This window comes from Lepidochelys kempii, chromosome 1, assembly GCF_965140265.1.
Source record: "Lepidochelys kempii isolate rLepKem1 chromosome 1, rLepKem1.hap2, whole genome shotgun sequence".
Lineage (NCBI taxonomy): Eukaryota > Metazoa > Chordata > Testudines > Cheloniidae > Lepidochelys > Lepidochelys kempii.
In genome coordinates this window covers 227813917-227958095 of record NC_133256.1, presented here as the reverse complement: position 1 = coordinate 227958095, position 144179 = coordinate 227813917, and the positions used below count along the sequence as shown (strand labels likewise).

Sequence of the window (144179 nt, the reverse complement as noted above, 5' to 3'; positions counted from 1 at the left end):
GCCACAGAGTTCCTAGAGGAGGGAATTACAGGTAAGTCTCAAATCACAATCCCATTGGGCAAGAGAGGGAAGGGAAGAAGAGGGTGCAAGGAGGGTTCCCTCTGCTGTGTGTATCCCACCATCCAGTATTAACTCATAAGGTAGCAGCAGCAAAGAGAGGAAGAAAGAAAGGAACAAACAGGTAGTGATTGTGTCTGCCTTAGGATGGGCTACAAGCTAATATATTTATTCACGGCTTTACAGCAGAACCTCTATTTGACAAACTAATGGGAGATTGAGGAGTTCGTAAAATTGAAAAGTTCATAAAATGGAACAAGTCAAAATTACAGTAGACCCAGTGAATACTTTGCAGTCTGGTGCACTGCATCACTTTCTTCTTGTCCTTTAAACTACTGAAAAGCTAGTTCCAGTGCACTGAAGCCATCGGAATGGGAAGGGATGTCAGCTTGTTCTGCATCAACTTTTTTCCTGCTGGAAAACTGGGTTATATAACTCATAAGATTAGTGTTCTTAACATTGAGGTTCTGCTGTATGATTTTTCTAGTCTATCACTGTAGTGAGGCTGAGTGGCCTCCCACAGACCGAGAGGGGGAGGAACCCCTCACTGAGCCCTGGTGGGCGGAGCCAGGCCATGTTCACCCCTCCCACCAGAAGTCAGTAGGCAGGACAGGAAGTATAAAGGCAGGGCTGGAAGGTCAGTTGGGCTGGGGCTGTCAGAGGAACCAGACATCTCCTGCTTGCTCCCGAGTTGGGAGATTGCTGCCAGTCCCTCACGGCTGTCCTTAGGCATACACAGCATACACGGCTGCATAGGGCACTGGCAAATTTGGGGCACACCTGGGTCTTAGTGTCCACCATCTTCCTATTCCTGTTCTGACCCTTCCTGCAGGCTCCCACAGCTAGCTGCTGCAGCCTAGTGACTCCTACTCCAGAGGGGATCTATTAACTTAAAAGTGAAAAAGCCTGCCAGACCTATTAGCACAACATTGAAACTGTTAAAGAGCCATTCAAGTGGTAATGAAGCCATTTAACAGGCATTTGCCAACCCTCAGGTATATACTGTCAGTTTCTGAATTTACTGACAAAAACAGTTGTGCATTACTGTAATATTTACTCAGAACATGTTTCAGAGTAACAGCCGTGTTAGTCTGTATTCGCAAAAAGAAAAGGAGGACTTGTGGCACCTTAGAGACTAACCAATTTATTTGAGCATGAGCTTTCGTGAGCTACAGCTCACTTCATCGGATGCATACCGTGGAAACTGCAGCAGACTTTATATATACACAGAGAATATGAAACAATACCTCCTCCCACCCCACTGTCCTGCTGGTAATAGCTTATCTAAAGTGATAAAGAGTTGTCACTTTGGATGGGCTATCACCAGCAGGAGAGTGAATTTGTGTGGGGGGGTGGAGGGTGAGAAAACCTGGATTTGTGCTGGAAATGGCCCACCTGATGATCACTTTAGATAAGCTGTTACCAGCAGGACAGTGGGGTGGGAGGAGGTATTGTTTCATATTCTCTGTGTATATATAAAGTCTGCGGTATGCATCCGATGAAGTGAGCTGTAGCTCACGAAAGCTCATGCTCAAATAAATTGGTTAGTCTCTAAGGTGCCACAAGTACTCCTTTTCTTTTTTCAGAACATGTTAAGTCTACAGGACCTTAGTTTAAAATTTGCTTTAAAGTTATTTCCTTAGTGTGTTGCTGAAGATGATAAAATCACATCTCTAAAAAATCCTTGCATAGACTTTTAGATGCACAATCACCTTTAACCCTAAATGCTTGGATCTTCAGACATATCATATTTTTTAAATAAATTGATCAAAGGACCAGCCTTATCTAAAATACACATTTTAATTTTAATTACTATAGTACAAAAAACTTGCTTCCAAAGTCTTCCTATCTTTTCTGTCCATCCCTTTCTTCCTTCACCCCCGTGTTGAAGACAGTCCTTAAAGGGACAACACCCCTTTCCTGCCATATAGCTGGACAAACGAGTTTCCCTTTCTTTACTTCTGACTATTTGATGAACTAGTTTTAAGAGAACCCTCTAGCAAAATCAGTACCTTAGTAAGATATAAAATCCTTTGTTATGCCTAAAATCTTTGGAAACATATATTTTAAAGTTGGTCAAATTTCATAAACATGTCTATTGTTATGGAGATCACACAAAGTAAATTAGTGTTCCCTTTTTCTAAAAGCAATGAACATTGTTATGAACACACTAAACCTCTGTAACTGATTAATTTAAAATAATGTCTCTGTTTCAGTAACTTAAATACTCTCATAAAAAACAATCTTCCACACAAACTTCCTCGTGGCTGAACTTTACTAAAACTAGACAAGCCATTTACAACACACGCTTTGCTTCTCTACAAAAGGAAAAGGACACTAAACTTTCTAAACTACTACATGCCACAAGGGGCCACAGCAATGGTTCCCTTAACCCACCCTGCAATATTGTTAATCTATCCAACTATACTCTTAGCCCAGTAGAAGCAGCTGTCCTATCTCGGGGCCTCTCCTTCTGCCTCTCCACCCCCACGAACATGATACAGTTCTGTGGTGACCTAGAATCCTATTTTCGACGTCTCCGACTCAAGGAATATTTCCAACACATCTCTGAATAACATACTAATCCACAGAGACCTCCCTATCAACACTACAAAAAGAAGGATTCTAGGTGGACTCCTCCTGAAGGTCGAGACAGCAGAGTGGACTTCTACATAGAGTGCTTCCGCCAACGTGCATGGGCTGAAATTGTGGAAAAGCAGCATCACTTGCCCCACAACCTCAGCCATGCAGAACACAATGCCATCCACAGCCTCAGAAACAACTCTGACATCATAATCAAAAAGGCTGACAAAGGAGGTGCTGTTGTCATCATGAATAGGTCGGAATATGAACAAGAGGCTGCTCGGCAGCCCTCCAACACCACTTTCTACAAGCCATTACCCTCTGATCCCACTGAGAGTTACCAAAAGAAACTACAGCATTTTCTCAAGAAACTCCCTGAAAAAGCACAAGATCAAATCCGCACAGACACACCCCTGGAACCCCGACTTGGGATATTCTATCTACTACCCAAGATCCATAAACCTGGAAATCCTGGACGCCCCATCATCTCAGGCATTGGCACCCTGACAGCAGGATTGTCTGGCTATGTAGACTTCCTCCTCAGGCCCTACGCTACCAGCACTCCCAGCTACTTTCGAGACACCACTGACTTTCTGAGGAAACTACAATCCATCGGTGATCTTCCTGACAACATCATCTTGGCCACTATGGAACCCCTCTACACCAACATTCCTCACAAAGATGGACTACAAGCCATCAAGAACACTATCCCCGATAATATCACGGCTGACCTGCTGGCTGAACTTTGTGGCTTTGTCCTTACCCATAACTGTTTTACATTTGGGGACAATGTATACCTTCAAATCAGCAGCACTGCTATGGGTACCCGCATGGCCCCACAGTATGCCAACATTTTTAGGGCTGACTTAGAACAACGCTTCCTTGGCTCTCGTCCCCTAATGCCCCTACTCTACTTGCGCTATATTGATGACACCTTCATCATCTGGACCTATGGAAAAGAAGCTCTTGAGGAATTCCACCATGATTTCAACAATTTCCATCCCACCATCAACCTCAGCCTGGTCCAGTCCACACAAGAGATCCACTTCCTGGACACTGCAGTGCTAATAAATGATGGTCACATAAACACCACCCTATACCGGAAACCTACTGACCGCTATTCCTACCTACATGCCTCCAGCTTTCACCCTGACCACACCACACGATCCATTGTCTACAGCCAAGCTCTGCGATACAACCGCATTTGCTCCAACCCCTCAGACAGAAACAAACACCTACAAGATCTCTATCAAGCATTCTTACAACTACAATACCCACCTGCGGAAGTGAAGAAACAGATTGATAGAGCCAGAAGAGTTCCCAGAAGTCACCTACTACAGGACAGGCCTAACAAAATAAATAACAGAACAACACTAGCCATCACCTTCAGCCCCCAACTAAAACCCCTCCAACGCATTATCAAGGATTTACAACGTATCCTGAAGGATGACCCAACGCTCTCACAAATCTTGGGAGACAGGCCAGTCCTTGCCTACAGACAGCCCCCCAACCTGAAGCAAATACTCACCAGCAACCACATACCACACAACACAACCACTAACCCAGGAACCTATCCTTGCAACAAAGCCTGTTGCCAACTGTGTCCACATATCTATTCAAGGGACACCTTATAGGGCCTAATCACATCAGCCACACTATCAGAGGCTCGTTCACCTGCACATCCACCAATGTGATATATGCCATCATGTGCCAGCAATGCCCCTCTGCCATGTACGTTGGTCAAACTGGACAGTCTCTACGTAAAAGAATAAATGGACACAAATCAGATGTCAAGAATTATAACATTCATAAACCAGTTGGAGAACACTTCAATCTTTCTGGTCACGCGATTACAGACATGAAAGTTGTGATATTACAACAAAAAAACTTCAAAAACAGACTCCAGGGAGAGATTGTTAATTGGAATTCATTTGCAAATTGGATACAATTAACTTAGGCTTGAATAGAGACTGGGAGTGTCTAAGTCATTATGCAAGGTAACCTATTTCCCCTTGTTTTTTCCTACCCCCCCCCCCCACGTTCTTGTTAAACCCTGGATTTGTGCTGGAAATGGCCCACTTTGATTATCATACACATTGTAAGGAGAGTGATCACTTTAGATAAGCTATTACCAGCAGAAGAGTGGGTCTGTGTGGGGGGCAGGGGGGAAGAAAACCTGGATTTGTGCTGGAAATGGCCCAACTTGATTATCATACACATTGTAAGGAGAGTGATCACTTTAGATAAGCTAAAAGAAAAGGAGTACTTGTGGCACCTTAGAGACTAACTAATTTATTTGAGCATAAGCTTTCGTGAGCTACAGCTCACTTCAAGTGAGCTGTAGCTCACGAAAGCTTATGCTCAAATAAATTGGTTAGTCTCTAAGGTGCCACAAGTACTCCTTTTCTTTTTGCGAATACAGACTAACACGGCTGTTACTCCGAAACCTGTCTTTAGATAAGCTATTACCAGCAGGAGAGTGGGGTGGGGGGAGAGAAAACCTTTTGTAGTGATAAACACCCATTTTTTCATGATTTGTGTGTATAAAAACAAACATCTGTATTTTTCACAGTATGCATCCGATGAAGTGAGCTGGAGCTCACGAAAGCTTATGCTCAAATAAATTGGTTAGTCTCTAAGGTGCCACAAGTACTCCTTTTCTTGTTTCTTAAATATGTAGTAATCTGGAATGATTACTTTATGAAGTCTTAAGAGTACATTTAAAATATAAAAACAGCTAAGAAATACTGATTAAGAAAATGTAAAACAGAGAAGAGCTGCATCATGTATTCCATAATATTTAATGTTGTATTCAGCAGGACAGCTGACTTGTCCTTACTACAAAGTTTTTGCAAATAAATCTCTGACAAACTTCCGGGGATATCAAAAAGCCCATGACTGACATTTTTTATTGCCAAATTCAGTGCTTTTAATTTAGTGCTTACTAAGGTACTGATTCCCAAGTTTAGTGCTTTTAATTAGGTACCTTCTGCATGTTCAGTCTTCACCTTCTGGCATGCAGTAGAAAACATGTTCCATTTTCTTTAGAAAGAAATTGCAGAAGAGTGGTTTTTTCAAATGTCATTTGCTTCATTTGAGTTCAGGGATTTAGCTGGAAGGGGGTGATCAGGGAGGGGGAGGGAAGAGAGGAGGGAGACAGTGGGGAGAGGACGGGGCCAGGGCAGAGTGGGGGCGGGGTCTGGGGCAGAGCTCGGGTGGAGTATGGGCGGGACCACAGGTAGGCTGAAGTGCTAGGCACTTCACCCACTGCCCATGAGAGCAGGTAAGAGCAGGTCGGCTCCCGCACACCCAGTGTGCACTGCAGTCTCCTTAGGCTGGGGCCGTATTCGCGCATTCTCCATGAGAGAGAGGGTACTGGGGTCTCTGTAGGGAACTGTGACTCTGCCGCCGTGAGGCGAGCCAGGTGTCTCGGTATCCTTTGCTGCCTTGTCCCTCCCCCCTGGGCTGCGAGCCCGGGCTGCCGTCCGGCAGAGGGGCACCAGTTTAGTAATACTGCGTAGGGCCCCATAAATCCTAAGGACAGCCCTGCGGTCCCTGGGGAGTTGGGGACTGGCCAGAGCCGCCCACTGAGCCAACCGTGGAGGAGCTGCCAGCATTACCACAGGCCTTTTACCTGGACAATCTGGACAACCCTCTACAGGACCAGGTACAACCTTAGGTGGAGTTAGGAAGTGGCCCAGGGGCAGCTGACCTTAGTCTGGTTGCAGTACTGCTTAGGGTTAGGGTTAGGATCATGTTGCGGTCAGGATCCCCGCTGACCCAGTGGCAAATCTCGCTGCCACTGTTAGGGCCCTGGGCTGGGGTGCAGTGGAAGTGGGAGGGTCTGCGCCTCCCCTGCCTCCACAAGCCAGTCTCCCCCTGTCATAAATATAAAGGGAAGGGTAACCACCTTTCTGTATACAGAACTATAAAATCCCTCCTGACCAGAGGCAAAACCCTTTCATCTGTTAAGGGTTAAGATACTAAGATAACCTCGCTGGCACCTGACCAAAATGACTAATGAGGAGACAAGATACTTTCAAAGCTGGAGGGGAGGGGAAACAAAGGGTCTGTCTGTCTGTGTGATGCTTTTGCCGGGAACAGATCAGGAATGCTCTACATAACTCCTTAAGTTAGTAAGTAATCTAGCTAGAAATGCGTTAGATTTCCTTTTGTTTAATGGCTGATAAAATAAGCTGTGCTAAATGGAATGTATATCCCGGTTTTTGTGTCTTTTTGTAACTTAAGGTTTTGCCTAGAGGGATTCTCTATGTTTTGAATCTGATTACCCTGTAAGGTATTTACCATTCTGATTTTTACAGAGGTGATTCTTTTACTTTTTCTTTAATTAAAAGTCTTCTTTTAAGAACCTGATTGCTTTTTCATTGTTCTTAAGATCCAATGGTTTGGATCTGTGTTCACCTATACAAATTGGTGAGGATTTTTATCAAGCCTTCCCCAGGAAAGGGGGTGTAGAGCTTGGGCAGATATTTTGGAGGGAAGACATCTCCAAGTGGGCTCTTTCCCTGTTCTTTGTTTAACATGCTTGGTGGTGGCAGCATAGGGTTCAAGGACAAGGCAAAGTTTGTGCCTTGAGGAAGTTTTAACCTAAGCTGGTAAGAATAAGCTTAGGGGGTCTTTCATGCAGGTCCCCACATCTGTACCCTAGAGTTCAGAGTGGGAAAGGAACCTTGACACCCCCTCTCTAGGCCAAGGAGCCAGTGTTTGTCAGCCATCTGCCAGAGGTAGGATGCCCAAACCCTTTGCTGCTCAGCCCTGACCACAGGCCCGAGCCCTCGACTCCTATTGCACCGCCCTGACTGAGGGCCGGTGCTCCTTAACTGGGTTTGCTGCTCAGCCCTGACAACAGGCCTGAGCTATAGACTCACTGTCCTGCCCTGCCTGAGGGCCTGGGCCATCTAACCGTGTTTGCTGCTCAGCCCTGAAGCAGGCCCAAGCTATAGACTGATTACCCTGCCCTGCCTGATTGCTTGGGCTCTCTGACTACGTTTGTTGCTTGGCCCTGACCCCAGGCCTGTGATATAGACTCATTGCCCTGCCCTGATTGAGGGCCTGGGCTACCTGACTGCTTAATTGTGTTTGTTGCTTGGCCCCTGCCCACAGGCCTGAGCTACTGACTCTTGTCGCACTGCTATTTCCCCACGACAGGCGATGCCCAGAGACGTAGTGAGGCAGACTGGCCTCCCACAGACCTGGAGGGGAAGGAACCGGTCGCTGAACCACTACAATCACACAAAGGGCTTCATGCTGCCAACTTAATCGGGCCAAACTACCCATTGACATTAATGGGGGCTTGGGCTGCATGAAGACCACAGGATCAGGCCCTCATTCTAGTTACAACAATGACACAACTCAACAGTTACTAAAAGATTAACAGGAGTCATAACCAGTTGATAAATAAGGTATGCCATCATCAAAACACATATTGAGAAATTACCCTGTTTTTCCAGCCCCGGTGTCTTTCAAAGCTTCAGAGTGTAGTAATATACTCTACCCGGCCTGCAATGTCCTTAAGCCATCTATGGGCTGTGAGTCATGTTTCTTTTAGAAGACATAGCACTTGGTGGTTATCAGTTTTATCAAAGCTAAGAGAAATCATACTTCAGGAGCAGGGTCGTCCCTAGCCATTTTGGTGCCCTATGCAGCCCCCCCCCATGGGGGGGGGACCGTGTGGGGCCCCAGGCCTCTGGGGAGGGTGGGGGGCTGGCCCCAGGACTCCACAGGACGGGGGCTGGGCAGCAGAGGGGAAACCGGCCCCAGCCCGCTCCACTCCTCTGGCTTCTAGCCTTGGGGGGCAGGGGAGAACTGTCCCCCAGCACTCACTGGCAGTGCGGTTGGGAGCCAGGGGAGCAGAGCAGGCTGGGGCCGGGTTGCTCCACTTACCATGTGGTGAGTGCAGGCCCAACCCCTGCAGTAGTCCTCATGGGAGTAGGGGCAGGGCTGGGGTGGAGCAGGGGCGGGAAGAGGTGGGGCTGGGTCGGGGGCCATGGGGAAGAGGCAGAGCAGGGGCTGGAGCAGCATGCAACTGCGCAGGGCACCAGGAAATGTGATGCCCCAAATTTCGTGGTGCCCTACGCAGCTGCGTACTTTGCATATGGGTAGGGACGGGCCTGTTCAGGAGTTACTAGAACAGTAAATTATTCTATTAAAAAAAGTAAATCCCTAAAAAAACCTGTATGAAAATTGGATGGTAAATATTGTTAGTCTTTTGCACAGATAGATGAGTAATATAATCTATTAGATACTTTGCAATCATTAGACACTGGAGTGGATTGCATTAATTCAACAGCATTAACATGATCCTCCTACTGTATTTTCCAGTGCATGCATCCGATGAAGTGAGCTGTAGCTCAGGAAAGCTTATGCTCAAATAAATTGGTTAGTCGCTAAAGTGCCACAAGTCCTCCTTTTCTTTTTGCGGATACAGACTAACACGGCTGTTACTCTGTAACCTTATATTGTTTTATAATTATAATTCTGTACTTAGGAACTTGTACAGCTCCTCTGATTGTAGGGTTTAAGCATCTCACAATCTGTAATGTATTTATTATTGCAACACCCTTGTGAGGGCAGCACTATTATCCCCATTTTATAGATGGGAAAATGAGGCACAGAGAGATTAGGGGTGGGATCGATGAAAGGAGTTGTGTTGCAATGCTGAGCATCATAAAGTGCCTGACTTTTAGGCACCTAAGAAACCACACAAACAACACTAGTATCCACAAAGCTGAGTTAGATGCCTAGACTCTCTATACAGTGAATGGGGAAAGGTGGGCACCTTAGAATGTGATCTACAAAGCCCAGCATGTTAGGCAGGGAGCTGCCTAAAATAGCCAATGGGAGATGCTGACTAGAGGGGTGTGTGGTAAGCCTCACCCATTTCTCAGAGATAGATGCCTGTGATGGGATATATAAATCCCAGATTGGAACTGAAGGGGTTAAGGAACAGTTCTGGGCCCAGCTGACTCTGCCCGCCCCCCCCCCCACACACACACACACCTGCAGAGCCTGCTCCAGTGGGAGGGAATCTTAAAAGGGAGCCAGACAGGTCAAAAGGAGGATTAGCTCTGTCCTGAGAGTGCCAGGACAAGGGCCTACAGAAGTCTTTGCTGCCAGGAAGGGGCTGAGCCCTGCTGGTCTGAAAGTTTAGTTATTCTCTTTTTGCTATCTTATTTAGGACTTTGACAGGGAGGTAAATGATAGCAAATGGCCAGGGAGGCAGCCTTGAGGCACTCCAGGGTGCTTGACACTGTTGCCTCTCACAGGGTTCTGGGTTGGAGCCTGGTTGGGTAGGACGGCCCAGGCTCCCCTACCAACCATGTGATTGCCAATTGTCTCTGAGTGCATCTGGATGGAGATATTGGCTTTGCCTTTGTCTGAAAAAAAAGTGTTTACCCACTCCCAAGACTTGTCAGGTTCAAATACATTTTAATACCACCCTACAGAAGGAATCCATAACTTCACATATAATGTTAACTCATGGATTTTACAATGATCAATAACCAGTGTGGTGGTGGTTTTCAGATGATACCTCACAAGGCATATTTTGTACATATGATTGCAGTAGGATGTGACTACAGGGGTGCCTAAGATCACAGAGGCCCATTGACCTAATCACTAGGTGATGCCACTAGTAAACTCAGTGCCTAAGTCCAGACTTCAGATAAGTGCCTACCTCTGGTAGAGATCCACGAATGTGAACCAGCTGCCTAAGCTGCTTGCCGGAATGAGTTAGGTGCTGGCCTCACTCCATACAAAATGGCCAGAGGAGGCCACCTTATAATTTTGAGTCCAATGCTAGAGCATGGATCCCAGGTTGAATTCCCCTTCTCTTCCAGAGGGGGAGAAAGGATTTGAACAGGGATGTCTCACTTGTCAGCAGCGTACTCTGACCACTGAGCTAGGCGATATTCCGTGGGACTCCCTCCATATCTCCTGCTAAAGCTGCTGCACTGTGGATAAATAACAAGCTACAATTCCAAATTTCACCTTGAGTGATACCTGTGCTACAACTCTGAAGTTAAGTAGCTATGCCAGAGTGGCCTCGTTGATGATAATGGTATTGCCCAGTTGTAAATAAGAGCATACGCAGACAATGGGATTGCACAGATGAATTTGTTCTGCAATAGCAGCTAATGGCACAAGTCAAGGGTCCCCTTGTGCCACTCATTATACTGACCGACAGTAAAAAGAAAGTCACTGCCTCAAAGAATTTACAATCTAGATTATGGCAGATGCAACAATTTGACTGGACAAACAAAGGGGTGTGCAGGAGAGGGGAAAGATGAAGTCACGGAAAAGAAAGCAAATTATACTATAGGAAGAGGTATATCTGTGTCTATCTAAGGGTTTTTTTATAGCACTTATTACCACAGTAGCTAAACCTCACTTCTTAAGCAAATTAGATTGTCATAGCAAGGGTTTAGAGGATTTCATGGATTTTCTGCTCTTCTCCCATCCCAGACTCTGTGGTGGGGGAGAGATATTTAAAAAATCTTTCTGATTATGGTGGGAAAGCTTTATCAAAGAGGAAGACCTTGCATTGTGTCCTAAAGGTGCTTAGATTAATTCAGAATGTAATCTCCTCTAGAAGTTCATTCATTCCACAGCTGAATTCCTTTGACTGAAAGTGCTTGATCTCCAGGTCTCATGCTTTCTCCTGTACTTCATAAACTGTATTGTCCCAGAACAATGCAGCTTTCTTGGCAGGTCGTGACTTGAGAGAAATCACTGATGTAGCTAAAACCTGCTCTATGAATGACTTTGTTGATCAAGACTAAGGCCACATGCTGGTAATGGAAGCAGGCATGAAGACAATCAAAGATAATTGCTATGTGTAACAGTAAGCTCTTTAGATCAGGGACTGTGCTTTTGTATGGGCCCAATTCTGCCACCCTTACCCAAGATGAGTAATCCCTGGCTCTGTAAATTCCATTGAAACTAATGTGTGTGAAATCTGAATTAGACCCCATAAATAATAAACTGCACAGGTTTATGAAGCACAGATCATTCCAGACTATCTCGACTGGCTGTTCTGCTGGAAAAAATGTTTCTGGTTCTCTTAAAAATTAGATGGGAAGCTGAGAGGGAAGGCTATAATCAGGAGCCTTCTGGAATGAGAATGTTCTTGGTACAATGAGAGTTAGGGGAAATCAGACTGCTGGTGCTGAGATGAAGTGAAGAGTAGTTAGGGGAGAAAAGATGGAGGCAGACAGTAGATAATAGAGAGAGAAGGTCTGATTACAACAAGAGAAGAGGTAAAAATAGAGGCATAGATCTTTCATGAAGAATTACTTCAGTTTGGAATAGACATAAGAGATGGTTGAGTTGTTAAGAACAGCACCAGACTCTAGTCTCATTTGTTATGCCAGTGTAAATCCACTGATTTGAGTTACTCCAGATTTACATTAGTAAAATCTCATGTCAGACTCTGGTCCTGAGTTTATGGAAAGAATGAAGAGCCAGGGAACAGTTAGGGCAGTTAAAATGGAGAAACACTAAAATATTGCTGTAAATACGTCTGTTATAACATTCAGCTACTATGTTGCTGGGGGAGATGCCTGGTTGCATCTTCAAAAAGCCAACATCCAACCCCAAAGAAACTAGGAGCAAAGCAGAAAAGAGCCAGGAGTAAGTTCTGTTGTTTCTTCCTTTTCTGCTGGCCACTTAGACAGATGATTAGTCTGGAGGACAGTGTAAATCTAGTACTGACTTGTTAGCGACCAGCACTAGAAGAGGGAAGTAGGGTATTACATTCCACACAAGGGCTTGTGGTAGGACTCTGCGACTTGGTAACTAATGCCTTCTGCCTCCAAAATACCAGCAATCAACTCAGGTAGTGAGAGCTGAGTCAAACAGAAATATGATCTAAACATTAACTGCAAAATTCGAACTTGGGTCTTAAGATCCAGGCACTTAAGCATGGGCTTAACCTCACTCATGTGAGTAGTCCCATTGAAGTGAATGGGGCTAGTCACATGCTTAAAGTTAAAAACATGCCTAAATACCATACTGGGTTGATGCCTAATTATTTAAGTCCTTTAAAAAATTACAAACTTGTGTGGGAGGTGACAGCAACAGTGCAGGGAATTCTCAAGATATGTATCACATTCTGACACACTTATCCTGTCATCTAGGACTTCAACGCCTGTCCATACTGTGTAAACATCACAGCCATGAATAAGTCATTCTATATTATGCGCCTGCCTCTATGAATCACCCTGATATTGCATCACTTTATATTTTGCCTGCAAGCATTCGTGCTCATTTTAATATTAACCCATCCTAAATTTCACTTTTAGAGATGTTTCCCTCCTAGAGTTCAACCGTGTGAGATGGTTTGTCAGTATCTCAAAACCAGGAAATACGATGAGCAAATCTTTATCTCGGGTAGTTATATATGGTCCCCATTACCATAGTATCTGATTGCCTCACAATCTTTAGTGCATTTATCCTCCGATAAATCCTGTGAAGTAGGGAAGTGCTATTATCCCCATTTTTGCAGATGGGGATCTGAGGCTCCGATCCGCAAAGGGACTCGGGCATTGTGACGCTCATCTTTTAGCTACCTAGAAAATCACTGGAACAACAGTGGGCTCCACAAAGCCTGAGTTAAGCATCTAGGCACAGATCCACAAAGGTATTTAGATTAATCCTTTCCTCTGAAAGCAATGGAACATAGGAGCCTAAATACTTTTGTGGATCTAGATCTGCATCTGGCCCCCCAGATGTTTTAATCTGGCCCCCAAGCTTCCGCCGATGAGTGGGGTCTGGGGCTTGCCCTGCTCCAGTCAGGAAGCGGGGTCTGGGCCTTGCCTCACTCTGTGTGGCTCCCGGAAGCAGCGGCATGTCCCCGCTCCAGCTCCTATGCGTAGGGGCAGCGAGGGGGATCTGCATGCTGCCCCCTCCCCAAGCGCTACCCCTGCAGCTCCCATTGGCCGTGCAGACAGTGCTCAGAGCTGCCTGGCTGCACCTCCATGTCGGAGCCGGAAGTGAGACATGCCTTTGCTTCTGGGAGCTGCGCAGAACCTGCATCCCTGACCCCGTCCCATGCCCCAACCTCCTGCCCGGCCCTGATCCCGCTCCCACCCTCCAAACCACTTGGTCCCAGCCTGGAGCACCCTCCTGAACCCCCAACCCCTCATCCCCAGCCCCACCTTAGCCTAACCTCACCCCCCCTTAGCCTAACCCCTAATTTTATGAGCATTCATGGCCCACCATACAATTTCCGTACCCAGATGTGGCCCTCAGGCCAAAAAGTTTGCCCACCCCGATCTAGGTCTTAGGTGCCTAAGAATGGCATCAACAGACACTAGCCCTCTGGGGGAGCAGATGCCTAAGCTAGGCAATGAGAGATGCTGACAAAAGGGGTGTGTGCTAAGCCCTGCCCCTCTCACAGACTTAGGTTCCTAGGTCTGGGCTGCAGAGAGGCACCTGTCTCTGCTAGCGATCCACAGCAGGGAGCCTCTCACCTAAAGTGAAGCAGCTTAGGTGCTAAGCTGTTTCTTGTGAGAACATTTTAGGCATTTGCCTAACTCCACACAAAATGGCTGAGGGAAAAGGTGTCCTCTGGAATGATGTTTAGCCAAGTGGTTAGAGCACTCGCCTGGGATGTGAGAGACCCAACTTAAATTGCTTCATTTGCCTCTTGAGAAGGGACTTGCCTCAGGGTTTCCTGCCTGTCAGGTGAGTGGCCTTGGAACTGGATTGGAGAGTGACCCAATTAACATTTAAAGTGGAACAGCTTCAAGGGGATAGACTGAGGGAGCCCTACATCAGAATATCCCATAGCTCAGTGGTTAGGGCACTTTCCTGAGAGGTAGGAACTGGTTTAAATCCCTTCTCCTGCTCAGGGGAATTGAACCTGGGTCTCCCATGTCCTGGGTGATTATGGGTTATAGATTATAAGGAAGGGCTCAAGCCCCATTTTGTGTGGAGTTAGCTGTCTGGGCACTGCAGGCAAGTAGCCAAGTTTCCAGGGATTAAAAATTAATCTTTAATTAATGATTATGTCATGTGATAACTCCAGGAATACATCCAAGCGAAACTGGCAACCCTTGAGGCAGGACATACAGAGCAGTGGCTATTTTCACGTGGTTTGTGCATCCTGCTGGGACTTGGGCATGTCTGGACACCTACAGTGAGGCAGCAGTGTGTATGCCTGGAGGCAGGAACTTACACCTCTATGGGACTTTTATAGCAAAAATTAACTTGCAAAGTAAGTGTATGAGTTTACAGAGTTAGGCAGCAGCTCAGTGGGGGTTATCTGAATTGTAGTGGTGCCTAAAACTGGAACTTAGGCACCTAAATCACTTTAATGATCTGGACCTCAGAGAGGTCACAGGAGTATCCTGTGGTAGAGCATGAAACTGAACCCAGGTCTCCCAAGTCCTAGGTGAGTGCCCTAACCATTCAACCAGTCTTCAACAGCCCTCATGTAGATGGGACCTGATACATGTGACCATGTGTCATCAGCTGTGGTTTCATTACCATCTGATACTATCTGTCAACCCATCTTGTGAACATCAGTGAGACAATATGATCTTCTGTTCTGTTTAGCTTGTTATTAAATGCCCTCAAAAAATTCAGAACAGTCATGTGTCACACTCTTGGTGAGATCATACGAATGAGCAGCTTTTGGTAACTGTTTTCAGAAGTATTTGCAGTTTGAAAACCACTGTGGTCCCGTACAGCATTTCTCAAACTGGGGGTCCGCTGACCCCTGGGGATCTGTGAGGGTACTTCAGGGAGTCCGCCGGCCCTGCTGATCAATTCCTCTCCCTCCCAGCACCTCTTGCACGCCACTGTTCCCAGCATGCAGGAGACACTGAGAAGGAGGAGGAGGAGCAGGGATGGGGTGCGCTCAGGGAAGGGGGCGGATTCATGTCTGGGGCCATTAGCCCCACTGGTCAACTCCTCCCCACATAGGAGCCAATTTTTCCTGGCACCGGTGGGTGCCTGCCCCCGCCCCTGGCCCTGCTCCAACTGCACCCTGCCTCGTCCCCATTCCAACCTCTTCCCCAAAGTCCCTGTCCCAATTCCGCCCCCTCTCTGCCCCTATTGTACTCCTTCCCCAAATCCCTGCCCCGGCCCCGTCTCTTCCCGGAGTGTGCCGTGTTCCCACTCATCCCGCTCCCTCCCAGCGCTTGCCACTGCGAATCAGCTGTTTCGTAGCGGGAAGTGCTGGGAGCTAGGGGGAGAAGTGGGGATGCGGTGTGCTCAGCAGGGGAGGCGGAGCGGAGGTGAGCTGGGGTGGGGGGATGGGGCGGGGAGCTGCCGGTGGGTGCAGAGCACCCACCAATTTTTCCCCGTGGATGCTCTGGGTCTGGAGCACCCACAGCACCCACAGCACCCACGGAGTCAGCATTAAGGCCTCCCCCTCCCTCCCAGTGCCTCCTGCATGCTGGGGAACAGGAGGGAGCGGGGATGGGGGACGCTTAGGGGAGGGGGTGGAGAGGCAGGGAAGAGGTGGGGCAGGAGTGGGGTCTTGGGGGAAGGATTGGAGTGGGGGGAGGGCCTGGGGCTGAGTGGGGGAGCTGGGGGTCCGCAAAAAATTTAAAACCAAATGGGGGTCCTAGGGTTGCTAAAGTTTGAGAACCGTTGGTCTAGTAGAATTAAGGCAGGGTTAAGAACAAGGTATTCACAAGTTCTAAGTCGGGCTCTGGTACAGTTCTGGTACTACTGTGCCATGAGCACATCACTGCATGTCTTTGCCTTGATTTGTCCGTCTCTAATATGGGGATACTATGTACCTCACAGAGGCAGAGTGAAAATGAATGAACTGATGTAAACTAGATTTTATAACCTCTTCAGAGAGACCAGGGATCAACATCCTCTACAGCAAACAGAGAAAGATTAAGAATGAGCTCTCAAAACTGGATATTCTCATAAAAAATCAACCTTCCACACAAACTTCCTCATGGATGGACTTTACAAAAACTAGACAAGCCATTTACAACACACACTTTGCTTCTCTACAAAAGAAAAAGGACACTAAACTATCTAAACTACTACATGCCACCAGGGGCCACAACAGTGGTTCCCTTAACCCACCCAGCAATATTGTTAATCTATCCAACTATACTCTTAGCTCAGCAGAAGAATCTGTCCTATCTCGGGGCCTCTCCTTCTGCCCCTCCACCCCCACGAACATGATACAGTTCTGTGGTGACCTAGAATCCTATTTTCGATGTCTCCGACTCAAGGAATATTTCCAACACACCTCTGAACAACATACTAACCCACAGAGACCTTCCTACCAAGACTACAAAAAGAAGGATTCTGGGTGGACTCCTCCTGAAGGTCAAAACAACAGACTGGACTTCTACATAGAGTGCTTCTGCCAGTGTTCACGGGCTGAAATTGTGGAAAAGCAGCATCACTTGCCCCATAACCTCAGCCGTGCAGAACACAATGCCATCCACAGCCTCAGAAACAACTCTGACATCATAATCAAAAAGGCTGACAAAGAAGGTGCTGTCATCATCATGAATAGGCTGGAATATGAACAAGAGGCTGCTCGACAGCTCTCCAACACCACTTTCTACAAGCCATTACCCTCTGATCCCACTGAGGGTTACCAAAAGAAACTACAGCATTTGCTCAAGAAACTCCCTGAAAAAGCACAAGAACAAATCCACACAGACACACCCCTAGAACCCCGAGCCGGGGTATTCTATCTGCTACCCAAGATCCATAAACCTGGAAATCCTGGAAGCCCCAGCATCTCAGGCATTGGCACTCTGACAGCAGGATTGTCTGGCTATGCAGATTTCCTCCTCAGGCCCTACGCTACCAGCACTCCCAGCTATCTTCGAGACACCACTGACTTCCTGAGGAAACTACAATCCACCGGTGATCTTCCTGAAAACACCATCCTGGCCACTATGGATGTAGAAGCCCTCTACACCAACATTCCACACAAAGATGGACTACAAGCCGTCAGGAACACTATCCCCGATAATGTCATGGCAAACCTGTGGCTGAACTTTGTGACTTTGTCCTCACCCATAACTATTTCACATTTGGGGACAATGTATACCTTCAAATCAGTGGCACTGCTATGGATACCCACATGGCCCCACAGTATGCCAACATTTTTATGGCTGACTTAGAACAACGCTTCCTCAGCTCTCGTCCCCTAACGCCCCTACTCTACTTGCGCTACATTCATAGAATCATAGAATATCAAGGTTGGAAGGGACCTCAGGAGGTCATCTAGTCCAACCCCCTGCTCAAAGCAGGACCAATCCCCAAATAAATCATCCCAGCCAGGGCTTTGTCAAGCCTGACCTTAAAAACTTCTAAGGAAGGAGATTCTACCCCCTCCCTAGGTAACGCATTCCAGTGTTTCACCACCCTCCTAGTGAAAAAGTTTTTCCTAATATCCAACCTAAACCTCCCCCACTGCAACTTGAGACCATTACTCCCTGTCCTGTCCTTTTCCACCACTGAGAATAGTCTAGAACCATCCTCTCTGGAACCACCTCTCAGGTAGTTGAAAGCAGCTATCAAATCCCCCCTCATTCTTCTCTTCTGCAGACTAAACAATCCCAGTTCCCTCAGCCTCTCCTCATAAGTCATGTGTTCCAGACCCCTAATCATTTTTGTTGCCCTTCGCTGGACTCTCTCCAATTTATCCACATCCTTCTTGTAGTGTGGGGCCCAAAACTGGACACAGTACTCCAGATGAGGCCTCACCAATGTCGAATAGAGGGGGACGATCACGTCCCTCAATCTGCTCGCTATGCCCCTACTTATACATACCAAAATGCCATTGGCCTTCTTGGCAACAAGGGCACACTGCTGACTCATATCCAGCTTCTCGTCCACTGTCACCCCTAGGTCCTTTTCCGCAGAACTGCTGCCTAGCCATTCGGTCCCTAGTCTGTAGCTGTGCATTGGGTTCTTCTGTCCTAAGTGCAGCACCCTGCACTTACCCTTATTGAACTTCATCAGATTTTTTTTGGCCCAATCCTCCAATTTGTCTAGGTCCCTCTGTATCCTATCATTGATGCCATCTGGACCCATGGAAAAGAAGCCCTTGAGGAATTCCACCCTGATTTCAACAATTTCCATCTCACCATCCACCTCAGCCTGGACCAGTCCACACAAGAGATCCACTTCCTGGACACTACAGTGCTAATAAGCGATGGTCACATAAACGCCACCCTATACCAGAAACCTACTGACCGCTACGCCTACCTACATGCCTCCAGCTTTCATCCAGACCACACCACACGATCCATTGTCTACAGTCAAGCTATACGATACAACCGCATTTGCTCCAACCCCTCAGACAGAGACAAACACCTACAAGATCTCTATCAAGTGTTCTTACAACTACAATACCCACCTGCTGAAATGAAGAAACAGATTGACAGAGCCAGAAGAGTACCCAGAAGTCACCTACTACAGGACAGGCCCAACAAAAAAAATTACAGAATGCCACTAGCCATCCCCTTCAGCCCCCAACTAAAACCTCTCCAACGCATCATCAAGGATCTACAACCTATCCTGAAGGGCGACCCATCACTCTCACAGATCTTGGGAGACAGGCCAGTCCTTACTTACAGACAGCCCCCCAACCTGAAGCAAATTCTCACCAGCAACCACACACCACACAACAGAACCAGTAACCCAGGAACCTATCCTTGCAACAAAGCCTGTTGCCAACTGTGTCCACATATCTATTCAAGGGACACCATTATAGGGCCTAATCACATCAGCCACACTCTCAGAGGCTCGTTCACCTGCACATCTACCAATGTGATATATGCCATTGTGTGCCAGCAATGCCCCTCTGCCATGTACATTGGCCAAACTGGACAGTCTCTTCGTAAAAGAATAAATGGACACAAATCAGAAGTCAAGAATTATAACATTCAAAAACCAGTCGGAGAACACTTCAATCTCTTTGGTCACTCGATTACAGACCTAAAAGTGGCAATTCTTCAACAAAAAAACTTCAAAAACAGACTCCAACGAGAGACTGCTGAATTGGAATTAATTTGCAAACTGGATACAATTAACTTAGGCTTGAATAAAGACTGGGAGTGGATGGGTCATTACACAAAGTAAAACTATTTCCCCATTTTTATTCCCCACCTCCCACCCCCGTTCCTCACACGTTCTTGTCAACTGCTGGAAATGGCCCACCTTGATTATCACTACAAAAGGTTTTTTCCCCCTGCTCACCTGCTAGTAATAGCTCACCTTACCTGATCACTCTTGTTATGGTGTGTATGGTAACACCCATTTTTTCATGTTCTCTGTGTATGTAAATCTCCCCACTGTATTTTCCACTGCATGCATCTGATGAAGTGAGCTGTAGCTCACGAAAGCTTATGCTCAAATAAATTGGTTAGTCTCTAAGGTGCCACAAGTCCTCCTTTTCTTTCTGTGGATACAGACTAACACGGCTGCTACTCTGAAACCAGGGACCATGACTTTGTATGTGTGCATACAGTGCCCAGTAAGAGGAAGTTACTCACCGTGTGCAGTAACAATGGTTCTTTGAGATGTCTGTCCTTATGGGTGCTCCATTGTAAGCATGTCTGCACCTCTGATCAGAGATTTTAGGTAGCAGTGTCCATTTGGCTTGCACATGCACCCTCCATCCCTCATGGTTTGCCTGAGACTATGTAGCACCGTATGGGCGAACCACCCTCAGTTCCTTCTCTATCACAGAGCCCCCTGTCGAGAACTCTGAACAGAGGGGAGAAGGCATTAAGATGTAACTCACACCTGATTTCCCTGTGTCTTCTAGTACCGTGCTTTGGTGCTGTCTGTGCCGCCGGTGCTGAAGTGATCGATCGCATCAAAGATCTCCTCTGGCTGATCAGGAGCTTGGTTTGAGGGCTCACCACCCTCTTTTTGGAGGCTTTGTGCAGGGAGTCAAAACATTTTCTCCTCAGCTCCCCCTCCTGAGAAGTTAAAGGGTCTGGGGACGATCTGTGCTGTGGAAGGGATTTGGGATCAGCTGCTAGTTTAAGAACATCCTCTATGAGCAGGAGTTTCAGCTTTAACTTGCAGTTCTTTCTGGATCTAGCCTTGAGTTGTTGGCAGAAGGTACACTTCTGTGGGACATAAGCTTCTCCAGGCACTGGATACAGCAAAAGTGTCTGTCTGTAATCGGTATTGCCTCCTTACATGAGAGACACCGTTTAAACCTGGGGAAGCGGGGCCTGTCCCTGCAGGTAGCAATCACCAAAAAGGGGGAAAAGAGGATAGGGAGAAAGAAAAAACCACATATAGTTTTTTCTATTTTAACAACGGAAGCTCTACAAATGCTATAAAACAAACTCTATGAGAGAAACTATCAAATAAACACTATCAACTATAATAAAGGGTAAGTAAACTGGACTGCTGCTTGCTCTGTCTTAGGCCAAGGGTGGTTGAGAAGGAACTGAGGGGGGTTCCCCCGCACAGTACCAGATAGTCTCAAGGCAGACCGGGAGAGAGGGTGCATGTGTGGGCTGAACAGATACTGCTGCCTAAAAACTCCCATCAGGCACAGGGGCACAGACACACCTACGTGGAGCACCTGTAGGGACACTGCTCGAAGAAGAAAAACTGGTTCCTGATCTTGACGGGGGCCTCTGGGAACTACTTTTTTTCCACGGTATGCATCCGATGAAGTGACCTGTAGCTCACGAAAGCTCATGGTCAAATAAATTGGTTAGTCTCTAAGGTGCCACAAGTCCTCCTTTTCTTTATGCGAATACAGACTAACACGGCTGCTACTCTGAAACCTTTAAATATTAATGTTACAGATGATTGTACAGCACTTTGATCATGAGGCGTACTATAACATGGCTAATTATCCATTACCCAATCTGGGTGCTATTGTTCCACCCTCAACAGATCCTTTGTTTCTTTATATTGTCTGGATTTACGTCTCCTAGCTTGTGGTATTGTGGTATCTAGCATTGTGCTAAGTGGTAGAATGCATTGCACTAGAACAAAAGATGTCACTAGTGATTACCTTGAGTTTTGGTGCAGTAGCAGAGGCTCATTGCTAAAAGAGGGAAGTGTGATCGTGTTTGCAATTTGGAAAATAGTGCCTTTTCCTTACTCCATGATGTAAATGGTGCCCAGACTATAGTTGTGGGCACCTTCGAAAGTGGGGCTAGATCAGTCAACTCCCACTTCCAAATGGGCCAGAATGCGAGCCTCCATTACCCTCCTGTCAAATTTTCAGACACCTTTGTACTTTATCCACTGCTGCCCCTCATATTTGGGAGACACTCCCTGTAATCCTCTTCAAAACTAACTTATTCTCCTCCTTAAATCCCTCCTCAAAACTTCCCTTTGTCCTGCCTACAAAAATATCTTCACAGTGGTTAGGCTCTTGGTATGACAAGACCTAGCACAACGAACACTGTCTCATAGTTTCCTCGTGCTCTCTGTAATTGCCAGGATCGTCTCTGGAGCCTTTTTTGAAAAATTGGTATCCCATTAGGTATTCTCTGTTTATCTGATACAGAAGATGATTTAAGTGATAGGTTACATACAACAGTTAGTAATTCTGCAATTTCATATTTGAGTTCCTTCAGGACTCTTGGTGAATGCTCATGCTAGTTCTCCTCAAGCTAGCATGAGTATAGATAGCACTGTAGCCACGGTAGCAACAACAGAGGCCTGGTTTAGCTCTGCCAAGTTTATACCCACAGGGTTTAGGCACGTCTGTACTCGGGACAGCTAAGCCATGCCTCTGCTGCTGCTACTGTGGCTACACTCCTATTTATACTTATGGTAGCTTGAGTATGTGTACATGGGTAGGGGAATCACACCTCTAGTTCTTACTGCAGACTTAGCCTATGAAAGAGGATTCATTTTTGTTTAAGTGATGAACCTTTCTAGAGGCTTAAGGTTGTGTGTGTGGTGGGGGTGGGGTGGGGTGGAGTGGGGTGAAAACCTGAGTTGGGGCCTGGGCCTTAACTTGTGTTAAGAATTTTTTTAAAAAACTGTTTTCCCCTCACACTTCTCTCAATTGTGAAATTGACTGGAAGGCTTCTGGTTACATCTAGTAAATTGAAGGTCAAATATGACCTGGGGAGAAGCTACTCACAGGTGTATTACAGGGACTGAGGGAATAAGCAGTGGTGGGGTGACAGAAATACTGTTTGATAGTAAAGGGCAGTGCAGGGGAACAGTGCCCCAGATTTATGTTTTTGAAGGGGGGAGAGGAAAGTATGTGCTCCTTTCTCTTCTCTGCCAATTTCCTTTACCCCCCACTGAAATGTACCCCTGAGATGCCCCACTTTGAAAACATGCTCAGCTTGCAGTGAGGGGAGGAGGGACACACTGGTGCCTGCAGCAGCAACTGCTTCTCTGTCAGAACTCCTAGTGAAGCTCAGCCATTTCCACGGCATTTTTTTTCCAAATGATTTGCTCAGGAAGACAGTCTTTTGCTGGAGTTCCTGCATTTCAGATGGCCCAGGAGAGGCAGAGGAGGGTGAGTCGGCACTATCTGCAAAAGCCAGAGAACAAGACCAGCAGTATATGGAATTCATGCCACCACAAGGCTCATGTCTTGGAGTAACCAGCAACTGGTGCTTCAAGAAGCTTACCCTGGGAAGTGCTACTTCTGTACCTCGGTGGGAGCTGGCTTCAAAACTGCAGAGGCAAGTTACCAGGGTGGGAGGAAGGATGATCCAGTGATTAAGGCTTTAGCCTGGGAGGAAGGTACATACAGGCTTAGTTCCCTGCTGTGCCACAGACTTCCTGTGTGACCTTGGACAAGTCACTTAGTCTCTCTGAGATTCAATTCCTCGTCTGTCAAATGGGGATATTAGCACTTCCCTACCGCACTGGAGTATTGTGAGGATCAGTACAAAAATATTGTGAGGTACTCAGATACTATGAGGATGGAGGTAACAGAAGTACCAGAGATCACCTTGGGGGGAGGGGGGGAAAATTGTCCTGTGGAAACTGGGTAGCGGCCACTCAGTTGGGGAGTCAACAGTGGGTGGTGTCCAGGTGGATGCTTGTGGGGAAATGCAGTGTTTTGATGGACTGTATGATCAAGATGTCAAATCACTGAGAATCAGGATTCCCAAATCACTAGAGGTGTGTGTATATAGGACCATCTGCCCATTCTGTGCCAAACACCCACCCTACCAAGTCTTGGAGCACATTAACAGAAAAGGCTATCATTCCAACCTTTAACCAGTGGATTATCATGGCTGGTTCCAAAATGCTTACATAAGAGGACCAAGCAATGCTTTTCAAAACAAACAAACAAAACCCTACCACAACTTCAGATTTTCCAGAGCAGATGGAGAAGCACATTCTCCCCACCCCATAATATTGATGTTAATGGTGTTTACATCCCCACAGTGATTCTTGGTAATGCAGCATACCTTGGGTTCAAAGATCCATACCCTATTAACAGTCATATGGCAATTCAGATACATTGCAGATTCAAGATAGAGCTTCTTCAGGACCCTTAAAACAAGATGGGCATGACTGACATGATAACCTCTTAGGGCAATCAACAATGTCCAGATCTGCCTGTTGTACTCTGGATAACATCTGTGGGAGCAGGGATGAGGTGTTTGATACACTAAGGGAGGAGGTCACAGGACTTGAAGCAAAACATGTAGAGCTGGAAAATCAAGTTGACACCTGAAGCTGTAACTTATGTCAACACAACATGCTGTTGACGTGCACACCAAATCCAATATGTTCTATGCACAGGTTTTGCAAGTGTAGGGTGCAGATGGAGAACACAAGTGCCTGATATAGACTAAAGCAAATGTCAGCAGTTGTTGGAATTAACTGGGATTGTTTCCTGTCGTGGGTTTACTCTTATAATACAAGTAGGGTTCTCTTCAGTGACTGTTATGGAATGTATTGTCAAATCTTTCAAAAGTGACTAATGACTTTTGGGTACCCAATGTGAGACCTTTTTAAAGGGGCTTGATTTTTTTTTCCAGGAGGTGGATGCTCACTCAGCACTCTAAGCTCCAACTGGAGTAAACATAATCACTAGTCACTCTGGAAAGCTTTGTCATACACTTGACGCAGAAAATGTCAAAATCAACTCATACACTTGCAGGCCAGCTGCAATAAGTAACTGCTGTACTGAGAGGTGATGGTGGGAAAGAACTTGGGGTAAATGTTTCCACACTGTCCACAGGGACTTGAAATGCATGCCTTGGGGGTCCTGGTTTTCTTTAGCCTGATCTTGGGCAGGGATACCAGGGCCATGCACAGGAAGGACCAAATGAACATGGTGCATGTCACTGTCCTGGGCAGATTGGGATTTGGCATGTCCATCTGTATCTTGTATTGCACTGAGGGATGAGCCCTGTGAGTCCAGTCCAATAAGAGCTCAAACTCAACTAGATAGGGCACCTAATCAGGTGGGATGGTAATGGCAAGACTTTTAACTGTTGGGGTTGGGAACAGGGCTGCTTGTTGCCTACACTGGCATATGAAGATGGTCATGGTGGAGGACAACATGCTGATTAGTCATGCTTAAAGCAAATCTACTCCAAATGCTGTTTGAACACCTGTGTACTGTTGTGAGCAACTTGTGTGCAGGTGCATGGTGTGTTACAGGCATGTCATGGGATCCAAAAAGCGGTTATTTCATCAGATTTCTCCAGTACAGACAATGCTCTGATACAAAGCTGATTGGGGGATGATTTAACATTGTTTTCTCTGCATACAGTCCATAAAGAGAGACAAGAGACAAGAGAGGGTGAAGTATTATCTTTTATTAGACCAACTCCTCTTGGTGAGAGAGAAACACACTTTTGAGCCACACAGAACTCTTCTTCCGGTCTCTTGGACTTATATGTACTGGTCAGAGGGTTATAGCTGGTGAGACCTCTGGGGATGATGATGTATCTTGCATTTGTTCATGAAGTACAGTAGCTGTCATGTTTTTTGCTTCTTTTTTTTTACATATTCTTAGCTGTCTGAAATGGAAACTAATGGTTCCATAAAGGTAGTTGAGTCCAGTCGAGAAACCACTAAGTGGCAGCACAGTCAGGAGGCACTGTTTGCACAAGATTTATGGTACTGTATTGTCCCTATGTTTTATACTGATTAGGAGTGAAACTTTCATCACCCTTGCTCCTATGATTCAGTGAGAACAGAGTTGTTACAGAGCTACTATCACAGTCAAGGTTCTCGGTCTCAAATGATCTTTGCGGATCAGACTAGGATGACCAGAGAGCAAATGTAAAAAATCGGGACGGGGTGGGGAGTAATAGGTGCCTACATAAGGAAAAGCCCCCAAAATCAGGACTGTCCCTATAAAATCAAGACATCTGGTCACCCTGATCAGACTCAAGCCAGGTCTACACTAGAAAATATTTGCCTTCAATTTTTAACATTGCATGTGTGAAACATTTACTTGGTTAGTAGCCTATGAGGAGCAGCTACAGGTGTTACCCAAGGTTTTCAGAACCCAAATCAGGGTGACTTTACTGTGTCTTTCCAGACGGTGTCAGAAATAAATCAGTGGGGGCATGCTCGTCCATCTGATAAATGACGGGCACAAGCAAGAGTGCTTTTACCTAAAACTACTTTTTTATTAGGTCTCAAGCTCTCTCTCTCACACACACACACACATGCTGTAGCAGTAGGTTCAGAGTATTCCAAACATTTATTGCTACCCAAAAAGTCTGAAATAGTTTCAAAGAATCAGCAGCCAGGCCTCTGGTGGGGGGGACCACCTTCCATCTAGCTGCTGGGAATTTACGGGTCAAATCCTTGCCCAGAGGAAAGCTTCCTTGGACTTCTCCAAAGCACACTTTCTATCTAAAATGTTTATAAATTTTCTCTGAATAAAGCACAAGTCCATAATAACCTCTAATAGGCTAACAATTTCTCTAGCAACAGCCAATAACAATTCATTATTCTCATCAGCAAAACATTTCTAGTCATAATAACAATAAAACTTACATATCAGAAGCACCTAAAACCAAGGTTGTTGTCCAAACCTTCCTTCTATTTTCACAATACATTCACTTCTTATCCATCCTCCCGTTCTAATAGCAAAACTGCAAACATGCCTTGTCTCAGGGCCTAAGATTATCCTAGCTATGTGATGTTTGGGTTTCAGCTGGCAGTGGCTGATCACACAAAAAGGCTGACTGCAGTACTGTCGAATTCTGGGGTTACACGGGCACCTGGATGTGTTCTCTGCTTATACTAGACTTGCAAAACAATAAGAGGTACCTATATCACACTTGAGACTTACTTTTCTGCTCTGGCCCCAAATATCTTGTGTGACCTCAGGCACATTACTTTGATTTAAACAAAAATTACAGATTGAATAGTTATGATTGCACTTGCAAATGCCAGTTCAGTGTGTATGATAACACCCACTGTTTCATGTTCTCTGTGTATATAAATCTCCCCACTGTATTACTGCATGCATCGGATGAAGTGAGCTGTAGCTCACGAAAGCTTATGCTCAAATACATTTGTTAGTCTCTAAGGTGCCACAAGTCCTCCTTTTCTTTTTGCGGACACATACTAACACGGCTGCTACTCTGAAACATGTCTGATACTGCAATCAATCATTTCACACACAAATTGGTATGCAATTATGCCTGCCTAACTTTGGGCAAGCTACTTTGGGCCAGATTTTCAATGTCACACAAGGACCCAAATTTATATCTAGTGTAACTCCACTAGGCCTGGTTCTTCCTTCACTTAGGCTAGGTCTACACTAAAAAGTTAAGCTGACCCAGCTACGTTGCCCAGGGGTGTGAAAAATCCATACCTCTGAGTGACCTAGTTAGGCCAACCTGATCTCCAGTATAGACAGCGCTAGGACGACAGAAGAATTCTTCCATCAGCCTGGCCACTGTCTCTCAGAGAGGTGGATTCACTATGTCAACAGGAGAACCCCTCCCATCACTGTAGTCTCTACACACAAAACCCTACAGCTGCAGCACACCAGCAGTACTGCTGTAGGTATTTTAAGTGTAGACCAACCCTTACACTGGTATAAATCAATAGTGAATCCATCTAAATCCATGAAAGAAGAGAATTGGGCCCTTTGACTTTAGTGGAGTTACAGCAGGGAAGAATTTGCCCCAATAAGTCTGCATTTGAGTTGAGAACACAGGCCTACCAACTTCTGTGTTTTTTGTCTTAACCACACCACTAGTCCTTACTGTTAGGGTATAGATATTCAGGCCTGTCTGTAAAGGCCTATACTCTAAAGAATTTAGGTGTATTCTTATCACTTAGCTAGTTCTAGAGGTATAAAAGAGAGAATCGAATCACTGTCTGCCAGTGTAAGGGCCTTCTCTCACTGTGACAGTCTGGGGCCCTGTTCTTAGGCTAAGGCCTTTGGCTAAGCAGCAGAGGCAGCCATAAGCTGGGAAGCAAACGGTCACATCTTTACATTCCAAACGAGTCTCATTGAAATAAGGTGCTATTGGGCTGTTAGGCATTATCAGGACAGGATTGTATTCCTATCACCTCCAGAGAAAGGAAAGTGCCTAGAAAATGAAAAAGGAAACTTAGTTTGATAGCATCCTGTCTGGCAAGAACTCACTTATCAATAGCTGGGATGTGAAATCCTCATTTCTGTGTTGTTCTATCACTGTAGTCCCCATTTCCCTATTGTTTGTCTGTATAATCTCTGTCTGGTTAATTAATTTTGCTGGGTGTAAACTAATTAAGGTGGTGGGATACAATTGGTTAAATAATCATGTTACAATATGTTAGGATTGGTTAGTTAAATTTCAAGAAAATGATTGGTTAAGGTACAGCTAAGCAGAACTCAAGTTTTACTATATAGTCTGCAGTCAATCAGGAAGTAAGAGGGGGAATGGGAACAGGGAATGGGGGTGGGGAAATTGGAATCATGTTTTGCTAAGGGGGAGAATCGGAACAGGGACACAGGTAAGGCTCTGTGGTGTCAGAGCTGAGAAGGGGGACACTAAGGAAGGAAACTGGAATCATGCTTGCTGGAGTTCACGCCAATCAACATCGAATTGTTTGCACCTTTGGACTTTGGGTATTGTTGCTCTCTGTTCATGCGAGAAGGACCAGGGAAGTAAGTGGGTGAAGGAATAAGCCTCTAACACTTACTACTGAGAGTATCAGCACAGCTCTAGGAAGAGGATTACGTTAATCTGTGCTGCACCTGCTTTCTAGATTACTGCCTTTGCAACTACAAAGGAAAATATTAGTCATTCCTAAGCAATAGCTATTGGCCAGATCATCAACTGGGGTGAATGCGTAACTCCATTAATTTCATTGGAACTATGTCATTTGACACCAGTTGAGAATTTGGCCCATTGTTTTCTTTCTTCTCCAGTGTCAGTGATGGATTTAGATAGAGATTTTTATTTTATTTTTTTTACTCCAGATAGCATTCTCTGTCAAAATATATCAAATTTATGTTAAATTTAAAGCCTAAACTAATGGAGAGCTGTCTCTCTAAATATTCACTACCTATTACCTGGAAACAGTGATCGAGCAGGGGCAGATCTCAAACCTGACTGAAAATGAAATGGTTAGAATGGGGTATATGGGAAGGTGGGGTTTTTTATGTGGACTTTGACTTATCCTCTGACTACACATTAATACAGCCGTAACTCTGTGTAGCTGTCTGTCTCTATCTGCCTTTACAATAATCAGAAATCAAATGTTTAAAGAAAAAAGTGAATTGGAACCTTGAATTTCCTTTAAGATAATTGAAATAAAGCAAATTTTCTTGTAAAGAAAACTAAGTGAAAGTAAAATAAAACAACTCTGTGACTGTATCTTATGAGTTGTAGCAAGGAAATATCTTCAGCCTTTTTTATTTTTAAATGTTTCATACAGAAATGCTGCAAGACTGAGCCTTTTCTGCATTTACTTTCAGGGCATTATTTTGCAGGTTGTACCTGTAAAGACATTTATTTATCAAGCAGTTTATGGCAATAGCATATACTGCAATGGCATGTACTGGCCCAGTTCCTCACCTTTGAGCTGTTCTTTTTGTAATTCTTCTAAGAGTTGTCAGCATTTAAGGGCTTCTTTAAACCTCCCTGGACACTCTTTCCTAATTATTGAATAAACCTTTGACAGCCCTGGCTATCTTGGTAAGATATGTAATTACATGCAGAGGATGGTGAATCCTTGGTTTAAGTCTCCCATAAACGATAATCCTCTCCCAATTTCTGGGAACACAAAAATGAACCATGTTTATTTGGCAGAAGGACTCTTGTGTAGACACAAATAAAATCTAATCATGGAAGACTGAAGCTGAGATAAAATTCTTTCTACGTAGATCATTCATTATAAAAGAAATTTTGTATATAACAGGTCCTGATTTGAAGCACTAACCAGCCAGGGCCGTTACATAGTCCCATTGATTTAACTTTACACACTACAAGTAGTAATTAAGCAAACAAAATGAAACAGGAAAATCTGGAGATAAAGTAAAATTCTTTAAAACAGGGACTTGCCACTTGATTTTATTTTTTTTTAAATCAATCATCTTATTTTCATTTTGAAAAGGAAGAGAAGGGCACTTGCTGCTGCCTTTATATATTAATATATTTATATATTATATATTAATGCCTACCTACATGCCTCCAGCTTTCATCCAGACCACACCACACGATCCATTGTCTACAGCCAAGCTCAACGATACAACCGCATTTGCTCCAACCCCTCAGGCAGAGACAAACACCTACAAGGTCTCTATCAAGCGTTCTTACAACTACAATACCCACCTGCTGAAGTGAAGAAACAGATTGACAGAGCCAGAAGAGTACCCAGAAGTCACCTACTACAGGACAGGCCCAACAAAGAAAATAACAGAACACCACTAGCCATCACCTTCAGCCCCCAACTAAAACCTCTCCAACGCATCATCAAGGATCTAAAACCTATCCTGAAGGACGACCCATCACTCTCACAGATCTTGGGAGACAGGCCAGTCCTTGCTCACAGACAGCCCCCCAACCTGAAGCAAATTCTCACCAGCAACCACACACCACACAACAGAACCACTAACCCAGGAACCTATCCTTGCAACAAAGCCCGTTGCCAACTGTGTCCACATATCTATTCAGGGGACACCATCACAGGGCCTAATCACATCAGCCACACTCTCAGAGGCTCGTTCACCTGCACATCTATCAATGTGATATATGCCATCATGTACCAGCAATGCCCCTCTGCCATGTACATTGGTCAAACTGGGCAGTCTCTACGTAAAAGAATAAATGGACACTAATCAGACGTCAAGAATTATAACGTTCAAAAACCAGTTGGAGAACACTTCAGTCTTTTTCAATGGAAGTCCTCATTTTCTTTTATATTAATCTGAGTTTTCATTGGGATGGAAATGAAAGGCAGGGGCTCTGCCAGTAAGTGATTAAAATGAAATGCTTTTCACTCTAGTAATTCAGGCTTCCTCATGGTACAACCTCAGTGGACCAAGTACAAAGAAAGGGAGAAAGAAGAGGGAGTGGTTCTCCTAAAAAGGTTTAATTTGGGGTTCAAAACAAACATATATAAAGCATGAACATTAGTGCTATGTTGAGTATCTTCTGTTGGCACTTTAAGGCGCTAGTAGTCCAGCTAACTCTGTGCAAAGGAGAGAGAGCTGTAGGATCAGGGGAATTTTTTCTTTTCAGATTCAGCCTTCAAAGAAGTTTTCAAAGGGAAAGGAAGACTAAAGAAGACTTTATTCTGATTCTGGGATTGATTGATCTGGGATGGAGGAAAGTGTAGGCAGAAGAGAGGAAGGGTGGCCTTGAGTGACTTGGTTCAACTACCTACTCTACGTGGCCATAGGCAAGTCACTTAGGAAACTGAAGCACAGAGACAGTATCTGTAAAATGAGGATCATAATATTTCGTTTGTCTGTTTAGATTATAAATTCTTTGAGTCAGGGAATGCCTCTCATTTGTGTTTACATGGGGCCTAGTACAATGGGGTCTTGATCTCAGTTGCAGCCTCTCAGTGCTGTTGTAATAAGCATACATCTACCTGGATAACCATCAATGGGTGAAATGCACCCTGTGGCTGTCTGCAGGGCTTTGAAGAAGAAAACAGCTTACTTTCCCCCTACCCACAAGAAGGAGGCTGTAGGCTGCAATACAGTCCCCCTGTGCACTTGTCCATGTAACAGTTTTTCATATTCAGATACAAATATGAAAAATCCATTAGCTGCCCATGTTTGTGAAGATCAGTGCAAATCATATTTGGCATCACATCAGTAATCATGACTGGTCACAGCAAGGTGTAACACCTGTAGTTTCCCCAGTTCTTCAAGTGCACCAAGCTCCATTCCAGCACAACTGGAGGTATGGTCCTAGATTTGCACACTTGGAAAATTAGGAATATTACTATTTGCAAAACTAAAGTATTGTTTGAAGTTAGAAAAAAGCCCAAGAAAATTAAATGGACACCAAGGTCAAACAAACAAACAAAAATATTTGTAATGTTGGTAATAAGCCAAATCATGGAAGTCTCTGGGAGTTTTGGGGTGTTCAGGGAAAACAGGATCTGGCTCAATAAACTTTAAATGATTATTAAAATGTATGGGTAAAAAATACAAATCTAAATGGCCTTTCACCATTTATGCCATGTGCTCGCTTTCTGCATTTCTCTCAGCTTGGACAATGGAAATACACTAGCCTGTACTCAACAGGAGTCTTGTCAGCATAAAGATTGTATTGAAAAGACAGATTATCCTGACTATTGATTGAAAACTCTTGCACATAGTGTGTGAAGATTAGCAATCTGAATTTTGAAACCAGACCAGAAAATCAACGGAGCTATTAGAGTAGTTCTGTTTTCACAAACTGAATATAGAGTGAAGCTTAAAGATTTTTTTTTAAATAAACAGAACTTCTGTGTGTTGACATTGGCAACAAATAAGGTTAGAAGAGGCCATGCAAAGAGAGAATAGGGTTTTTTAACCTTTAGGAGCTAATCTTCATTCCTATTAGTCAGTGGATAGAAACAAAAGCAGTATTATTCCTTTGTGCCAGAGCTAGTTTACCCTTTGCACAACACCTAAAAATGGTGGAGTAAATGGTATTCAGTGCTATACTGCTTTTAGTAAAAACATTGAAAGACCCTTATTCCTACAGGAAAAATACAAGGCCCTGAATGCAGAAGAATCTGTGTGTGCATGTGGGCAGGGTGTGGGCAGAATATGTGAGCCAGCATTTGGGGTGGGAGGGGAGGGTGTGTATCTGCCTACATGACACGCAGCTTTATGTAAGCAGGGGAATAGTCCCGCTATTGTGGGGAACTTTCCTGGCTTCTGCACTACCCCGGTGAAGTGGGCTAGCAAGAGGATCTGAGTCCTTGCTCCCACTTCCTTTACCCAGAGGCCTCCCTGCCCTTGAGGACTCCCCTTCCACTCTCCTGTCTGGCAGAGTCCTCGTAACCCCTACAAGGCTGGGCCCAGGATTCCTGGGGGGCTCAACCCCCAACCCTGGTGTGGTCACCTAGAACAGGGACTCGGGTGTCCCCATTCCAGGGTACTCTCTCTGCACTGGGCACTTCTCTGACCCATTGACCATTACATACAATTTAAAGCAAATGCAAGTTATTTAATCAACAATTAATTTTAAAAAGAAGAAGGAAAAATGAGAAAGGTTAAAGGAAACACATCACCCCGCTCTGTGGCAGGGAACGTCACACACAGGGTCTCTGGAATGTCAGGGCAGTTCACAGGCTGTCCCTTGTATGTCCCAGGCCTCCTTCTCAGGCCCTGGCTGTGCTGCAGGGATGCTGTGGGTCGGACACTTGCTCTGGTGGTGGACACACGCTCTCAGGCTCTAAGTGGTAGGACCCTTCTTCCCAGTGCCGCCCCCGCCCTGTCGGGGTTACGATCCAAGCCTGGCCTGCAGAGCCTCTTGGCTGAGGTGTCTCCCTGTGCTGGGCCCCCAGGATCCCCCTCGCTCTCCCCAGCTGCTCACCGCACCCAGCTCCGGACTGCTCCAACCCCAGCTCCACCACTCTGTCTCTGCATTGTTGCTGCCGCTCTGCCTCCAGCTCCCTGGGCCGCTTCCTTGGCCCCTCTGGCTCTGGTTGCTGCAGCTTTGCTCCGACAAGTCTGCTCTCTCTGGGCTGTGCCTCTGGCTTTGGGCTGCAGCTCTGCTCCCAGGACAGAGTCTGCTCTCTCTGGATCCGGCACAGCTCTGCTCCCTAGTTTAGCTTGGGCCCCTGCTTTCTCCTTAGCTCAGCCCCACTCTGTCTGATCCAGGCAATTCCAGCTCAGATGGAGGACTGGACCTCCCTGGCCTCCTGACTCCCTAATTAGCCTGCCCGCCCTGTCATTCAGGCTGACCTGGAGCATTGGCCTCTCCCCATTGTTCCTGGGGGCTGTCAGTCTCAGGGTCCTGATTTCCCATAGACCCTTCCCCTTTTAGTGTTGGGAGCTAGCCAACCAAAACACCCCCACCGAAAGTTAGTAAGGGGGCAGCAGTCCCCTTACATTTAATCTTTCAAAGCTTCCTGTGCCCTAGGATGCAGGGGAGTTCTGAAAGTGGTAGTAAACAACTGTTCTTATCTACTGCAAATGGGGTGTAAAGCCCCCTTCTGGAGGCTGTAAGGAAAGAGATTAATCTCCCTCTGGTTAGGGGGACTGATAGCTACCTACCCTGAGTGCAACGATTTACGGGTTGGCACGATTGAGCCAAATGTGGAGAAATTAATTTCCCCCCAGCCATAGGTGCTGGAACTAGGGGTGCTGGGATTGCTGCAGCACCCCCTGGCTTGAATGGTTTCCATTATATACAGGGTTTAAAGTTTGGTTCAATGGCTTTTAGCACCCCCACTATACAAATTGTTCCAGCACCCCTGCCCCCAGCATGCTGTAAGAAAGATTTGCTGTGAAAGTCAAGGTTTCCAGAAACAGGGCTGGAGTGAGACGAAAATAGGACGGGTTTCTTCTTCAGAACGTGACTGCAGTGAGCTAAACTTTAGACCTTGTGTTTGAACTTGGCTGAAGTCAGGCACTTCTGTTGACAGAGAACAAATTAATAATAGCATATGGTAGGTGTAGTGACACCTACCGGCCATCTCTTTCCTGTTACTTCTCTCAATGTGTCTTGCCCCTCCCACCCATTCTTAGAATCATAGAATCATAGAATATCAGGGTTGGAAGGGACCTCAGGAGGTCATCTAATCCAACCCCCTGCTCAAAGCAGGACCAATCCCCAATTAAATCATCCCAGCCAGGGCTTTGTCAAGCCTGACCTTAAAAACTTCTAAGGAAGGAGATTCCACCACCTCCCTAGGTAACGCATTCCAGTGTTTCACCACCCTCCTAGTAAAAAAGTTTTTCCTGATATCCAACCTAAATCTCCCCCACTGCAACTTGAGACCATTACTCCTTGTCCTGTCATCTGCTACCACCGAGAATAGTCTAGATCCATCCTCTTTGGAACCACCTTTCAGGTAGTTGAAAGCAGCTATCAAATCCCCCCTCATTCTTCTCTTCTGTAGACTAAACAATCCCAGTTCCCTCAGCCTCTCCTCATAATTCATGTGTTCCAGTCTCCTAATCATTTTTGTTGCCCTCCGCTGGACTCTCTCCAATTTTTCCACATCCTTCTTGCAGTGTGGGGCCCAAAACTGGACACAGTACTCCAGATGAGGCCTCACCTATGTCAAATAGAGGGGAACGATCACATCCCTTGATCTGCTGGAAATGCCCCTACCTATACATCCCAAAATGCCATTGGCCTTCTTGGCAACAAGGGCACACTGTTGACTCATATCTAGCTTCTCGTCTACTGTAACCCCTAGGTCCTTTTCTGCAGAACAGCTGCCTAGCCATTCGGTCCCTAGTCTGTAGCGGTGCATTGGATTCTTCTATCCTAAGTGCAGGACTCTGCACTTGTCCTTGTTGAACCTCATCAGATTTCTTTTGGCCCAATCCTCCAATTTGTATAGGTCCCTCTGTATCCTATCCCTACCCTCCAGCGTATCTACCACTCCTCCCAGTTTAGTGTCGTCTGCAAACTTGCTGAGGGTGCAATCCACACAATCCTCCAGATCATTTATGAAGATATTGAACAAAACCGGCCCCAGGACCGACCCTTGGGACACTCCACTTGATACTGGCTGCCAACTAGACATGGAGCCATTGATCACTACCCGTTGAGCCCGACAATCTAGCCAACTTTCTACCCACCTTATAGTGCATTCATCCAGCCCATACTTCAACTTGCTGGCAAGAATACTGTGGGAGACAGTGTCAAAAGCTTTGCTAAAGTCAAGGAACAACACATCCACTGCTTTCCCTTCATCCACAGAACCAGTTATCTCATCATAGAAGGCAATTAGATTAGTCAGGCATGACTTGCCCTTAGTGAATCCATGCTGACTGTTCCTGATCACTTTCCTCTCATCTAAGTGCTTCAGAATTGATTCCTTGAGGACCTGCTCCATGATTTTTCCGGGGACTGAGGTGAGGCTGACTGGCCTATAGTTCCCAGGATCGTCCTTCTTCCCTTTTTTAAAGATGGGCACTACATTAGCCTTTTTCTAGTCGTCCAGGACTTCCCTGGATTGCCATGAGTTTTCAAAGATAATGGACAATGGCTCCGCAATCACATCCACCAACTCCTTTAGCACTCTCGGATGCAACGCATCCGGCCCCATGGATTTGTGCACGTCCAGCTTTTCTAAATAGTCCCGAACCACTTCTTTCTCCACAGAGGGCTGGTCACCTCCTCCCCATGCTGTGCTGCCCAGTGCAGTAGTCTGGGAGCTGACCTTGTTCGTGAAGACAGAGGCAAAAAAAAGCATTGAGTACATTAGCTTTTTCCACATCCTCTGTCACTAGGTTGCCTCCCTCATTCATTAAGGGGCCCACACTTTCCTTGGCTTTCTTCTTGTTGCCAACATACCTGAAGAAACCCTCCTTGTTACTCTTAACATCTCTTGCTAGCTGCAACTCCAGATGTGATTTGGCCTTCCTGATTTCACTCCTGCATGCCCAAGCAATATTTTTATACTGCTCCCTGGTCATCTGTCCAATCTTCCACTTCTTGTAAGCTTCTTTTTTGTGTTTAAGATCAGCAAGGATTTCACTGTTAAGCCAAGCTGGTCGCCTGCCATATTTACTATTCTTTCTGCACATCGGGATGGTTTGTCCCTGTAACCTCAATAAGGATTCTTAAAAATAAAGCCAGCTCTCCTGGACTCCTTTCCCCCTCATGTTATTCTCCCAGGGGATCTTGCCCATCAGTTCCCTGAGGAGTCAAAGTCTGCTTTTCTGAAGTCCAGGGTCCGTATTCTGCTGTTTTCCTTTCCTCCTTGTGTCAGGATCCTGAACTACCATCTCATGGTCACTGCCTCCCAGGTTCCTATCCACTTTTGCTTCCCCTACTAATTCTTCCCGGTTTGTGAGCAGCAGGTCAAGAAGAGCTCTGCCCCTAGTTGGTTCCTCCAGCACTTGCACCAGGAAATTGTCCCCTACATTTTCCAAAAACTTCCTGGATTGTCTGTGCACCACTGTATTGCTCTCCCAGCAGATATCAGGGTGATTGAAGTCTCCCATGAGAACCAGGGCGTGCGATCTAGTAGCTTCTGTGAGTTGCCGGAAGAAAGCCTCGTCCACCTCATCCCCCTGGTCTGGTAGTCTATAGCAGACTCCCACCATGACATCACCCTTCGTGCTCACACTTCTAAACTTAATCCAGAGACTCTCAGTTTTTTCTGCAGTTTCATACTTGAGCTCTGAGCAGTCATACTGCTCTCTTACATACAGTGCAACTCCCCCAACTTTTCTGCCCTGCCTGTCCTTCCTGAACAGCTTATATCCGTCCATGATAGTACTCCAGTCATGTGAGTTATCCCACCAAGTCTCTGTTATTCCAATCACATCGTAATTCCTTGACTTTACCAGGACTTCCAGTTCTCCCTGTTTGTTTCCCAGGCTTTGTGCATTTGTGTATAGGCACTTGAGATAACCTGCTGATCGCCCCTCTTTCTCAGTATGAGGCAGGAGCCCTCCCCTCTCACACGCTCCTGCTCGTGCTTCCTGCCGGTATCCCACTTTCCTACTTACCTCAGGGCTTTGGTCTCCTTCCCCTGGTGAACCTAGTTTAAAGCCCTCCTCACTAGGTTAGCCAGCCTGCTCGCGAAGATGCTCTTCCCTCTCTTCGTTAGGTGGAGCCCGTCTCTGCCTAGCACTCTTCCATCTTGGAACACCATCCCATGGTCAAAGAATCCAAAGCCTTCTCTCCGACACCACCTGTGTAGCCATTCGTTGACTTCCACGATTCGACGGTCTCTACCCGGGCCTTTTCCTTCCACGGGGAGAATGGACAAGAACACCACTTGTGCCTCAAACTCCTTTATCCTTCTTCCCAGAGCCACGTAGTCTGCAGTGATCCGCTCAAGGTCATTCTTGGCAGTGTCGTTGGTGCCCACATGGAGAACAGGAAGGGGCAGCAATCCGAGGGCTTGATGAGTCTCAGCAGTCTCTCCATCACATCTTCCCTCGTCTCCTCTTTTTCCAAGGTTAAGTCTCCCTCCAGCAACCCAAAACAGGCCACTTCTTGTCTGTTTTTCAGATAGACAGCCAGATTCTGTCACCCTCACTCTTGTTGAATAGTAGTTGAATAGTTGAATCTTACTTAGTCTCATTGAAGTCAGTGGGACTACTCAAGGGGTAAGGTACTATTCAGCATGAGCAAGGGTGGCAGAATATGGCCTACCATTTGCAAAATTCAAAGTAAGGACCAGATCATCAGATGGTTTAAACTGGTGTAACTCTACTGAATTCAGTAGAGCTATGCCAGCTTATACCAGGTGAAGATCTGGTTCTAAATGTTTTTTGTTTTTTTTCAAATTGTAATAATAATAGATAATGTTTTATTATGGCAATCCTTAGGAAACCTCAAGTCATGTTCACGGTGAATGAGAATGAATTAAAAAAACTAAAACATCAGGTGTCTCATTCATTACTATACACTCCATTTGTTTTGTAAGTACAAACAACTAGATTTAAGCTTTTGCTAGGATAGGTGGAAGGTAACTGAGAAGGTGGTGGTTCTTCAACTCCAAGAGCACCTGGAATCAAATGGTATTCTGGGCAGGTTCCAGTCTAGGTTTTGACCATTCTTTGGAGTCAAGACCATGCTTGTGAGGGTTATGAATGATTTCCTGCTGATATTAAATCAAGGCCAGCAAACTATTTTAGTTATGCTGGACATTTTGGTGGCTGTTGATACGGTTGATCATAGGCTGTTGCTTCAGTGACTGGAGGATGTTGCTGGTGTTCTGAAACTGCACTTTGGTTCTGGTCTTACCTGGAAGAATAGGGAAAATTGGTGTGACTGGTGATTTCTCCTCATCACCAATGGACCTGAAATCTGTTATCCCCAGGGGTCAATCTGTTACCCTGTTGTTTAATATGTATATGCAGCCATTCAGGGAGATCATTGCAAAGCATGGGGTAGAGTACCTTCAGTATGCTGATGACTTCTTGCCCTGTGGAATCTGAGAGTTTGCCTTCTTGCCCTGTGGAACCTGAGAGTTTGTTCTTTGTTCTGGAGGAATGCTTGAATGATATTGCTAGATGAATGCATCAAAGTTAGCTTGTTCTCAGTGCTGGGAAGACAAGTGGAGAGAGAATATTTTTACAAGATGACTTGCTCCTCTTTCATTCCTCCTCTGAGGGGACACATACAGAGGCTGACTCAGGTTACAAATTTGGCATCACTTTGTACTGCTCCCTATTCATGGAAAGCCGTGTGTTGGACACGGCTTAGAAATATGGTTTTCAGCTACACAATTTGCATAGATGGTACTCTTATTTATCTTGTGACAACCTGGCAACAGAAATATGACTCAAAGGCTTGATTACTGTAATACTCTCTTCGCTGGATTATCAGTGAGGCTGATCCACCAACTGCAGCTTTTTCAGAATGCAGCAGCATGATTGTTCATGGGTTTGAGGTATCAAGATCCTATTCAGTCTGCTTTACACTCTTGACACTGGCTGCCTAGTATGTGGCAGTATGATGGGTTGGCTGCCCCTCACTGGCAGAAAAGGGGTTAATAGAGCTTTAGGGAGGCTGTGCAGAAGGCAGTCAATCAGAGAAGGGCTGAAGGGAGCAGCCAATCAGGGCCAAGCAGGTCCATATAAAAAGGGAGCTGCAAGGAAGAAAAGGGTAGTTCTCTGCTGGGAGCCCAGGGAGGAAGGATGGTGTTGCTGAAGGGCTGAGAGAACTGCCAGCACCCTGGACAGAGCAGTGCTACTAGCAGGGACTGGGGGAGTGAGAGACAGCTCCTGGCTGGCTGCTGGGGTTTTCAGGCTGAGATCCTGAAGCAAGGGCAAAGAGGATGCTGGGGCCACAAGGAAATGGCCAGACAATTTGCAGCAGCAGCCACTAAGGGAAGTGGCTGAACAGCAGACTGCAGGTCCCCTGGAAGGGAGGACCACAGTGTGTGGCATGGCTGGAGGGCTGTGTTGCTGAAGAGGTCACTGCAGTCTTTGGAGAGATGTGGATCCTAGAGCAGGAGTGATGGTGGTGAGACACTACCTGAAGAGGGTGCAGAGCTAATTCCCAGGACAGCCAGAAGGAGGTGCCAGAGTGGTGAGTGAACCCTATTACAGGAAGATTGATCTTAAATTAGCTTTGCTGGATTATAAAGCTCTGAATGGGACTGGCCCTAATTAAACTGAAGACCTACTTCCTGAGTTTCCACCTGATAGGTCTTTTCATTTTGCACTTGCACACTGCCAGTGCTAAGTAGTTCTATAATTGCAATTAAAATCATAGGCGATTGAGCTTTCACTGCAGCAGTCCCACTGGTGTGGAACTCTCTCCTTTCTGGAATGTCTCACTTAATTTCTCCCTCTCTCTTTAAAAAACATCTAAACTTTTTTCCAGAAGTGTTTTTAAATTACCACCATTGTTGCTGCTGTTTTATTTTGTTTAGTCATCTTGTCTGTGATTTTGCTGAGGTTGGGGTGTTCTTTTTATTAGCTGAGCATTCCAGGTACTCTTGTGGATGGGTGTTTTATTATTTAATGGTCATAATACAGACATGACCAGTTCCATTATAAACACTTTGAGAGCCCTGGGGGAAGGGTGCCAAATTATTTTTATTCTTTCAGGAAGGGAGAAACCTAATCAATTCTGAAAGAATTAAAGCTTTCTAAATTAACTGATCTGGGCTGACACAGTATTTGTGGAGTTTTGCTTTCCGTTATCCTCATCCAACCTGGAGTTTGGTTTAGTAACACTTATGGTTCAGCTGTTTAGCACCATGTCTACCAGTTTACATGGGGGGAAAACAACGTATAAAATCTCAAGTCATTGATTTTTTTTTAAGGCAAATCTATAGGTCATAGCAAAGATGCATCTTAATGTACAGAGCATATGTCTATATGTCATATCCTCATTTGCACTCAGCTCACTTTTTCTCCCCAAGACTTAATCTAACATTCCAAACCTCTGAGCAGATTCAAAAAACTTTTTTTTTTTTTTAGAAAACAGCCTGCTTGATTCTAAATGTGAAGACATTTCTCTTTTTCCCCACAAATTACACCAGCTCAGGCCCAGAAGGAAACAGTCCTGGAGAAGTGGCAAGTTTTAATTTGGGATGGAAATGAGCATTTTATACCACATTTGGAAGCTGGGAATCTACCTTAAGCACTGGTATAAAATATTTGTTGTTTGGCCTGGTTGATTCCAAGATATTAAACCTTAAAGGCAGACATTTGTCACTGAAATTATTTAATATTTTAATTTTCAAAATGTATGGTTATAAGTGGTTTAGATAGCTATTAGTTTAGGATAGGAAACAGAGAAATTGCTACAGCCAATTGGAATTGCAGGAGGGAGAGTGTGGGTTTTCATGTAAAATGATAATTTGAAAAATCTAAGTCTGTGACAACCTACATTTCCTCCTGCAGTTTCAAGTAGCTATAACTATTTCTCTCCATTGCCTGTCCTAAACTATTACCTGTCAAGTTAACTGTTAAACATCTGCATTCCACCCCAGTGGTGAGTGTTGTGTGTCTATCATTTGTAGAGTATGTAAAGTCCTTTGGGATCCTAAAGGATCAATGAAGCAATGTAAATGTCAGGAGATGACTGAAATTAAAATTTTACTCTTATCCAGCTATATTTATGTAGTCATTAGTGCTGTTTTATCCAGGGCTGTGAAAATGCAAAGCAGTAGGAATATGGTCAACATCAAGTGTCATGGACATTGTTTTATACTCTAAATCAGCAGTTCTCAGCCTTTTTCTTTCTGAGGCCCCCCAACATGCTATAAAAACTCTGGTTTCAGAGTAACAGCCGTGTTAGTCTGTATTCACAAAAAGAAAAGGAGTACTTGTGGCACCTTAGAGACTAACCAATTTATTTGAGCATGAGCTTTCGTGAGCTACAGCTCACTTCATCGGATGCATCACGAAAGCTTATGCTCAAATAAATTGGTTAGTCTCTAAGGTGCCACAAGTACTCCTTTTTTTTTTTTTATAAAAACTCTATGGTCCATCTGTGCCACAACTGTGTTTCCGCATATAAAAGCCAGGGCTGGCGGTAGGGGGTAGCAAGCTGGGCATTTGCCTGGGGCCCCTGCAAAGCTACATTGCTCAGGGCCCTGGACTTCAGCCCCGGGCAGGGGGTTTTGGCTTTCTGCCCTGGGCCCCAACAAGTCTAATGCTGGCCTTGCTTGGCAGACCCCCTGAAACCTGCTCTTGGCCCTTTGGGCCCTGGACTCCTGGTTGAAAACCATTGCTCTAAATAACCTTTATTTTACCATGTTCATGTAAATAACTGCTTGTTCTGTGATATGATTTTAATGTAGTAGTTGTATCAGAGCTGACTTTTGTACACCTATTGTAACTTTCCACTCCTTTTTTTTTTTTTTTTTGAAAAGGAAGAGTGATCACCCTTGGGGAAAAATTAAAGATTTGAAAGTTCAGTGTTCTGGTTCTTTTTGTCCCCACACTGTGTGCTGAGAGGTTGCTTTGTTCACTTTCTGTGTAGCCTGAGGTTTTAGCAGCACTCAATTCTCAGTTAAATTGGTTGCCAAATAAATTGACTGACATCATATCCACGCATCATCCACATGAGAAAAAAAATCTAAAATGTCAAAAGTCAAAGCTTTATTTTTAGGAATAAACATAATCCATGACAAAAATGCAGTCAGACGGTATATTTTTATTGGCATGAGGTGGCGGATTGTGGTTTTTGACTAGATGCTGATTAATTGCTGCATTGAAATAGTTACAATTTTTAGAATAGCATTCACATGTAGGTTTATCTTCTCTCTGTATATATAACTTCAAACTCAGCAATTGTCATGCCTCAATTTACATAATAGTGGCCAGATTTTTCCAGAGACCTCAGTTCCTATTCAGGCTCCAAAATGAAGGGCCCAGATTTTCCAGCACTTTCAACACAAACATTGGGATTGTCACACTTTCTGGAGTAGCTCATGACTGAGTGCTAACCTTAGGGCAGACTTTCAAGAAGCAGGGCAGAGACCCCAAACTGGTTGTATGATCTATAATTAGATTTCACCCACCCAGTAACAAGTGTTAACTCCTAAAGCACTGTAACAGTCTCACCATGGGATCACAGACAGTCCCCATGGGCATTCCAATCTATTTTGCTACCCAGGCAAGCTTGACTTAGTGATAGATGGTTGCTATACACCAAAAATCACAAAATATTCTGAGTACTCCCAGTCACAAAGGACTAGTCATTTGTACCTTAAATTTCATATCCAAGACCATGCCTATAGCTAATCCTACAGCAAACTATCTAAGGATTTATTAACTAAAAAACTAAAAGCTTTTACAGGGTTAAAGCAGGCAAGCATATATAAACTAATGAGTTCTAGTCCATGGTTCCAAAAAGATGAGAGTTGTAGTAATCTGCCAGCTCTGACTGTCTTTTAGGGCTAAGCCAGGTTGATCGTGGCCATCTCTGCATCTGTTTTGTAGCTCCAGCCTTGTCAGAATTCAAACAGGAAAGGAGATTAAAAATGTTCTTGTCTGCATTTTTATTGCCCTTTTCCAGAATTCAAGATGATCAGATGAGCCCCTTCATGGTTGTAAAGGGGCAATTCACAATGTCTTTGTATTGTGCTTTCCCACAATGGCCCTCTTAGTTTTGATTGGCCTTCTTTATGGTCAATTGATTTCTCCTGAGTTTAGTTTCAGACCAAACATTTTTTTTAGAGTTACAAAGCAAAAATTTAAATATTACCTTATAGCATGTGATAAGAATTGTAAAATGATGCATGCATTAATCTCACTTAAGCATTTCACAAAGTCTAAACACTAAAGACCTTGTTATAAGTTCTGTGACACTGCTTTGCATATTTTCAGACTAATATTATGATATGATTGTGTCATAATCATTGCAATGTATGTTATGCAAGATGGGTCTTGTGAAATATCACTGGAAAGGTTATGATTTACTGAATGATTATCCTATTTATATGCATGTATCATTTTTGTATCTAAAGTCAGGAATATTGACTATACATCCGTACTACACAAGTGTTTGCACCTGGGGAACACCTACCAGACAGAATGCAATCAGTCTGGCTGGCTAGCTGGGAACAAGTCAATGGACCATTAGGGAGAACAGTAGGTCTTCGATGCTAATCTCCCACCTTTGTGAGAGCTTTCCTGGGATGCTACAAACCATCTCTGACTCATGGCTGCTTTGACACTGCAGGGTCATTTGATCAAGTCATCTGGTACTAGACTCCATGATAGAATACAAGTATTTTTCCACTGAGAGGGGGGAATCACACTGGGAAACAAAGGATTCCTGCCATATATAAAACCTATTTAGGGCAGCAAAGTGACATAATTGTGGTCATTCCTCACTGAATCCCCACCCAAGATGACTGCTGTGAAAATGTAAGAAACAAAGACAAGGCTGGGGGTGGGGGCGAGAGAAGAGCTGAGCCCAGGCTGGAAAGGTGTCTGGCCTGTGAAAGAAATCCTGGAGTGTTAAGCTTCAAGCAAGAGCAGCTTGCCTTCAAGAACCACTGCAATTTGCCTAAAACAACATTTAGGGTGAAAAATTACTATTTGTAACCGGTTTCAGCGTAACAGCCCTGTTAGTCTGTATTCGCAAAAAGAAAAGGAGGACTTGTGGCACCTTAGAGACTAACCAATTTATTTGAGCATAAGCTTTCGTGAGCTGCAGCTCACTTCTACTGTATTTTCCACAGTATGCATCAGATGATGTTTTTATACACACAGACCATGAAAAAATGGGTGTTTATCACTACAAAAGGTTTTCTCTCCCCCACCCCACTCTCCTGCTGGTAATAGCTTGTCTAAAGTGATCACTCTCCTTATAATGTGTATGATAATCAAGATGGACCATTTCCAGCACAAATCCAGGTCTTATCCCCCCCCCCAAAACACCAGTCAGAGAACACTTCAATCTCTCTGGTCACTTGATTTCTGATCTCAAAGTGACTACCCTTCAACAAAAAAACTTCGAAAACAGACTCCGAGAGGCTGCTGAATTGGAATTAATTTGCAAATTGGATACAATTAACTTAGGCTTGAATAGAGACTGGGAATGGTTGATTCATTATAAAAAGTAACCTATTTCTCCTTGTTTATTCCTTTCCCCCCCCCCCCACTGTTCCTCAGACGTTCTTGTTAAACCCTGGATTTGTGCTGGAAATGGCCCATCTCGATTATCATACACATTGTAAGGAGAGTGATCACTTTAGATAAGCTATTACCAACAGGAGAGTTGGGCGGGGGGGAGAAAACCTTTTGTAGTGATAAACACCCATTTTTTCATGGTCTGTGTGTATAAAAACATCTTCTGTATTTTCCACAGTATGCATCCGATGAAGTGAGCTGTAGCTCACGAAAGCTTATGCTCAAATAAATTGGTTAGTCTCTAAGGTGCCACAAGTACTCCTTTTCTTTTATTTGTAACCAGTTTCTTTAGTATCTTTAAACTTAGTGTATTTTGTTTGATAGGTAATCTGCTTTGATCTGTCTGCTAACCCTTATCACTTAAAATCTATCTTTTGTAGTTAATAATCTTTTCTGTTTTCTCTAAAACTAGTTTGTGAAATTCATAACGGGGGTGGAGGGGAGAAAAAGCTGTGCATATCTTCCTCCACATTGAGGGAGGGAGCGAATTTGATGAGCTTACATTGTACAGATCTCTGTGCAGCACAAGATGATACAATTTTGGGCTTATACTCCAGAGGGGATGTGCACTTGAGTACTGGGCTATTCCATAGCTGAAGCCTTCCCATGCAGTGCTGATTTCAGTGTCTATCTTTCTGGGTGTGTCCCTACCTGTGTGTTGGAGGAGGCTCAGCAGGACAATGTAAAGAAGCCCAGACTGGTGGAACAGGTGGGCTCAGTTGTACCCCAGTACATCACATGGCCCCTGTGGGGCAGGTAAACCCACCACAAGTTCAATACCCATCTTAACCATACTAACACACAGGTGAAACATACTGGTTTCCAGAAATGAATTTGTCAGTGCTCTGCTGAGGCCTAAAGCCTTGGAAAGAGGTGGCACCTGGTCTGCCAGTGTTTCAGGGATTTTCAAATCTGGCCCTAAAGTCCCAATTTGCTATCCTATCATAGGCACATGAAAGCGCACCGGGATCCAGCTGTGAGCTCTAAAGGCTACTGTGACAATTTGGGGAGTCTATGTACATTTTATGAATTTGATATTGGGGACTCTCCCTGTATCTAGGTCAGAATGCAAATTCCATTTTTCTTGTCTTTGTTCCTGCTCCCCTCCATATTGAGCTAAAACCCACAAGAAGCAATAGAATAAATTCATGTATGGGGCTAATAATAAAGAATTGTTAAACTTTGATCATTCATTTAAACTGAGCACCTTTGGACCAAGAAATGGCAGCTGCCCAAGCCAAATCAGTTTTTCAAGGCTAAACTCTAGGGTGGTAGTAACTTATTAAGCAATGAATCACCTGGCAAGGGATTTTCCCCACCTGATGAGGCTGATAATGGAGTCACCTGACAACAGGTGTTGAAGGTTAAAGAAAGGGGTTCAAGCGGCTTCTCTCTCCCTCTCCAGCTCCCCCACTCGGGTGTGAGATTTGATGTGATCTTTTGGATGAGAAGCCATGTGCAGGAAGAAAGGAGAGGAAGGATACCATCCTCTATAGAAGATTCTGCCTATGCCTGAAGAATGCTCCAGAACTGTGAGGAAATTGAGGCAAGGAAATACACACACCCATTTGCTTTGTATTGAACTGTGTGTATCTTTCATGGTATCTAAGTAAAGAGTAACTGTATTTAGAATCCTGTGCAAAGTCTGTCTGTTGACTTTACTATCCTGTGTCGACTGAATAGGGGAACTGTGAACTCAGGGATTGGAGCTCCAGGAAAAGCTGTGCTTAAGCTACTAGGGAGTTTGAGGAGGGGTCAGCATTGGTCCTGGGGGCCAAGGGCAGCTGGGTTGTATGGTGCCTTTATAACAAAGGGGTAACAGAGAGAGCGTCTGGACCTAGGAAATATGCTGGACAGAAACTGTGTTAGAACCTACTTAAGCCAAGGGAAATTTAAAGCACATTAGTCCAGTTTACTGGGTGGGGAGTGTCCAGCAGAGGGAGCTGTATGTGTGGTTGTAAGGTGCAGGTTGGGGATATGAGAGAGACTGACAGACATCACAACAAGAAGAGCTTGAAATGTCTTTTGGTTTTTTAATGAGATTCCCTACCCTCTCACCCCTTTAAGAATGGACTATGGCAAAAGTCTACTGAAAACTCCCAAACTTCTTAAATGTGGATACTGTTGCTCTGAAAAACTTAAGTGGCTCATTTCATTTGTACAGACATGGACCTATTTTTCCCCACAAACACAAAGGGCTACTATACCCTGAATGATTTCTCATATATTACTGGACTGAGCTGTCAAGCTTACACTGTACTCCTCCAGCATCCACTTGAGTAGCTTCCTACAAAGTGGCAGCCTTTAAAAGCCATTATCTGAGACTACTTTTGTTTTTGTTTTTTTCCACTTGGATCAGTAATGTCTACCTTTGCACCTTCAGTCATCCGATGACCAGTCCTTTGCTATGTGGATCTGTATTTCATTTTATTTAACTTAAGTGTGCACTCATCTAAAGTCCAAAGGGTATATACCAAAACAAAATGCCCAACAAATTAAGATAAATGTGCAAAGAAGGAAATAATCTATCCACCTGGATTATATTACTCCCCACCAACGCAAAGCACTCCCCCCAACAAAAATGTGTTGACCGTAGCCCACCTTTAAGCCCAAGGGAAACAATGAAGAACTGAAAATGCCCTGCCTCCAGCCCCTTGCCAATTAAAACAGAGGGCTGTAAGTTTAAGCAGTGAGCACCACAAGCCTAACGAACAAAGCACTAAGTAGCTTAAAAGCAACACTTTAAATTGCACCTCAGTACAAATTGGGAGCCAGAGCAGATCATGGAGCACAGGTTGAAAATGTGCTATCTGTGAGACATTCCTCTGTACAAGCAAGCAGATACATTCTGCATTAGTTGTATTTTCTGGGTGTGGATCTATAGAGAGTGTATTGCAGTATTTCAACCTGTAGGCTCCAAAGGTATTGCATTACTATGTCAAGGTCTGCGTCCAGGAGAAATCTTTACTTAGTGAGGTTGTGAAGTTGAGTTAAAACACTCCTAGCTATTGCTGCTCTGTGAGCTCCAGAAGCAGCTGACCTTCTAGATTAGTATGCTCACCTTGTATTACTCAGGTGAACGGAAGGAGCCAAGATCATTTCTGCTAGTTAATTGTGGTATATGGAAAATGGTCTTAAACTTAAAGTGATGAGATCATTTTAAGGGGCTTCCGGTCACGCTTGTAGACTAGTGGGCTCTGTAAGGAAATATGCCATCTGGGTCTTCAGCAGACAGTCTGTAAAAGTATGCAGTGTTGTTGTAGTGTTGGTCCCAGGATACTAGAGAGACAAGGTGGGTGAGGTAATATATTTTATTGTATCAACTTCTGTTGGTGAGAGAGACAAGCTTTTGAGCTTACAATGAGTTAGAGCTCTTCTTCAGGTCTGGGAAACTAAGTGTCACTGCTAAATACAAGATTTGAACAGATTGTTTAGCATAAAGTAGTTGATCTCTTGAAATGTGTTCAAGATGAGGTGGCTCATTAACACCCCTCCAGTCATAAGCCATAAATCCAATGTCTGTATTCAGTTCATGACTTTTAATGTTTAGTAAAGTTATGAATTTAAGCTCCTAGTTCTTCTTTTGAAAGTGTTGTGCAGGTTTGGTTTGAGGATGGGGACTGAGCGGTCAGATATAGAGTGACTGCTTTGTGAAAAGTGTTCACCCACAGGTAATTTATTTTATTATTTTCTTGTGTGAGCTCATTTGAGACTGTTGTGACTGTCTGGATTCACCCAACTAGTTGTTGGGGTATATAGTGCACTGGATGAGATGCATCACGTGTGATAGGCAGGTGTGGGATCCATTGATCTTGAAAGGTGTGTTGTGAGGGGGAGGTGTCGATCATTGTAGCAGTGGAAATGTATCTGCAGGTTTTGCATCTGTTCTGTCAAGGTCTGGTTTAGACTTAACTAGCTTGAGGAATTTTGTTTATCTGCAAACATCACTGTTTACACTTCCTTTCTCAGATCATTCATGAATATATTGAACAGCATAGGTCCCGGTAGAGATTCTTGTGGAGGGGGGTAGCCCTGCTATTTACCTCTCTCTAGTCTGAAAACTGACATTTATTCCTACTTTGTTTCTTATGTATGAGAGGATTTTTCTTATCTCATAACTGCTTTCTTTGCTTAGGACCCTTTGGTGAGGGACCCTAGTAAGTCTTTCTGAAAGTCCAAGTACACTATATCCACTGGATAACCCTTGTCCATGTGTTTGTTGACCCCCTCAGAGAATTCTAATAGATTGGTGAGGCATGCCTCTCCACTTACAAAAGCTGTGTTGACTCTTCCCCAACATTGTGTTCATCTATGTGTCCGGGAATTCTGTTCTTTACTATAGTTACAACCAATTTGCCTGGTACTGAAGCTAGGCTTATAGGACTGTAATTGGATCACCTCTTGAGCCTTTTAACTAACTAACAAACCCAGCACTACATTATCTGTCATCCATTCATCTGGCATACAAGTTAATTTAAGCAATTACATATCACAGTTGGTAGTTCTGCAATTTCCTATTTGAGTTCCTTCAGAACTGCTGGGTGAATACCATCTGGTCCTGATGACTTCTTATTGTTTAATTTATCAGTTTGTTCCAAAACCTATTGACACATCTGAGCAACTGTCCCTGATTGAGATGACATCTAAAAAGAATGACTCGGGTGTGGGATTTTCCCTTACATCCTCTGCAGTGGAGACCAATGCAAAGAATTCATTTAGCTTCTCTGCAATGGTCTTATTTTCCCTGAGTGCTCCTTTAGCATCTCTCATCCATGGCCGCACTGACTGTTTGGTAGGCTTCTGAAGCACTTACATTCGTTTTGCTGTTTAGTTTGTTTTTTGCTAGTTGGTCTTCAAATTATTTTTGGCCTGCATGCAAACTGAATGGAAACTACATAAAAACACCATAATAGAGCTCAAACTAAATGTATGCCCCCAAATAAAATGCCTTCATGGCTAAACAATAAGGGATGGCTTACAATAAGGGATGTAAAAGGGATGGCTAGAGGCAAAAAGGCCTTTCCAGCTCTGCCACTAGCCTGTGGGGTGACCTTTGGTAAGTTACTTAACCTCTTTGTGCCTGTTTCCCTAACTGTAAAACGATCCTTAACTCCTTTGTCAAGTGCTTTATGCAAGACTCCATATAAGAGCTATGGGTTATCGTTATTCTCTGAAAAATCAAAGGTCTTACAGACCAGGTCCTGATTTTCACAATGTTTCCACACAGGGACTATCACTACTTTGAGAGGATGGTATCCTTCCCTCTCAACATGAGGTAGATGAGCAGGATCCTGGCCAAGCTCTCACCGCAACTTTTTTGCCTTTTGCCTGCCATCCATAGCTACCTGTCCCTCCATCTTTGAGTGCAAAGGAGAACAGTCATATAATTCACTATACCAATCCATTCCTTCCCATTTAAAACACTATCTTTACCCTCATAGCTCTTATATTGCACTTTCCTTTAGAGGATCTCAAAGCACTTCACAAATCATGCACTGTAAGTTTTCCAATTATTACTATATAGCACACTATATAAGAATGTGAAAACCCCATACCCCTGACTGATGTAGCTACATCGACAAATCCCCTATGCTGATGGAAGAGAGCTTCTGTTGACATGGCTAACTTTGTTTGGGGAGGTTGTCCAACAGAGTAAAAACCCTTCCTGTCAGTGTAGGTTGCTATAGGGTTATGCCAGTATAGTCTCTCTAGTACAGACATACCGCGTGTCCTAGTTTTAGGCTCCACTGCAATTCACAAACTCTCAGCTGCTGTGTAACCCTGTAGGTTCTTAAACTCACTTGGCATTTAAATTTTAGAACCTAAGTTTTTGCCTCTCTGGGTATATGTTGTGCTGCCTCACTATAAGCATCTGAATGCCTATCTCCTTCCTAAGCCCCAGTAAAATCCATGTACTGAGAGAAAGTAGGTGGAGAAGCAGCTATCATCCCTGTGGTGCCTGATCCAGTAGGCTTACTGGATCAAATCCCATTATAATCTGGCTGCTGAAGGAGATGGCGGTACCACCCGCCTTCTAACTTTTAGCCCAGTGATTAGACCACTCACCTCAGACCTGAGACCCAGGTTCAATTCCCCACACTGCTTAATGGGGAGACATGAGAGACTGCTGTTAAGCTCCTTTCTAAGGAGAGTGCCCTAACCACTGAGCTATGGGATATTCTGATGTGGGGCTCCCTCAGTCTCTCCTCTTAAATCTGTTCCACTGTGGGTAAATAACGAAAGAATGATTGACTGGAGCAGGAGAACTAGACTCTGGGTATCCCATCTCCCCACTGAGTGCCCATGTAACCTTAGTTGCATGTTGCAACCCCTATGTCCTTTCATGGATCCAGGCTGAAATCATAGGCACTGACTCTGTGGGTGCTCCAGGGGGAAAAAGAATAGTGGGTGTTGAGCACCCACCGGCAGCCAGCTCCCCCTTCTGCCCACTGGTAGTCCCACCAATTGGCACCTCCCCACTCCCTCCCAGGGCCTCCCGCTCGCCACAGATCAGCTGTTCTGCAGTGTGCAGAAAGCACTGGGGGAGAGGAGGAGGAACAATGGGGGGGATACCCTCAGGGGAGGAGGCGGAATGTGGCAGGAAGAGGTGGGGCAGGAAGCAGCAGAGTGGGAAGAGGCAGGGCAGGGACTTGGGGGAAAAGGTGGGCTAGGGGCAGGAAGAGGCAGAGCTGGGGGGTCGAGTACCCTCCGGCACATTATAAAGTCGGTGCCCCTGGCCAAAATAATGGACAAATGGTATGACTTGCTGACTTATGTGGCTGGACTAGTATTGTGTCAATGTTCATCTGCAAAAGTTTATAGGGATGCACTAAGGTTGGCTAGCATACCAGTGTTTAGGGGTTAGAGCAAGAGACTAGAAGTCAGGATTCTTGGGTCACTGAGTTTTTATTAAATCACTTTGGGCCAGGTTTTCAAAGGTATTTATGTGCTTAAAGATGCAGATATGAATCTAGTGGTGAAAATCTGGCCTTTACTCTTTCTAAGCTTGTTATTTCTCCATCTGTCAAATGTGGATAATACATGCCTAAGTGGAAACTGTAAAGATTGTTTAAGATCCTTGGAAGAAAAACACTATGGCAGTGCGAAGTATTATGAGTTTCTTACTGTAACTTAAGTTCTTCTAATGTTCTGTTCAATGCCTGTACTTAAAGCAATTCATGCAATACAAATGACTATATAAAGAACCACAACGTGTTCCTTTTGAGTATCTGATAACCAGGATAATTGAAAAAATCTGCACTTTCCTGTTTTCCCAGGATGTATTCGTTGGGCTCTGCTGTAATATGGCAAGGTTTGTCTTTCATATCCACCTTTCCCTAACAATCTTTAAAAATACCTAAACATTTGCCTCTTTCTTTTGGCTTAACATTAACAGTGTATAAAATTATCCTACTATCCTATGTTGCCCAAATGTTGGACCATATCAAATTCTTATTAGATTTACACTTCCCTCCTTATTACTAATCTATAACAAATTCCCATTTATTGTTTATATTATCTGTATGACTGTAGTGCTTAGGAGATCTAGTCACATGCCAGGACCTGACTGCCATTCTAAATTTTTATCTTATGTGGACTGTGGCTACATGACCTTGGGTTATGATCTCCTGAGATATTATAAACAAAATAGATTCAGAACAAGTCAGTAACACCCCAAATGCTGCAGGAAGCTGTGATGAGGGGACAGGCAAAAGCTGCAGGAAGCTGTGATGAAGGGACAGGAAAAACTTCCCCTCAATCAATAGTGGCACTATTCCTACATGTTGCTGGAAGCCCTTGATGAAATGTAGAACTGTGGTCTCCAAGCCCTGACCTCTCTTTGGGTCACTAAAACCCATATGACGCTTTCTGTAAAAATGACTTAGTTTTGGTTTCCTGGATAAAATCCAGTTTGAGTAATTACATTCTGTTCTGTCTGCTTGGCAAGATACTCTCTGACCACTAAAATACTGCAAAAAAAAAAAAGACTGGAATATTAAGATGACAGACTAAAGCTGGGATTTTATTCAGCCCTTATGCAGGCAAACTCCCATTGAATTTCATGAGTACAATATAGGTAAGAGTCTCTGGTTTTGACTCAATATAAATAGTACATACTTATTAAGCTGAGACTGTGTATTGATTAGTATCTTGAAGTAATTGGATCACAGCTTCATCAGGCTTAAAAGTTTCCAGCTCCTCACAGATAATGAAGATTAGTGATTACTTTAGTCAAAAGGAGTAAGCCTGGATTCAGTCAGGTTCTACCAGAGTCTTAAAACTGTTCATTTTAAGTCCTCTTTGTTACAGAAAGGACCTGATTCAGTAATGTTAAAAAATAATCTTTAAAATATTTTAATCTGGACCCAAACAACAGCTTGGCATATGAAACAATGACTCCCATTGAACTTTCTCTACTCTGAATGAAAAACATGTTCAGGCTGGCTGTTGCTGCAGTTTTGTTTCCAGGATGAAGACTGCAGTGTCCTGTGTCCTCATTTGACATATGAGCCCAATTTTGCAAAGATGCTCACTTTCATACCCTCAGAACATGTATTTGGGGAAAGTATGAGATCCCCTGGGATTAATAAGGTTTGGGGAAATATTTTCTGGGATAACTTTTGTATTCTGCCTTTGCCTCTATGTTGGAATAAGTATGAAATTATACAGCAATGTAAGTGTGCAAGAGCAAGTATACAGCTCTTGCCTCAATATACAGTCTAAGGCCCTGTTCCTACAATCCATACTCATGCGATCAATCCCATTGATTCCCCCTGTAAATGGATTGCAGGCCTGGTCCCTAAACGTACACATGAATGCTGACAACAAAGGAAGGGCATGTGCTTGTGAGACTAGAAGACCAGGTTGTATAGTGGTTGTTCAGGTTAGCTATGCATCTCTCACGGGTTCATGTCTAAAATATGTATTTTGTGAGTTTATATACTAAAGACTTCATTCACTTACACCCTACCAAATTTACGGTCCATTTTGGTCAATTTCATGATCATAAAAAGAACAGGAAGACTTGTGGCACCTTAGACTAACCAATTTATTTGAGCATAAGCTTTCGTGAGCTACAGCTCACTGAATGCATCCGATGAAGTGAGCCGTAGCTCACGAAAGCTTATGCTCAAATAAATTGGTTAGTCTCTAAGGTGCCACAAGTACTCCTTTTTCTTTTTGCGAATACAGATTAACATGGCTGCTACTCTGAAACCTGTCTTCATGATCACAGGATTTTTAAAATAGTAAATTTCATGATTTCAGCCATTTAAATCTGAAATTTCATGGTGTGCTAATTTTAAGGGTCCTGATTCCCAAAAAGGATTGTGGGAGGGTCACAAGGTTATTGTAGGGGGGTGTTGCAGTACAGTTACCTTTACTTCTGCGCTGCTGCTGGTGGCAGCCCTGCCTTCGGAACTGGGCAGTTGGAGAGCAGCGGCTGCTGGCCAGGAGCCCAGCTCTGAAGGCAGAGCTGCCAGCAGCAGCAAGGATGGCATGGTATGGTATTGCCACCCTCTTGTGTCCTGCTACTGGTGGGGCACTGCCTTCAGAGCTAGGTGTCCGGCTAACAGCCACTACTCTCCAGATGCCCAGATCGGAAGGCAGCCCAGAGGTAACGGTGGCAACACTGTGATCCTCAACCCTCTTTTGGGTCAGGATCCCCAATTTGAGAAACACTGGTCTCCCCCATGAAATCTGTATAGTATAGGATAAAAGCACAGGGGAGACCAGATTTAAGACCATGACTCATTTTTCATGGCCGTGAATTTGATAGGGCCATACTCATGGTTATAGGAACTGTGTTTGGTAGTAACTACCACTCACCTGAAGATCATTCTGGGTTGCGGTGGCACTGTACTCAGGACTATCCTTAAAGGCACAATCTAGCCTTAACCTCTGAGGTAAATGAGCAGGCACATGGGAAAACCAAAATGATTCACATCTACAGAGTTTGAGCCAAGACCTGTCTATTCACTTTCTTTCCCTGAAATAACAAAGAAGACCCCAAGTATTAAAAAGCCTTCTCTAATATAAATACCATTGATAAACTCTCCATGCATACAAATATTACCTTTTCTCCCTGCCTGTCTGAATTAATTTGTGGTGGAAGTCTGTCATTCTTCACTAATATTTGTAAAATATTTTTGTTTTAATCTCAAATTCACATTCAAGTAATTAAGAACATCATAACTCTGTTTAGTGATGATATAAAAAGGAATTAATGTACCCACTACAAAGCCATGTACTGAATCACTGGAGAGAGACTACACAAAATACTATTCACATAAAATTGCTAGAGAACAGATCTTTTAAAAAACTACCCATTTAAACACTTAAAATGGTTGAGCACTAATCTGCACTGTACAAAGGTAGGAACAGGGAGGGCTTAGGCGTCTGGCCAGGAGGAAGGCAGGGAGTTTTCACAGCAGGAGGGCGGCTTCAGAAGGAAGAGGGAGATAAGGAGTGAGCAGCTGGGTGTGGAGGGGGGAAAGCAGGAATGAGGAGATGCGGGCTCTGCAGGGGGGAATAAGCGTGGGGATGGGTCAGGGTGAGCGGGGGCCACGGCGTGAGGGGATGGGGGGTTGGAAGCAGGGATGGGAACAGGTGCAGGGGGTGGATGGCCTCTTGCGGTGTGTGTGTGTGGGGGGGTGTTCACGGGCTGGCGGCCGCGGCGAGGGCGGGAGGAGGGGGGGGCGCAGGGTGGAACGAGGGACCGGGGGGCAGAAGGCTGCGGGGTGAAAGGGAAGGCCAGGCCCCCGCACGAGGCGGACAGCTGACGGGCCGCGGGGGAGCCGGCGGGCCGCGCACAGGGTCACGGCGCCGCCGTCCCCTCGCCCCGCCCCGCCCCAGAGCCCAGCGTGGGCAGCGCAGGACAGCGGGCGCCCGTGCTCAGGCCCTTGCTGTGACGGCCGAAGGATTGGGGAGGGGTTCGGCTATTTGCATATCCCCGCTGATTGGCTGGGGCTCCTGGTGCCATCCCGGCCGCTCCCGGCGTCTGTCGCCAGGGCCCTTTAAGTAACCGGCCGGCGAGCGCGGCCGGCTCCAGCGCTTCTGTCGCGTCATCCGCCGCGTTGCGGCCACGGAAGCGACCCCTCATTGTGACCCGGGAGGCTGGGTCGCCCCCTCCCCCCCCCTCTCTCTTTCCCTCCCCCCCCCCCCCTTTCCTCGCGCGCCGGGATGTTTGACCGCGAGCGCGGCTGGAGCGTCTCCTTCGCCGGCTGCGGCTTCCTGGGCGTCTACCACATCGGGGCGGCCACCTGCCTGCAGGAGCGCGCCCCGCACCTCGTCCGCGACGCCCGCAAGATCTTCGGCGCCTCTGCCGGGGCCCTCGCCGGCGCCGTACTGGTCGGAGGCGGCTCTCTGGGTGCGTCCCCGCGCCCCTCGCTCTCCCCGGGACGGCGGCCCCGGGGTGGGGGGGGGGATGGAGGGAGCGCGGGGGCGGCGGGCGCGGGGTCTGAGGGCGGAGGCGGTGCTCTACATCCGGGACTCGGCGGGGGGCGGGGGGGGGGGGCCGTGAGGGGAGCGGGGTCCGTGTGTGGAGGAACCGGGGTGCATGGGGGGGGGTCTGTATCCGCGCGGGGGGGGGGGGTCCCAGGTGTTTCGGGGCAGGCGGGAAGGTCTGAGCTGAGTCTGGTTGTGTCCCTGACAGAACCACCACATCGGGTCCAAAGGCGAGGGGGGGACGGGACGGTGGAAACTCTGGTGCCAAGTTCTGCTGGTCAGCAAATTGTTTCAGCAGAAGTGGCCCATCTGGAGTAGATGATGTACGTGGGTAAGGCCCTGTCGGCGCAGGGACAACTCCCCGGCATCCTGCTCTGTGGCTCCAGCCTCCAGCGGCCGCAGGAGGGTTGCTCTGAAGTTGGGCTGTCGCATCAGTCGGAAGGGATGGAAAGAGCGACCCGCGCTGCCGCTGCTCTTGTTCTGAACGTCGCCTGGTTCAGCCATCGCTGGGGGTCCACGGTCTGGGGTCCACGGTCAGAAAGTCCTCCGCCCTTCTGTGTTCGCGAATGACACCCCGGCAGCTTCAGCAAAGCTTATATCTGTGTTACGCTGGGAGTCCTAGACCAGTCGGCCAATCACCACCTTTACTCCGCAGCACTTGCATCCAAAATTTTCACTGGTTGTAGGAGGGAGACTGCACAGATGATGATTACTGGATCCGACTGCCACCGGTACAAATAAACACACATCTCCCAGCAGAATGCTCCAGACACAAGTCAAAGCACAGCCACCCACGGGATACAAGACACAATAACCACAAACACCTACACACCCTCACTGCAACACACATCCCTATTCAGTTTTCACAGATCTGCACAGATCTCCCAGTTTAATGCAGCCCATGCACAATAACCCCAAATATCACTCTGAAGCTGATATGTGTGTAGAGTCAGTATGAAGCGATGGAAACCGCTACAAGCATGGTTGAGAGTTTTTGTTTAGAATATCACCATGTTTAATCATTACTGGGGTTTGTGGTCTGTTACCATTCACTTTTTAAGTTTTCAGCCATTTGTCCCTTTTTAATTTTTTTTTAACTTATGACCTTATAAATTACACCCTTATGGGACAGTACTTTTTCTGGAGTAAGAGTGGCATTTCTACAGTTTGTCACTTTGGAAGCAGTGTAAGATACTCTTATTCCAGAATAAAAGCATCTATATGTTGAGTCATACTAGTATAACTAGATGTGTGTATATATATATCAGTGTAATTATGCTAGTAAATTTTCCTGTGTAGTTATCTAAGTGTGTGTGTGTGTGTGTATGTATATAATACACATGTATATCTCCAGTGGGAGAAACTTCTAAAAACGTGCTTTAAAATTAATCCTAAAGGAGAGGACTCTCCTTCTTGAACGAATGAGACCTGCAATGATTTTAAAGTCTTCTAATCCTTTTTTCTTCTTCTCTTTAGGGGTTAGAGGAATTTAAAAGGTTTGAGTCCATGTGCAGAGAGGAAAAAGTCAGGGGCGGCGAGTTGTATGGCCCCGCGGTGCCTGTGCTCCAGGAATATTCAGAGCATGGGGGGCCAGGCTCCACAAATGTTCGGGGCCAGGTCTCTCTCCCTGGCCCTGCCTGCTGCCCCCGCGCGCCTCCCCTGGAGCGTCTCCCAGCTCCGCCTGTCGCCCCTGGGCGATTTAAAAGGGCCCAGGGGCCCCCGCCTCCATTACCTGCAGGGCTAAAGCAGCTTCTCTCCCGCCCTAGTTCCACGCGGCATGCCGCTTTTGGAATCGGCCGGCGTGTCCCTGCGGCCACTGGGGGGTGTCTCTCCATGCGCTGCCCCTAACCTGAGCACCGACTCTGCTATTGGAACTGCGGCCAATGGGAGCTGCGGGGGCAGTGCCTACGGGCAGCAGCGCACTGAGACCCTGTCCCCCCCGTCTAGGAGCCGCCGCAAGAGGGGTGTGCAGGTCGCTTTTGGGAGATGCCTGACATAAGCACCTCACCCCCTCCCGCAAACCTGCCCCAGCCCAGATCCTGCTCCCAAACTCCCTCCCAGAGCCTGACCCCTCTCCCCTCCAGCACCCAAACTCCCTCCCAAAGCCTTAAGCAGGTGTGGGGGGTGGGCGGGACTTAGACCCATTCTGGGCACCATCAAAAATTATACAAACCTGCCATTCCTCGCTGAAATAAGATACTTGTCAGAACCTCAAAGCCTCAGGGAATGTGCTCATCAGCTACTCTATATACACCATTCTGCAGTTGGGTATTTTCAATTGCTAAATATATTGTGACACAATGAGATGTGCTGTGAGTAGCAGCTAAATACTGCAGTGGCAGGTACCAAAAAAAGAGAGGTTTTTTTGTGTGTATATGACTTTCATGCATGTCTCCTAAGAGTTACACCAGTGGTTCTCAAACTTTTGTACTGGTGACCCCTTCCACATAACAAGCTTCTGAGTGCGACCCCCCCGCCCCCAATATAAATTAAAAACATATTTTTATATATTTAACACCATTATAAATGCTGGAGGAAAAGCTGGGTTTGGGGTGGAGGCTGACAGCTCACGACCCCCCATGTAGTAACCTTGTGATCCCCTCAGGGGTCCTGACCCCCAGTTTGAGAACCCCTGAGTGACACGTTTGTTCCTTCTTGTGGATTAATCCTATAGTTGTCATTGGCTTCAATGACAAGATAATCCTACTGACTTCAGGGAGAACAGTATCTAGGCCAAAGGGTCTTATTCCTTAACCCCAAAATAATAATAAAAACATAGAAAAACTGAATACTGTAGGAAGAGAAGGAGGTAGCTGAAACTCTAGTTCTGTTCATTCCATCTTTCTCCCACCCACCCACCTGTCTGTCAAACAAAGTAGAAATATTGAGAGTTTGAATAAATTCTCATCTGCTCCTTTTGTCTTAGGTAGAGGTGATTCTCTCTCTTCTCCCTTTAATTCTCTTTGACTGACTCTATGTAAAGGTTTCAGTTAGCTATAACGTGCTTTCTCTAAAGCTTCTCCGTTCTTGGGGTAGGGTTTAGAGAGTTAAGATCAGAGCTTAGGCTAGTTTTAACATGATTTTCTGCCTTAGTCAACTCACAATGCTCAAATAGCATTAGGAGCACGTGATTAGAAATGTTTGGTTTTGTTTTTTGTTTTTTTAGTTTTTAGTTGAACATACACTTAAAACCAGGGTGGATAACAATCAATAATTTTCTGGGGGGGGGGGAGGAGAATAAATGGATTTTTAAAAAAATTAAATACAGATTTGTTTTTAAGAACACACCTATTTAAAGTTAAATTTGAAATTACAGCCTATGTTAAGGCCTTAATAGAATCTATTAAATCATTTACTTTAAATAAAAAATATTAAACAATACATGTTTGCTGAAATTTTTAAGCAAGTCAGGGCACTGAACTGATGATGGAAGTCACAGTCTAAGTTCATGGAACCAGAGCTTGTTGAAGTACTATATCAGTTTTTGGAGATCAGTAGCCTGTTCTGCAGGTGCAGAGAGATTAGTTTCTTCATTTCAGTTTATTTAATGACTTCAGTTCAACGATTAGCTCATTCAAAGTTGAGAAACCAAATGGGAATTGAAAAGCAGGAAAGCTTGTTTTCCTCTATGAATAAAATAAAAGCTAGGTCTGAATAAAAGCTAGGTCTGAGATGATGAGATTTGTTACTCCTAAAAATCTTGAAGGGAACTAGAAACAATCAATCCAATTAATAAGTGAATTAGTTTTATATTCAAAACATGCTTTGATAAGCTTTTTATACTGTTTATGGGTCCAGCGCATTTAAGATAGTTTTAACTAATTAAAAAAAAGGTAAATGCTGGTTTTGTTTATTTTTAATGGACTTCAAATTTCCATCCAAATATAGCTTCACACAAACCACAAGTTTAAAAAACAAATCTAGTGAATACGAAAGGCATCAGTTGCCATTTTCCAACATAATAAAATATGTAAAAATTAAGAATTGAATAAAGGTAAGCTAAGATATATAATTGTTTAAATAAATAATATATATTCTCTTCGATAGCAAAAAGAAGCACTAAATTTAGTGTAAAGGCTATATTTAGTTGCAAAGCAGCATTTTAATGGTTAGCAACCAATGAGAATCATCCTGTCTTTAGAACAATAACTAAAAGTACAAATGCAAAACAAGATTAAAATTGACTTGAATAATCAAGGTTTCCTGCTTGGTGATTTAAATTGTTTGATTTAAATCAATCCATCCTGCTTAAAGCAGTCTCGGAGAATGGACTGACTTTAGAAAAGGCTGTTGGAGTAGTTTATATACAAATGAAACTTGTGCATTTTTTTTAACCCCCGGTCAAATTTCCAGCTTATCCTGTGAAATAGAGTGCCAGTTTCAGAATCCATTAGCTTTAACATGGTATATGCTATGATCATTTACTAAAATATTAGTTCTTGTATACAAATGTTTTTGATTATTCTGTTTGAAAAGTATGTTCTACATTTGACTAGAAATGTTAGTCATCATGAGTAGGTGACAGGTTTTTAGTCTCTTGTAGAACAATTAATAATGATTAGTCATTAAGTTGAGGAGACACTTCTCTTATAAGCCCATATATTCAGGTGTCTATTACTTTTTTGAAGCAGGAGGAAAATTATATTTCTCTGTGATTCTGCTTATTTTATTTTGCATTGTCTGTCCTTGTTCTTGTAAGAGAAATGGTGTAATAATGGGATATCATCAGAGATGATAATAGTCTTTAAAAATTGTACACTTAATGGGCAATACTTGATTTTACACATTTAGTACAGTGACGTGCTCCAGATAAGTCTTTCACAATTGTATATCAGTAGTACCACATAGATGCATTTCACTAAGTGGGGATTTACCTCAGTAGTCCTTTTTATGCCCACCATTTCGGAACCTTCCTATCTAGTTTCTCCCTGAATGGCAAATGGCAAAATATTTATTTATAGATTTCCCAATGTTTACTACTTAATTATGTTTAAGTATTGTGTACTTCTCATATATGAGTTGAGTAAACTTTTATTGGTTTAAATTTCTAGGTTAAATTGCATTCTGTTGGATAGTTTAACTTCCTTTATGGAAGTTAAGCCAGGGAGAAGGGAAAATGTCAATCTGATATTGATGAATAGCAGCCCTAGTAAACTGTTGGTTTTCAGCCCTGTGATTGGACAAGAAGGGTGAGTTGAGCCTCAGGTGACTTGTGGTATGACTGATTACTTGACACTAGAGACAAGGTTACTGCAGATCATTGACCTGCTCAAATTTCTGCTCTACAGGGGCAAGGTGAGAGAGGAAACCCAGACCAAAGATGTTAGCAAATAATTTCAGAAGTGTGAGGATTTAAACAAAAAATTGAATGATGGTTTGAATTTAGAATACTCCAGTAAGAGCAGAAATCCAAGTTTATATGTCTGTTTAGAAACTTTCAGTTTGCAAAGAAGTATTTGATTTTCAGACATTGTTTCTCTCACTGAAAGTGGAACCTTTTTTGACAGCTATTTGTTTTTTTGTGTTGTGGGTTGTTTGTTTTTTGTACAACAGCATACAATGTTTAGTTAATACTAAGAATAATATTACTGTCAAACTGGTAATTAATTTGAGTCTCTCTACACTTAGGACAATATTTCCAAAAGTGAGTAATGATTTTGGATCCCAGATTGATATCTTAAATGGGCCAGATTTTCAAAGAGGGCAAAAGACTCAACCTCAGTAAATCGGACTTCAGGAAAACTAAGATATCTAATATTGAGTACACACGAATTGAGTTGCTTAAAATCACTAATTGCTTCTGATCATCGTGGCCATAGTGTGAATCTTATAGCTTGTCACTTTAAACAATTATGTTAAGTACCACTTTACTTAATACTCAACATAAGTGTTTGTGTGGGGTAATGTACATCTGCCCTTGAGTACAAGGCTGAAAAGTCTGGAGATTTGAGTTCCCTGCCATTTCTGTTGTGGGCTAGGTCACTTAGGACCTCATTTTCAGTGGTACTGGACACCACAAACTTCACAATGAAGGTTTGAATGCTCAAGACCTCTAAAAAAATCAGACCTCAACCTTATTCTGTCAGCTGCCACACTTGCAAAACCTCTGATGAAGTGAGCTGTAGCTCACGAAAGCTTATGCTCAAGTAAATTGGTTAGTCTCTAAGGTGCCAAAAGTATTCCTTTTCTTTTTGCAAAATAGTGTTTGCTTAGGTTGGATCCCTGTGCACATAGGAAGCCCTGTTAACTGTAGCACTTCCGAACACATGCAATAAGATATGTGCCCACCTATTCAAGATGAGTAGCATGCCATTAATGTGCTTTAAATTGACTGTGGTTTTGCTGTCTTTGTGATATGAAACTTCAGTCAAATATTTCATTACATTATAGTGTGAAATCCTGATGTCTTTAATGGATGAAACTGAGAATTATTTTATTTGCCGGGTTGTGAAATTTGTTCAATACATTAGAAAATTTCTTGGCTGCTTATTTGTTTAGAAGCCTGGAGTCTACAATTCTGAAGTAGCACACCATTTGACACATAATATACTTTCCACACTGGATAGAATAATTGTTTGGGCACACTTGTATGCATACAATATTTGAAAACTAAGCCACTGAGCTATGTAGATGCAACAAAAAGTAGCATATCCTTCCTTAAAGCATGAAAAAGCATTTGATTTTTCCTCTTCCTTAGACAACTTCATAATTTTTACCTTTTTAAGAATAAATACATAAAGATGGAAGCTCTAACTTCTGAAAAAGTGTTTTAAAATGAGTGTCTCTGAACCATAGACTGCTACTGTAGTGTAGCTGACATGCTGTAGTGATCAAAATTGAATAATCTCTATTTTAGAATTTCTTTGTTAGTTTGTACCTGAGAGAGTATTTACCTCTCTAAGCAGTTCCTGGAAACAAATATAGAAGCAAGTGCAGTTGTGCTAAAAATCTTGAGTTTAAAAGACCACTGATCCGTGTAGTTCTAAGCATATCCAAGATTTATGTCTAGAGAGAAGAATAAAACAGGCTTAACTCATGAGTAGAAATTGGATTAATCAAGAACACTTAATCTGTAGGAGTGAGTGTTTCCAAAACAACTTGTTAGTATCAGGGTTGGCTTCATTGAGCCAGGAGTAAGTAAATTTCAAACTGCTGCACATTAGGTCCAAGAAGTGTAGCAAAAAGTGGCTACTTTCATAAATCAGCTGAGTCATCTAGGTAGAAGAAAAGGAGTACTTGTGGCACCTTAGAGACTAACCAATTTATTTGAGCATAAGCTTTCGCTGTAGCTCACGAAAGCTTATGCTCAAATAAATTGGTTAGTCTCTAAGGTGCCACATGGACTCCTTTTCTTTTTGCGAATACAGACTAACACCGCTGTTACTCTGAAACCTAGGTAGAAGAGTAAATCTTGTTGGGAATTGAGGGTGATCTGCACACACTTATTTCAGCAGGTCAATCCTTATATACTTTTGTTCCATAACTCACTTCTAAATAGATAAGTTCTGAAAAACATTTTCAGATAACCTTGCAGCATGTCAGTTTAGGGATAATAACTTGTTATTTGTGAACTTGTCATTCTTTTTTTTTTTGTTTTTTTTGTTAAGACAAGCAAATCTGCCTGTTAAGCACTGGGAAGCTCCTTAAACCAATTGTAAAGTACAGACAGAAGACTCAGTATAAGAATTTAAATAAATATTTACCAAAATAAGAGAAGAGTGTATCTGAATGGGCTGCTATCCTGAGTAACTTCTGACGAGTTTTGAAACTGTTGGGATGGTTTAAGTGTTTGTGAATATAGTCTTCCCTGCCATGGTTTTATCTTCGTGGTGCAGCTAAATGTATTCCTATTTAGCTGTGGTATAAATGATTGGGTGCGCTGGCTGAAACTTCTGTGGAGGTGAAATTTATCAGTTGGGGAGATAAACAAAAGCAAAAATTCAGGGAGTGGAAGTAACTGAATCTTTCTGTAAAACATTTGTCAAGCAGATCTACATTGGCATGAAGATTCTAGAGAGAGGTAGTTCCCAAACTGGTCTGTGTACTGGCTTTTCTCTTATATAGATGCTGAACAAAACTGGTGGGAATTTCCCCTAAAATTCCCTAAATATAGACAAGTCTTAATTTATGCATCTCTGAATGGTTCTAAGATGGTGTAAGAAAAAGTTCAGGTACCAATCTCTTGGATATGTCATAAGATGAGTACTACTGCTTTGTGCCCTGATTGTGTATGGAAACAACACCATTGTCAGCAGGTTGTCTTTTGCTGGAGATGGGTTAAAACTAAGTCTCCGACTTAATCGTGGATATTTTTAGTAAAAGTCATGGACAGGTCACAAGCAAAAAATAAAAAATCACGGCCCGTGACCTGTCCATGACTTATACCATAAATACCCTTGATTGACTCTTGTACTGTGGGAGTACTATAAGGGGGGGGGGCGTTGTGGGGGGGGAGCCCCACGGTCCCGCTGCCACTCCAGGTGCGGCTGGGGAGGGCAGGGGAAGCCCTGGGTGGCCAGCGGTAGCTCTGGCCGCTGCCGGCAGGAGCACGAGGGGGCCAGCCACTGCTCTGGCCACCCTAGGATCGCTGCCAGGAGCCTTTGAGCTGTGGCTGCTCCCGCTGCCCCTGGGACTGCTGCTCAGGCAGTCCCCATGGTCAGCCCCATCTGCTGCTGCCCCGTGGCCGCCAGAGCAGCCGCTGGTGCAGCTGGCTACAGGGTCATCCAAGCAGCTGGCTGCAGAGCTGCTCCATCAGCAGCCTGTGTGGCTGTCCCCAAGGCCGCCCAAGCAGCTGTCCCCAGCAGGGCCAGCTGCTTGGGCGGCCCTGAGGTCAGCCGTACCAGCTGCTGCAGAAGTCACTGAGGTTGCAGGAAGTCACTGTATCCGTGACTTTCATGCGACTTCTTTGACAAACACAGAGCCTTGGTTATAAGTAAGGCTACGATTATGTCCCGGAAGTCACAGATTCCGTAACCTCCATGACATTTTCTGCCCCGGGGCTGGAGGTCCCAGGCGTCCATTCCCCCCTGCCCCCCGCCGCTACCCAGCCATGGCAGGGGTTGGGGGGGACCCCTGCAGGTGCCCAGGTGGGGTAGGGGGAGACTCGCCTCCCCATTTTCTCAGGGATATTTTTAGTGAAAGTCAGAGACAGGTCATGGGCTTCGTGAATTTTTGTTTATTGCTCGTGACCTGTCCATGACTTTTACTAAAAAAAGCCATGACAAAATCTTAGCCTTAGTTGTAAGCAATAAAAACGTAAGATTGTAGAGCAGACAATTTCAAATTACATTCAGAAGTTCATAGTATGATATGCAATATCAATGTCCAAGTTCTTCTACAAGATGACCTGTTTGTGGTTTTTGAAGTGTAATTTCTGCATAAATCTAAGGAGGTTATCTTGAATCACAGATGTTAACATAGCCCTCTACTCACTAAATGTGATATTCCAGAACTGGTGTGTGATGCAGCTTTGTGGTGGTAATTGCAGGGAGCATGTTGCACTTGTGTTTTGACTTAGTTAATTGTTTCTGGGTATTGTTCAAGATACTGACTCACTTATAAAACCATATGTGATTTAGGGCTTTGCAAGTTGCTACAAAAGGACCTCCCATCCCATGTGCTCTAGTTACAGTTGGGATCTTGGGAGCCTGAGCTAATAAACTTCTGGTGGCAGGAATTTCGTCAGTGGTGGAGTCCAGACTCTGGAATTACCTTCCATCACTGAGAATATGTTGAATAAAATAAATGTCTGCTAACACCCTAAAACCATAGTGTTAGACAAGGCAAGATGTATTTCAACAAGTATAGCTGGTTGAGGTGATCCCTAGGTTTTCTGGTATCTTAATGTATGTTGTTGAATAATCACTGTAAAATGTGTGTGCCATGTACATTATAAGCTTTCATTGTCTTTTCCATAGTAGTATACTTTAGGAAAACAATAATAGAGTTTTCCATGTTGCTACGTAAAAGGGCAGGCTTCTGGAGCCTAAACTCTACAATAGACTTCATAATGAAGCATGTATGCTCTTGATATAAATCACATTTTAAAAAGAATTTTCATCTTGTATTACAATAAACCACATACTTAAGTAATCTAGTGGCAGTGTTCAAAATTACAAGTTTAGCAACTTGAACTTGAAAGTTTAGACTTAAACTAGATGAGTCATAAATAGTAATATCACTGTACCTTATACAGAGTTTTTGTTTTAGTGATCTGAACAAGCATGAGAAAATCTAGAAGCTTGAGACCATGTCACTGTGGAAATAATCATAATACTTTTATCCACTGTAGAAATTGCCTCCAGTCTCAAAGGAAACGTATTCTGTTTTTCAGCTGAAGCTTGTGCAGATGTTCTGGGGTTAGCCAAAGAAGCCAGAAAGCGAAGTCTTGGTCCACTTCATCCTTCTTTTAATGTGATTAAGATAATAAGAGATGGACTGTTCAAAAACCTTCCAGAAAATACTCACCAGTTGTCAGCAGGCAAGCTGTGTATTTCACTGACCAGAGTGTCAGATGGCAAAAATGTGTTGGTATCCAATTTTAACTCTAAAGAAGAAATTGTTCAGGTATGTGTTCCTGATCACCATTATGACAACTTTAAAAGTTACCACAATTTAGCTTTCTAAGTTTTAAGTCCAAGTGTAGATTGATCCTTGGAATTTCTTTTTGCTTAATCCTTGAAATATCATGGCATAACCCCCTCAATGATGGTATGGTCATCTCAGATTTGTCATGATGTGTGTTCTTGAGGCTATGTTTATTGGGAAAACTAAACGTCAAAAATGATGCCATATATGTTGTATTATGAAAGATTAATATTGTAGAATGAACATTTGCTTGACAATTGCATATCCAATTAAGGTGCAAACTGTTTTATTTATAAAAGCTGAAAGGCAATTATGTCATGATCAAAAATGACTGAGAACTAACTAAGAATACTGCTGCTGGCTATTTTGAGCTCTTTATCTCATCCATAATGAAAGAGCAAGTATGCAATGGTTGTATCTAATACTATTCCTATTATACTCAGAGTATCTCTGTGGAGATGGAGTGGTTAATTTTTTTGGCTTCTGGTTTGTAAAGACACCTTTTAATAAATACTGGGGTACAAGGGTTTTATCTAGACCTATTTAGAGGGACACTTTAAAAAAAACAAAACACTTCTGTCTGGAAATATTTCACCTCCTACTGTTAAAATAATACTTTTCTCCCTCTAATTTCAGTTGTTGTTTTTTTTTAGTTTACTTTATGCATTTGACAGCACTTCCTCTGTGTAATCAGTCATTTCCTCTGGTGTTGTGGAATTTTCACAGAACAATAGGAGAGAAACCTTTTTTTAAAAAAAAGGAAAGTGATTGCAAAACTACAAATTGGCGTAGGTACTCTGGAGAGTGGGAAGGGGCAGCTGTATATATTTAAACTAATTCAAAAAGTGAGTTTGTCAACTTTATTTATTTCAAATAGATTTCGATGTCCCTTTAATATTATCATAAACTTTAACATTAAACCGAGACACATGTGTATTGTCATTATACAATAGTTTTCAATACTAGAGAAATTGCTGTTTAATTTACCTATATAATCTCATTTCTCCATAGGCTTTAATTTGTAGCTCGTTTGTTCCTATTTATTGTGGCCTAATTCCACCATCATTCAGAGGTGTGGTAAGTCTGCATTGTTTCCTCCTAAGTGCTAAATTTAGTTTGATAACCATCTAGGAAATTTTGAAAGATAATATATGAATATATTTTTGGTTACTTTACTAAAAATGAGTACTTTACTCAGGTTCATGGTACTGAAGCTATATCTGGCTTTAACTTTTGCATATAGTAAAGTAACATTACATATGTAAGAAAATGCGAAAGGGAAGATAATGGCCTAGTTTACAGCAGTTTTTTCCCCTTAAATTTTCATCTAAGCAGAGTTAGGTGACACACTTACTAAAAGGCTGGTTTATTTAAATGAGCACTTAGCAATTGTAGGAAAGCTTAAGAAAAATGTTTAGTGTAGACACAGACAGTGAGACCATCCATGTGAGTAAAGGTGCAGGGCTGGTCTCTTAAACACTTGTCAGGAAATAAGTATCCTAGTAACAGACCATATAGCACTTCTGTATGTTTCACAACAGAGCCACTTAATACACAGTAACATGAATGCAAATAAGCTATTTAATGCACATTTAAAGTTGCATTTTTAAACAGGATATAACTTAAATTGAAAACTCAAACTAACTCAAGTATGGGGAGATTGTTTTAAAGGTGAAGTGTTAATTGTTCTCTTCTTTCAGCACATCCCAAGGAGTAATGGTTAAAAGGCCTCTTTCTTAAAGCAACATATTTCAAAGCCATCCTTAGAATTTTGAAATCTCCCATTAATGACTGTCTACATCAGGGGTCAGCAACCTATGGCATGCGTGCCAAAGGCAGCACGTAAGGTGATTTTGAGTGGCCCTCACACTGCCCGGGTCCCAGCCACCGGTCCTGGCAGCTCTGCTGCCAGCCTTGGGTCCTACCGCCGGCCCCCTGCCACCCGGGGTCCCGTCCGCTGGCCCCGCCCAGCCCGCTGCCAGCCCTGGGTCCCAGCCACCGGTCCCGGGCACTCTGCTGCCATACTGGGGTCCCAGCCACCAGCCCGGGGTTCTGAAGCTGCCCTCAGCTGTGGCCCATTGGCCCCAGCCTGAGGCAGTGAGGGGTGCAGACAAGGGCAAAAGAGGGTGCAGCTCAGCACCCCCACCTTAAAAATTGTTCCAGCGCCACTGTACTGGAATATTTTTAAGTCTTGATTTGCTGCTTACATCACTATCATGTTACGTAGAACAGCACATTGCGTTTGACGTTGTGTGTGCCATCTGTCACGATTTTTCCCCCCCCTGTAAGTTGAAGGATACATTTGACAAATGTCAGCTCCTAAGAAAGCGAAGTTAGATGTCCGTTCATTTCACTTCACAGCAACATTTGGTGGCTAAGTTGTGGCAAGGTTTTGGTGCGCTTCGTAAACTCTTTTGATGCAATCAAGGCCTTTTTGTCAGAAAATGGACAAAACTACCCCAAACTGGACGATGACAAATAGCTGTGTAAGCTCATGTTTCTAACTGACATCACTGCTCACGTAAATGAACTCAACCTCCGTCTCCAGGGTGCAGGGCAAATGGTTCTGGATCTTTATGAAACCTGGAAGTCATTTGTTGTAAAACTAGCTGTTTTTTCTCGGGATATTTGAACTTCGGCTTTCTGCTACTTCCAACACATAAAAGAGCCATCGACACATTGCACTGTCAGTGTTGATGAGATTGGAATGTACGTGCAAGAACTGGAATCAGAATTTTCTGACAGATTTCAAGATTTCCAGCGATTTGGCCCAATGCTTTCTTTTCTAATTCAACTTGAAAAGTTCAACAAAAGAGACTTGGATTTGTCCGTATTTCAGTGGATGTGTGTTGAAGATTTCGAAATGCAGCTCATTCAGTTAAAAAGCTTAGAATTGTGGGCATCAAAGTTTGGAGATCCGTAGAGTGCACTTAAAGCTACCGAGAGAGATCATGGGGCCTCTATTCTGACCTGCTGGATGTCCCTGCCAGTGAAATTTAACTGTTTGAAGAAAATTGCGTTTGCAATGCTTTCAGCATTTGGATTCACATACCTGTGTGAGCAGGTATTTTCACATATGAAATCTGTCCTTCTTAGGGCCAGTTAACAATTGATCACTCAGAAGCCTCTGTGCAGCTTAAACTATCCAAATATGTGCCAGACATTGGAAAACTTAGCAAGGAAAAGCAAGGGCAAGGATCACACTAAACTGATAAGATCTGCATTTTAATTTAATTTTAAATGAAGCTTCTTAAACACTTAAAAAACCTTATTTACTTTACATACAACAATAGTTTAGTTATATATTATAGAGAGACCTTCTAAAAACGTTAAAATGTATTACTGGCACCGAAACCTTAAATTAGAGTGAATAAATGAAGACTTGGCACACCATTTCTGAAAGGTTGCCAACCCCTGGTCTACATCAAATCATTGCAAGGAGCCATTGCTTGGAATGGCTCAGGTTTTCTTGCAACACACATGCCACACTTATTCTCTGCTGCCCCTCCATTCCCCTCTTTTTTAGTAAAAGAGAGGGAAGTTTAAAGCCAAACAAGTTATTGCAACATTATAATTTAACACAAACAAGTCAAACATGCATGTGCATTGTGGGGAAAAAGTTAATCTTACTATCTTAATCTTTTTTGTGGTAAACCATAATGTTGCATCAGCTTAGTTGTTTTGCTTTCATCAGCCTATTTTTTTTTTAGTAAAAATGGGGAAGAAGGAAGAGGGTAAAGTGTTTGAAGGAAAACTGAAGGCATTTCAAATAATGGTTCATTGCAGCATTTTGTTCTGATAGCCTTTATTGGGATATCTCTCACTTTTAAGAATGGCCTTGAAATATGTTGCCTTACAAACATTGTTCCTTGGGACTTGCTGAAAGATAACAACCATTAAAACATAGTCTCTCCTTCGTATTTAAGTAACATCAAAGAGCAGCAGTGTTCAAGTTGACTCAAAAGCTGCCTTATGCATGTTTCTAAAGCTTTTCTATATCCTTACCTCTTTAAGCTGGAGCAGAGTGTTATGAAATAGGACGTTGGACTGGATCCAAGGTTTAGGTGGATCCAGGCTAATCTGGCTGTTCAGTTCTCGTTGGTTGGACAATAATGTTATCTAAAAGGGCTTAGCTCAAACTACAAAAACATACAAGTGTTGATTCTCTGAATATCCTCCCTGTATAAGAAGGTGACTGCCTCCTTTTGACCTATTCTGCCCAATAAAGATTCTATAACAGGCTCTTGCATTCTTGTTTGCAGGGAGATGGAAGTGAAAAATTGAATGTGTCTGTGTCAAGGTGGAAACTTTCTTGAGGACTCCAAATGTTTTGCTTGAGCAGTTGCGCTCTCAGAGCTTGGGGCGGCAAAAATCCTAGAGCCAGCCCTGGTCAGGAAGAGGAGATTTAGCTTGCTAATTTGTGGAGTCAGAGATTTTATAATTAAGGCCCCAATTCTGCAAACATGTATGCACATCCCCAAGTGTTTCCCAGTGAGGGGCTTGAGGCTGAAAGACTGTTGCTATTATAAGCCTCATTTAACACACAACCACCATACTGACAGGTTTCAGAGTAACAGCCGTGTTAGTCTGTATTCGCAAAAAGAAAAGGAGGACTTGTGGCACCTTAGAGACTAACCAATTTATTAGAGCATAAGCTTTCGTGAGCTACAGCTCACTTCCTCAGATGCATATCGTGGAAACTGCAGCAGGCTTTATATATACACAGAGAATATGAAACAATAGCCCCGCAACCTGAAGCACTCACCAACAACCACATACCACACAACAGAACCACTAACCCAGGAACTTATCCTTGCAACAAAGCCCGTTGCCAATTGTGCCCACATATCTATTCAGGGGACACCATCACAGGGCCTAATAACATCAGCCACACTATCAGAGGCTCGTTCACCTGCACATCCACCAATGTGATATATGCCATCATGTGCCAGCAATGCCCCTCTGCCATATACATTGGTCAAACTGGACAGTCTCTACGTAAAAGAATAAATGGACACAAATCAGATGTCAAGAATTATAACATTCATAAACCAGTCGGAGAACACTTCAATCTCTCTGGTCACGCAATCACAGACATGAAGGTCACTATCTTAAAACAAAAAAACTTCAAATCCAGACTCCAGCGAGAAACTGCTGAATTGGAATTCATTTGCAAATTGGATACTATTAATTTAGGCTTAAATAGAGACTGGGAGTGGCTAAGTCATTATGCAAGGTAGCCTGTTTCCTCTTGTTTTTTCCTACCCGCCCCCAGATGTTCTGGTTTAACTTGGATTTAAACTTGAAGAATGGTCAGTTTGGATGAGCTATTACCAGCAGGAGAGTGAGTTTGTGTGTGTATGGGGGTGGGGGGGATGTGAGAAAACCTGGATTTGTGCAGGAAATAGCCCAACTTGATTGTCATGCACATTGTGTAAAGAGTTGTCACTTTGGATGGGCTATCACCAGCAGGAGAGTGAATTTGTGTGGGGGGGTGGAGGGTGAGAAAACCTGGATTTGTGCTGGAAATGGCCCACCTGATGATCACTTTAGATAAGCTATTACCAGCAGGACAGTGGGGTGGGAGGAGGTATTGTTTCATATTCTCTGTGTATATATAAAGCCTGCTGCAATTTCCACGATATGCATCTGAGGAAGTGAGCTGTAGCTCACGAAAGCTTATGCTCTAATAAATTGGTTAGTCTCTAAGGTGCCACAAGTACTCCTTTTCTTTTAACCACCATACTGAAATTCCTCTCTGCTTGAAACTTTATGAATGTGCTCTCTTGTGGGACAGTGATTGGTAATCAAGCAAGACCTCTTTCGGATATGAGAATTCTGGATAGAAGTGTAGAGACTTTTCACATCTTGAAAAGCTGGATTTTTCTGGTAACATCTTATCAAATATGGGATATTGTAGAAATTCCAAAACGATTTATTTTAAGAGTTCGTGCATAGGAGTCTTTTGAGAAGGCTTGTTGGTGAAATTTGTAGCCATTTGCCTTGAATAGTTTAACCTTGGAGCTGGGTGGTCTTTGTAATCTGGCTCAGAAGAATTTAGCAGCATCACGTACACCTGACATTCCAAACCAATAAACAGTATCTCGTAAACAAAAATTCTGAGAACATTTTTTAATATTGCAGAACTATTCTACAACATTAGTTATGTTTTCTAAAATTGTACCTGAAGAAATATGAAGTTTAAGGTTTTTACAGCAATGTTAGCTTGACTGTGTTTCATCCTTTTGTCAGTAATATTAAGCTCTAAGATTAGAAAACATTACATATGTGGAACATGTCTAAGTTAGAGGTGCAAGACAAAATACCAAAATATTTGTCAAAATACCAAAATTGGCAGTTGGACTTGGTGGGATCAGGTGTAGAACCTGAAACCACTTCTTAAACTCACATTTTTAAAATGGCTAGCTCTTAAGATAGTATAATTTTTTAAAGGTTTCTAGAGTGTTAAGGTTTACTTGCAATTTTTTCCTTTCTAGTTGTTTGTGGAGCTTTTTTATAATAGCCTGAAATAGTTTTTTCCAAAAGTCTAACATCTTTTATAGTTAGGAAAGCGGTTACTTTATTGCCAAGGAACTCAACTTTAGCTTCCAGTACTTAGAATTTTGTTTAAAGAGTTGATTTCATCTTGTGTTTTTCTTTTGTGGGAGAGCACTGTGGGTGATTCTGGGATTGTGTCCTGTTCTGGTGAAGCGGAGGAAGCTCCAACCTTGCCTGCTCTGTGCAGAGCAGAATTATGACACAAAGCATGAAGCAATTTCTTCTCTATTACTATACTTCAAGCATATTTATTAACAGTATTCTAGTTTGTCAGAGAATTAGGAAGTATGTTGGCTTTAAAACTGCAATAAGGAAGCATATTTTTATACAAAATCAAAAAAATTAGCCTCTGTGCATATGCAGAGACAAACTACTGATTTTAAGTTCTATTTTAAAATCTTAGATGCTATTTAACTAATACAGGGAGTTTGGTTGTGTAGAAATAGTTTGTCTGGCATTAAAAGCTCCCTTTTTTTATTATTCTTTTCAGCGTTATGTTGATGGTGGAATCAGTGACAACTTACCTCAGTATGAATCTAAGAATACCATCACGATTTCTCCTTTCTCTGGGGAGTGCGATATCTGCCCAAAGGGGAACTCTGCAAACTTCCATGAAATGAATGTTACTAATACCAGCATTCAGTTCAGCTTAGGGAACCTTTACCGTCTAACACAAGCACTCTTTCCACCAGAACCCAAGGTAATACATATCCTCTTACATGGTTCATAATTGAATGTTTTGCAACAAAAGGCCAAAATTGTTGCGGAAGCAGTTAGTGATAAGGATCTTAGTTTAACATCTAGCCAAATAAGCTTTTCTGATGGCTTCTGGTGTTGCTTCTTTTCTTTCATCACTTCCGTGAATACTTAATTTTTTTATGTTAGTTTTGCTTTTCAAGATGAAAATAAAATATTTTGCTCTTGGGTTCCTGTGTTTACATTTCTAACACTGCAAGTTACTCTGTATAAGCATTAGTGTACAAATCTAAAGTAGAGTGTGCAAGGTTATAACCTGTTCATACCCAGCCACCAACCAGCACAGGCTTTGAAACTGGTACTATTAAAGCTAAAGGTCTTCAAAAATCTGTTGATGCATGCATGATGCAGCCAGAACAGCTCAAAAGTGGTTATTGACCACCACAGAACTTGTCCTCTTTCTGAATGGGGACTGCTGAAGGTGTCTGGGGATGGGAGGTACTAGACAAAAAAGATGGTGTTTTAATAATCAAATACCTGATAACTTTGTATGCTTTAAAATCAATTTTTTTCTTGCTAGTTGCGAACAAACACTCTTGTAGGTGATCAGTTTATCTATATTCTGTTCTTAAACTTTTCTGCTTACATAGGCTTTAAACATTCTGTTTCTTTTTTTGTTTGTTTGTCTAGGACTTCGAAAATGTGCAATACTAGGTGGCCTGGTGGTTCAGCTGGTAACACCGGTTATCTGGGAGACCCAAGTTTGGGATTAATCATGAAATTCAGCCTCCCTGGGAGAATTGCAGAGTTGGCTCTCTTTAGTTTTCAGAAGTGGCAAGGGGAGGGAGTTGAGAGGGGTGATCTGTGTGTCTGATCAAAAAAGCTACTTAGGGAGACAGTAAGGAAAGAAGTTTTTTACAAGCTTAATATGTTTGTTTGATGCTCTGGTACAACTGGAAAAGCACTGTTATAAGTTTAGCAATATCTTGATCAATGGCATATGTTTGCAAGTTGAAAGATGTCTTCATCTAGGTATCGTCACAGCACATGTGAATTCATCGCTTCAAAACTTTTATTATAGTTTGACAATCTTAAAGTCATGGGAATTGTCTTCCTTATATGACTAGTTTTAAGTGAATACAGCAGCCATTCGCTCTGTAAACTGGTGGTTTTCACTTTGAATCTTTCTTCTGATGGCTGACTGACTTGCTGTACCCTGTGTTTGCAGGTACTAGGAGAAATCTGTGAACAAGGATATTCAGATGCACTTAGATTTTTGAAAGAAAATGGTATGTTAAATTTGTTTGTCATTATCAATACTTAATGTGACTCTCTACTTATTATTATTTTTTTTTGGCAGGTTAAAACAAAGCTCCTTTGAGACAAAGTGAAGGTCATCATGAAAAGTTAACAAGAAGTTTAGTTCAGCCATTCAGTAGGCAATAATCTTTTAATAGTAATTTACTTGAGCAATTTTATTAAGTTAGTGAAATTGCTGTCCTCATGCTGTTGTGTGAGGTCCTACCTTAAGTCTGATTTCCTACAGTCTGATTCTCTACTGTCTTTCATACCTGTGCAAAGGAGAGGGGGGTGTAAAATGACACCAGTTAAGAGTGATAGACTGTTATACCCACTTTGCACAGATTTAAATGACTATTCAAAGACACAAATATTGTAGAAGTGGAGTAAAGGAATGGGTGTACTTTTGAGGAATATGAGAACGTGAAATTGGGAGGCTTTCATAATCAAGAGCCTGATTGTCTTGTAACTTCCCACTGAACTTCAGATCTGTCTGCAAAGTCAGAGAAATAGAGCCTATAGTCCTGTTCATGGATAAAAAAGCTTATTGACTGTAGCATTCTTAAATCTATTTGTTGGGACTTAAATATTTGTCTCTCTCTTAGAAATGTAACCTGGAAAAGTTTTTTGGGTGCTAGATAAAATACTGGGGGTTATGGTTGAAGAGAAATAAGATACTTGAAAATGAGATTAGAAAATTTAAGATTTTCAGTGGCACTGGTATCCTAACATAGTCAAGAAGCCTCTGAAGTTGTATAATTAATGTATTTCTAAATGTAGAGGTTAAATGTTAACATATGTTGATACAAGCAACATGTTCAAAATATGACATTTTGTGTTCATAAAAAAGATGGAAAATCTAGATTCTGGTAGGAGAGTTCCAAGATAAGTGGTGAATGAATTGCTTCTGGTCTGTGATGCGTTTTGACAACATCATTTCTGTACTATGTCTGATATTTTAAATTGACATTGTTGCTCTTATAACTGTCATCTGTAGTGGCAAGTGATTGTCCCCTTCCTTATGTGAGGCCTTCTCTGCACTAGAAAAACAGATGTGCCAACCACTGTTTGGACACCGTTGCTTCCCTGTAACATACCGTGCATCCACAAACACAATAGGTCCCAACAGTGCATAGTCAGTCATGCTACCACTTGGCTTACACTTGCTCTGAGCAGTTGCAAATCACCACCACATCGTCTACCGGCATGTCAGTCTCTGTTGGTGCACTGTTGACATATATATCAAGAGATAGTACAGCAACTGCATTTGTGCAGTTGGCCCTCCCAGTGTATTCCCAGAACGCTTCCGCACACATGCAAAAATAGAAAAAATGTGGCATAGGATGCCTTGTATGGATGCATTGCACTATGGCAATTTGCATCAATATAGCTGTGTAGTATAGGCTTAGCCAAATACAGTCATTCCCTTACTGTAACTGCTTTGCTGTATGTAACAGTTCAAATTCCATGAAGAATTTTCTGCTTGTGAACTTGGTGTTGAAGTTAATTAGATCTTTAAGAAACAAACAAACAAAAGGTTGGTTAACAATGGTCTGATACCATTAACAATTGATCAAAATAACAGTAAGTATATATGGAAATCAGAAGCCTTCCTGTGAATTATTACAGTAACAAAATCCCCCACATCCTCCAAAAAAATCATTCCTCAATCATTATCTTCCTCCTGAAAGTCTGCCTATAGTTGAAATTACCGAATGTTATCAAAATTGGATACCTTTTAATAAACACTTCTCTATATATTTAGTTTCACTTCAGCCGAGAATTTTCACATATCTACATTATATACTGTTGCTTTTGGTTTTCCAGCAGTACCTGTAAGTGCAATATGCATTATATTGTCACCTAACTCAGTTCTGCAGCTCTTGTATGCAAACAGAAATACTGCATAAACAGTGGCTTACTTTTGCTGCTCTTTTAGAAATTGAGAACTCAAAGAACATTTTTGGATACTTAATTTTGCACTCAATAGCTAGCACTATTTTCAGAAAGAACTTTGCTAGACGTTTTGGCAGTAAGATATGGGAAAATATGCATCTGTACCACCTTATGTTGGGCACAGTTTCTCAGGATAAACAGTTGGGCTCAGTCAGTACTTGGATACACCTTGAAAGTGTTGTAGATACAATAAGTAGCACTAGGTCCTTTGGGAGCTTGTGTCCCAAAATAGAGTGCAGTGGCATTGACTCTCAGATGAGATGTAAAATCAAAGTGCTGGGTCATTTAAAAAACTTATGGCACATTTTGCAAGCATAGACGGAAACAGGTGTGCAGCAGTCACCACTGATTTGGTTGACTTAATGTACCCCCCTCTACACACATGCACATCATTTGAAAGCTTATTATGTCTCCCTTAAAATGAGGTATGATGTGGACCTGACGTATACTGTGGTTTCTTTTTTGCATGCTCTTAACTGATGGATTCTTTCAGCTTGAGCTTCAAGCTGATGCCCTAGTTCAGCTTTGTCTGTCTTTCTCATTGTTCCATCAGCATGGGAGAGGGACAGAGGCACAGGTCCTATTGGGTGACACAGGTCCTATTGGGTGATCTAACCTTTGCCATTGAAATATCATCTCTGCATCTTGCTAAAGAAAGGGCTCTGTAGAAAACAATTTCTGTATTGATAGCTGCTGTGATTGTTCCTACCTTGCCAGACTTAAATTTGGTCTTCTTGGCCATCTCAACAAATGTTTTGATGCCAGATTTCTTGACTGGACTGAGGAAGCTACATGTCCCATTAGAATCAAGTGCACCTCTTACAAATCTCTCTATTTGTTCTTCACCAAGATCTGCTATTTTTGGTAGAGACTTTCACAACTGATATTACATGCAATCCAGTAAATATGTTGATGATCACCTGTTGATGAGATTTAGGGTCAGATGGGTTTGTCATATTGTTGATGACATGGTTGGTGAGAGTTGTAACATGGTCTTCATTCCTATTCATTGCAGAGGCAAGGACTTGTTTGCATACTTTGTCTTCACTGCTTCTTGTTAGCCCACTTCTTTCTCTCCTAGCTTTTGAATAGTCATAATATGAAACTGTATTGTCACCTCTAACATAAACACTGACCTGTGCATAAGTGTCATAGAATTAAAAAGCTAATGTCTAGAATATTTCGAAGGGTAATATTGCATGCATAGGCAATTATATATTAAAACCTTCTACTAGGCAGACTACTGCTACATTGTATAGAGAAACATTACATTAGGAATTCACATACATTTATAATCTAGCAACTATGCCAGCGATGGGCAAACTATGGCCTGCGGGCCACATCTGGCCCACGGGACCGTTCTGTCCGGCCCCTGAACTCCTGGCCCCTGCCCTGCTGTTCCCCCTCCCCTGCAGCCTAAGCTCACTGCACAGCTACAGAGCCTCGGACTGACCCAGAGCTCTGTGCTGCACAGTGTGTGGCTGGCTCCAGCCAGGCGGCATGGCTGCCTGTCCTGGTGCAGCCATGCCGCCAGCCACCGGTGCTCCAGGCAGTGCAGTAAGGGGCAGGGAACAGGGGGGGTTGGATAGAGGGCAAGAGAGTTTGGGGGGGTGGTCAGGGGCTGGGGGTGTGGATAGGGGTCGGGGTGGGGAACAGGGGGGTTGAATGGGGGCAGGAGTCCCGGGGGGCAGTCAGGAAGGAGAGGAGGGGTTGGATGGGGTGGCAGGAGGCAGTCAGGAGCAGGGGTTCTGGGGGCAGTCAGGGGACAGGGAACGTGGGGGTGGATGGGGGGGAGTCAGGAATGAGAGAAGGGGTTGGATGGGGTGGCAGGAGTCAGTCGGGTTGGGGGCTTCGGGGGCGGTCAGGGGACAGGGTAAGGGGTGGTTGGATGGGTTGGATGGGGGAGGCAGTCAGGAAGGAAGGGGGGTTGGATGGCACGGCGGGGGAGCCCGGGGGCAGTCAGCAAGAAGGGGTGGTTGGATGGGGCAGGGGTCCCGGAGGGGCCTTCGGGGACGAGAAGCAGTGGGGGTCGGATGGGGGCGCGGACTGGGCCATGCCTGGCTGTTTGGGGAGGCGGAGCCTCCCCTAACCAACCCTCCATATAATTTCAGAAACCCAGTGTGGCTCTCAGGCCAAAAAGTTTGCCCGCCGCTGCACTATACAGTACAAACAGTGGTCAGACAATTGATTTTCTACTGCTGCATAACTTTCAGTGAGAGACTGATCTGGTTAGCAAATTTTACTTAAATATAGAAAAGAGTTATCACTTGTGATACTTTGACAGTTAAGAATATGCGATGTAAAACCATTTCAGGTTCGGATATCCCGCAATGTTGTATTTGCCATTTTTGCACATGCTAAACTGCTCCATCGTTCCCGGGGGTGTGGGGGAACTTGCCCAGGCAAAACCAATAAATTCCTTTTAATACATTGTTTGGCAGCTTTGACCAGTGAACACTGCATTAAGGATTTGAACTTAACTGAAACAATAAAAACTATAGTCATAGTCATGTTGCAGTGTTTCTGGAATGCAAAAAATGGCATTTTCTCATTTTGGGTATTGTTGTTTCACCTTACCTGCAGGCTTATATTTGACAGCTCCACATCATGCCTCCATTTAAATGGATATAAAATAAACTTGCAAATGATTTATGATGTGGGTGTGTGTTGCATGGGTACATTAAACTCCAAAAATAAGGCCCTTTTTTGCAGAATTGCTACCCGCCTAAAATGGTCGCATGCCTTTGCCAGGTTATGACATCAGTGATTGACTATATATATTCCCTGTGTAGATTCAGTTGACAGCTTTCATTTTTTGTTCATTTCCTATCCTAAAATGATATCTGATCCTGCAAAGTGTCTAAGGGTCTCATGTGAGCAAGGATTTTCAAGATCAGGCCCATGCTTACAATTTTCTTTTAAAGTCCTGCATTTCACCTCTGGTAGATGAAGTGTTGCCTGTCTGTAAAGCAGTGATTATCAACCAGGGGTCTGAGGCCCCCTGGGGGGCCATGAACAGGTTTCAGGGTGGCCGCCAAAATAAACCAGAGAGTTAGTCACTTGGCCCCAGGGAAGAAAGCCAAAGCCTGAGCCCCACTGCCCGGGCTGAAGTTGAAGCCTGCACCCTGCTGCATGGGGATGAAACCAACTTAGCTTCGCGGAGCTCCCCGTGGCGCGGGGCCTCAGGCAATTGCCCTGCATGCTATTCCCTAACACTGGCCCTGGCTTTTAATCTACTGGATATGCAAAAAAACATTTTTTGTGGCACAGGTGGGCCATGGAGTTTTATAGCATGTTGGGTGTGGGGCTCAGAAAGAAAAAGGTTTAGAACACCTGTTGTAAAGGATTCTGGGATCTTTTGGATGACAGCTGTCATAAATGTAAGTTCTTACTTTCTTATTTTCCCAGATATTCTTAATGATTCAGTTTATGTCGACTTGTCCTTAAAGAAAAACCCTCAGGAACTCATAGAGGACACTGACTTTACAAACAAGAAAACTATTCCAGAGAGGAAGGGCACAGAGGAGATATTGAAGACAAAAATGCTTAGTAACCAGCTAAAGCTAAACACATGGCCATTGGATGAAAGAATTTTTGAGCATCTACCTCCTAGACTTCGTAAAGGTATAGGCTTGGGAATATCTTCCAATAAATTTGAATGCCAGTAATGTTTTTATAAATGACTTTAACTAGTTCTCATCTTGACAATATCTTCTGATAAGAGACAATACAAAACTATCTTGCATAAGATAACAATGTAAAATCTACCATAGTTTTTAATTGATTAAAGTAACCCAGAGCAGTTCTTTAAATACAATTATAAGGTATGATCATATAAGAAAAATAAAGCTGTATTTGGTTTCAGAAACTGGCAAGATGGAAGCTAGTTTCATAAGTCACTTAACTGTAGTTTATAGAGCATAACTGAGGTGTAGTGCCATAAACGGATTAGTTTTGTGAATATATTTATAATAACTAGGGCTGTCAAATGATTAAAAAAATTAATCGCACGATTAAACAATAATGAATACCATTTATTTAAATATTTTTGATGTTTTTGATCAAAAATATTTTTGATGTTTTCTACATTTTCAAATACATTGATTTCAATTACAACACAGAATATAAAGTGTGGTACAGTGCTCACTTTATATTTATTTGATAACAAATATTTGCACTGTAAAAAACAAAAGAAGTAGTATTTTTCAATTCATTTAGTGCAAGTACTGTAGTGCAATCTCTTTATCATGAAAGTTGAACTTACAAATGTAGAATTATGTACAAAAAAATTAAAAATGTAAAACTTCAGAGCCGACAAGTCCAATCAGTCCTACTTCTTGTTCAGCCAGTCGCTCAGACAAATAAGTTTGTTTACATTTGCAGGAGATAATGTTGCCTACTTCTTGTTTACAATGTCACCTGAAAGTGAGAACAGGTGTTCACATGGCACTGTTGTAGCCAGCGTCACAAGATATTTACGTACCAAATGCTCTAAAGATTCAGATGTTCCCTTCATACTTCAACAACCATTCCAGAGGACATGCATCCATGCTGATGAAAGGTTCTGCTCAATAACCATCCAAAGGAGTGCGGACTGACACATGTTCATTTTCATCATATGAGTCAGATGCCACCAGCAGAAGGTTGATTTTCTTTTTTGGTGGTTCAGGTTCTGTAGCAACATTGGAGTGTTGCTCTTTTAAGGCTTCTGAAAGCATGCTCCACATCTCATCCCTTTCAAATTTTGGAAGGCACTTCAGATTCTTAAACCTTGGATCAAGTGCTGTAGCTATCTTGAGAAATCTCACATTGGTACCTTCTTTGCGTTTTGTCAAATCTGCAGTGAAAGTGTTCTTAAAACAAACAACATGTGCTGGGTCATCATCCAAGACTGCTGTAACATGAAATATATGGCAGAATGCAGTTAAAACAGAGCAGAAGACATACAGTTGTCCCCCAAAGAGTTCAGTCACAAATTTAATTAACACTTTTTGTATTTTAACGAGCGTCATCAACATGAAAGTATGTCCTCTGGAATGGTGGCCGAGGCATGAAGAGGCATACGAATGTTTAGCATATCTGGCAGATAAATATCTTGCAGTGCCAGCTACAAAAGTACAATGCGAACACGCCTGTTTTCACTTTCCAGGTAGGATGACCAGAGGTCCAGATTTTATAGGGACAGTCCCAATATTCATGGCTTTTTCTTATATAGGTGCCTATTACTGCCTACCCCCGTCCCGATTTTTCACATTTGCTATCTGGTCACCCTATTTCCAGGTGACATTGTAAATAATAAGCAGGCTGCATTATCTCCTGTAAATGCAAACAAACTTGTTTGTCTGAGTGATTGGCTGAACAAGAAGTAGGACTGAGTGGACTTGTAGGCTCTAAAATTTTAAATTGTTTTGTTTTAGAGTGCAGTTATGTAACAAAAAAAAGTCTACATTTGCCCTTTCACAATAAAAAGATTGCACTACACCACTTGCATGAGGTGAATTGAAAAATACTATTTCTTTTATCATTTTAGAGTGAAAATATTAGTAATCAAAAATAATATAAAGTGAGCACTGTACAGTTTGAATTTTGTGTTGTAATTGAAATCAATATATTTGAAAATGTAGAAAAACATCCAAAAATATTTAATAAATTTCAGTTGGTATTCTGTCGCTTAACAGTGCGATTAAAACTGCAATTAATCACAATTATTTTTTTAAAATTGTGATTAATTATTTTGAGTTAATCACGAGTTAACTGTGATTAATCGACAGCTCTAATAATAACCACGGTAACATGATTTGAACAATCCTATGTGAGAAATATTTCAAATACCTTACAAATTAAATCTTTAATCACTAATACTTTAATTATAATTCATTAACTAAAATTGGATAAGTAAGAACTTGAAGTCATCATCAAAACTAATGACCTAAATGACTTTTCTAATGACTAAATAAAACCCTGATGTTTCAGAGAACAAAACTTAACAGGTATGTACACTAAACATTTCTGGGTTCTCCAGCAGGAGAGTGGGGTGAGGGGAGGTATTGTTTCATGCTTTGTGTGTATAAAAATATCTTCTACACTTTCCACAGTATGCATCTGAGGAAGTGAGCTGTAGCTCACGAAAGCTTATGCTCAAATAAATTGGTTAGTCTCTAAGGTGCCACAAGTACTCCTTTTCATTTCTGGGTTAATGTCCCTAAATTTACCTTAGGTTAGCTAGGTGTCTATGGACCATTACCAGCAATTCAAAGCCTGAAATATGTGACTTGTGATTTAGGAAAACAAGTAAATTACATAAAGAAACAGAAAAATTGTGAAAGCAGAGTTGTTTGATAGACAGAACACAAAACTGGAATTTGGGAAAACCTGGGTGCTATTGCCAGCTCTATTCTGGACGTTAGGTGACTTGTCCATGTTCCCACACCAAATGTGCTTGATTTTAATCGGTCAGTAAAATAGGGATGCTGACATTTATCCATCTTTGTAATGTAGTCTGAGGTCTATAGCTTAAAAGCAAATAGAAGGGCTAAGTACTATTATAACTTTCCTCTGTAGTGTGATGCGTTTTAAATAGAAAAAGCTTGTTTTAGCACTAATATTTTGTGACATAGGGCTTGTCTAAATGAACATGTTAGTTCACAGTAAGCTAGGGTATAAATGCATTCCGCATTAGTGTGCCACCCGCTAAATATGTTGCCATGCACTATAAGTTCCCTAAAACAGGAGTTGATCAAAGCACATTAGAAAACTTTTAGTGTGTGTCAGCAAGGTCTATATAGACACTTATTGCACAGCATGCAAGTGCGGGGTAGATTTACATCCTAACTTGCCACAAACTAAGTATTCATTTAGTTAATGTTGCTTGTCAATTGTGCTTCAATATTAATCACCCTTATAGAATACTAAAAGACATCACCACACCTAGAATAACTTGTTTGAACAGTAAATTTAAAAACAAAAATGTATTCTAAAGGCTGTTTTAAAAAATCCTTATTTTCCAGCATTACAAGAAGCTTGTAAAGAGAAGAGTGGGTTTTATGCACAGCTCTCTAAACTCTTACCAATGCGAGTGATGTCTTATCTGATACTGCCGTATACACTGCCAGTGGAGTCTGCCTATTCTGTTGCTTTAAGGTGCGGTTCTATTTAAGAACTACTATAGAACTCATACTTCTGGCTCATTAAGACTTCTTTTATTCTTTTTCATTAATTATTTGTATAGTCATGACTAACAAGCTAGCAGTCTATTAAGTGTTCTGAAATGCACTGAAGACTCGACTTTGAGTTCTAGAACTGTCTCTAGCACGTGTGTAAATTGTAGCTTATTGCTACATATTGCTTCCCGTCCCCATATTGGTTCATCTTACAGATGTTTTCTGTGCACAACTAACAGCATTTAATAAAAACTTGCTAACAGAAAGATGGATAGAAAAATGGAGAAAAGGGGAGATTTCTAGAATTCCATATGTATTTAGTCTTTTTAATGTATGAAGTATCTTTTAATTGACTGATTAAAAATAATTCTAATATCTAAGCAACATCTAAAAAAAGAGAGTTCTATATTTAGACTGTTTGAAAAATTAAGGATTTATTTTGCCCTTAAGTGTCTCTTCAACAAGGGAGAAACTGATTATACACAAAATAGGTCAGAAAGGGTCATGTTTCTTTGTTTGTTTTGTTCATTTGCTAACTTTTTTCAGTTATAGTAATCAGCTATAGCAGGTACAATGCCTTCAGACAGATTCCCTTTTAATGTGCTACCCGTAGCAAAATATAACAATTTCATTTACACTGCTTTGTTCTCTGGTGATAATTAACCTTTATACATTGTCACTTATGTTGTAATCACTTAAAAACCACATCAAAAATCTTTATAGTAATGCAGTCGGAGTTGCACTAAGGGTTTGTTTACATGGTGCATGCCAGCTGGGGTGTAAATTCTAGTGGGCACACTAGCATGTCATGCACTAAAAGTTTTCGAGTGCAAGTGGGCATAGTCCTGTTTCAAAAAGTATTATGTCAGTGCTCACTAGGGAGCTTTCAGTGTGTACCAGTAGGGTCCTCACTGACAGTTATTGTGCAACACACTGGTGCACATTAGAATTTACACCCTGATCGGTGCATACTGTGTGGGCAAGCCCTTACATCTCATACAAACTTATTTATTGGGGTAGAATTCTGCCCGTGGAGTCAAAACACGTTCTACAACCCATAGCTTGTGTACCTCTGACATAAGACAAAGAAATGAAGTTTTCCTGAGGTCCTAAACTGTGTACTAGGATGGAGGGCATCCCAGTGCATAAACAGCAGAATCTCATCACAATAACTCTCTACAGAAAATACTGGAAGGGATTAGGAAGGAAATATACAGCTAAAAGTTCTTCTTTGAGTAATGGTCCCTATATGTATGCCACACATGAGACGCATGCACGCCATGTGCCTGAGTCTGGAAATTCTTCAAAGCAGTCTCCATTGGCCCGCACATGCACAGTAGCTTTCCTAGTGCTCCTGGCTCAGGTTACAGGAGGCAGTGCGAATAGATGCTTCCCCAGGTCCTTCTTACTGCTGCATAGCCTGAGCCAGAATTGTGTCCTCCCTCATGTTGTTGCATTACCTATAAAGAAAATATTTATAAATAGTTATATTCTTAGATTAATAGTTAGTAGTTAAAAAGTTTATAGTGTAGTTTGTTTCCCTGGTTGGGGAACCCCTTCCCAGCACCGGGACCATATCAAGAAATGCATCCCCTACCCTCGATCCTTCTCTATCAGTGATGAACATCAATGCTGACTGTACTGTCTAGGTGAGGCATGTGTCTCTGCAAAGTGTAGCATCTGTCACTCCTTCCCACTCAGAACTCAAGAAGCCCAGGAGTTTTGCCTATGGAAGTACCGAATGGAGAAGGCTATGAAACTGCTTTGTGACCCGGGGCAGGGAGATCCCTCTGTACATCAGTCTCCGCTGCCTACCCGTGCCCCTCAAAGTACATGCCTTGCAGCAGAGCCTTCAACATGTAAGCCCAAGAACTCCTCTTTCAGGGCTCCCTGTAAGTAAAGGGCACTGTTATGACAAGGACAGATCACCATTTAGGATCGTCCATAAGAAACATGTTTTTTCCCTGAGCTGGTCCAGATCATATCGTGAATGGTACCTAAGGAGCCGGCTCCAACAAATGAAAACTGACTGAACAGAATGCAATCTAAGACTTCTACATTAGGGGTCTGCGGACCATAGGTTGAATTTCCAGAGGGGTCTGCATCTCCATTCAAAAATGGTTAGGGGTCCACAAATGAAAAAAGGTAGTATAGAGCAGTAGTTTTCATTCTCCTGTCCCTGCAGACTTCAGATCTCTCTATTTGTTTGCTATGAGTACACCTAACTGCGATTAGTGCCTTTCTTCCTCTGGTGGAAGGATACTCTTCTTTACTCACCCAACTACAGTACAATTCATGAAAGGCCTGATCAGGACCTTCCCAGCAGTGCTTAAACCTAGCCCTCAATGGGAGCTTAACCTTGTCCTGTCCAGACTATGTAATCTGCCTTTTGAATTCATGGCAACTTGTACCATGGCCCACTTGTCCAGGAAAGTGGTACCTTTAGTAGCTATTATCTCAGCTAGGAGGGTCAGGGAGCTCAGAGCCATCATGGTTGACTCTCCGTATATAGTGTTTCACAAAGAAAAGGTTTCTCTTTGATTATACCCCAAGTTTCTCCCTGAGATTGTTTCTGAGTTCCACATCTATGAAATGATAGTTACCTGTATTGTTCCTGAAATCCCACGCTTCCTCTGAAGACAAGAGATTCCTTGATGTCCGGCCTGCCCTGGCATTTTACCTGCAAAGAACCAAACCATTTAGGAAATCACCGACACTCTTTATCACCATACCAGAGAAGTCGCATGGGCAAGCCATATCCTCCCAGAAGATTTTGAAATAGGTCTCAGGATATATTTTAGAATGCTTCAAGGTAGCAAACATTCCTCCCCCTAGAGGTGTCACACCTCACTCCACGCAAGTAGAGGCTGCCTCCATGGCATCCCTATCATATGTTCCACTGCAGGACATCTGCAGAGCAGGCACCTGCGGTTTGATCCACATGTTCACTATGCATTATGCCCTAGTTCGTGCTTTGGCTGCAGATGCAGCGGTAGGATTGGGAGTATTACATGCATCTTTGCTACCAGTTTCCTTGCACCCACCTCCATGCTGAACACTGCTTTCCAATCACCCACATGTGGAATACACATAGGGGGCATCACAGTTACTTACTATAACTCGAGGCTTCTTCAAGATGAGGGATCCCTATCTGCATTCCTTCATCCCCTGGCTTCAGATCCTGTTGGATTTGTGGTTAGAAAAGGAAGTGGAAAGGTGTTGACCCCCGCTGCCTCTTAATATCCTTGGCTGGGAGCACTAGGAGAGCTACTGTGCACATGCGGGTCAATGGACACTGCTTTGAAGAATTCCCAGACTCAGGCACATGGCACACAGGTGGAATACAGATAGGGACCACACATCTCTAAGAGTCTCTAGTTACAGTAAGTAACCTCCACATTAGCAGGGTGTGTGTGCGTATGGGTGAAAGTTTGCATTCCAGACCTTTTATGGAACTTTCAACATATATTCAGGTTTGCTGAAACACTTTATTTTTTGATGACTGCAGGTTAGTAGACTGGTTTCCCGATATCCCTGATGATTTTCAATGGATGCAGGGACAACTACGTCGGATTGTCAGTACAGTTTATTCTCTGGCAAGAAATAAGCTACTCAGTACATCCAGGTAAATCATTGTGCTGCTATGTGCAAACTGATGTATCTTTTACATTTATTTTGCCAGTCAAAACAAAACTTAGTGCAATTATTAATATTCTGTTGCAAGCATTTAGTAGATTATTTCAAGGGTAAGTAGAAATTTGTTTCACTTCTACCAAAGCCCTGTTCTCTCTGTATTACAGTATACTAAGGGATTGTTTTCCTGCTCTCTCTTCTTTAGACCTGATATTGATCACCATGTTTGGTGATCAAGAGGTTTCTTCAGTAAATGGCTTCATGCTCTTTCCTCAGGACTGATAATAGCTGAGGCAATTGCAGCAGGGACTTCTAGTGCCTATTTTTCTAGATTCACCACTCTTTCCTGCCTCCAGCACCCCAGCTTCTTTCTTCTCTGTCTTTTCTCTGCTTCTGAAGATGGACTCCATCAGAAAAAAATTCCTTCAATAAGTTGATTTCTCCTCCACTGTGATGAACATCAGAGTGTTGGGAGTATCTTGAGCTCCTCCATACTGTCTTTAGAGACGGGTGGACAGCCCAGCTGGTGTGGCCCTTTTGTCTCTGTCCACCACTGTTGGAGTGGAAATGTCAGACCAAGCAACTTCGTCTATGCACAGGGATAAGGACTGCTGACTGGGAAGCAGGACCCTTGTGGAGAGGAACAGGAAAATCCTGTCCCAGAGGAACTGGGAGCTACTGAGAGATTCTGATAGCAAGTGGGGAAGTAAGCTGTGTTCTTCTTCGAGCGGTGTCCCTGTGGGTGCTCCACTCTAGGTGTTGGTGCATCCCTGCACCAGAGATTGGAGATTTCTCACAGCAGTACTTAGTTGGGGGAAGGGCGTGCACAGGAGTCGTCTTGTGCAGCCATTGGCACCTCCTGTAGTGTGTGCACCCCGACCGTCCCGTCAGTTCCTTCTCAATCGTCCTCAGCTGCAGGCAGAGCTCCGCAGCCCTGCTCTCTTTGATTCTTTCTGAAAGGAAAAAAAAATTATTAGTTACATAGGAACTTCTTATCATAGTTTCTTTAGTTCCTCTTAGAGGTTTTTCTTCAAAAGAAGAAGAAGAAAGAAGACTTTTTCTCTGCTTAACTCCCCATTTGGGAAAAGTTTCTACAGTTTACCATTACAATTAACTCCCACCCTTATCTCTTGAGAGGTGGGAGAGGCTTAAGTGCAGTCATGCCAGGCTCAACAGGATTTAAAAAGTGTGACTCCTGCCTTGAACCGATGCCGGTCTCTCACGGCCATACATCCTGCATTCGCTGTCTGGGAGAAACTCATATCTCCCAGAAATGCTTACATTGCACCAACTTAACAACAAGGGCAAGATGTGACAGGGATCTCCGCTTGAAAATGCTCCTGCTGGAGAAATCCCTCCAACCTCCACAAGAGAGGCCCTCTGGGGAGTCTCATAAACCGAGATCCCTGAGCTCTGATAAGGCTCAGACTTCCAAAACTGTCAGGAAGTGAACCTCGACCTCTCCAGCAAGGGTCTCAGAAAAAGAGAGCTTCCCCAGCGAGGTCTTTACCCTCAGTGCTCCACTCATCCAGAGTGAGCACTTACGAGGCACTGGGCTCCTCCGGCACCGTCCCTCAGTGGACCCCTGCTGAGTCCCAACGCACGGCACCGGTGTTGACACATCAAGTCTCCTCCACGGCACTGACTACCCTGGTGCAAAGCATGGCACAGGCAGCAGCAGTGCAATCAGTGCTGCCACCACCGGCACCGACCCAGGACTTGATGCCGGCTAACATACCAAACCTGGCACCCGTCAGCGCTCCAAAGGTCAACCGCAACCCCAAGGCAGGACCAGCGCAACTCCTGCACACTGAGGACATAGCAGTTTCTTCAGCACCACAGTCACTACTGCTCGGCACCGAACACTCCCCGAGCTACATAGCATGGTACCATCCTTCATCTCCTGCACCACTCTCCATGCATAGTGGTGAGGAAGGAGACGTGCAGCACAACTGCTTCTCCTCTCAACGTTCATCCCCATCACAGATGAGACTTACATGGAACACTGTGAAGCCTAAGCCTCATCCCTCCGAGCAGTCACAGCCCTGGTATGCACAGCACTGGTCTTACCCATTACTACCTTACTCCATGCAATGGCCACAATGGGGTCCCTGGCCCACATATCAGAACCCCTATTCTGGTCCCCCTTCCCCAGCAACAAGAGGTTCCAGAGTATACCCATCATTAACACACAGAGAAACCTCTGGCCCCCTGAGACAGATATAGAAGAGGAAGAGATACTATCACAGGCAGACCTGGATGATTCACCACCTGCCCCCCACTCATCTTTTGCACCAGATGAAGCGGTGACGCCATCTCCCCCTATGGCACCAGGTGACCTGAAACAGTTCGAAGAACTCTTCAAAAGAGTCGCAAACAACCAAGAAATTGCCTTACATGAGGTGCAGGAGAAAAAACATAAGTTGTTTAAAAATCTTACAACTGGCATTATTGACCAAGATTGCCCTCCCCATGGATGAGGCTATAATGGAGCCTGCGGAGGTAATATGGCAAACACTGGCATCGGCACCACCCACCAACAAATGGGCTGACAGAAAATACTTTGTTCCAGCCAACGGCATGGAATTTTTGTTTTCACACCCTCGAGCCTGCTCTCTGGTAGTAGAGGCTGTTAATCAGTGCAATACACAGCCTCATTTCTGCTCCTCACTCTAACATAAAGAACACAAGAGACTGGACCTCTTTGGGCGGAAAGTTTACTCATCAGCCACCCTTTGCTTAGAGTTGCCAACTATTCTGCTCTACTAGCAAATTATGACTACTCTAACTATAGTAAAGTACAAGAGCTTGTGGAGGACCTCCCTGAGCATAAACGTCCTCAACTCAACGCCATTATCAATGAGGGTCAGCACAGCACTGCAAGCCGCAATGAATGTAGCGGACACAGCTGCCCGAACAACCGCAACAGCTGTGGTTATGAGAAGAACATAATGGTTGCAGGCTTCGGGAATTCCAAAAGAACTACAACTAAAAGTGGAGGGCCTCCCATTCGATAGGGATAAACTATTCTTGTCTCAAACAGATGACGTCCTTCATACCATGAAGGCCTCCCGAGCGATGCTTCGTATGCTAGGCATACACCCACCGCCTGACAAACACCCTCGCTTTACACCATGCCAGTCAACAACCACAATACTTCACTCAGAACAGACCCAAACAACGGGCTCAGAGACGATCAGTTCCACAGAACCAGGCCTCGTCCACCTGTCCATCTACATCTAAGCCACAATTTTGAAGTCTTGGTTGAGGGTATGCACGACCTCCCCACACCTCTAACGCCAACAGATGCCGCATCCCACAATTTTGGTCACCGCCTACACCCATTTTACCATGCCTGAGCTGTGATAACCACAGATGAATGGGTTTTGGAGATCATACAGTCTGGTTACACCATTCCTTTCACAGCCATCACCCCTACCCCCCCCCTTCCCTGTCCCTCTTCAGGGACCCCTCTCACAAGCACCTTCTGCAACAGGAAGTAAACCACCTCCTACTGCTGGGTGCTGTGGAACCAGTACCACATCAGTACAGAGGGAAAATATTCCAAATATTTCCTGACAGAGAAGAAAGGAGGGGTATGGAGACCAATCTTAGATTTTCGAAAACTCAACAGATTCATATGCAACCACAGGTTCAAAATGGTCACTCTGGCCACAGTAATCCCAGCGCTAGACAGGGGGGACTGTTTTGCAGCCCTCCACCTCCAAGATGCATACTTACATATTACAATACATCCTGCCCACAGACGGTTCCTGCGGTTCACAGTAGGACCTAACCACTACCAATACAGGGTCGTTCCCTTTGGACTGTCCACCACTCCCCGTGTATTCTCAAAAACGCTCGTGGTAGTAGCAGCACATTTACGATGCAAAGGAGTCATCATCTACCCCTCTTTGGACGATTGCCTTCTCAAGGATACCAATTGACAAGAAATGGCAGGCATGCTGAAGACCACAATAGACCTGTTTCACCAGCTAGATCTACAGATAAACAAAAAGAAATCCGCCCTGGAACCAACCCAGTGATTGGAGTTTATCGGAGCCAACCTAGACTCCATACAAGCCAAGGTAATATAGACAAACCACAGATTCACTACATTGACCAATCTTATTTCCACAGTGATCATCAGCCCACGAACTTCAGTGAGGACATGCCTTCAGATTCTGGGACATATGGCAGCTACAACTTTCATAGTAAAGTCTACAGCACTAGTTGAGCATGGTCTATGCACCCAGCAAACACTCTCTCAACAGACGTGTGATGCTACCACCAAGGGTTATCCTCTCCCTACAATGGTGGACACAGCCAGGGAATGTATGCTCTGGGATTCTCTTTCAACAAGACCCCCCATCAGTGACTATTACAACAGATGCCTCCCTGATAGGTTAGGGTGCCCACTTGGGTCACCACAATGTACAAGGCAAGTGGTCTGCAATGGAAACCCGACTACATATCAATCTCCTGGAATGCCGCGTGGTACACAATGCATGCCGACACTTCCTCCCATTCATATGAGAAACCTCAACTTCTATCCTCACCGACAATGTGGCGTGCATGTTTTACATCAATCACCAAGGAGGAGCCAGGTCTCACTCGTTATGCGTAGGAACCATGAATCTATGAAACTTCTGCATCCACAAAAATATAAACATCACAGCATCCTACCTACCAGGGTGCCAAAACACTACAGCTGACAACCTCAGCAGGCACTTCTCAAAGGAACATGAGTGGGAAATTCACGACAGTGTTCTCGGCACGATACTCCAAAAATGGGGTCACCCAGTAATCGACCTTTTCACCTCAGTGACAAATCATAAATGTCTACTATTTTGCTCCAGGGCAGGCCTGGCACCAGGCTCATTAGGGGATGCCTTCCTCATCCTGTGGAACGTCACTCATGTATGCCTTCCCGCCAATATCACTGATCCCAAGGGTCATCTGCAAGATGCGACTCGACAGAGCATACATCATTCTCATTGTCCCCATGTGGCCCAGACAGACTTGGTTTCCGTACCTCTCACGTCTAGTAGTCTGTGCCCCACAACCACAGCCTTTCCGGATGGACCTCCTGTTCCAGAACAAGGGCCTGACGCTCCATCCAGACCCAGCGAAACTCCTTCCTATAGCATGGCTCCTCTCTGGTTCCAACGTGGGGAATTGAACTGTTTGGAGAAAGTAAAACAAGTATTACTAAATAGCCGTCGCCTCACCACTAGAAATACTTACCGCCACAAATGGAGAAGATTCTCCTTTTGGTGTCAGCAAAAACAGCTGGACGTGACCATGGCGCCTCTATCTATGATCTTAGACTACCTACTAGAACTGAAGGAAATGGGGTTAGCCATAAGTTCTATTAAAGTACACCTGGCTGCCATCACAGCCCTCCATGAACAGATAGAAGGGGCTTCAATATTTGCTCACCCGATTACACGGCGCTTTCTAGCAGGTATACAGAACATGTACCCAGAAGTACGCCAGCCTGCACCACCATGGGATCGCAGTCTTGTGTTCAAATGTCTCACAAGACCACCCTTCGAACTTCTAGCAACCTGCTAGCTCCTACATAAGTCAATTAAGGTTGCATTCCTAGTGGCAATCGCGACTGCAAGACGTGTCAGCAAAATAGGAGCATTTATGGCTGAACCACCATACACTATATTTACCAAAGACAAAATCATGTTACGTCCTCACCCAAAATTCTTGCAGAGAGGCTACAAATTTTCACAGAACCAAACCATACACTTACCTGCCTTCTATCCCAAGCCACATAACGACTCTCAAGAAGCAATGTTACACATGTTAGATGTCAGATGGGCTGTAGCCTTCTACTTGGACAGAACTAAACCATTTTGCAAGTCACCAAGACTATTTGTCTCTACAGCAGAGCACTCCAAGGGTTCTACAATATCAACACAGAGACTCTCCAAATTTTCCTGTATTCAAACTTGCTACCACCTGCATCACGAAGAACCCCACATGGGCATCAGATCCCACTCAACGTGAGCCATGGTGGCATCGATTGCATTCTTGAACAATGTCCCCTTAATAGATATTTGTAGAGCTGCAATCTGGACATTGGAGCACACTTTTGCAAAACATTATGCTATCACCCAAGGCCTTGTCTCAGACTCTATTGTTGGCCTCATAGTGCTCTCATCACACACTAATACATAACTCCGAACTCGTACCACCCCTGGTGGGGTACTGCTCTATAAGCACCTAGAGAGGAGCACCCACAGGGACACCACTCGAAGAAGAAGTTAGTCACCTTGTGCAGTAACGATGGTTGTTCGAGATATGTGTCCCTGTGCGTGATCCACTACACACCCTCCTCCCCTCTACTTTGGAGTTCATGCAGCCAAGCTCTGCAGTAGAGAAGGAATGGAGGGCATAGTCGGGGGTGCGCACACTACAGGGGATGCCAACGGCTGCATGAGACAGTTCCTGTGTGCACCCTTCCTGTGACCAAGTACTGCTGCGAGAAATATCTGATCTCCGGCGAAGGGACACACTGACACCTAGAGTGGAGCACCCACAGGGGGACACATCTCTAAGAACCATCATTACTGCACAAGGTGAGTAACTTCTTCTTGTAAAGCAACCCACTACAGACAGCTTCTAGAGCTTGGGGTTTGGGGGGTCCATACTCAACCAGGGCTTTCTTAGAATACTTGCTCATTGATAGCTTGGCTGTTGGTTGTACCTCTTCAGTTTTTCTGAGCAGACCGCCGGATTCCCCGCTCTGATGCACCACACCTTCGCCTCATAGTAATCATTAGTCTGATGCATGCAAATTCTTTTTTTAAGCATATTGTAGAAGAGGATTTAGAGGAGACAGTCAGTGAATTCATCAGATACCATTCTGTTGCTTGAAACTATAATTTCCATCCCATCTTTAAAATAAGTAAAAAGGAAAATCCTGGTCCTGCTCTTCCTTTGCTTTGGCTGACTTTATGTTCTGGTGATGATTTCTTAAAGCTCTATTTCCTGTTTAGAACCTCACCTTGCACTCTGGGTAACTTTCTCTTATGGGATTCTCAATTTGTGTTTGAATTGATGGATTTTTCTGCCTCTCGCAATGATTGGAGGTATTTCTTCCATAAAGTTCTGCTTTTTTATTTCTCATCTTCCTCCTTAAGACAACAGTCCCTATCTCTCAATTCTCAGTAGGAGTCAGAATTCAGACTTTCATGGGAATTTGTGCTGTTAGGAAACTTAACAAGGTCCCCAAATCTTAACTTAGTGGTTAGTGTTTTCTGGCACATCCAAATTTCAGCTAAGGAAGTAATCGTCAAAGTAAAGAATCTCCAGGAGAGAGATGGAATTTAGAGGAAGATGGTGCTAAATGTCTTTTGGTGGTTGGCTCTCCTTTCCTGTGTCTGAGGAAAGAGGAATAACTTGCTAATTATGAACTACTGTTCTAAAATGTAGGAAACGAACCAACAGGTAAGACTCTTCTGTTTTGGTAAAATTTGTAACATTTCAAGTACTGCCTGAGTAAGGAATCGGAATTGTATCTGAAACACAAACAACATTTTTAATGTGTGTAAATTGAGACTGTACATTATTTATAGGAAATCCATTTAAAATAACTATTCTGTATGCTTATTCCTACTGGTACTTAACTTTTTTTTTATAATAGATGTAGGTAAGACTTCACAGCATTTTATCACTGCAGATTCTCCTCAGTTGGTTAATGGGTCACCTACTGATCTTGGTCACCTACTGATCACCCCTGATTTTGTTCAGTAGCACTGGAGAGGAGTTGTATAAATTTAGCCTTGCTATCTTAGGTTTATCTGATCATCCTACTTTCTTCACACAACCCTTCCACACTACTTGTATCACACTTCAAAACTATGTGGGCACCCCCAGTAAGATGTGCTCCATTGAAGTTCAGACTTTTGATGCCTTATTTTCTATTACCCCATTAAAAATAATATATTTAGACTCCACATTTATTTTCCCTGGGAGATGCTGTAGTATCATCTCAGTTTCCCTTGCATGTAGGAAAAACCCTTATTCCATCACCCCTTGAACTGAAATAGAAACCTCATTAAAATATTGCTAATAGATATTTGTTTTTGTTCCCCCCCCTCCACAGTAAAGAGAGCTATGCATCACTCAGAAAATGTCAGACTGTTCCACCTAATGTAGAGTTCCGTTCTCCCTATTGCCATTCTAAAGTGCCACACGCTGCTGCAGACCTTGAAGGTTGGCTCTGGGATTTTCTGTACTGCAGAGACTCAGCAGGGAAGCAAATTTCTGTTGGTATAAAGGGGCTCTCAGACTCTGATTCTCACCATGTTTTCTTCATGAATTCTGAAGAATCTGGCTTGGAAACGGATTTTGACTCCTCCTCAGACAAGAGTTTCCAAACTGTCTCAGAAGATTAATTTTGAAAGTTCTGAAATCCGTCTGACAGAGAAGCTTAAACCTTGTGAAGCAAACTCATTCTTCCATCTTGCCAATAAGTATTGGAAGACTGTTTTGTTTAAGCTCAATGACAAATTGCCTTTCAGACCTTTACAATGCTAAGGATTATACAGAAGAGTTGTCATTGTTATGTAACAGTCACATTCTTGTTAATCTATTAAATTCTTGTTAAGCTTCATTTCAAAATTACAATAGCACAATATCTGGAAAAAGATTTAACTCCAAGCTACCGGTAATTAAAAAGCTACATGAAATCAAACCCTATAAATGGCTTGTTCTAGACTGAAACAAGCGTTTATAGAAAAGTTGCATTTTAAAGGACATACTTTAAAAAAATACTTGTGTTTGGTGATGGTAGATTAATTTTTAGCACTTGCATGAAATCAGGCAACTTGTACTTTACAAAGGGAAATGTTCATTAGGAACTTTTTGAGGGCCTCCAATATCAGTGTGTTTGCCTTTTGTTTAACTGTACTGTTTTCTGGAAAAAAGGCACCAACTTTGATTACATACTGTAATATACAATTCATACTGTAATCCAAGTTCACCATTCCCAACAAGTTTTACAAAGTGCCTCTTTTCCTTAAGTATTGAGAAGGAAAAAAGTCTCAAGAACTGGGCCGCATTTAGCCATAAGTGTTAAGAGGCACAACTCTGTTGACTTGTTGTGCATGCTTCGCAAGGGCTTAATTTGAACTAATATTTTTAAATAGATTTAAAAAAGAAAAATAGCTGGAGCAGTGGTCTTTTAAAAAGACAGTAGTATCATTGAGTGGAGCTGTATAGAGCAACAATGAAGTTGTCATAATACAACCATTGCAAAACATCTTTGTGAGATTACATTGACACTGAACAGTGTCAGGCTTGTGCTCTGATTTGTGGATTATATACATTTTCTATAAGATGGAAAAGGAGGCCTTATTTCTTTTTTATTCCTTGGAGGAGCAGAAAGGAGATCCCAGTGATTCCATTCTGTTTGTTTAGCACTTCTTGTGCTAACTTATCTCAAGCAGTGTAGGGAAATTTCCTAACATTTGTGTCCTTCTTGAGATCAGAATGAATAAGCGAAGTTTAAAACAAATGTATTATACCGTAAAGAGCTGCATGCAGGTCTAAATCCACTGTTCAAAAAAAAAAAAAAATTCCTGCCCCTTTTCCCCAAAACATCAAGTCCTATCCACGCTGAAATTTGTAACAGTTTATAAAACCTGTTCTCTATAAAGGTGTCATTGTGGTTTCAAATCTCAGTATAGACAGCCTTAAATTAAGTATTTTATGAGCTCATCTGACAAAACCCTGATAGTTATGAAGATAATTATTAAACCACTGTTTTAATGATGATTGGGGTTTTTTTTTTAAAGCAACATTTTTTGGGCTAATGGTGGTTTTAAAAACATAAATGGAAGTAACCTTTTGTGGCTTGCTTGAAAAAGACTTGGCATTTAAGGGCCAAATGTTATTTCTAGTACAGTACTGTAAATTTGGAGTAAATGAGCTGTACTCCCGAGAGAAGAGAGAACTCTCTCAAGCATTTATTGGGAGCGGCCTGTAAATAAAACTGACTGGAGATGGGAGGGACAAGAGAAGAACAAATATTTTTTATAATAGTATAGTGTAAATTTTGAATATCTCCAGGTCTTTGAGTTGTCAAAACCTTAACGTTCCCAACTTGGACTAAATGTTAAGCAGTTCTTTAGGTTTTCAAAGAAAATTCACAACTCAAAGTGCTACATCTTAAGAATAAACTCTCATTAAAATGCTTTAAAAATTGTTAAAATGTTGTTAAACTATAATGTATTTCCCCACATAAAGTATTAAAGCATTTTTATATTATTATATGGATTTTTATATCTTTTGTGCTATCTCACTTGAAAAAATTGTACTTGATTTTTGATATTTGACTCTTGTATATCTTTGATTCTGCACGGTGACCTGTTAAAAGAAAAATATTGGTACAACCACTAATTTTTATTTCAAAAAATAAAACACAAGCTGTGGTTATATAGTCTCACTTGTAACGGCAAATTGATATTATGGAGTGTGTAATGAGGTGTTTTTTTTTCTTGCCATGTAAGAAAATACTGTTTTAGTAAATTATTTTAATGTCCTCTTTATGAGATATCTAGTCCACAACACTACAGACTTACAAAAATACTTAATTTTACATATATGAGAAGCCCCATTGCCTTCAATGGGACTAATACACATTCATAATTCCTTTGCAGGATTGTGGCCTGCATTTCCTGTAACACAGTTCTCTTCCCACCGCCCCATCCCCTGCCTCCATTTAATTTTGTTTTACAATTTTTCTGTCCAAAATCATAGTAGAATCTTCAAAATAGCAAGGAAATACATGGACATTTACTGATGTTCTTGGAAAGTATGGTTAACTACACAATTGTATCAAGTATTGTAGACTGCTTCATTTTTTGCAATCACTGGATAAGGCAAAGTGGCTAATAAGCAGTCTTGTTTCATACATACAGGAAAATGCACTTTACTAGGGTTAATACTGTAGGTTTTCTAATATCATCTGGATCTTTGTCCAGAAAATGATAGAGCAGATAATTTTTAAAATCCTTGCTGTCCCTTTGCTGTCTTTTTCATTTCTTATAGCTCTGTTGTTGAGATCTCTGAAATGCTGTTTTGCTAATCATGTATTGGACTGATTTTCCTATCACTACATGCACTTTTACACCTGTGTAAGCTCCATCAGCTTTTAAAAATAAATCACTAATTGGTTTTTAATTTTTATGTGAAATTTGGTAGTGAAGAATGTTGGAATAACAAACCTTGACTCCATTTTTTAGCTTTGTAACAGATACAGCAAGGGATCAACTGTGCAAGCTTCCTACCACTGGCCTCTCAATATGCTTCCTGTCTGAGCTAAAGGATCTATTTGTCTTCACGGAAATTAGTGCATCAATTAGCCTTGCTTCAAACATTCTCCTAGGCTTCTCTGCTGAGACTACCAACTAAAGTGCCACATATGATGTTTTTAACTTTGCATTTTAATATTTTTCAATTGCCCCCGTGCTGTTCAAACCCTTCGTTGCTCTTCCAACCCTTTGTTGCTCTTCCTTCTCCATCCTATTTTTTCCCCTTCTTTCCAGTCTCTATTCTTTCCTCTGCATTTCCTTTCCTGCAGAAACTTGCAGTTCTCAACCCAGTGTCTGTTGCTTCCTCTCTCATTCCCTCCATTAAAATGATCAGTGCTTAAATAGATAAGGTTGACTCTGAAGAATCCTCATTTGACTTTAGAGCTGGCACCTTGTCAGAGGGGGCAAGGTGTTCACATCTGAGTCTTGGTTCAGGCTGCCTTAAGACTTGGACAGATGACATTGCATCACTCATAGTCTGTTCACATTATCTCTGCATCAGTGTAGGCTAGAAACTTTTTTCTAATGATATCTTAGCTTCTGAATCAGAACATGTAAGGCAGGCCCCACAAGTACAGCATTGGGGCTGTACTTTTGACACCACTATGATAAAGGTTCATAAACACAACTGGGTACCTTTTTCCTTTCCATTTGAATGTATTATTATTTGAGGGACCTCTTATCCATCAGTTTACAAGGCTGAGACAGTCCATGTTTTGAATTCACTTTCAGAAAGCACTTAAATATGCCAAGCTAACGGAGTGATCAATTAATGGATTGGGGTTTTGGGAGGAGAGTGGCGGAGGGAGTGAAATGCTTTCTTACAGTCTTGGCAGGAGAATTGCATAAGGGTAAGATGATTACTTTGATACACACAAGAGCACTTACAATAAGACACACAAGGAAATTGTATATAAACATTGATTCTCTAGGGTATTTATTTCTCTCGGGAGGGGAAAACTGAATGAAGAGTACTTTAAGCTAATGTGTTCTTTGTTGTGAACTGAAAAGAGAGCTCTGGTCCACAGCCTCCAGAGCCAAACACACTGCCTTCCATAAGGACCAGTGTTGTTAACCCATGCTTTGGGCTATTTCTATACTACAGAGCTTATGCCTGCATAGCCTCCTAGTAGAGACGCAGCCATACATCAACTTTTTTTTTTTTTTTTTTGCCAGAATAGGAACAAGAGAGAGAAAGTGGGTAAAGTAGTCATTTTTTCTTAGACCAACTTCTGCGGGTGAGAGACAAGTTTTCGAGTTTACACAGAGCTCTCTCTCTTTCACGAACGACATCACCAGAAACATGCTTCTGATAGCATAGCTGTGTTCTACACTGGGGCTTTTGACACCACACTGCTGCCATAACTCTTAAGTGTAGAACCAAGCCTTGTGCTTCCCTCGCCAGTATATCCACTTAGTTGCCTTATATGTAGCCTGTCAACTCTTTGGGGGAGGTCCCCGTTTTTTTGTTACATGTTTGTACAGCATCTAGCACAGTGGTTTTTGAACTTCTTGTATGGGTGACCCCTTTCACATGGCAAGCCTCTTAGTGAGACCCCTCTTATACATTAAAAATTCACAATGGGGCCTTGGCCTGCAATGGAGGGGGGTAGGGTCACTAAATGCCGCAGCAATACATAATGTTGAACATATTTCTGTTTTGCAAATAGCTCCAGTTGTTATAACTTGTCTGAGTAGCCAGGAACTGTGGGCGGGGGGGTGGGGTGTGAAATCTGTCCTCTCACTGCACAGCTTGAGCCCAGTTTGAATCAGGATGGTCCAACCTTTACAAAGCTGTGGTCTGGGTGCTTGTTTTGGGGCACCTCTAGGGGCCATATACAGAGAAATGATCTGATTCTTGGATCTGAAATTATATTTTTAGGATTTAGCCATAAAGCATTAATGGGATTAAGAAGTATTAAAAAGAAACTCGCTCCCCTCTTAGTGAAGACCCTAAGGAAAAGATCTTTCTTGCACTAGAGTCCCAGTGTCTATCATATTTGCAGTGGCAGAGATAGCAGCCAAGTGGTGCTCCCCAGTTCGTTTTGACTTCTCGTTTAATTACTGAGAATGTGCTTCTGAACATTGAACAAAGCTTCAGGACAAAGTCTTCTAAGTTTGGAAACTGATCCTTAGGGACAAGTTTCCAGAAGTTTTCATGCAATTTATTCTTGAAAAGAAAATGATAGTCTGTAGTTCACACAGGTCAAACTGAAGATTGTGCGATTGCTGCTCAATTGGTACTTCCATCAGATTGTTAAATGCTAGATCTCTCACTCTCAAACTGCTAATCTAGGGCTGAGATATAATATTTCTGAGAAGCTGTGAAAATCAGCACCCCCACTCTCACGTGAGAGTTCCTTACATGATGGAAAATGGGTGATGTTCTTGGGAAGGGACACTCTGAATAGTCTAAGCTTTCTGTGGTCTGCATCAGCATGGTCCACTAAAGTAGAAACATCCTGATTTCTACCTTGCAGCAGCCCATGCCTGAGGGTACCGAGATGTGTATGGGTGGAAAGGCACAGAGAAAGGCTGGGTTTTCCCGCTGCTCTTGAAACTAGACATGGTTGCTTATTTTTTTTCCAGAAACACACAGCTCACCTTTCTAATTTGAAAAATAAATTGTAGAAGGCACATTCCTGCACTCAGCTACCAAACTTGTAAATGGCAATGCAAATCTTCATATTCTGCATTCAAGTCCTCAAGGAAGCTGATAAATTTTTTGTGCTTCTGTGCTCTATTTTCTCTATGGATTACTTTTACCACTTTTATTACATTAGTTATCACATCACTCGTTTCAACAGATTTCCTGCAATATGCCTCCTGCTATAGGATGTAGTGCAGAAGGTAGGGTATTCAACTCTATTTTCTTTTAGCAAACCTCCTAATCCCCCTATATAGCTGGTCATTGTTCATGCTTCAGCACAGATGGTACAAAAGCACACTTAGCAACCTCCATATTTGCTCACAGAAGTAAGGGCCGTGGTGGAATTAGCTCAGTAACTCCATGCATGGAGAAATCCTCATCAATAGTTTGGATGAAAATTAGTCTGGCAGTAAGTGGGCTGATGGCACGGGCTTCAATACACTGTTTTCCCCAGGAATTGACATTGCGGGTGGGTGGGGTGGTTTAAATTTATGGGGGGGCAGGAAAATCAGGGCCGATGAGGGGTGAGACTGTGAAGGTGAAGGTGGGCTCTATGGCACCATAGTAAAAACTGAAATGTTTCATGACTATTTTATTAGATTTAACTCCTATTTTAAAATCATCACACAAATTAAAGTTGGCTACTCAAGCCTTCTATGAAGCACTACATCTACATCCTTCTTGGTTTCTTGTTATAATTTTGCACAACTCTGTTAATGCACTTCTTGAATGAAATGTGCTCATCTTCGGTGGCTTCTCATGTGTCTGGTACTTCCCTTCCTTCAATTGATATGCTCATTTGTTCATTCACATGCTCAGGCAGAGGGGTGACTTCTTTCAGAACACAAAATTCTATTCAATGATGAAAAAGAACGCTCAACTATAGCTGTTGTGACTGGGAGTAGCAAGAGATTATTTCCTGAGCTGAAAGAAGTAGGAATTCTAGCACAAAGATCAGTTCAAGCCACTAGTGATGATAAAAAAGAAGTTGAAGTCAAATCTTCATTCATTCGTCATATGATATTCCACTCTGTTCAAATTCTCTATTCTATCCTGAGCACATGGCAACCCCATTGCTGGTAGTGCCTCACTCTGCTCAACTGTTGGTGTTTTACAGGACAGGGATCTGTAAAAGCTCCGTAGAGGTTGAGCAGAATCTAGAAGTCGCTGTTGTAGATTTTTAAGAATCAAGTCTGTGTACTTTTTCAGTTGTCTTAATAAACACTCCTTGTCCTCTTCACTAAAAGATTCAATATAAATGCCTTCAAAAGTCACCTTCTGGACTGAAGTCTTTGTTTCTTCCAGTACTTTTTCAATGGATAGCTCTCCGATTGATTCAACTGTAGCTTCTATTGCTGGACAAAGATCTAATACTGTTGTAGCAGATGCCTGGATGGCACTGTTTCAGGTGGTTTCAACAGTAGACTTACAAGAGAGAGAATGGCAATAGTCTTCTCTGAACATAGTAGCAAAAGTAATCCACCAGCCTCACTACTTAGATCCATTCCATCTTGGTAGATACTTTCCAAAGCCAGTAATAATGGCTGGAGTAATTTTAAGACAACAGGCAAGGATCACTCATGAGAAAGCCAGAGGGTTTTCCCAGGTTGAACTAATATGAACTGCAGTCCCAGTGTATCTTCTGTATTTTTCAAGATATTCAGTATTTTTGGACTCTTGCTGAAAAAAATAATATAAGGAAGACATTACATTTATAGCTTTTTTAATGTCTTTTGAAGAGTCTGCAGCTCGTACTAGCGCTAGTTGGAGTAGATGGCCTCTGCAGTGTGTATAGGAGAGATTAGGATTACACTTCTCTGAGCAAAGCTTGTACTCCACCATGTCTTCCAGAGAAGTTTGCAGCTCCATCAAATGCAAAAGCAGCCATCTATTTGGGGTCCAATTGACAAGCATTTAACTCTTCTAAGATGTGGGTTGTCACAGATACAGCCAATGTGTCTTCTATAACTTGAATATCTAGAAATGCATCTACTGGTCTACCACTGACATCAAAATAACGTACACAATGACTTAACACTCGATGTGCATTTGCATCGGTGCATTCATCAGCTATGTATGCAGATGTTTTGAATGTGGCGAGTTCTTTACTTTTTCAACTGTTGAGTCTTTCACTGTTGCACCACATGCGTCCAGCCAGTCAGCTGAGTTTCTTGCAGAAAGATAGTGAGCATTTGCTGGTCTTGTTCGGAGCCAGCGTTCAACTTCAGGATGAACAAGTGACAATGCACTTAACATTGGCCTCCAGTTTGTAGTGTGTGGTATCTCTTGCTTAAATAGAAAGTATGATGCCGTAGCCATGTTTGTTCGCATGAACTGTGTTGTGTCTCCAGCATTCTTAACAGCCTCATTAACACTCACTGGGGTTGTCCTTGCTCAGTGGAGACTCAGAGTGCAGAGGTGCTTTCACATGAGTTCACCTCCCAGGTGGGGAGCAAGAAAGCACCTTGCTCGTTCCTCCAGCTGCTCACTGTTCACTCTGGCCACTGTTGTTTGTTGTGCCTCCATTCCTCTATTGCCAATGGCCCTGCACCATCACCTTCTGCTGCCACCTGTCTCTGTGACCTCTGCAAGTTGGTCTCTTGAGGGTCCACTAGCTTTTAGTAATTTCAGCTGAGCTCTCAGTGGGGGAATCTTGGCTGCTAGTGCAGAGTGGGCTGTCTCTTCCACAGAAACACTGTCCCACAGCAGGTCTAGGCACTTAGACCTGATTATCAGTGACTTCAGCTGTAGTGGTTAGTTAACAATACAAAAGACTATCTATGGAGCCTAATCATCTCTGTCTTGAAACAGTGGAGTGGTGTAGGTCAAACAGTACTTGTGACTCAGGCAGACTATCAAGTAAAACACCTGTCCCCACCCTCTCTCTAGATGCCCTCAATCAGCACAGGCTAAGTACAGTTCTGCTGCCCTTTACTCATACAATAAGAATAACATCTCATCCCCCCACCCTCATTCAAGTGATTTGTAACTCAACCCCAGCCAAAATCTATCACTGTGGCAACACAGCTCTGTTTGCTGGATACCTAGGTAGATTAGGTGTGAATGTAAATACAATCTGGTCCTGAAGCCTTAGCCCCAGCCATCATGGAGAGCTCATTTAGACTTTGCTTACAAATCATAGTTTGAAATTATTAGGTTGGCCAACATCACCAAAATGAATGCACTGACATTGTCATTAAAAGCAACAGCTGTATAAGGAAGCTAGTCTATGTTCATACTTTTCAAATCTATTATACTTTTTCAGATACATGTATTTTATCATACACTGTATATGCTTTTAAAGTGTGTATTAATGTTTCAATTTCAATTCACATTTCCAAACAATCACTAAATTTGCAACACTTCATGTAACTAGTTCACAAAACTGTGGGGGATGTTGGGGAAATTCGGGGGGGGGGGGGTATAGGAAAATCCCTGCTTCAATACTACCTCCTAGATTACTGAAAAGTACTTACATTTTTTTTCAATCATTGTAGGGTGACCAGATGTCCGGATTTGATAGGGACACTCCTGATTTTTGGGTCTTTTTCTTACATAGGCTCCTATTACCCCCATCTTGAGTTTTCACGTTTGCTGTCTGGTCACCCTAAATCATGGTCTTTGAGTTTTGAGGACATGTGATCATTCATCTCCATTACCCTCCTTGCTACAGTGCAGTGGGGCAGTGACACAATTTCAACATTCTTTGCCATTTCTTCCTCCCCGACTGCATGAGCCAGTGTGATAACACACCTTTTTTTTATTTTTTTACCATATCACCATCCCTAAAAGCCTTTTTACATTTTACTGGCCTGAGGCTGCACCTTTATGATGCAGCTAGACTGAATGTGTGCGAGTGCGGCTGCTGGTTTTGGCAGTATGTTCCTCTGCTGTTGAAGTCTGTTTTTCATGTCAACTAGTGCAAGGCATGTTTCAGAGTAACAGCCGTGTTAGTCTGTATTCGCAAAAAGAAAAGGAGGACTTGTGGCACCTTAGAGACTAACCAATTTATTTGAGCATAAGCTTTTGTGAGCTACAGCTCACTTCATCGGATGCATACTGTGGAAAGTGTAGAAGATCTTTTTATATACACACAAAGTATGAAAAAATACCTCCTCCCACCCCACTCTCCTGCTAGAAATAGCTTATCTAAAGTGATCACTCTCCTTACAATGTGTATGATAATCAAGTTGGGCCATTTCCAGCACAAATCCAGGTTTTCTCACCCCCCCACCCCCACACAAACCCACTCTCCTGCTGGTAATGGTGAGAAAACCTGGATTTGTGCTGGAAATGGCCCAACTTGATTATCATACACATTGTAAGGAGAGTGATTACTTTAGATAAGCTATTTCCAGCAGGAGAGTGGGGTGGGAGGAGGTATTTTTTCATGCTTTGTGTGTATATAAAAAGATCTTCTACACTTTCCACAGTATGCATTCGATGAAGTGAGCTGTAGCTCACAAAAGCTTATGCTCAAATAAATTGGTTAGTGCAAGGCATGACTCTCCACTATGCTGCTTGTGTCTTGCAAGGGTGTAAGGTTAGCTAATACCAGATGACTCTTTCCCCCAGCTGTCATGCGCAAACAGATGCCACCCTGCAGCCCGGTGTTACTAGCAGTGAACAAGTCGTCATCTTCCCCTCTCGTGTGAAATGCGCTAGTCTCTGCCTCAACTTTTCTGATGACAGGTTTCAGAGTAGCAGCCGTGTTAGTCTGTATCCGTAAAAAGAAAAGGAGTATTTGTGGCACCTTAGAGACTAACCAATTTATTAGAGCATAAGCTTTCATGAGCTACAGCTCACTTAGAATCATAGAATATCAGGATTGGAAGGGACCTCAGGAAGTCATCTAGTCCAACCCCCTGCTCAAAGCAGCACCAATCCCCAATTTGTTGCCCCAAATCCCTAAATGGCCCCATCAAATATTGAACTCACAACCCTGGATTTAGCAGGCCAATGCTCAAACCACTGAGCTATCCCTCCCCCCACTTCATTGGATGCATACAGTGGAAAATATAGTGGGGAGATTTTATATACACAGAGAACATGAAACAATGGGTGTTACCATACAGACTGTAACAAGAGTGACCAGGAAGGGTGAGCTACGACCAGCAGGAGAGAGGGGGGCGGAGGGGGAAACCTTTTGTAGTGATAATCAAGGTGGGCCATTTCCAGTAGTTGACAAGAACAGTAGGAGGGGAAATAAACAAGGGGAAATAGTTTCACTTTGTGTAATGACCCATCCACTCCCAGTCTTTATTCAAGCCTAAGTTAATTGTATCCAGTTTGCCACTTTTAGGTCTGTAATTGAGTGACCAAAGAGATTGAAGTGTTCTCCGACTGGTTTTTGAATGTTATAATTCTTGATGTCTGATTTGTGTCCATTTATTCTTTTACGTAGAGATTGTTCAGTTTGGCCAATGTACATGGCAGAGGGACATTGCTGGCATGTGATGGCACATATCACATTGGTAGATGTGCAGGTGAACGAGCCTCTGATAGTGTGGCTAATGTGATTAGGCCCTATGATGGTGTCCCCTGAATAGATATGTGGACACAGTTGGCAATGGGCTTTGTTGCAAGGATAGGTTCCTGGGTTAGTGGTTCTGTTGTGTGGTGTGTGGTTGCTGGTGAGAATTTGCTTCAGGTTGGGGGGCTGTCTGTTAGCAAGGACTGGCCTGTCTCCCACAATCTGTGAGAGTGATGGGTTGTCCTTCAGGATAGGTTTTAGATCCTTGATGATGCATTGGAGAGGTTTTAGTTGGGGGCTGAAGGGGATGGCTAGTGGCGTTCTGTTGTTTTCTTTGTTGGGCCTGTCCTGTAGCAGGTAACTTCTGGGTACTCTTCTGGCTCTGTCAATCTGTTTCTTCACTTCAGCAGGTGGGTGTTGTAGTTGTAAGAACGCTTGATAGAGATCTTGTAGGTGTTTGTCTCTGTCTGAGGGGTTGGAGCAAATGCGGTTGTATCATCGAGCTTGGCTGTAGACAATGGATCGGGTGGTGTGGTCTGGATGAAAGCTGGAGGCATTTAGGTAGGCACAGCGGTCAGTAGGTTTCCGGTACAGGGTGGCGTTTATGTGACCATCACTTATTAGCATCGTAGTGTCCAGGAAGTGGATCTCTTATGTGGACTGGTCCAGGCTGAGTTTGATGGTGGGATGGAAATTGTTGAAATCAAGGTGGAATTCCTCAAGGGCTTCTTTTCCATGGGTCCAGATGATGAAGATGTCATCAACGTAGCGCAAGTAGAGTAGGGGCATTAGGGGACGAGAGCTGAGGAAGCGTTGTTCTAAGTCAGCCATAAAAATGTTGGCATACTGTGGGGCCATGCAGGTATCCATAGCAGTGCCACTGATTTGAAGATATACATTGTCCCCAAATGTACATTGTCAGGAAGATCACCGATGGATTGTAGTTTCCTCAGGAAGCCAGTGGTGTCTCGAAGATAGCTGGGAGTGCTGGTAGTGTAGGGCCTGAGGGCTCACCTTTCCTGGTCACTCTCCTTACAGTGCGTATGGTAACACCCATTGTTTCATGTTCTCTGTGTATATAAATCTCCCCACTGTATTTTCCACTGTATGCATCTGATGAAGTGAGCTGTAGCTCAGGAAAGTTTATGCTCAAATAGATTTGTTAGTCTCTAAGGTGCCCCAAGTCCTCCTTTTCTTTCAACTTTTCTGCATGCTGCAGCCCTTGCCCTGCCTTGCCGGTGTGCCATGTTGTAACTGCCCCGTTTTAAATTCTGCAGAGCCCAGGCCACCACCTTCAAGTGTAATTTAGCCTCCTGCCGCAGGAGCCCCCGCAGCTGCGGCTTTAGGGAAGCCCTTCCCACCCCGCGACTTTCCACTTGGACCATCCTGATCCCCACTCCCGCCTGCCTCCTCCCCGCTCCCTTCGTGGGGGCGGGGCTTCCTAGCTCCCGCCCCATCCGGGACCTTCGCTGCCTGCCCCGCCCCTTTCAACACTGATGACCAATAAGGGCTGGTTGGGAGGGAGGCGGGACTAGGCGCCGCGGTCTTCGCTGTGGGCCCGGCGCTGACCGCCGCGCGCTGCCCTCGCTGTGGGATCGCGGTTCTCCCCGCCCGGCGGCGGTGCGGCCATGGGGACGGTGCACGCGCGGGTGAGGTCCCTGCCGGCTCCGCTGGCGCGCGGGGCCCCGGGGCCGCGGAGGAGGAGGAGGAGCCGCCGCCGCCGCGCCCGCTGCCGCGACCTTCGGGAGCGGGGCCGGGCCTGGCCGGGGGCCTCTGAACGTGGGAGCAGCGGGGGTGGCTTGTTCCCGGGCGACCTGCCAACCCCTTCCCCGCGGGCTGCGGAGGCTGCCCCGCCCCGCCCCTCGCAACCGGTGCCGGGAGAGTCCCTGCGAGCCTGGGGCGGCAGGATTCCCCCCCCCCCCTCCGCCGCCTGTCAGCGAGCGGCGGCCCCGTGGAGTCGCCGCCCCGGGGCGAGGCAAACCGCCCGGCGGGGGAGTTTAACCTGAAATGTCTGAGACGGGACGCTCGCCCCTGGGGATGTGGGGCGGCGGGGGTCCGAGGCACCGGCTCCGGGCGGCAGGGCGGCCCTCTCGTCGAACTGGTGACATTTGGCCGCGCCAAGAGGCGCGGGGGGCGGGACTGAGCCGGTGAAGAGGCGCCCCCGCCCAGGCTCTGGCTTTGCTCTCCACGCTGATTTCCCCGGGAAGGGTTTAACTCGCTGTCCAGCTCCTCCCGTCCTTCTTTCAAGGGCCCCTCTCGCACACCTGTTGGCTACGGCTGGTACTGTTTCCAAAGGGCCACCGGGCTTTCTCTAGTCTGAAACCGGGAAGTGGTGACGTATGATAAAAAAGCTGAAAGACCCAGCTCATAGAAGAATGGGGATGGGGGCTGCGGCTTTTAAGCAAAGTGCATTTTTTCCACATGGCAGTCTTTCATATATTTGCACTGGTGTTCCCTGCAGAATAAAAGTCATTAAAGTATTTGGCTTTTCTGAACAACATTTGGAAGCTTTAGATAATGGCATAGACAGTACACGTATAAAGTTTGAGGACGATACCAAGCTGGGAGGGGTTGCAAGTGCTTTGGAGGGTAGGATTAAAATTCAAAATGATCTGGACAAACTGGAGAAAAGGTCTGAAGTAAAGAGGATGAAATTCAATGGGGACTAATGCAAAGTATTCCTTCCTAAGTGGAGTAATCAGTTGCAAACCTACAAAATGGGAAATGACTGCCTAGGCAGTAATACTGCGGAAAGGTATCTGGGGGTCATAGTGGACCATAAGCTAAATATGAGTCACCTATGTGACACTGTGTGTGTTTAAAAAAAAAAAAGTGGACATTATTCTGGGATATATTAGCAGGAGTGTTGTAAGCAAGACACGAGAAATAATTCTTCCAATCTACTCCACGCTGATTAGGCCTCAACTGGAATATTGTGTCCCATTCTGGGTGCCACATTTCAGGAAAGATGTGGACAAATTGGAGAAAGTCCAGAGAAGAGCAACAAAAATAATTAAAGGTCTAGAAAACATGACCTATGAGGGAAGATTTAAAAAATTGGGTTTCTTTAGTCTGGAAAAGAGAAGATTGAGAGGGGACATAAGTTTTCAAGTACATAAAAGGTTGTTACAAGGAGCAGGGAGCAAAATGGTTCTTAACCTCTGAGGATAGGATAAGAAGCAATCTGCTTAAATTGCAGCAAGGGAGGTTTAGGTTTGATATTAGGAAAAACTTCCTAACTGTCAGGGTGGTTAAGCACTGGAATATATTGCCTAAGGAGGTTGTGGAATCTCCATCATTGGAGATTTGTAAGAGCAAGTTAGACAAACACCTGTCAGGGATGGTCTAGATAATACTTAGTCCTGCCACGAGTGTGATGACCTCTCCAGGCCCTCTTCAGTTCTATGATTCTAAGTCAAGAAACTTGGAGTTAAAGTATGACACCTAGATTCAAGTTCCCTTATATGCACAAAAACAGAGCCGTTGGCTTGTATATTGGATGAGTCATAGAATACTATAATTTCAGCATATGTTGCCTTATCTTGTATTTTTCGTTCTGGTTCCAGAACTCCAAGGTAATATTCAGTGAAATGAAAAGATGGTAAACTTTAAAGTGATAAAGGCATATGTTTTTTCACACAATATGTAATCAGACAGTGGAATTTATTGTTACAGGAAGTTACTGAGACCAAGAACTTAGTAAGATTCTAAAAAATGATTGGACATTTATATGCATATCAAGGATATCCAGAGTTGTCATAATTATAAAAATTTTGAAGGTGGTATTAAGCCTCATTCTTAAGGGTTTAAGCAAATTTCTGGTAGAGATCAGAATAAGACCTAATGTGGGGGCAGATTATTCCACATCTCCCTACTGCAATGTTCTGAAACCTTCCTCTGACTCAGCTGTTACTGGTTGTTGTTAGAGACAGGATACTGAACTAGTTGGACCTTGGGTCTGGTGCAGTATGGCATTTCCTGTGTTGCAAAAGAATAGCTTCTCCCTGAAGCGATTCAGCGTATACTCTGCTGGTGACCTTGCCATAGAGATTGTTGCTGAAGTCTGATATAAGCAGTAGTGTAAGAGGGTATTCCACGACTTCGTGAAGTTCTTATTGTTCTTATTTCATAATGCTATAAACTATAGCAAACAAACCCATTTTTAGTTGGGAAACTGAACTGACTTACCTTCTCACCTCAAAAGCAGACTCCAACATTGATGAGTCATGTTCTTAGAATGATGTTCAGAGGGCTGGTGATAGGAAGAAAACCTTGTGTTTGCAAATCTAAAAAGATTTAAGCCACATAACAAAGTAACATGCTGAAAAACCTGTTTTTCTTTCTAAACCAAATGTTATGATATCTTTAATTTTGCGTATCATTTCACATAGTGAAAGTATGCCTTAAAAATAAGATGACCGACAAGCATAGATGCCTATTAAAAATTGAATTATACAAGTATTTTTGAAGGGCTGGTGAATAATATCAGAAAAGTTAAATATTTGAAATTTTATAAAGGAAAGGAACTTGTTCTCCTGCAAAACTGTGTAGTGATTTAAAGAAACATACTGTACTTTTTTCTAGGCAGACATAACTTACTGTATATCATATCTTACTAAAGAAAACACTCTCAACAAGGAAATTATTCTATATATTATAAAACTTTCAGCAAATATATACTGTACAAATACATACATGTAATGTCCAGTATTTTCTCTCTTCTATTTATGTTATTGTCATTCATTATAATATGATGGGCAGAATGGTGAGAATTTTCCTCACAAGAAAAAAACTCTCTGATGTGGTACAAAATGTTTAATTTATTAAATAGCAAATGCCAATTATTTTGTGTATATATTTTATTAAGAGTCTGGAGCCTCTTCCAGTGAGTGGGTCTGACTTTGGTGCTCTAGGAGATGAACCTGAACTAGTTGAAGTTGAACCTGAAGCCAAGCAGGAAGTCCTTGAAAACAAAGATGTGAGTTCCTAATCAATGGGTGTGAATGTTTTATTTAAATCTTTTATTTGTAGGGACTATCCCAAACCAGTATTTGAGATACAAAAGAAGAGAATGAATCCAGTAATGTCTGGTTTCCTTTGTTATTCGGTGATTAAAATCGGCAAACAGTTATTAAAATGATTTAAGTAATTGATTTTAATCATGTTTTGCATTTGTACTTTTTAGTTCTTTTCCTGATAAAAAGTTGATTGATTGTTGAGTTGCAACTAAATATAGCTTTCATACTGAATTTGGTGCTGCTTTTTGCTAACCAGGAGGCTGCACTATGTCTGTAGCCATTTATTTAAGCAATTATATAACTTACATTTATTCAGATTCTTAACTTTTACATTTTATTATGTTAAAAATGTTGAATGCATTTCTTATTTACTAGATGGCTAATTTTTTACTAGTGATTTGTGTCAAGCTGTATTTAGATGGAAATTCAATTAAATGCACATTTTTTTTAAATACAAGTGCTGAATACATAAGAAATTTATCAAAGTTTAGCAAAACATGTTTTACATTTAAAACTGATATTAAACAAAATATTATTTGTAAGGCTAAGATTTTGTCACGGGTTCCCCAGCCGCAGCCAGGAGCTATGGGGGTTTCTCTGCCACCTGTGGTGACTTGGAGCTCCAGGGGCCGCCAGAGATGGCAGGGGTACCCTGCAGTTCTGTCCCACCGCAGGCTGTGGGGGACCCTGCAGTTCCTGACCCGTGCAGGCTGAAGTCATAGAGGTCGCTGGAAGTCACGGAATCTGTGACTTCCGCAATCTCAGTGACTAAATCATAGCCTTAATTATCTGTAGTTAGTGAATTGAACTAATTGTTTGTTTCTGGCAACCATGTTCTTCAAGATTTTGGAACTAGTAGATTTCATCCTCTCACACCTTGCTTTATTCATAGATTGGAAGAGGGAAAACAAGCTTTCCTTCTTTTTCAGCTCCTAGTTGGTTTCTTATCTTTGAATGAACTAGTTCAACTGAACTAGTTGAATAAACTGAAACAAAAAAAAAAAACTTTCTCTGCACATGCCGTAGAGGCTACTGTGGTCAACAGTTGATTCAGCACGTCAGTAAACTCTGGTTCCAGGTGCTTAGCCAGTGACATCCGCTAGTTCGGTGTCTGACTTTCTTTAAAACTTGGCAAGCTGATCTACTGTTTAATATTATTTTTGGTATTTAATGTAAATGATTTCAATGCATTATATTAATTTAAGGCATTAACAAGGTTTGGAGGTGTTAGATTTTTATTGGTAAATGTTGGTGAACATCGATTTCAACACACACACACACACACACAGAGAGAGAGAGAGAAAAACCAGCAAGAAATATTTCCATCGATGATGATAAATGTGCAGATAGGCATAGTAAGAAAACTGCTGCTTGGGAACTTAATAAAGTTTTTGATTTAAGGATGTTTACTTCGTATATATCGATATGCTGTTGAAAATTTGTGTTTGAACAGTTATAAAACTTTAAATTTTTAGAATCTCAACATCTACTGTCATTACATATTGTCTTTTCCTCCATAATTTCCTGCAACTGTAAACATTTAAATTGACAAAAATATTTAAAAAAACTTAAAAATTATTTTAAAAAAATCGAATTCTGCCAAGTCTAGCCTTAACGTAGTTTGTCAATTTCTTACTTAATTTTAAATAGGTTTATCTAAAAAAAATTTATTCAATTTAAATAAAATCCAATTAAAATAAAAGATAATCATATTTTATCAACCCTGTTTTTCCTACAAAATATGTTGTTAAATACATTTAATATGTTTAAGAACATAATGTTCTCATTTTTAAAGATGTTTCCTTTCCTGGACTTTGTTCATAGTCACTCCTCCTGGAAGCTTGGTAATGAAGTCTCTTTCCTCAATAAAAAATGTTTTAATTCTATTACATGTGCACACCAGTTTATTACTGTAGGGTTGCCAGTGATGGTAGGTTGCAACTATCTTCTATTTTATTAGAAAAAGGAGCATCTAATCATTTGGGGGGTTTTGTTTGTTTCTTAGGTAGGGGTAGTGTTTTTTTTTTTGTTTTTTTTTGGCAGTGAGTAATAAGTCCCAAAGCTATGTGTACTGAAAAGCTTGGAGAAAATAAGGCAGATTTAATCAATATAGTGCATTAAAATCAGATAAACTAGCTACAGTACTCTGCTATATAGACAAAAAACAATTTGAGTTTAAAAAAAAAACCATTCGGTATCTTGTAGTATTGTAGACCTTGCTATGTGTTTTAGTTTATAATATTCAGATGGTGATGGAATGTTTAATATTTACTCAGGTATTTGAGACTTATTTTTGACTGTCTATTTAAACTCCTTGCTTATATGTAAGTGGTAAAGGAAGTACATAGAGAACTATATGTTTAGGTCTTGTGTTCAAGATCATATGGTTTCAGCCAATGACTGACTTCTTCATAAAGATATAACTAAAATCCTAGTAGCTATGGACTCTTAGTGTAGTCTTTTCCTGTAATCCGTTCTTAATTTGGAGTTAGGAAATCTGTTTTTCAACATAATTCTTGTTAATGGAAATAATTAACTACAATCCAGGATTGGTGCTCGTATTGGTCCCTGATATTATAAATTAATAGTAATTCACAAATTAATCCTATAATCTTGTACCTTCAGTCAGACTACAGTATTATTGATGTCTAGGTGGTTTAATTTCTTTTTTTTGTTAATAGTCATTTTATGTTTAGGTGGTGGTTCAACATGTACACTTCGATGGACTTGGAAGGACTAAAGATGACATTATCATGTATGAAATTGGTGACCTTTTCAAGGCTAAAAACCTCATTGATGTAAGTATTGTAGTGAGTGGCAGATGCTCTGCAAAACATTCCAGACTTGAAAAATTTACCAAGCCACTTACAGGTACTAGTTAGATGAGTAAACCTATAGGCCAAATGTAGTTTTTTGTTTTTTTTTTAAAATTAGGTGATGGGGTATCCCATCAGCCCAGTCTCTTGTCACTTGTGCTACTAGTCTGCAATGTCTTTGTTACCACTGATGATTCCCAAGAAAGGAAAACCCAGTTTGACTTTCAGATCAGGTTAAGTGTGCAGAACTGATTGAAAAATTATTTTGTTCTCTTATAAACAGAGATAACATACACAGAACACCATGATGTTTTTTCAGTCACTTTTCAGAGTGGAATCACGCTTTATTATGTATTTATGTTATGTAGTTGTATTCAGTTCTTTAAAAAGAAAAGACATCAGCTATCATAGTTAGCACTTTGGTGGCATTGTCAGCCGGGATTGAAGTCTGAATCAGTATGGATATTCTCTCACTCTTGAGTAGACGTCTGTCTAGAATAAGGTTGGCCGGACAATGTGGGGAAGTTTTCATTGCTGCTCCCCACCTTTATACTGCTAGAGTTCTTCTGAGGTAATTTCTTTTTTTGGACCAGCTTCTGTTGGTGTAAGAGGCAAGCCTTCAAGTTTACACAGAGCTCTTCTTCAGGTCCTGTAAGCTCGAAAGCTTGTCTCAGTCACTAAGAGAATTAGTCCGCTAGAGACACCAGGTGGTGTTTCTAATATGCTGGGACTGACACTGCTACGTTGTATACAACAGTTCTGCTGATCATTTTCCTTCTATAGAGAAGTTCTTTATATCTAGCTCCTTCTGTAAGTACTCAATACAGTAATTAACACGAGAGGTTTTTACCTACACTTTTGAGTTTAACGTATAGTCAGTTGATAAACATAAGGAATCCAAATGAGATGTTAAGATCTTACCTTGTTAACTCTGATATGGTTCAGAAGGGTTTTTTCCTTTTTTAAAAATGTTTTAAAGAAAATGGATATGCAAGGATGCTTCAGTATTATAAAGTTGGTGATGCAAGTTAACAAAACCAGGAAATTGAGGTGGATGCTTTGTGTTTAACTTCTTGCATTTATGTTCTAATGTGTATAGAAGCCATTCAAAATCTATGAATGACATATGAATCTCTTTGTGCTATTTAGCCATTGTACCAGTGATTCCTTGGTAAGGTGCAATCCAAATTCCTTCTCTCATTCTATAGGTAATGAGAAAATCACATGAAGCTCGTGAACAGTTGCTCCGTCTAGGAATTTTTAGGCAGGTGGAAGTTCTGATTGATACATGTCAAGGTAAGAATTGGATTCTGTTCCTTCTTCTGCCACAGAGTTCCTGTATGATGCCAGGCAAGTCACTTAAACCAGAATCCTCACAGATGGTCATTAATTGTGTGTTCCTCATTTTCTGGCTGCCTATTGTGACACACCTGGGGCCAAATTTGCCAAAGTGTTCAGCATTCACAACTGCAACTGAAATGTGTGGAACAGTGATTTGAACATATAAAGGGCTGTACTCTGAAAAATCAGGCCCTAGATTTTTCAAGTAGGGCATCCAAAATTAGTGAACACTTGACAGTTTTGTCCTTTATCTCTGTACCTCAGTTCTCCAGGTGTAAAATGAAGATATTAATACCACCTAATGTCATGGACAGATTGTGAAGATGAATATATTTATGCTTGAAGTATTCTGATATTATAGTGAGACCACCATAGAAATGCCTATGTGAAAATTAATAATTTTGTATTTAGTGCAGGTTTTGGAAGGTGTGCTTGTGTCCACACATTGAACGAGAGTGCTAATAAGAAATAATGTGCAACTACTTATTCAGTGAATAAGGCACGGGTTCTCTGGAAAAAAAATAGTATGTGATCATGTAATTAAAGGCTGTATCATAATTCATATGCAGAAGGGGGGCTGAATTAAAATTGCACGGGCAATTTCTTAACTGTAGAGTGCTTGATTTTGCAACCTTAACATTCTTTTACCACGGGGGGTGGGCGTGTGTGTGGGTGTGTGGTTTTTGTTTTTTTGTTTTTGTTTTTTTTTGGGGGGGGGGGGGTAAACATGTATGCTGTCTGACTTTACTCATCTGATACAGTAGCAGTTTTACATTGTTTTCAGGTATTCTCCTTAACATCATTTCAAAATGTCCAGTAAAGAATTGTATTGTCATTTTTAATATCAACTTTTATTTTGTATTGATCAAATGTGTTAAAATGACCATAGAAAAAAGATCTTTAAATTACCATGTGTCAACATCTTCTGTTTTATAGCTTGTATCTGAGCTACAGAACTGTACATACAAGTTCATCTCTTTAAAATCAGTGTTTTACTTTCATCTTTCAAAGCTAACTTTCATTCATAGTTCTGATAAGGTATCATAAATCGATAATTTAGCCTTTTTTCTATCTGTATACACCATCTAGCTCCTTGAAAGTCTGTATGCTAATGACATCTCTAATTTGAAGGACACTATTGTTTTATCCAACTTCAAACTGTGAAACAGTTTGACAAAAACACTTGCCAGCGGGGAGGAGGAAGCTTTCCCTGGGCAAGCCTCCCACTTACCATCTGATGTTGTGATAGTTAGAATTATTTTTTAAAGTTTCCAAGCCTTAGTTTACCCTAAGACAACTTACCAAGTATGACAGATGCAGAGGTGCCTGCCTTAGATTGCAGACAGCTTGACATGAGAGAGATGTGAACTGTCAAAGGCCAAAATCTTCACCTCTATGGTAGGAAGGAATCTTTCTCTTCTACATTTGTCCCCAAGTTACACTTAAGCAGTAGCTTGCACTGCCACACACATGTGTAATGTGCTAAATGAATCCATTTCTATCTGGATCCACATTTCCGAATCTGTTATATAGCAGTGTGCTGGGAGCTCACATGGAGCTGAGAGCCGTGGTGCACAGATGAGGTGTACATAGCCTATCTGCATGGGATACACACTGGTTCTGCAACAAAAATTTTGCAAGTACATGGTTATAGATAGGGCCCTACCAAATTCATGGCCATGAAAAAAGTGTCACAGACTGTGAAATCTGGTCTCCCGGCCAGCAGCTGCCACTCTCCGGCTTCCCAGCTGTGATGGCATAAAGGTAGCAGTATCTCAACCGCTCCTACAATAACCTTGAGACACCGCCCTCCAAACTCCTTTTTGGATCAGGACCCGTACAGTTACAACTCTGTGAAATTTGAGATTTAAATGTCTGAAATAATGAAATTTATGATATTTGCCCACTCAACACTAACAGTAAATAAGAGAAATCCAATGACATAATTGTGTCTTTGTTTAATCCTTTAAAGCCAGACTGCAGTTTTCTACCTTTAGTTGAAGGGTTTGTGTTTTACTACAGGGTGTTCTCATCCCATATGAAAGAACTAAAGGTAAAATAAAGTTGTTTAAGAATACTGAGTATTTCTATGTATTTTGAAAATACAATAAGTAGTATTGTCACTAAACTAACTTCTAACCCAAACTAGATAGATTGTAGGATGAAAGGTGTAGGCCTGGAGGTGAAAGGTTAGGATTAGAACCCACTAATGTGCTATTAGTTATTGCTCTAATAAATAGACTCATACAGTTAGATAGCTGGGTGGCGTAAGTGAAATGGTATGGTTGTGTTGGCGTCAATGGACAAATGTCCATATAATACATTTTTTTCACATTTTCAGCGGTTGCCCTCAATCTGTAGCAACCCCTGAAATTAGTTTGGGACGTTGAAAGGGTCCCTTGCTTCTAGCAACCACAGTTGATCACCATTTTAGTTCTGTTGCGGTCAGCATCATGTCCAAGCTTTCCAGCCAGGTCACCTTTCTTTTGGTTACCCTGGAAGGGGAATGTACTGAAATAAGTCCAAATGAAAACCCAAAATCCTAATGGCCACATAGCGGGCCTGTAGTCCTTGTCCCTTTCCAGAGACTTACACCTTCGCAAGAGGGATAGTGTAATAGGAGATGCCAGGCTCATCTTCTTCTCCTCTCGTTCCAGCCCAGGGCCCTTGTAATAAGAAGCAAGGGTCTGTTTTTTATGATCCTTCCCGGATTTCCTGAGCTGTTTCCTACCTTTGCCTGCATGCAGGTGTCTGCTATGGAGCTGCACCCTCCAGTCCTCTCTCCTTGGAGTTTTGTCGACTGTGTAGCTTTTACAAGTCTGTAGCTAAGGTGTTTTCTCAGGGTGTCACTTAGCTTGTCTGGCAGGTACCTTGGAACCCCATCATTCCTGCTCTCCCTTCAGGGTCAGTCTTGGGGTATCAGTCCCCTACTGCTGCTCTGCTGTCTCAGTCCTCTTCCATTGGCTCTGCAGTCCTTCCTTTGTAGGTGCTGCTCAGCTTGGTTCTCCCTAATTGGGGCTAATCCTTAATTAGTTGTGGCCCCCCAGGTGCTCCAGAATGGGCTAATTGGGCTCTCAGATTCCCTGTTAGTCCATTATTTGCCAATGTGGGGCATGTGCCCCGTCATATACATGCTTACTGCTTCTCATCCCAGGATCTCAAGTAAAATACCAACCTTTGAAAAGCATTTTAACTGAGAAGGAAACTGAGGCACATAGAAATCAAGTAGTTTGCCTAAGTTTCCACAGCAAGTCTTTGTGACAGTCTGGCCTCCTGATTCCCATCCTCGTCTCTAACTACTAGTTCACACTACTTTTAAATCAAAACAAAACAAAGTAGTTTCAACAGAGGGGCCAAAGATTGAATAGGCATACAGAATGAACTACCTTTTCACTCCTAGTGGCATCCTCCACAGGTCAGGACTGAGACATGTAGTCAAGGCAGAGTGGAGAAACTTGTGTGCTATACCTGTTCTGTGACTAAATAGAGGAATTCATTTTCTGGTGCTGTCAGTCAGTATTAGAATCTCTCTGAAGTATGAAAAATCTCAGTAATTTGTCTTTTTTTTTTTTTTAAGTGTACATTTAGTGATATGGTAGAAATAAAAATAATGAATTATCTGAGAATTTTAATGTAGTTGTACGTTTCATGCTTTTGCTGCAATATGTGTTGGTAGGAAGCCTCTGAATTTCCTTCTCTTATCAGAACAGTGCTTCTGTTGAAATGGCCTACTGTTATCAAGAGACTGTTTAATTTGGGAAATATTCTGTTACTGAAAATGGAAGGTCTGTGTGACATAATACATTGTTCCTTAAAGGCATATTGCCTAATTGCTTAGAGCAAAGGCAGATGCCCTTTAACTCAACTGCTCTAAACTGTGATGGTCAAAGACAAGTGGGCCAGAAATTATTTTTATTTTTTAAGAGGGGGGGAAAAAAATGCTTACATTGCATGGTACTTTCCCATGGAGATTGGGAACACTATATTTCCAGTGACTATTTGATACAGCTACCTTCTTCTAAGATAAAATCGGTGTAACTCTGTTTTCATAGGGTAGGTTACCAAATGTATGTTAAACTAGTTCATAACTAAAGGACTGATGCTGAAAAAGCCAAATGTATGACAGAATCAAACTCCTATACGCAAATACTCGGATTCTAATTGAGACTTCTAATTTTGTGAGATTATTTTTCTGTATAACTTAGCCATTCATGAAGATTTGAGTCAACCAATTTTTGATTTCTAAAAGAATGTTTTACAAAAGTTAAGTTGCCTTTTATACAGATATAAAGCAATATTGAACTGATTACTTGTAAGAAATGTATTAAATGTACAGTGCTCACTAATAAATGTATGTGTTTATTTAGGAGATGATGCCCTTCCAAATGGTTTAGATGTTACATTTGAAGTAACAGAACTGAGAAGACTAACTGGAAGCTATAACACTATGGTTGGCAATAATGAAGGCAGTATGGTATGGCTGGTTTTTAAGTGTTGCAAATTTCATTTGTTGTGGCGTAATTTATTTAATTTTTTTTAATCTGAGAATGAATTTCATGCTTATGTGAAGACCTGATCCTCACAAACTTACTTCCACAATATAGCTTTGCCAAAAGACCTTCATCCTGGCCTACGGATGTCCCCATTGTTTTCATTCTGTGGTTGTATTTGGTACATCTGACAGGCTTTCCTCAAGTGAGTGTATTTTTCTTGTGCCCAAATGGGTACTAGGCTGAGATCATAACTCACTTTCACTTGTAATTTATGCCAGTAGCTAGATTTTTAGGATGCTAAGGCCCTGATTCAGGAAAACACTTAAAGATGTGCTTAAGGTGTTGTGTTTTGAATTTAGGCCTAATACACAGTGTCCCTAGCCCAATAATTTGTTTTTTATGGTTTACAAATGAGTCAAATCTGTATTGTAAATATAAAATTCACAAATGTGTTGAATGTTGTTTGAGATGTTTTATGTGCTTAATGTTGAAAAGCATATGAGTAACTTTGTTCTCTGGCAGATCAGTTCATGCTAGGCTTTTCTTGAAGGAGTATGAGGTGTTCGACCACCAAATCACATTTATTTCATTCTTATAGTTTTGAAGACCAATCCCGACTGTTCTGGGCTGAAATCTATAGGACTTTTTAGGGCCTCAAATATTATAGAACATATTTGCATTACATTCACCTTTTATAGTTTAGGTATGATTTAAAGATACATATCAACTTAAATTATAATCTTGTCTGAAAACTATTTACCTACTGGTGTTATAAATCACACAGTTATAACTGAATGAAATGACGGGAAAAAATCTGTTTCGGTTCTAGTGCATTTGACAAAACTCCATTTTCCTTCTTATAGTCAGCTTCCCTTCTGTTTGTTTGCATTTCACACAAAGCAGTGGAGGAGAGGAACATACTAAATAGTAGGAAAATGTGACATGTAAATAGTTCTGTATGGATACAAATTTATATTCGTGGATATAAATCGGTATCTGCGGAACTGCAGCACTGAAAGGAACAGAACATGGGGCTGCCGCTCCCAGGAGCCAGCGCCCTTCGCCGGCAGCAATGCCGACATGGCTGTACCACCCCCAGCCATGCCACATCCCTTCCACGCAGCTGTCTGTCTCTTTTTTTCTCTGGGGGTGGGTGTGCTGCTTGAACACGAGTGCAACCAGGGACAGCTGCCAGTGAGCCTGGTGCCCGTCACAGTGGGCAGGGCTGGGGGTGGTACAACTGACCCCGAGGAGCTGTCGGCATGAGGCGCTTGCTCTTGGGTGTGGCAGCCCCACATCCTGCTCCTTTCACCGCTGCAGTTCCCGGGAGAGCCCTGCGGTTCCGTAGATACTAATTTATATCCACGCAGGGCTCTACTTGTAAACACACAAATTGGCTGTGGGACTAAAATCACTCTTAAGTCTTCTTAAGAATTAGTTAGATTTCAAGCTGATTCTTTCCTCTTAAATTTGTTTGAAATATGTAGAACTAGACATTTCTCCCGATATTCTTTTATATTAGTATTTTATAGTTACTTGGAAAATCCTCTAGGTAGTAATCTTAATCACAAAAATAAACTGTAAGTCTGGTAGGGTTGCCAACTTCCTGTTCGCACAAAATCGAACACCCTTGCCCCACCGCTTCTCTGAGGCCCTGCCTCCCGCTCACTCCGTTCTCCCCCCCCACCCCCATCGCTTGCTCTCCCCCACCCTCACTGGGCTTGGGTAGGGGGTGAGGGTTCAGGAGGGGGCTCAGGACTGGGGCAGGGGGTTGGGGTGTGGGCTGTGGGAGGGAGTTTGGTTGCAGGAGGGGGTTTTCTACCTGGGGTTAGGGTGCGAGAGGGGCCTTGGGGTGCAGGTTCCGGCTGGGCGGCGCTTACCTCAGGCATCTCCTGGTTGGTGGCATAGCAGGGCTAAGGCAAGCTCCCTGCCTGCCCTGGCTCCGCGCAGCTCCCAGAAGCAGCCAGTATGTCTGGCCCTTAAGCAGAGGGGTCGGGGGGTTCTGCACGCTGTGCGTGCCAGCAGGCACCACCCCCGCAGCTCCCACTGGCCGTAGTTCCCCGCCAGTGGGAGCTACAGAGTCAGCGCTGGGGCAGAGGCAGCGTGCGGAGCCTCCATGGCCACTCTTGTGCCTAGGAGCCGGACATTCCAGCCGCTTCCTGGAGCCGCGCGGAGCTAGGCAGGCACAGAGCCTGCCTTAGCCTTGCTGCACTGCCAACTGGACTTCTAATGGCCCGGTCAGCAGTGCTGACCAGAGCCACCAGAGTCCCTTTTCAACTAAGCGTTCCGGTTGAAAACTGGACACCTGGCAACCTTAAAGTATTGTGGCTCTCGTCTTTACACTTTCCCAACAGCTGTGAGACCAAGGCAAGCTGGATTTGGTACACTGGATCTGTGGATCTCTGGATCGTGCTTTTCAGCAGTTTTGTACTACTAAAAAAAGAGGGACCCTCCTAAACACAGCTCAGTGAAACATAAGTGATGATAGTTCCGGATGAGAAAGTCCTACTTCATTTTCCCAGCCAAAGGAGTGGCACTATCATGAAAAGGGTGCAGCTAGCATACAAGGAGGCGGGTGAAGTTAGCTGTAATACTTGAAATGTAGCAAAATATTTTATTCTAACTTTGACACAGAGGAGGGCATTAGTGTAATGCTTTAGTGATGAAAATTTAACTTTTAAAATTATTATGGGAAATACATTGCCAATTTGTAAAGGCTGTACACTTTGTGGACTTTTTAAACAGAACAAAGGACATTATCAACTCAAATTATAACACGTAAATTGCATGTCTAAAAGCAAATAATATAGTGATGGTTCAAAATTCCAATAAAAACAAATATTTTTAAAGAGTCAAAAATGAAAAGCATATATTACAGTACTAAGAACCAGAAAGTGATACTGGCTATAAACAAAAGTAAATTTGAGGTAATTAATTTTCATTGTCAATGCTGTGAGAAATGCAAAAAAATATGAAAAGCATAAATAGTGATGAGTAAATTGGCTTTTTAAAATGCTTCCATGTCTAATCCCGGACATTAGTACCATAAATACATTTTTCTACAACATATAATTGTTTGCCAGTATCTTATTCTTGCAAAATCAATAGTAGCAAATGTTTTTTTTCCATTTCTCCTAGGTTCTTGGGCTCAAACTCCCTAATCTCTTTGGACGTGCAGAGAAGGTGACCTTCCAGTTTTCCTATGGAACAAAGGAAACTTCATATGGCCTATCATTCTTCAAACCACAGCCTGGAAACTTTGAAAGAAAGTAGGAAACAGACACAATTTCTGAATACGCTAATATTTCTTCATAATAACAGAAATATTTCAAATTGAGATCATTCTCTGAAAACTAACAAAAATGGTGTATTGGCCTCCCGCATTTTATTTTTCAATGGACCAGGTTTACTTTGTGAAAGTGATGAGTTGTTTGAAGTTAATGAAGTAGTGTTTGCTTATGCCAAGGTGAATTGGGCCCATTATCTTAATTTCCATGTGTAAAGATGTTTTTGTTAATACCAGCACTGTGAAGTCCATTTAGGATCTGAAACTGGGTTCTTTATGGCTAATGCTTAATTACCAGCTTCACATCTTAATTTTTTGCTTCCCATGCTTGTGATGTGATTAGCTGTGAGAGACATGGCAAATTAACTTATAAGAAATACAATGGTAGTCACATTACAGTTTGGTTTTGTTTTGAAATGTTTGCCAGTACATATGTCCAAAATATGATTTCATTAGTAAGATCTCCAAGATGTAAATTTTTCACTGTCATGTATGGAGAACTACTAGAATGCAATTCACAATCTTACTTACTCTGATGCATTGAGCTGTGAAAATTGACCTTCTACTTCAGTGGCTCTCAACCAGGGGTACACATACCCTGGGATTATATAGAGGTTTTCCAGGGTGGTATCAACTCATCTTGATATTTGTCTACTTTTACAGTAGGCTACATAAAAAAAATACTAGCAAAGTCCATACAAACTAAAATGTCATATAGACAATGACTTGTTTGTATTGCTCTATATACTATGTGCTGAAATGTAAGTACAATATTTATATTCTAATTGATTTATTTTACAATTGTATGGTAAAAATGAGAACATAAGCAATTTTTCTGAAATAGTGTGCTGTGACACTTTTTTGTATTTTATGTCTGATTTTTGGAAGCAAGTAGCTTTTAAGTGAGATGAAACTTGGGGTATGCAAGACAAATCACTCGTGAAAGGGGTACAGTAATCTGGAAAGTTTACGAGCCACTGTACTATTTCATGTCTATAACAATGCAACAGCTTCCATCAGTCTCCTGCAAACAGGAGGACCTCTCACTTGAAAGGACAACTTGTTCTAAATGAATGCAGGAACTCCTCACTTAACGTTGTAGTTATGTTCCTGAAAAATGCGACTTTAAGCGAATCCAATTTCCCAATAAGAATTAATGTAAATGGGGGGGTTAGATTCCAGAGAAGTTTTTTACACACACACAGTATAAGTTTTAAACAAACAATTTAATACTGGTACACAGCAATGATGATTGTAAGCTTGGTTGAGGTGAGGAAATCAGAGGGTGGGATATTTCCCAGGGAATACCTTACTGCTAAATGATGAACTAGCCCTCAAGAGTTAACTCGTTAATGTAGCCTCACACTCTACAAGGCAGAAGGAATGAAGGAAGGGGAGACAGCATAGGAGACAGAGACACACACCTGTGTGTGTGAGAGAGATGTGCATTTCCCCTTTAGGTATGCTGATCCCTGTCTTAAGAACACTGCCTTGTTAATTAGATCAGCAAGCTGAGACCTACCTCACCTGCTGCCTCCGGGACTGGTGTTTCCCCCGTGCTCTATGGAAGATGGGGTAAGCGGGGTGCAGGAGCAGGGGGGAGGCAGACACCTTAACATTAGCCCCCCTCTTTTCGCCCCACCCCAAGGCAGAGGGCAGGAGCAGCACAGGGCAGTGCGGGGAGGGACAGCTGAACTGCCAGCAATTGATAGCCTGCTGGGTAGCTGCTGCACAGGGAATTTAGGAGAGCGGGGAGCTGATAGAGGAGCTGCCAGTCCACCCTAGTTCCAAGCCCCCACCAGCTAGTTCTACCGGGCTGCTTTTCTTGCAAGCAGTGGACAAAGCAGGTGGCTGTCAAATGACATTAGAAGGGAGCATTGCACAACTTTAAATGACCGTGTTCCCTCATTGATCAGCAACGGAACAACAAAACAACGTTAACCGGGACAACCTTAAGTGAGGCGTTCCTGTATGTTAGTCACTATTTACTATAGCTTTTTTTGTTTCTAACAAATAAGATTATAAAATGAGCCACAATTCTGTACTCCACTCAGATTTCTTTGATATAGACAGCTGCCTGCTAAAGCCTTAAGGGAAGGTGGGGATGTGAAATTACTAATAAGAGTTGGCTTGAGAGCTAGAGTAACTGACTGTTTCTTTCACTTTTGATAAGTAAATAAAACCGTTAATATCTCTTCTAGTATAGATTGACTACTTAAATCTGTGCTTTTACGATTCGTGCCAATATCAAGGGCCACCTACTCCTCTGTTAGTTAACATCACACAGATGGTTCCCGAAACACATCTTTAGTTTTAAACTTTTACACGTTCTAACAGTTTTGACTTCAAATCACTATGTACTCTTTCTGTTTAGTTTTTCAGTTAACCTGTATAAAGTAACTGGACAGTTCCCGTGGAGCTCCCTTCGTGAGACTGACAGGGGATTATCGACAGAATTTAATGTAAGCACAATAGCACCTCCCTTTGCCTGTTTCACTGCAAGAACTTGTGGAATTGAAACATTGTTTAGATGTACTCAGTTCAAGGCCTACTTGTTTAGTTTTTAGTTTTTTCTGTAGATTTCTAAAATACATGTCACCATGATCATTTTGCCTTAACATGAATGATGACGACAATTCCAAGTAATACTTTTTTCATCCTTTTGATAGATTGTATTACTTGGAATTGAATCTCACTTCACCTGTAGCAAAAACAAATTAAGTCTTTCATCTTACAAAACGGTTAGCACTAAAGATTTCCTCATCTCAGAGAGATGTCTACCTGCTTTCCTAGGGCACTGGATCCGCATAATTCAAAATGTTTCATTTGGGAGAAGATTCAGTAATGTTTGTCCAAACATAAAGAGATGAATTTTCTTGGCTTATAGAATTATATTACTCTGATGGGGAAGAGTGACTGATTTTCCCCCATCCAGTACAGCAACTTAGAAAGAGTAAACGTACCCATCTCCTCCACATAGAAATGAGGCATTAGAAATGAAAATTTGTGAGGAAAATGTTATATTTGTCCCTTGTAACACTTCCTGTATTGTTCAAATGTCTTTATTTGTAGTTTCCCATATGGAAGACCAATCACACACTGAAGTGGGAAGGTGTTTGGAGAGAGCTTGGCTCTCTTGCAAGAACAGCCTCCTTTTCTGTTCGAGAAGAAAGTGGACACTCTCTTAAATCTTCTGTCTCTGTGAGGCTTTTCATATTGTAAATGGTATACGCGTGCTTTTGAATGCTATAGGAACTGTGAATGTTGCCAAAAGAGCGCTCTCTGCCGCTGGTGCTCGAAACATTAATAATCACTGCAGGCTGTGTGTTTGGTGCTCAGATACCTACTGCGTAGCGCGACTCCTCTCAACAAATCACCCAGCAGGTCACGAGGCAAAGTACTTATCTTCAGTGACCACTGGACTTTGCATGGCTGGAGGGAAGGTTAGCGGTCTCCTCCTCATCCTGCAGAGCTCCATGGGAGAGGTTTCCTTTCCCTTCTTCCCACATCTTTTTCTGAAAAGCTGCTGAACACAGTAGAAGAGAGCGTTCCTCCCTCTGTCCTACAGAGCTCCTGGGTTGCTTGTAAGCATTGTATCACCACAGCACTTTGCAGTCTTTGATTTTAACTCACAAAATGCAGGACTACGAGTGGATTTGAAAAGGGTTGCCATATGACCAAGTAATTTCTGCTGGGTACTGTAGACACTACATTTCTGGGGTCTACCACAGCCAACAGAGCAGATGCGTCTTTGATGCAGCCTGTTAACACAGAATTGGGTTATCCTATAGGCACATGGTCCTCTCTTGGCTCTCCAGTCCATGTAGATGATTTAGTCTTAACCTGAGAGTGCTACTTGTCTCCCAGCATGTGCCCAGTTTCTGATGGCAAATAACGCCTCCTTTGCTTAAAATATATCTAGCTTGTACCAGTTAAATAACTTTGTGTCTTTTTAGCACGCCATGGTAATCGATTCTCGGAACTCTTCAATCTTGCCAAGACGAGGTGCTTTGCTGAAAATTAATCAGGTAGTGCGCACTCCAGTAATAAGTGTGTGCAGCATGTTTGTTTCGTTTTGTTTCTGGTTGATACTGCTCATTTCTGAGTTTATATATTGTTAGAGAATACATTGAATATAAGAAAATCCATTCAAAATAGTTTTGTGTTCACTTTTCGGCACCAGTGTGTATTTTTAAATCACTAATTCTCTTTATAGAGGAAGATATAAATATGAAAATAAACAATATTTTTATTGTTTTTGTTTCAAAACAGTCTTCAACTATTGGCATTAAATTCTTTGGTTAAAAAATACTGTCACATACCAAAACTGCATCTGGCAAAATAGAAGTTGAGACAACATTTTGTACCATCACATCCTAATGTGGCTAGACTACGTAGCTATTCATGACTTTTAAAGTTCATTGCACTTAAGTTATTTTTATAAAAATAACTTTTCAGGATATGTGCATGAGTTTAGAAAATGGTTTCCACTATTCACTTGCCTTTCATCTTAAATCAATTAGCTTCTCAGATGTATGCGTTAACCATTAGATTGTATGGTGAATTGAAATGTCATCCTTCCTTCCAGCAAAGTCTGGAAGTACTAGAGCAGCAACTTGGATCAAATAAGAGCAAGACTGGAAAACTTCCTGTTTGTTCCTCCTAAGCAAAGATGGTGACACTGATTTGGGACCTTAATAGGGAAAGGAGTGGAGGGTGTAAAGTGGGAGAAATGGAGATTCTTTCAAGGATACATATGTGATAAAGTGCACACTGTGAACAAGATTACTAAACTATTGATTATTGCCAATTGTTCGTTAGATGTTCAAAACAAAATATCCTGTTTTGCTGCTTGTATTCTATACATTTACCCAGATTTTCGTATAATGCAACTCTACTTTTTATAGGTTTCAGAGTAGCAGCCATGTTAGTCTGTATTCGCAAATAACACGGCTGCTACTCTGAAACCTGTCATTATGCAAGGCACTGCATTTAGCCGTATGGAATGGAAAACTATCAACTTCATGAAAAAACTTGTACAGATACAGACAGACATCTTCCTTTCCAAATGCAATCAGATGGACATCGTACAAAAAGGACTGAAGGTAAAAAAAATCCATTACAATCTACATACCATATAGACTATGCTGACAGCTTGTGCCACACGCTCTCAAAGAAACTGCGGAACCACCTGATCAACATCCTCTACAGCAAACAGGGAAGGATTAAGAATAAGCTTTCAAAACTGGATACTCTCATAAAAACCAACCTTCCACACAAACTTCCTCATGGATGGACTTTACAAAAACTAGACAAGCCATTTACAACACACACTTTGCTTCTCTACAAAAGAAAAAGGACGCTAAACTATCTAAACTACTACATGCCACAAGGGGCCACAACAGTGGTTCCCTTAACCCACCCAGCAATATTGTTAATCTATCCAACTATACTCTTAGCCCAGCAGAAGAATCTGTCCTGTCTCGGGGCCTGGACTTCTGCTCCTCCACCCCCACGAACATGATACAGTTCTGTGGTGACCTAGAATCCTATTTTCGACGTCTCCGACTCAGGGAATATTTCCAACACACCTCTGAACAACATACTAACCCACGGAGACCTTCCTACCAAGACTACAAAAAGAAGGATTCTGGGTGGACTCCTCCCGAAGGTCGAAACAACAGACTGGACTTCTACATAGAGTGCTTCTGCCGATGTGCACGGGCTGAAATTGTGGAAAAGCAGCATCACTTGCCCCATAACCTCAGCCGTGCAGAACACAATGCCATCCACAGCTTCAGAAACAACTCTGACCTCATAATCAAAAAGGCTGACAAAGGAGGTGCTGTCGTCATCATGAATAGATTAGAATATGAACAAGAGGCTGCTAGGCAGCTCTCCAACACCACTTTCTACAAGACATTACCCTCTGATCCCACTGAAGGTTACCAAAACAAACTACAGCATTTGCTCAAGAAACTCTGTGAAAAAGCACAAGAACAAATCCGCACAGACACACCCCTAGAACCCCAACCTGGGGCATTCTATCTGCTACCCAAGATCCATAAACCTGGAAATCCTGGACGCCCCATCTCCGGCATTGGCACCCTGACAGCAGGATTGTCTGGTTATGTAGACTCCCTCCTCAGGCCCTAAGCTACCAGCAGTCCTAGCTATCTTAGAGACACCACTGACTTCCTGAGGAAACTACAGTCCATCGGTGATCTTCCTGAAAACGCCATCCTGGCCACTATGGATGTAGAAGCCCTCTACACCAACATTCCACACAAAGATGGACTACAAGCCGTCAAGAACGCTATCCCCGATAATGTCACGGCAAACCTGGTGGCTGAACTTTGTGACTTTGTCCTTACCCATAACTATTTCACATTTGGGGACAATGTATACCTTCAAATCAGAAGCACTGATATGGGTTACCTGCATGGCCCCACAGTATGCCAACATTTTTATGGCTGACTTAGAACAACGCATCCTCAGCTCTCGTCCCCTAATGCCCCTACTCTACTTGCGCTACGTTGATGACATCATCATCTGGACCCATGGAAAAGAAGCCCTTGAGGAATTCCACCATGATTTCAACAATTTCCATCCTACCATCAACCTCAGCCTGGACCAGTGCACACAAGAGATCCACTTCCTGGACACTACGGCGCTAATAAGTGATGGTCACATAAACACCACCCTATACCGGAAACCTACTGACCGCTATTCCTGCCTACATGCCTCCAGCTTTCACCCAGACCACACCACACAATCCATTGACTACAGCCAAGCTCTACGATACAACCGCATTTGCTCCAACCCTTCAGGCAGAGACAAACACCTACAAGGTCTCTGTCAAGCATTCTTACAACTATGATACCCACCTGCTGAAGTGAAGGAACAAATTGTCACAGCCAGAAGAGTACCCAGAAGTCACCTACTACAGGACAGGCCCAACAAAGAAAACAACAGAATGCCACTAGCCATCCCCTTCAGTCCCCTAAAACCTCTCCAACGCATCATCAAGGATCTACAACCTATCCTGAAGGGCGACCCATCACTCACAAATCTTGGGAGACAGGCCCCCAACCTGAAACAAATACTCACCAGCAACCACATACCACACAACAGAACCACTAACCCGGGAACCTATCCTTGCAACAAAGCCCGTTGCCAACTGTGCCCACATATCTATTCAGGGGACACCATCATAGGGCCTAATCACATCAGCCACACTATCAGAGGCTCGTTCACCTGCACATCTACCAATGTGATATATGCCATCATGTGCCAGCAATGTCTGTCTGCCATGTACATTGGTCAGACTGGACAGTCTCTACGTAAAAGAATAAATGGACACAAATCAGATGTCAAGAATTATAACATTCATAAACCAGTTGGAGAACACTTCAGTCTCTCTGGTCACTCGATTACAGACCTAAAAGTCGCACTATTACAACAAAAAGACTTCAAAAACAATTCCAATTCAGCAGTCTCTCATTGGAGTCTAATTTGCAAACTGGATACAATTAACTTTAGGCTTGAATAAAGACTGGGAGTGGATGGGTCATTACACAATGTAAAACTATTTCCCCATGTTTATTCCCCCACCTCCTCCCCCCCACTGTTCCTCAGATGTTCTTGTTAACTGCTGGAAATGGCCCACCTTGATTATCACTACAAAATCTTTCCCCTTCCCTCCCTCCCTCCCTTTTCTCCCCCCCTGCCCCCCACCCCTTCTCTCCTGCTGGTAATAGCTCATCTTAAGTGATCACTCTCCTTACAGTGTGTATAACACCCATTTTTTCATTTTCTGTGTGTATATAAATCTCCTCACTGTATTTTCCACTGAATGCATCCGATGAAGTGAGCTGTAGCTCACGAAAGCTTATGCTCAAATAAATTGGTTAGTCTCTAATGTGCCACAAGTACTCCTTTTCTACTTTTATAGTCTTCAGTTATATTTTACTAACTGAAATGTTACTGTTTCATGGAAAAAGCTTCAACTGTTTGATGTTAGGTGTCAAACACTGTTGCCCCATTCCACCAAGGTCTTGTTGACAACAAGTGGTGTAGAAAGGGGTAGCCATATTTAACATCCGTGGTAAGAAAGTGTGGTTGACCTTTCATTTCTCTAGGACTCAGTTGTGTTTTTTCACAGGTGTTGAATTCGGTTGCCCAACCATGCCAATGTGGAAACTGCTGTTGTCTACATAGAGAACACTGCTGATGGTGACACAGCCTTAGATGAATTATGTTAGGAAGGGGGGTGGGCCTCCAAAATATGCGTGTTTGTGGTATCTTAAAAGTTTGTTTTTTCCTAGGAGCTAGCCGGCTACTCAGGTGGAGATGTGTCCTTTCTAAAAGAGGACTTTGAGCTTCAGCTGAATAAGCAACTTTTATGGGATTCAGTAAGTATTTAAACATTTTCAGTTCACTTCCTAATGTAACAAGTGGGGTGAATTGAATGTTTCTCATGACCCTTTTTCATCGTGCCTTCAAAAAGATTTTACTGACTAAAGCTAGATGTGTAGATACTTTGATTTGCCTTAGAATTAATATGTATTATTTTTCTCATCGTATTAATCTCTTTTTATGTGACACTTCTGCATCTGTCATAGAAATTTGAAAGCTGGACTTTTTGAAGAGAATGGATAACTCAGACAATTAGGTGTGAGAAATGTTTTCCCTTAAAAAGGAATTCAGTTTGATGTAGCTATATTATGTGGATCTTCTGTCCATAGATACTGTTATTAGCTTTCTCATTGATTGGTTGGACCCTTTAGCTTATATTTCTTCTTCCCTTGATTATAAATTTTCTGGTCAGTCTTGTCTGCCTAGATTTTAGTTATACATTTTTGTTTGATTATAATAGTACTATGAGTTTATGGTTATGTACCTGTTATCACCATTATTATCTTCATGTTTTTGTTATCTTCTATGTAAAACTAATGATGGTGAACTGGAAAGCTAACCCCAAAATTGTGCTAACATTATACGTTGAATCCCCAACATACCAAACTGTGGAGAGCATTAAGCACACAAATACATTTGAATTTATCTGTTTAAAAACCCCTCTTTAGGATCTCTAATTCTGTTCTCTTGGGTCCACTGTAGATGTCCCAGAATGATGGATAAATACCAGAAGTTTCATGCATACACTGGTTCTTCTTACATCTAACACCTTGAAATTTATCATTGTGTGGTATCTTTAGCCGATAAATTTGAATGTAGTTGTCCACAGCCCCTTATTTTTAATAACTTTAGCACAATATTTGTGCTAAAGCTTTTTTCATACTTTCACTTGTATGATAGAAATGAAGACTTTTAAGGTGAAACACGAACCAAACACTTTAATATCTGAGGGGAATGGTAGCAGAAAGGCAGTACTCTCTCAGCCTATGAGTAGAGGATAGCTCATTGCATCATTCTCCACTGACCAACTGGTTGTCTTAAGTGGAGCAATGTTACTGGTTTTGGAAGAGGTCCCTCTTTGGTTAAAAGAAATCTCTGAGGTCAGGTGTGTTAGGGTGGGAAAGAGATAATATACCATGAAAAACAAATGCAGGCATCTTCTATGCTTCAAACTTGAGTCAGTACAAGAGGGGGCCCTTGCTTTGGGGAAGCAAGATGAACTTTTTGAGGTAACACAAGTTTCAACCAAAAAAGCTTTCAGGAAACCATTAATGTGCTATCAGATGATGATTTTTAGGAGGTTCAATTAAATCATGTGCTGTTTTGATTGTGATAGTGCGCTATTGGAGTGACTTTAGTAGTGCTGCTGTATAATCAGCTTGCTTCTCTGTATCAAGGTGTGACTGAAAATAGATGGGCAGTGGAAGGCAAATGGTACTGTGTTTGGGGGCTTTCAAGGCAGTATGTTCAGTTTTTAACCCTGTATCTCCCATTAAATAAGAAGTTAAAAGGCAATGTATAACAAATGGAAAAAAGGGAAGATAGAGAACAATCAATATACAGTAGAAGTTGTGAACTGCAGAAAACTGTTAAGGGAAGCTTAACATATCAGGAAAAAAACAATAGGCAGGGCTCAGAACAATAAAGGAAGAGATTTTAAGTATATTAGGAACAGAAGAAACCTAGCAATGGTGAAGGCTCACTACTAGATGGAGATGGTAGAATTGTTGTTAATAGTGCTGATAAGGCAGAAGTGCTCAGTAAATATTTCTTCTGTACTTGGAGAGAATGAGGATGATGTGCTTGTATCATATGAGAATGAAGTACTTTCCAGCTCATTAGTAACTAAAGAGGATGTTAAATATAATCTACTAGGGATAAATATTAGCTGGCCTGGATAACTTGCACCCAGTAGTCCTAAAAGAATTGGCTGAGCAGATCTCTGAACCACTGATATTAATTTTTAATAAATCTTGAATACCAGAAACATTTCAGATGATGAGAACAACGCAAATATTGTGCCACTATTTTAAAAAGGCAAGCAGGATAACCCAGGTAACTATAGGCCAATTAACTTTAAATCCGTCCTAGGCAAAATAATGGAATAACTGATCGTGGAATTAATTGATAAAGAATTAAAGGATAGAATATAATTAATGCCAGTCAGCATGGCTTTATGGAAAAAAGATAATGTCAGACAAACCTGATTTCATTCTATGTTGAGATGACCAGTTTAGCAGATAAAAGTAATCTGCATAGATGTAATATACTTAGACTGTTGTAATATATTTGACTTAGTACCACGTGACATTCTGGTTTAAAAAATTAGCATTATGTAGTTTGATTTAAAAAATTAACATTACACAGTATCAATAGACCCCTTGTTAAACGGATTCAAAACTGGCTGGCTGACAGATTTCAAACCGTCATTGTCAAGGGGAATCATAATTGAATAGGGGTGTTTCTACTGGCAGTGTTCCTCAGAAATCAGTACTAAGCCTGACAGTATTCAACCCTTTCGTGTCTGATCTGGAAGTGTAAATTTGAAATCACTGCTGATATAATTTATGGATGACACAAAGATTGACACACTGGTAAATATTGATGGGAGCAGTGCAATCATACAGAGCAATCTGGATTGCTTGGTAAACTGGGCCAGTTCAAAGAAAATGCATTTCAATATGGCTAAGTGCAAAGTTATACATCTAGAAACTAGGAATGCAGTCCATACTTTCAGAATGGGTGACTATGTCCTGAAAAGGAGTAACTCTGAAAAGGATTTATGGGTTATAGTGGACGTGCTCCCATGCAATGTTGTAGGAAAAGAGGGCAAATGTGATCTTTAGATATGTAAACAGGAGAGTAGTGAATAGGAATAGGGAGGTGGTTTTACGTCTGTAAATGGTATTGGTGAAATCAATACTAGAATACTGCATACAGTGCTGGTGTCCATATTTTAAAAAACATGTTGAAAAATTGGAGAGGGTGCAGAAAAGAACCACAAGAATGATTAGAGGGCTGGAGAAAATAACTTGGAGTGAGAGCCCTAAAGAGCTTAATTTGTTTAGCTTATCAAAAAGAAGATTGAGCCGTAACTTGATTACAGAGTATAAGTATTTTATGGGGATGAAATACCAGGTACTAAAGAGCTCTTTAATCTAGCAGAGAAAGACATAACAAGAACCAGTGGCTGGAAGTGGAAACCAGACAAATTCAGTTTAGAAATAAGGCATAGATTTTTAACATTTGGTGTGAACAACCACTGGGAGAAACTACCAAGGGAAATGGTGGATTCTTTATTTATTGATGTCTTCAAATCAAAACTGAATGCCTTTCTGGAAGATATGCTTTAGTCATACAGAAGTTGTAGAGATTTAGCACTGCTTCTTTGTTGCTGTTGCTTGCTACATTCTACTAGTCCATTTACTTACAGGAAATTAAACTTTTGAGTCGGTTTAACATAAAATGCACTACAGGAGTGCACACATGGCTCTGAACTGCTGTCTACTTACTACTTCCATTAATAATTCTGGGCCAGATTCTGTCATCCATACTCATTCAGAATAATAATTTGCAAGTAGCACCACTGAAGAAATGGTTAAAGTATTATTTATTGTAAGGGAATGTGTAAAAATTTGGCCTTCTGTGTTTAGGTTGTGTGTACTGAGAGTCTGTATCTGCAGTAAAACTATACTTTTTATTTTTTATTTGACTATAGACTTTTGGGAGACCCAGCTGCACAACAGTATTTTCCTTCTATTTTGTACACTCAGTGCAGGCTACCAGTATAGTTTATTATTGTGATTTGGTTACCAGTAAATTTACCCAATATGTTATGCTATGTAGGCTAGTAGATAAGGTTGTTTTTTTTTTTAAATTACAGGGGCCATATAGCTTCCATTCTTAATAGATGTTTTCTAGGGATAAAGTGTGTTCTAATGTTGAAATCACAGGGAGCAACTGATGTCAAAATGACCATTTTATTTTGGGGAAAAGCATGAGAGGGGCAAGATATGAAAACGGCTGAGAGCGTGGGAGCCAGACTTGACTTTTTCAAATTGAAAAATAGCACGATACTTTAACAATTCTTCTGATAATGTAACGCTACATACTTCAGAAAGAGGGCAGCAGTGGCCAACAGTTCTTCTGAAAATACATTTGTTAGAGATTAGATACTGCACACAAGCATATTCTGATCTCGCGTAGCTCCTAGTAAAGCCAGTGGGAGCTCTGCATGTGTCTTGAATGGCAGAATTTGACCAACTCTGTTATACGGTATCTGAATAATACACAATTTTAAAAAACAAATTTTGCTTTTTTCCTAAGGTTTTTTCAGCAACTCTCTGGGGTGGAATGTTGGTTCCTATTGGAGATAAACCCTCCAGTATTGCTGATAGGCAAGTAATGCATTTAATTCTCATTGTCCTGTTTGACTCTCTTCATTGTTTTCTGTAAACTCAGACAATATACTATGAAAACTCCATAGTTGCTGTTTCTTTTGCATTAAGAAGGGGAGGTTTTTCTTTCTTCCTTTCTGTCTTGTTATGGGTACTAAACCAGGCAAGATCCCGTTTAATTTGAGCACCACATTAACATTTCAAGCATACCTCATATTCATCATTTCCATAATAAAGGTTGTTATATAAACTTGCAGTGGTTGCCATTAAATAGCAAATATGTGCCACCTTCAACAGTTAAATTTACCATATTATTTGCATAATTACCCATTGTAAGTTTAGGAAATATTGCAGAGAAGGTAAATACATTGAGTGGTAACCCCATCTTATAACAGTGGTGTATTCTAGCTTGGGCTTTAAAATACAGATCTTTAACAAATGTTTGTAACAGTAATGCCATAAATATAAAGGGAAGGGTAACCACCTTTCTGTATACAGTGCTATAAAATCCCTCCCGGCCAGAGGTAAAACCCTTTCACCTGTAAAGGGTTAAGAAGCTAAGGTAACCTCGCTGGCACCTGACCCAAAATGACCAATGAGGGGACAAGACCCTTTCAAATCCGGAGGGGGGGGAACAAAGGGTCTGTCTGTCTGTGTGATGCTTTTGCCGGGAACAGATCAGAAACGCAAGCCTTCCAACTCCTGTTAAATTAGTAAGTAATCTAGCTAGAAAATGTATTAGATTTTCTTTTGTTTAATGGCTGGTAAAATAAGATGTGCTGGAGGGAATGTATGTTCCTGTTTTTGTGTCTTTTTGTAACTTAAGGTTTTGCCTAGACAGGTTCTCTATGTTTTGAATCTGTAAGGTATTTACCATCCTGATTTTACAGAGGTGATTCTTTTACCTTTAATTAAAATTCTTCTTTTAAGAACCTGATTGATTTTTCATTGTTCTTAAGATCCAAGGGTTTGGGTCTGTTCACCTGTACCAATTGGTGAGGATTATTATCAAGCCTTCCCCAGGAAAGGTGGTGTTGGGCTTGGGGGAAAACGTCTCCAAGTGGTCTTTTTTTCTGTTCTTTGTTTAAAACGCTTGGTGGTGGCAGCGTACTGTTCAAGGACAAGGTAAAGTTTGTAACTTGGGGAAGTTTTTAACCTAAGCTGGTAAGAATAAGCCTAGGGGGTCTTTCATTCACGTCCCCCCATCTGTACCCTAGAGTTCAGAGTGGGGAAGGAACCTTGACAAGTAAATATTTAGACTTGATATTTGTAAATAATAATCCTGTGAACTGCTTTAACTTTAAGCTGTGTTTAGATGTTGTTATGGGTACAGGTAAACATATTAAGACAGTTGGAACTTACTGAGAACTAAGTTCAGGATTCTGCATTTCTCTTCCAATGGTGAGTACCATCCGCACCTAACCCTGTAAAGGAACTGCATTTCTTACACTGATTGTGACATCAGGCATAGCAAAGGAAATGCAGACCCCTGTATTTTGGTCTTGGTAAGTAAAGATTAAAATTATTTGAAAAAAAAATATCAAAATGCTTTTATTTTTATTTTATTTTAAGTAAACCTGAATATGTCCTCCTCTTGATTTGAGTTGTGTTTAGCTCTTGTATTTTCTTAAAAGCATTTCACTTGTAAAAAGGTTTCCTGTAATTCTGAATATAAATTTCAAAGAATTGATAAGTGTATATTTTACAATTTAACTAGAACACTTTTACTAAGGATTATTTATTTGATTAAAAATGACTTTGCTCATTAGGTTTTACCTTGGTGGACCAACGAGTGTGCGTGGATTCAGTATGTACAGCATTGGACCCCAAAGCGAAGGTGTGAGACTCTTAAATCCCAGTCTAATATCAACGTAATAATAATAATAATTTAAGGCTAGGGTTTGTATCTTTGTTACTTATTACAAATTTCAAATAATTGGAAACTGCTCTGCCTCTGGCATTTTTTTCTCAGAAAGGGTGGGTATAATCCCAAGGGTCTGAGAAGTTTTAGGTGTCTTTGATCTCCTGTTACGTTACTAGTTCACCCTGGAACAAAGCCAGTAGCCCTCAGGTATATTTCTAGACTACTTATACTTCTTCTAAACTGACTCTGCATGTAGGCTTGTTTAGGCTATTGTACCTTTACCCCTTACACAGGCTTCTCTAAGCTTTCTCATTTCTAAAGGAATATTTAAAACTTCCCGATATCCTTCAAAGGGTATTAAGATATTGTGTATGTGTGGCTAGCACTAAAACAAGTTGAGGGTGAGGCAGAGTTAATACTGCTTCAGTAGCCCTGCTGCTTTCTTAAGATATCCTTGCAAGAGACAGGGCTAACAAAATGTCTTTGACCTTCAAGAGCTTCATCTGAATTTACTGATGTTTGTTTACAGGAATGACTTAGATTTCAGTCTCCAGTGAGTCACCTTGATTTTTTGCAAACAACCTTCTAAGATTTAAAAAACAAAATGTGGTTAGAGTAGTGATTGTACTGAATCTATATGTGGAACAGCATGTGCTCATGTAGTTTATATATAAAACAATGGGGTTTCCTTTAGGAGAAAGGTAGTGTAAGATGAGAGAGGGATTTGGGAGCCAGGAGCTTCCTCAATTCTAATCCTTGCTCTACTACTGACTTCATGTGACTGTAAAATAGTCACTCAATCATATCATTTCCCTTTCTTTAAAATGGGGATACCTGTTTCAGAGGTGTACAGTAGGTGGACTATGCTGAACACCGAACAGGTCCCTGCTCCAAATAGCTAGTCTAAAGGCAGAGATAAAAAAGGAAGAGTACTGAGGAGAATTAAAGGGTGTTAGCTAAGTGTTAATTTATCCTTGTTGGAGGTGGGAACCTCTGGTAAGTGGGTTGTAGCTATATAAAGCAATTTAGGAAGTTCCTCCTGTATCGTATGTAGAAAAGTTTCCATTTGGTGTATTCCATGGTAAATGCTGTTTTTACAATATTTTCCTCATGTAGGTGATTACCTTGGAGGAGAAGCCTATTGGGCTGGGGGCCTGCACTTGTACACACCTCTCCCTTTTCGGCCAGGTCGTGGGGGATTTGGAGACCTCTTTAGAACACACTTCTTCCTCAATGCTGGAAACCTCTGCAATCTTAACTACGGTAAGAAGCAAGATACTTATAAACCATTGCAACCTGATCCACCAAGTCCAAAGAGCATTATAAAGTTGTTGGATATTTGTTCACTCAAAGCTATTAGTTTACAGCGTATAATATAGTGGGCCAATAAAAGGCAACTTTTGGTAGGCTGCATATTTGAACGTTAACTTTAGTAAACCTCTATCTACAGCACTTGGTTTTAAAGCCTGTTGGGTCAGGAACTTTTCAAGTTGCAGAAGTGGTGGGTGGAAGTCTAACTGTGGTATTTCCATATATTTGTTCACCTTCTGGTGTGCTTGCTTGGGGAGTTAGGTCGACGTAAGGCCGCTTACGTCAACCTACTTATGTCAATGTCTACGCTACAATGTTCATCCCGCCGATGTAAGTGCCCTACTACACTGATATAGTAACTGCATGTCCACGAGAGGTGTAGAGCTCATGTCAGTGTAGTTAGGGCAACACAGTGTCTGTGTAGACACTGCTTTACTTAGATCGCTGTTGGCTGTCTTGTCAGTTTTCAGGGCAGGAGCCGTGAAATTGATGAGGCTGCCCGGCTCCCAGCAGGGAGAGGAGGGGCCTAAGAAACAGGGGCTGGTAGGTCCCGCTCCCCAGCACGAGAAGCCACAGGTGGCTTCTCCCCACTCCTGGAGAGGAACCAGGACCAGAGGAGGGTTGGCATCCCACTGGGAGCCTGTGGAGAAGCGAGTCCCATCAGGAAGCTGCCACCTGAGCTGTGAGACTGGACTGTCCACTCCCCACACGGTGCCTCTTAGGTTGGTGGAAGCACTCCTGGTGAGGATGTACACCACGATTTCAGGGAGGGTAATGTGAGCACTCACCAATGCAGTAATAATGCAATGGCTGTAAGTCAACATAATGTAGGTCAACTTATCTTTCTAGTGCAGATATACCCTTACTGCCCACTATCCCAGGCAGACTACTCTGAAAAGGGTTTGCAGGCAAACAGAAGAATCAAACTAGAATTCTGTGCTCAGATTAATTAAACTTGGTAGTACCATAACATGTCCAAGGGTGCAATAACTAGTTTGATTTCCCCCCCCACACACACACACACTTTACTCCTTCAGCTTCCTTTTCTTCCAAAGTCTCTTCAGCTATTTTGCTGGAGATAGTGTGAGCAGCTAATATTATAGTGACATTTGTTACCTTTGTAGCTTGAAGGAAGAGGTGAATTAACTCATGCAGTGAAGGTGCATTTTATATACAGTTGAGCAGCATAGGCATCTGATTTAAAATCAGTAGAAATTTATTGAAGATGCTAAATGCTCTCTTTAATACTGGGTACCATAACCGTGGAAATTAGACAGTGGCTCTTAAACACCAGAAAGGAAGTGCAGAGTAGTGATTCCTGAATCTGAGATGGATCTGAGATGCTGAGGATCCATGGGAGTTGTAGACACTTTGTATGGAGTGGGGTTTGATTCTTTGTTTGTAGTGGATGTTCCAAAGTGCTAGGTTTACTGGCCCTGAAAATTGTAGTTGGCCCTTGAAGTTCTTGACGGTGTGGTTTGATTACCAGTCTCCAAATGTTTCTTTCCCTTCTCAGGTGAAGGTCCCAAAGCTCATCTCCGGAAGCTGGCTGAGTTCATCCGATGGTCTTACGGTGCTGGAATAGTGCTCAGACTTGGAAACATTGCTAGATTAGAACTTAACTACTGTATCCCTATGGGAGTACAGGGTAGTGACAGGTTTGTGTTTTTATAGTTTTCTTAGAATATTGACTAATTTTTAAGAGTACCTAGAAACTTATTCATCTGCTTCAGTGAGAATTTTAGTCTTGTGTGTGTTCTTTATCTATTTATTCCTTGGCGATTTCTCAGCACTGAAGCATTTTTCTTTCAGCCAACTTTTTCCACATTGGTTTCAGAAGTACTTCTCCATTTAGAGCCATTTATATCTCAGGTTTCAAAGTTCACTGAACTTTGAGTTCAGCTGTTGAAATCGTATGAATAAAAGTGTGGCAGGTTCTATTTCTTTACAATAAGGAAATACAGACTCAAACAGCTGATGATGCTTTCCTTATCCATTCAAAAAAATTTTAAAGGTTACCAAACATGGAATTTCCCACCTGGAAAAAGTAAGCTTTTTAGAAAGTTAGGCATTGATAATGGGAGGGCAGGCTTATAATTGCATTTTGCAGCCAACTATGATTTTATCTACTGAGTGAATGGTACAATACACCATCAGAAAGCTTCAGTGGGAATACAGTTTCAGATTTTGCAAATAGACTTTTGCTGACCTCAAGTTTTATTTTCTGAGTTGTTGACATAGTTAAGATGGATCCTTAAAGTTTTATCCTGCTAAATTCTGTTAACTTCATTAGGGCTAAAGGTGGTGTGAGAGAGTGCAGAATTTGGCCTGTGATCTTCCATTACCGATAGGCTGAAAAGCATGGAAAATATTTAACGTAGCTTTTTTTCCTCAAAATATATTTGAATTGTAGTTTTCCAAGGATTAAAAATAGTGAAAATCTGAGGGGGAGGGCACTGTCCAAAGATACCTTATGTATCATGCTAATACTATGCACTGTATTGCCTTTTTCTTTCAGGATATGTGATGGTGTCCAGTTTGGAGCTGGAATAAGATTCCTGTAATATTACAGAAACACTTCACGCTTCTGTCAAAAAAGAGAGCACTTGAATAAAATATTGCTCACAATGATTCCAGTTTTTTTTTCCTTGAAGTATAAATGTGCCTTTGAATGATTAACTGCTCAGACTTCACAGGAAACTACATTAAAGAATTATTCTGGAAAGGTGCACGGTACCTCTGATTTTTATCAAAGGCAGGCGGACTCTTTCATGGGATTTTAAAACTATTTTAACTTTTACTGAGGCTGTTGATACTTAAAATGGAAAAAAAATAGGTATATTGGAAACTAGTGCTGGGATAACTCCACAGCATTATAATTGTCAGTGGACTACTTGTCTCATAAAACCCCAACAGATGTTTAGGATGGCCCTACTATATACATATACCATGTAAAGGTTAATACAGTGGGATATTCTTTTTCTGTACTTACATTATGCCAAGTTGGATGAATAGAGAGAATGCCATGAAAAATTCCAGTATCAAGCACTTTTCAGTGTGTAACAAGCATAATGGTTATACCTACAGGAAAGTACTCTGATAAAAATACTATTTTGAATGTTGTAAAATGAGCTGTATTGAAAATTGGACCCTAAAAAC

The 144179-nt window shown here is 42.4% G+C and overlaps 2 protein-coding genes and 1 long non-coding RNA gene across 7 annotated transcripts; 2 read left to right on the top strand and 1 right to left on the bottom strand.

The window, feature by feature from the left end:
- Nucleotides 1-56450: 56450 nt before the first annotated feature.
- On the top strand, nt 56451-100284 carry LOC140900045 (patatin-like phospholipase domain-containing protein 2). 4 transcript variants are annotated; one of them, XM_073316598.1, is made up of 9 exons: nt 56451-56651; nt 67062-67294; nt 68327-68392; nt 74364-74573; nt 75798-75858; nt 81233-81448; nt 84832-84964; nt 88493-88609; nt 99885-100284. In XM_073316598.1, the coding sequence occupies exons 1-9, from the start codon at nt 56465-56467 to the stop codon at nt 100051-100053; spliced, it is 1392 nt and encodes a 463-aa protein (XP_073172699.1). In that variant the 5' UTR covers nt 56451-56464; the 3' UTR covers nt 100054-100284. The 4 variants fall into 4 exon arrangements, with proteins under 4 accessions (XP_073172699.1, XP_073172677.1, XP_073172687.1 ...); XM_073316576.1 differs by lacking the exon at nt 99885-100284 and adding an exon at nt 96743-99779; XM_073316586.1 differs by lacking the exons at nt 68327-68392; nt 99885-100284 and adding an exon at nt 96743-99779.
- LOC140900064 (uncharacterized) lies at nt 85433-110298 on the bottom strand. Of its 2 annotated transcripts, none has more exons than XR_012155542.1 (5): nt 110079-110298; nt 93653-93800; nt 88099-89570; nt 87588-87664; nt 85433-86444 (listed from the first exon to the last, which is right to left on the bottom strand). It is a non-coding gene; the product is annotated as an uncharacterized lncRNA (long non-coding RNA). The 2 variants fall into 2 exon arrangements; XR_012155543.1 differs by having other exon boundaries at nt 88429-89570.
- Nucleotides 109581-143651, top strand: SAMM50 (SAMM50 sorting and assembly machinery component). Its single transcript, XM_073316621.1, has 15 exons — nt 109581-109725; nt 112944-113054; nt 115791-115892; nt 117119-117206; nt 121619-121725; nt 124883-125013; nt 127405-127492; nt 128103-128231; nt 128987-129058; nt 133358-133444; nt 137775-137845; nt 139615-139682; nt 140826-140972; nt 142537-142678; nt 143539-143651. The coding sequence occupies exons 1-15, from the start codon at nt 109705-109707 to the stop codon at nt 143582-143584; spliced, it is 1410 nt and encodes a 469-aa protein (XP_073172722.1). The 5' UTR covers nt 109581-109704; the 3' UTR covers nt 143585-143651.
- Nucleotides 143652-144179: the final 528 nt, after the last annotated feature.

Excerpts from the sequence above, each read along its gene's own strand:
- LOC140900045 (XM_073316576.1), top strand. The coding sequence starts at position 56,465 with ATGTTTGACCGCGAGCGCGGCTGGAGCGTCTCCTTCGCCGGCTGCGGC. Across the intron at positions 81,449-84,831 it reads ACCTCCTAGACTTCGTAAAG|CATTACAAGAAGCTTGTAAA; the intron begins GTATAGGCTTGG and ends CTTATTTTCCAG. Across the intron at positions 88,610-96,742 it reads AAGCTACTCAGTACATCCAG|TAAAGAGAGCTATGCATCAC; the intron begins GTAAATCATTGT and ends CCCCCTCCACAG.
- SAMM50 (XM_073316621.1), top strand. The coding sequence starts at position 109,705 with ATGGGGACGGTGCACGCGCGG. Across the intron at positions 128,232-128,986 it reads CTCTTAAATCTTCTGTCTCT|CACGCCATGGTAATCGATTC; the intron begins GTGAGGCTTTTC and ends GTGTCTTTTTAG. Across the intron at positions 137,846-139,614 it reads CCCTCCAGTATTGCTGATAG|GTTTTACCTTGGTGGACCAA; the intron begins GCAAGTAATGCA and ends TTTGCTCATTAG.